Source organism: Leptonotus elevatus, chromosome 3, assembly GCF_054856555.1.
Source record: "Leptonotus elevatus isolate MCC_2025b chromosome 3, RoL_Lele_1.0, whole genome shotgun sequence".
Lineage (NCBI taxonomy): Eukaryota > Metazoa > Chordata > Actinopteri > Syngnathiformes > Syngnathidae > Leptonotus > Leptonotus elevatus.
Genome location: NC_141241.1, coordinates 11,600,414 through 11,744,592, shown reverse-complemented (window position 1 = coordinate 11,744,592; position 144,179 = coordinate 11,600,414). Strand labels below are relative to the sequence as shown.

The window sequence follows — 144,179 nt, the reverse complement described above, 5'->3', positions numbered from 1 at the left end:
CAGCGGCCTTCATTCTGATGGAACCTTTGTGGAGTTCCACTGCACTTATTCCCACAAACTTTACTTGCACACAAATCCAAACACCCTCAACATGCTGTATGCTCTAAAATGGGAATAGGGGTATTTTCTGAATGATTGTTTTCAAGCCTTTCCCTTTCATATCCTCCCTCATTCCTCCCCATCATTTCACCTGAGAATAAACGGGGTGTCCCAATGTCAAAAAAGTATTGCGCGCCTGTTGGCGATGCGGGCTAACAGCGGCAAGGTACGTAATGAGGGACTGTCACTTGAGCAGCGAGGGTAGACGGCGCTGACACGTCAGCATGTGAAATTCATCTAAATCCTATTACCAAACTGTGGCCTGAAGGCGCGCATGGCTGGCGTGTCTGCCACTGTTGGCTGGTAATAAACATTGTAATCAAGCCCACCGTGCTGAATGGCTTAACAAGAAAGCTGGCGGTAAAGAGAGTGATGGGGCGGAAGCATGAAAACAACTCATACAGAGCGAGTTGGGGAGTTAGACTGCACTAACAGGATTCAGGTAGGATCAGCACAATAATTATATTTTACACCATTAGTAAGTTGAATTTAAGTTAGTACCACACCACTTTACTCGGCAAAATCCAACAGCTGTTCTAGTATTTATATGCATTTATTTCTTCTCTGAATGGACCAGGCTGTTGTTTATTTAACTTTTTTAGTAGTTGTGTTGAAGGTTAAAGGTTAAAATTCCTGGCACTTAATTTTCCACGACTGGTTATTTCAACTTGGCTTTGGTTGCTGGTTCAAATATATTTGTTGAGCACTTTATTGCCAATGTCATTGTGAACATCAGTGGAAAATGTGAATGGGAAGTCAACCCCCCCAAAAATTCTTGACAATAATATGTTTTATGTAGCCCCACGAGTCTAAATACGGTATTCTGGTTTAATATTGCGTTAGTGGAATATGAGATAAGCAGCTAAATCCATCCGTTTTTATCAATATCAGAAGGCGGCCATTTTGCCACTTGTCAAGTGAAAATAAAATCATAGTTGTTCAGGTCTCACGTAACAACCAGTGAGCTGTGATTGGTCATTGCCTGAGCCCTGAACAACATTGATGTCATCTTCAGTTGACAGCAAGTGGCAAAATGGCCGCCTTCTGATATTGATAAAAAAAAACTGCTGGATTTTGCTGCTTAACTCATATTCCACAAAATTTAATATTACGGTAATCAGAATGTCATGTTAGTAGTGATGTCACATATAATATATTATTGTAAAAAAAAAATAATGTTTACGGTTAACTTCCCCTTTATGAAGATGTCACAATCTTCAGCAAATTCTTAATCTGTCTTTCAATTCTTACGGAATTGAATGTCCCCACCATCAACAATTTCTTAGTAGGTCAAACAAACAAAAAAGATAAGGGAGAAAAATTTGCATCAATGTCATGTTCTTTATATGTCCATTTTTGTATCTTAAGTTCTCTGAAATTGGTTCGATTCTAACTACCCTGAGGGCTAATAGCTTTAAGCTGTGTAATGTACTTGTCAGTGGTAGTCTGACACAGCGCACAGTGACTCAGAGGGGCAGTGACAGCAACAGCAAGCGTCTGGGTTGACATTTAGACCACATTAGCACATTCAGCTTTCTTTCAAACACACTCATGCGCACGCACAAAGTTGAAATCCAAGCTGGAGAGTCATTGACAAGCATTCCTGGAAATTCAAAGGCAGGATTTTTTTTTAAATAACTGAAAAGAATGATAAAGACAAGACTAGAAGGTTAAATAAATTAATATGAAAATTGCAACATTTTGTCTGTTCTATCTAACAATGAAAATACATATTCTCATTTGTTCCCGTTGGCATAGTAACGCAACAGAAAGTCACTTGCTAATCACAAGTTCATTTTTTTTTCTCCACAGAATATTTCCCATCTCATTGCTGGGCTAAAATGCATACGATCTGATTACCTTTTTTTTTTTCGGTTTTGTTTATACAGCCACCTGCTTCACATTCATTGAACCAGTTAAGTGCTTGCTCGCCTGGGAGCTAAACACTACAGCCACTCAATACACCGCTCTCTCTCTTTGACTCGACTTAAGCCACCAGAGAAACTAGGGGTTAAGCGTGTTGCCCCCGAAGCCCCTCGACAGGAACACGCAGGGTCACTGAGTTTGCAAGCCGGGACTCTCTAGAAACTTCTGGACATGTAAAATGAATGTAAAGCAGTGGGGGGGTTTCTTTCCATGATGAAAATGATCCATTGGTAGAGTCATTAATTGAAACGCGTCAAGGGTGTTTGCTTATCGCTGGTGCATTAAGATAAACGAAATTCATCTTTGATTGCCTGAGATGTTGACCTCTCCATCAACCTCTATTCCCTTAATTCCAAGTGAAAGCCACTAAAGCCACAAAGGCTGAATTAAAAGTGAGATCTATTCAATATTGGGGCTCACGCTTGGGGAGCTCGCAACCTCCTGACATTTAAGACGGGATTATGAAAGCCAAGACATATATGCCTAGCGACTGGTGTTAAATGGAATGAAGCCCACAGGATCTGGGCAGGTTCTGGCCCTTTGAAGCTGACAGCCCTGCTCCCTCCTGGCATGCCATGACTCCACTCTATGCTTTATAGGTAATTTATTCAGCTGAATAATTAAAGGCCATTTGGCAGCAGAAAGCACGAATAGCAATAAGGTTCGTTTGACTTTTGCAGGTACAGTAAAGCCAGACTGCCCACAAGCAAACTTGTATCCAAAATGTGATTTGAGAGGATCCTGGCTAGTGATTAAAAAGCTACAACAACAAAAAATGCTGATGGAAGTATAAACTATCAACTAGAGCTGAACCATAAGGTCAAACAAAATGTGACTGTTCTGTTTTGGAATTATTTTTTTTAAAAGATCGCCACCATAAAACATTACCTAATCATACATGAAACTAATATAAACATAAGCTACCCTAGTATAAACAATTTACCTATTTTACCTCGACAAGTGCAATGACTTACAAACAGAGGGCACGTCAATCAGCTGACACTGCGGTGTACACTTTGTTTGTTTATTATTGTTATCAGGGCTCGAGCACGTATTTTCAGGATCTCAGTCACGGCTCGAAAGCGCTACACCCAGAAAAGTTGTTTCTTAAAATTTGTTTCACCAATTGACAGCAAGTTAGGTAGATGCATGAAAAACCCAAGAACCCATGCCGAAAAACAAAAAGTATAAAAACAAACAGGAAGTTGGATATTTGAAGAGAATTTGTAACATTTCCACGGGTCTAACTTATCTAAACTACCATTTAGTCACAATGGGCTGAGCAGCTAGGTCAGACGCATGCATAGTTTTGTCACGAGACTATTGACAGACCATTGCAATAAGCTACATTTCTAGTTCTATGGTCGGCAGTCTCATATTTGCAATAATAGGTAACTTCAATTTCTACCAAAAAGCACTAAAAGCCAAATAAAAAAACAAAGACACCTTCTATTGTTCTAGATGCTGTGAGATTAACTCTATTGAGATATACTCATGTGACGTAAGGCCAAGTTCAAAAGACTATAGAGGTGTATTTTCCCCCAAAGATGGACTGAATTCTGAATTGTTGACATCTCAGGCATTCGACTTACAGTAAGTGGTTCCAGTGATATGTATGTAATGTTGAAATCCCCAAATATAATTCAGAAAAACAAAACTCAGATGGATCAGGGGACCTGACACACCTTGGCCCAAAATGTTACAGTGGAAAATTCCAACTGATGTTACAAATAAATTCGCTCATTTGCGTGGCGCAATCCAAGCAAATCTTCTCATGCGACGTGCTCAGCGGAGCAGTAATGGAGTCTATTATGACGTGAAGGCAATTAGGTGGGAGGCAAACACAGAAGACTGCCTCTGACCGCACTTGATTATGGTGCAAACACAATGATTTGACTGTCAAACACTACGACACTTGCTCAGTCTTCCATGCCCACACTTGCTCCCTGTTGCCTACACCCGATAAGTAAATGTGTTGAAAAGCTCATATGCTCCAAACTAGAGTAGCACTCAGTAGTGAACGAATCCTAATTTACATCAGCATCAAATTGAACACCTACAAAGATAAAGCCAACTCCTTGCCATTTAAAAAAAAAAAAAAAAAAATCAAGCGAGGATATGAGAAATGATGAGAGCCTCAGACCTCATGCAGTCTGTGACATTTAGATATTTACATGAATTCCACTGTTATTTACAAAGTCACAATAATAATAATAGTAATACAGTGTAATAGTATTCCTATTTCAGAATTTGCATTTGGTGACTGTCTCCTTTTCCCTCCCAGTAATAACATTTCAACGTGAAGCTCCTAATATCCTGTTGATATATTGATAAATGTTGTCTGCTTGTCTTTATTTTATTTTTTTTACTTGTTTGTCCAAGTGACAAATATTAAACATGTCTGTCTCGCAATTGTGTTTTTTGTTTCAGAGTCCAAACTATTTCACTGTACGGCGGATGGATGGAAGGATGGATGGATAGATGGATAGGGAGGGGAGGAGGGAGGGGAGGAAGGAAGGAAGGAAGGAAGGAGACTTATGCTGGAAAAATAATATTTAGAATTGTGTAACTTTTAGACAGCCATGTTTCGTTTCTTATACAGCAGCAAAGAGACCATGACCTTAAAATGACCTATAAAGTATTTTATTTGTGTACATAAAACTCTCCCCTTATACACTTTATAGCTGAGACCCAACAACTCTCCACTTCTTTTGGATACACAAGAAAATAACAAATCCTTCTATTTTCCTTTAGTGCATTTGGTGAGGTGCTGTGGATTCACTAACACTATTCATAGTTCAATAAAGGCCACCTAAATACTATTTGTGAACCAAATTGAGTGTCATGAGTAGCTTATAAAAGTGGCAATTATTTGGTTTTCCATTTGGTACAACTATGTTCCAACCAGAAACCTTTTCTAGATCATGTTTCCTTTCTTAGATCTATTTAATTAGGTTTGGCCGGTATTAATTTATACAATGTGAATAGAAAACATCTCAAAATATTGCTATAGGCTCTATCTATGAATAACGCACAAATTATAATTAGCACTCAAGGACACCGTACAGTAAGTTGAGAAAAAAAAAATATATATATATATTTATATATATTTCCAAATTAATAGTAATAAATCCAAGATTGCTCTTGCCAGTGAGGTCAGTGGGTCAGTTATAAAAAAATAAAATAAAAAAAGAGCACAAGGCAAAAACTGGAAACAGAATGGAGTGACATAATACATGCAAACGAGCGCCGACCCCCGGGGACGCGCGCATTTATCAGACCCAAAACCCACGCGGGTTCGGCGGGCGGCGGGCCGCGTTCCTCTGTACCCCCCTCCCACCCGACCGCCTCGCGGAAGGAGGAGGGGGGCGGCGGGGAGCCACCCCCGCTCGCCGCCCGGAAAAGAAAAAAAATAAAAAAAAGAATGGAGTGACATTCCTTGGCGATGTTAGGACATCAATGTTTGCAGTTCGCAGCAATTAAAGCCGAATGTATGAAGGAAATTTTTGCAAATGCCCATGTCTTATCGGTACATTTCTTTAGATGACATTTCAACTGTATTCTAATTCATTATCATTTATGATGATTAAATCAATGGTTGACATATTCTGATCTACCAAGTAACCATTCATAGGAATATCACCATTTTGAAAATGTGTAAAAAAAATATATATATATATTAGTCTGGTCCTTTGTGTTCCCATCTCCGCAGGCCTCAGTGAATGTATCTCGACATTAAAAAGGCTCTGATCCAAATCTAATCACATTCAAGGCAAATCTAATAGAGCTCTCAGTTGGTCTTACATTTTTCTTTATCTTGTGCAATTGTCTACATAACGTGCAGTATTGATTTGAGACACGATAGCAACGCATCCAACAGACTTAAGACTCTGTCAAAACAACGGTCCCGCTGCTGCAAACAATTAGATTTTCAAGTGATAAGCGCTTCTTGTTTCATAGTGTTTGTATTGCTTTGCCAGGCTGGGAATCACTCATGAAATGTATCCAATGCAGTTGGACCAACAGCATCTCTTGCTGGCTTTAAAAGTGTTATAGATGATAATCTATTACCATAAATAAATACTCCCTTCATTGGTGCAATGTACATGAATGGATTGGATGTTGCGGGATGATCTGATGGAAGTGCAGACAATATTCACCACACTTGGACACAAATGTTTACATTTAGTAGGACAGAAGGCCCGAGATCAATGGCTACTTGTTTGGCGATAATAATGTCAATCAGTCCGAAATGATGGCAAAAAGACAGAAGAATTAAAGCACAGAACAGGAAATGTTCAAGTCGAAAAAACATATCAGCATCTGGACGGGATTGTTGGGTTTCGCTGGTGTGTCTGGCTCTGACAAATGAAGAGTTCAATGAATTCACTGAGTAAAATTTGTTTTGTTTTTATTTCTGGTTCCTGGTTAAATAATTTTCATTTAGGACATTAAGTTAATATACAGGTAAAGAAGAGGCTAATTTGGTGGGCGGGACTTTTATTGAAAAGCCTTCTCAAAAAGGTCTTTGGTGATATTTCATAGCAAAACCAGAGACCTTCAATAAAACAGCCCAACGTTTTCACATAACTATAGAATTACACTGCAATGTCAAGTGATATGAGTATACTAGAACAGTGGTCCCCAACCACCGGGCCGCGGCCCGGTACCGGGCCGTGGGTCATTTGGTACCGAAAGAAAATATATTGCATTATTTTTAATTTTTTTTGAAAATTATGTTTTATTTTGAAAAGTCGGATTCTGTCTGTTACATCCGTCTCACTTGACGCACTTCAAGGCCGCTACACCACACGTCACATGATACGTCACGCTAAATTTAATTCCAAGCTAGCAAAATGAGCAAAAAACAAACTTCTTTAAAAAGTTTCTTTGCGAAGGGGAAACGGTCCAATGAAGGGACAGAAGAGGAACCTGGACCCTCTAAAAAAGGGAAAGCTGCCTTTAACAGGCAGTATCAAGAATTGTATTTAAAATATGGATTTATCGCCACGGGTGATTCCCACGCACCAAGCCCGCTGTGCGTAATATGCGGTGACCGGCTTTCTAATGAGGCGATGAAGCCTTCAAAACTGGTTCGCCACTTGGAGAGCAAGCACTCCACAGCAAAAGACAAGCCTTTGGAGTATTTTCAACGGAAACAACGTGAACATGAGGGGCAGAAGAAGTTGCTGATGACCACCACGTCCACACAGGCAAGTGTACTGAGAGCAGACCAGAGTGTGTTGTATTGTTTTGGGGCAGAAACGATGTTGCTCATGTGATGGTCTGTTGTTGGTGCGACGTTACGGACACCGTTAATAAAGTTGCACATGATTACACAGTAGATTTACGTTCATTATTATTATAGAGAAAATACCACAGTTTTTTTCTTGTCATTTTATTTTGTTTTTATCAGCTAAACCTTTAGATTGGGCCGTGAAAATATTGTCAGACATTAAACCGGTCCGTGGTACAGAAAAGGTTGGGGACCACTGTACTAGAACATCTCAAGTAGTAGCACTAACTAACTAAAATTAACTCAAAGTCTAGCGCTGGATGACATGACGATGACATCATGATCCACCACACATATCTGCGGACCACCGAATCTGTCTTTACACCTCAATGAAATCCACCAAAATCTTGTTACACCACCTGCGTCACAAGTTAGACCTCATTTTAGCAAGTCTAAAATCGAGTCTACTTTTTGTCTCCAAATTGCCTCTCTGGTCACCGGAATGCCCAACGAGGTGCAACTCAGTCCCAACGCAGTAGACTATGGCCGTTTGTCTATGAAAATAGGGCCCTTCATCCTAACCCTTCACAGATCTTTTATGCCCACATTCTCACCTACATTTAATCATTATCAATTAATCAAGCATGTTCTGAAATATGGAAGGAGGCTAGGGTACTAGTAGTGGTAAAACACGCAAACTCGAGACGGTCAGGCAGATATGCCAACCACATAATGGGTCAGATGAAATAAAAAAATCAGTAGACTGACAACTTTGTGTTTTTGCTTTGATTTAAAGGGTTTGAGTTAAGGGTATTTAGTTCAAATTAACCAGTTCAAGACAACTCATTTGACATTTGAGCTACCCTGCCTATTTTATCAGATATCCTTTAGGATTCTAGCTTCTTTTTTTTTTGCGGGAACAATTTAACATTCAGTACCATGAGACTAGCTAGCCGCATTGTGCGAACATGTTTCCTGTGTGCGACTATGCATGAATGTGTGCTGAGAGAGAGCGACACACACGCACACACACACACACACCAGCGAGTGATATAAATTTTTTAGCCACATCCAAGACTTCATTGATTTTTAAATATGTCCTTGCGGGCCTGCTTCACTTTGATGTGGTGCTGGTTGTGCCTACAATGCAACAGTAGTCAAGCCAGGATAGTGAGGAAATAATTGAAACAGACACATGGATTGACACACACACTCACTCACTAAAAAAATGTCTGTAATCCACAGACATTTGTTCCCAGAAATTTCACTTTCCAATAAAACTTTTGCTGCATTATCTCAAGTCAACATATCAGGAGCGTCAATAACTCCTCACCTACCCAAACATACTTGGATCCAATGTACGTGTTTCAACCCACACACTGGCTGTTATACTTGGACAGCCAACACATATATACACGTATATGCATGACACCACCGTTGCCACGGATTTTTTGTCCAAGTGAGAAATTTGCTTTGTTTATGACTATTTGGTTAAAGGTTCTTGTTTTGTGATCACGTTAATGGGATTTAACTTAAGAGTAGAATGCTAAAACAATTTCAAATGTATGACTATACTTGTTCATCTGCTCACTGTTCACTTGCCTCTTTCTTCCTTTCACATATCCTTTTTTCCTCTCATACTGAACACATTCCCTGTCAAAATTCCTCACTTGCTTGTTCATTAGACGTGTCTACTCTGGCCCAGTGAAACCTGGAACACAGCAGGTGTGTGTGATGTTCTATAGAAGCTACAGAACTTCCTGGCGTGGCCCGAAGCAGAGTCGCCACCTTGCACTTGTCATTGGCTGTGGCATGAACTCTCTCACACACACACAGTGGTACAAATTCAACACTAGTGCCCCCTATTGGTAGCATCTGTAACTGGATCTTACCAAGAACTAGTGACTAAGCTCCAAGTCTGGTGTAGAGAGGAAGAAAGTGGACGTGCAGGACAGGCAGGAATCTATACAGAGCTGCTTTAATTACAATGATCCAATTAGACAAGAGGAGACTGAAGCTCAATTAATGACCTGACATTTGCACATGCAGGATGTGGACGTGTGCCTCTGTGAGCGTGTGTGTGAATTTCACTTTGTGAATGTGTTAGCACTTGGCTGGAGTTTAAATATGTGTGGATAAACGAGGAATAATCAGCATCAGTGGTTCAGATGGAGGTAGTAAGAAAATCACTGTACGTACATCATCTTTAAACAAACAGGTACTTTAGTCTCATTGTGCAACAAGCCACTATATTCCTAAAATTTCCCTTCATGGAGAATATATTTTGATTTTATTATACTGTATATATTTATTAATTTGGTAAATTTGAACAAATCTTAGTAATGTAAATATAAACATCAATTATTAGTATATATAAATTAATAACAATAATAATAATAATAATAATTTGTTCGATTAGAAAAAAATCTTAGTACCGTAAATATAAACATCAATTATTACTATATATAAATTAATAATAATAATAATAATATACTCGCTCTGGCATTGGTTCTAAAAAATTGTGGTATCAAATGTACCTAAAAAATATGTAAAAATGTAAAGTAATCCTTCATTTGTTGCTAGACAGAATGTCAGAAATATAGCCTGAAATAGTCAGACACATACTTCATGAAATTACTTGTGATAACATCATTCTAAGGATGAAAAGTTTTTCCCCACAGCGCCATCTGTTGGATGTGGTGGGGCAGCGTCTGAGTTGTTCCTGAGGCATAATAACCAGTTTAAACATCGGTTCAATTTTGGCCCGTAAAGCAGCATGGCATTATTAGAGTAAAGCGCTATGTCTTACATTAAATTGGGAGTTTATCCATGTCATCCTCCCACAGACAGACCTACCATGAGCTCATCCCTGTGGCGGTAAAAAAAAAAAAAAAAATCTCTCCATCTGCCATATCTCAGGATGCCTTGCCCAATCCATATCCTCAGGCCTCCACATCCCATAGTAATCTTTCTTCCCTTCTTTTTAGTTCACCCCTACCCTGATGTTCCTCATCGCCTCAGCCGATTTCCCCAATTCTCATTTCTCTACCGAGCGCCAGTGAAGCATTGTCCTTGCCCGGCTTTTGATGTCGCCACTAAATCACGACGGATTCGCACCGTCACCTAGTCGCTTTCCCCGCTCATTGGGATATTGCGAGCTTTGGGCCCACTGGCGTCATTCCCGGTTTGTTTACGAGGGTCTTTTTTGCTACCGTGAGCACGCACATCTCGAGATTATCGTCAGCATGGCACAGAGGAGATAAATGGGTGTTCTGTTGCATGGCCACTGGCTGACAGAGCCTAAAGGTGGGAAAAGATCAGCAAGAGAATGTGGGATTGTCTGGGAGATGAACGACAGAATTAGAGGCAAACTATGTTTGTTTGTAATTACGAACAGGGTAAGAAATGTAATAGAATATGTCATCACGTAGCACAAGATAAAGATCTATCCACCAAAAAATAATCGATCCTGGAGTAAATGTTATGCACAGAGGAAGGAAAAGAAGACACTACTCCCTTCCTGGTGGCTTTAGAGGTCGTCAAACATCACAAATATTCAAATTTTGTAATTTTCTTTGGGAGAAATGTGTCTTAATATGGGAGCAAAACTATACTTAACAAATATATAAATGCACCACTTTTGGTTTTGCTCCAATTTTTTATGATATGAACTCAAAGATTAAAAACTTCATGATTAGTGGACGGGTGTGCCATAGACTGCACACAATAAAAGGCAACTCTGCAAGGTGCAGTTTTAGACTGGTTTGTGAACAATATTTGAGAGAAATTGTGATATTGTGTTTGTGGGAGAAGTTTTAGATCTTTGAGTTCATCTCACAAAAAAATGGGAGGCAAAACAAAAGTGGTGCGTTTATATTTGTGTTGAGTGTATATTAAAGTAAATAAATTGGCATTAGCCCTGTCAGGAATCAATCTAAATATGTTTCATTAGAATCCTGGATCATGAAAATTTGGTCCATAAAAAGTCAGCAGTATGATTGGAGCGGCATGCATCTCTCCTATGACCAATATACCGTATATCTACTGTTATCAACGAGCGTGGACGTATGTCTGAAGGTCACTTCCCCTTTCAATTAGTAGGCCCGACAGCAATCCCTCTGGCTTTTGGCAGAAAAAAATGGCAAGTGGTATAATGGTTTGTTCACCCATTTAAAGCTAAGTTTATTATGAGAATCATCAAGTCCTGTCCATTACACTAGTGGACCATGCACAGCTACTAACGTTAAAATCACTAAGGCAGGGACTAGGAGAAGCAAGCAATGCTATCAGTATTCTGTATTAGTGCTTTTGAGACCACGAGGAGGCCAAACTCTCTCTAACCCTCTCAACAATTGTCTGTTCTCTTAATTGGACTGTGTGTATGGGGGCACACACCCCAGGGAAGCCCGCCTAACTAGTAAATCAATAATTTGGTATGGTATGTTAAAGATTAGACGATAGAGTAAGCCTGTAGTTTCATAGTCTTAGTATGCTCATCTAGTTTAGCTATTGGTTGCTAAGGAAAAGGGATAGGCTTGTTTTTTTCTCACACTAATAAGAGTATGGACTTGTCAACATGGATGAAAAGAACAGCGTTACTCTCAAACTTTGCTGTAGGTGTTGGTTTATTTTTGGCGGCAGTGCTCTGGCAGCGGCGCTTTTAATGGCACCCAGGGAACACAAAACACAACCTATGACAGTGTATGGCTAAGTAATTTACACAGAGAGAGAGAGAGAGAGAGAACATGTCAGGTTGAAGAGAAGCAAAGAGAGGGTTAGAGATTCATTAGTGTTTTCCACTCGTTCCATTAGTATAGGCAGATGGGGCTGTTGCTTTTCCCATTATTGTTCTGGGCTTGCACAGATCCAAGCGGCAGGACTGTTTTTGTCTCTTTAGCTCACCACGTGTGAGAGCTTAATAAGGAAAAAGAGATAAAGCAAGGTGTCCAAATAACAAAAAGACTTGAATAAAAGGACGGCCAAGCGAGACTCTATGTTCTATTCTAATGGGCTTAATGGGTTTTACAGATGGTTACTGAGGATTTTCCTCCTTCACCTTGCTTATACACACATTGGGCAATAATAGTGAGCACACATAAGCCCTGGCTAAACAACATGTTGGAACATTTTTGCTAAGACATCCACTTTCAAGCAACATTGAGAGCAAGAATATGGGAACATATATATAAAACAGTTAATTTTACGCTAACAATTGACATAAACATCATACCTGTGTGCATAAACAACGAGTGAAGGTCAGGAATAATATAAATAAATGGGATGCCCGCTAATCACCGTTAGTAATATTAGCTCGATGGACAACGGCTCCAGAATGTCGGCTAGCAACTACAACACGAGCCCAAAATCACAACAGATTGAACAAAATAACAGAAACTGCTGTAGCATTGACTTCTATTACTTTCATCATGGTGACGATTGGTAGAGAGTGGCGTATGTGTCTTCGCTCTGCCACATCAAGAGGTAAAAGCCAGGGTTCATGAACGTCCAAATACGTAATACGTTTGAACGTATTTGCAAATACGTTTGAATGTACTTGTAGCTAAATGCTAAAATCTTAGCATTTTTTTCTATTACGCCATGGGGTACGCACATACCTGTGGCATTATGGGGAAAAAAACTGTAATCTTGTACTGCAAACATAATAAATCATAAATATTACACATAAACAACGGTCACTTCATTTTCGAACGTATTGGAATAATGCAGGCCAAAATGCTAAAATAGCATGTTTTTAAACTTGTGCCTGCACAAATCACTACCTTGTGGACTTATGGATAATAATTTAATTTGTTTAGCTTTTAGCCTTCAAGCACGTTCAAACATATTTGCAGATACATTTACATTTGTTTAAAAGTACATTCGAACATATAGTTGAAAGTACGTTTAAATGTATTTGCCAGTCAAAAATGTTTACTTCACATTGGCAGTTGCACGCTTCCGTGTTACAATTACAAGTTACCTGCTAAAAAATGTAGTTAGTAACGTAATCCAAGTACTATAATATTTAAGTAATGTAACTGGATTACTTTTGGATAACTCCAATATTGAGTATGCTCATGAAGACAAAATACAAATAAATATCACCACAATATATATTCTATACAATGTGCCCCTACTATTTGCGGGTGACAGGGACCCGGGCAGCATACAAATAGCAAAAATCCTAGTGTCATTAAAAAGCATGTAGGCGATTGATTGATTGATTGATTGATTGATTGATTGATTGAAGGCCATATGGTGTTTTTGAACTGTCACTGAAAGCAACCACACCTCCCTCCCTCCCTCCCTCCCTCCCTCATTCCCTCACTCCCTCCCTGATGCGTGACATCACACCACAAAATTAACTTTTATCCCAGTCACAAGTTTAGCCGTGTATATGTTGTGTACGGTGTTTCAATAGTGAATTGATGTGAGGAAGATTTGTTTGGAAGGTGTAACTCACATTATGGTTGTAGGCTAGCGCGCTAGCTAGCAAGAAGCTACAGCGCGTAGCATGCCGCTGGACTCTCAGCTCAAACTTTTGCTCAGAGTAAGTTCTAGTGAATACCGGTCGCTGTTTCCACCTCTTGTCCGTGAAGCTTTTTCAAACTGCCCGCGTGTGGAGGACAAGACTTGTCAGTTGTTCCTTAGTCCCCACCTCCCCGTCAAGTAGCAACTGTCCCGCTCAGGCGTGCACGCGCTCTCTCTCTCTCTCTCTCTCTCTCTCTCTCTCTCTCTCTCTCTCTCTCTCTCTCTCTCTCTCTCTCTCTCTCTCTCTCTCTCTCTCTCTCTCTCTCTCATTCTCCCGCGCTGTCCTTCTCTCTCTCTCTCTCTCTCGCTCTCCCGCACTGTCTCTCTCTCGCTTGCCCTCTTTCGCACTCTCTCTCATCGTATAAATTGTAATCCTTCAAATTAATCCCCATTTTTAATAAATGTACCTGTAATCTGATTACATGTTTTTATTCCTGTAACTGTAATACTGGAATACAGTTAAAAAAAAAATTGCAATCTGATTACGTTACTCCCCAAGCCTGGTCATGACTAAATGGATGGGGGAAAAAAAGTTGGCTATCAGCAGACTACACACTTCCAAAAAGAACTTTCCACCTCATCTGATAGAACCTCCGAATATTCTGCCAAAGGACACGCGAGCGAAGCGCCGTCCGTCCTCCCTCAGACCTCACACTGTGACATTTTCCCCCTGAGGTATGTAACCTTTATCAGGAAGCCGAGTCCAGTGTTGCTTCAGCTAACTACTGATCCTCTCCCGGGGAGCTCATTAGCCAGTCACACTCTCAACGGCCGCTTCCCAGACACTTGAGCAATTAGGCTCTTCACAAATAGAAGCGCTACCTGAGGACAGCTGGCAGTCGCGAAGCAGCCAAGAGGCCAAGTGATGAAAGTGAGTGTGACCCTTGGATGACTCAGTGTCTGGGTCTTTGTGTGTGAACATGTCTGCTGCTTCAGGAGATGTGTGAGGTTTTACTGGCTCTTAGAAACACTTTCTTGATGCTGTTTTTTCAAGAGGAGATCATTCTGGAAATGTCACTTATTTATTTTGGGATAGAAATAGTTACTGGAGTGCCTGCCCACCCATGAAGTGTTAAATCAAACAATCGGGACTGTCTCGATTAACCCTATCCACATGAAAAGTTTCTTGGCCCATGACATGACGAGCGAGAGCCATTTTTAGGTCAATCTTTCAAGTCACTGTCTAAAAACACTGTTATAACTGAACTGAACGCATATGCCACCATTTTGGATACGATCCAGCAAGACAAGCAGTAAGTGGATATTCTTTTTCCTTTTTTTTTTGTGGTTCTCTATAAAGTGGCAAGTATCAAATAAATCCAGGGAGGAAATATTTTAAATTTGTTAGACATTGTCATGTAAAGAACTACAGTATGCACTTGAGGCCTTTTTTGTTTTTTAGATTAATGTAGTCCATGAATTGAAGAGTGTTCTTTTTAAAGTTACTACAACCTACTGAGGTTTTTAACTGTACTTCATGGAAAGTTCATTTTGTTACATGAGAAAGTCCCAATTTTAAAAACAGCTCTCAGTCTGACACATTTCAACGTTTTATCCTCTGAAAGTGTCTCATCAATTCACCATTAAATACACTATAAACCAAATTCATGTCTTTCAGACAGCTAATTAAAAAAAAAAAAGAAATCAGCATTGAATCGAAACAAATTAAGATTTCAGAAGTGGGTCTTTTTTCCTGTTTGAGATGAAAAACATTCACTAGCTCCGGACCAATTCACTGGTCCCTTTAATGGAAGCTGCCTGAGTATATAAGCACAAAGCATGAGAGCGAATGACAGGTGACCAGGGACAAGTCAAGTGATGCTGTTGACTCTGTGAGTTGTGACACTGTACGTAATTGCGGCAACTTTGAACTTCTGTCAGCAAGTTTTGATTTTACTCTGGCAAACATGACGCGTCCAATTAGAAGAACACATTAAAATTCTGACAGTTTGCCACTTTGATTTCATTGTATTTTTTAAGATGAAAGCCCCTTAATAACAGCATCAGGAGGCAAATCAAGTGAACGTACTCCCACATCTGTCACAAGTCCGCACTATTAAAAAGTTGCCAAATTCTAAAGCCACCATTAAGCCTTTCGACCTGACAGGGACAACGGCTGAGGAAGGAAGCAGGATAATGAGAGACGGATGTGAGCGAGCGCCTCGTCGGGACAAGGTTGAGCCGAACGCCGCGATCCAACACGATGTGGCATTCTTCATTAGGCCAGCCATCTCATTAAGCACACAGTGATGCGCCTCCAGGCATTTGCCCTTATTAAGGATGTGAGGCCAATTAGTTGATTCTTGGTGAGGGAGTTCCTGCAGTCTCTCCAAGCCCTCGCAAATGATCCCCTTGTCACATTGTCATGTCTCTCTATGAGCAACATGTTTACCTCTTCTATAACAAGAGATCGGGTTGTTACGAGTAGAACTCAAAAAATGACTTCACTGGTTTTGCCCAAATTAAATACAAGGGTGTGGCCTGGATCAAGGAAGGAACAGATCCGGGATTTGGGGAAAGCTTCTAGTTTGGATTAGAAATATATCAGTTGTTACATCAGTTTTGCAACTTTTCTGACACATCTTGTATTCAAGTGTGCATCTCCTTCGCAATCAGTGGACCCACATCTCATGCTCAATCCCGACACAACATCAACAGCCCGCTCAGCCCACTCACAGGGAAAGGTCACAAAGACTAAATAATTGTTTGTATATAACAAACCGAGGTCTTTCTCTGGTGGCTGTATGTTAATGTCATGTTCATTTGCATCTCTTCAGAAGCTTCCTGAAAGTGTGTTCAATTGTTTCTTCTCCTACACTTCAACAATTAGCCCCAACGCCCACCCACAATTAGTGCCAATAATGAGGAATCATAATCCAGACTGACATCCTTTAATCTTGAAAACTGAGGATGCCTTAACTTTAGGGATTTGCATTTTTTATTTTATTTTTTTGAAGTGTTAAAAGGACAAAATGAAGCAAGTCATGTCTTTGTTGGCACTTCTTCAAGGGTCTCACCTGCACCCCTGTTGATTCATGAAATACTTGAGGTTTCATTTCATTAAAGAGCCAACTGGAACATTGCAAACTCTGCCACCTTCCAGAAACCCTCAAAGGGTTTAAGGTTTAAAGCACAGTGTGAGAAAGTAAGGTTTCAAGATCCTTCAGTGGAGCGAAAGGGACAAAGACAAAGCAAAACAGTGAGTGACAAAGCAAGTTAGACTATCTGTCCATCCATCGATTTATCTAGCTCGCCAGCTATCTGTCTGCCTGCTTCTAGCTCCGTCTTCTTGGCCACGGGCTACGACTGAATAATTCTGTTTGAGATTTGTAAAAGGAGTCTACAGAGAAAGGAGTTGACACGTAGACTGTGAAAACAGCTGTAGAGGAACATTTCGTCTGCTAGAGGTTGTGTCACTGCGAGCCGCATATCTGCTTGCATGGACAGCACGAGACGTTATTTTGGAAGCTCTTGTGCGATTTATGACGTTCAAGTCACAGCCGAGTCGGGCGTTGATGTGTCAACGCTGCTTGATGGGATGAATAATGAAAGCCATGAAAGCGCAAACTTGTCTATCTCGTTAGAGTCATAAGCATTATTGCAAGTAGTGAGCTCAAAGATTTGACAAAGATGAAACATTTTGAAATTGGAGTGTTGAAGAGAAAACTATTTTGCTTGAAGACGTGGAGCGAGCTGAGGCTGTTAAGGTGAAACATTGACTGGCATGTTCTTAACTTCAAAGTATATAACATGACAGGGTACGGAGATAAAGCGTCTTGTTGCTCATGTACTTCATAACAGGCTTTGTTTTGTTTTGTTTTTATTTGAAATGCTAGGTAACTCGTGATTAAGTGAAACACATACTTTATTACCCCGATCCAGCCTGTTTTCCATCTCCCTTAGCTAACACAGCTGAGGATTGTGATCGGCTTCATACAGAGCTTGCTAATTAGCTGATCGTTTGAAACGCCTGTGTCGGCTGTGGGAAACATGGAAAACAGGCTGGATAGGGGTACTCGAGGACCGCGGTTGAGAACCACTGCTTAAGTATACAATACAATGCATTCATTATTAGTCAGGTTTCCATCCAATTGTTTCGAAATTTTTAAGCCAATTTACTGAAAATTTGCAAAACGGACATGCGACTTATGCCCGTTTCCATCTGTTGTTCTTTTGCGAATATTGAGAGGGGATTTCTCCGCTGTAGGTGGCGGTATACATCATAGAGATGGGATCCACCAGTAATTTAAAAGAAGAAGAAGACCAGGAAGCGACTGCGCCATGCAATGACGTCGTATGAGTTTGCTTTTGTAATCCTTGATAAACCGTAGCGTTTCTCTGCTGTTTTCTATCTAAAATAGCATTAATATTCGCTTCTTTAATTAATTCCAAAAATATTTTTGTTTCGTCGTCCCTCCAAACAATAAACATACCTCACTTTATCATCCGACATTGCTTTGGGACTACAAACGTACGTGTGACGTGTATCCGGTCTTGCCAGCGGTTATTAGCAAAAAAATGTGCATTTTCCCTTTTTCGATACGCTTCAAAATCCACCCCCTCTCAGCGCAAAACCTTTTTTTTTTTGCAAATTTTGCGGCCTTTTTTGAATTTCTAGCGTTTCCATTCACTTTTATTTTCGCATTTCTTTAAAATTCTAATAAAAATTGGTGGATTGAAACCCATTATCATTGTAGTTTATATAGGTGTAGAGCTGTTTCTAATAAGTTGCCCTATATGTTGTTAAATCAGCTTAATAACAAATACAGCTTTTTTTATTGGATGTTATTAGATTGTGTAAGTGAACCAAATACTGTGAGGTACCGGTACCAGGTATCATATCGATTGTACGTGAAGCCTCAAAACCCGATCAGGATTGCCGTTTTCCTTTACATTGGTCGATGTGCCTGCCTGGCTCACTCCCTTGGTTTGTCACTTCATTGGCTTTGGCCTGTGTTGCTTGGTGTGTGGTGACACTAACCTTTTAATTCCCATGTACAAACAACAGTCTGGATGAACCATTCCAGTTACTACCCATTATGTGTTCTACGTTTCTCTGTTGTTGGAACAAGGCATTCAGTAAAAATTCAAAGACATGCCGAGGGAATCACTGAAAAGGTGATATATTTCAACCGTGATGGCGGAAAAAGAAGCTGCAGCAAAATTAGCTGCGCCGCCAGGTTGGAGGGTGAAGGGATGACGTCTGAGCGGATCCTCATTATCCCACCAGTCGCCTTGTGATCCCTGTTATCCGACGCTCATCCCTCTTCTACCGCCCAGGAGAGTGTAAGTAAGATTTCTCACATTTCCTTAATTCCCCCAACGTAGCTCCTAGTGGGCCTGAAGGCAACTGGATTTTATTGTTGTTTTGTTGCTGCTTTAAAAACATGATCCCGGGGTTCTCTATCAGGGGAGACGCTTGCCATAAATACTGTGAAGAGAGGCGTAAACAAGGGCTTGATTCCAAGATAGAAAACCAGGCAATAAGCAAAAAGCTTAAATGAGCTATTAGAATGGAGCTAACTAAATGTAGCTAGCTAAAGTAAGCTAACACATCGTGTATTTTTAAAGGATAAGTGGCAGCACAGTTGTTAGCTTGTCTCCCTGATGGTCAAGAGGTTCTGGGTTCAAATCTCTCAAGTATGGATTTTGTATGTTGTCCTTGCTACGAGAGCATAACTGAAAATGTGATTAGTTTGTTCAAGCATAGCAACATATTTGATCATAAATTCAATATGGCCGTCATAGGACTTTATAGAAACTGAAATGGCCCCACTCCTGTTTTAATAGGTGTATTCACACGTCCTTTCACACCATTTGATTATCATGCATCACATTACAATGAGTCAGTAACCCACATGACAAGCAAGCCCAATTAAAAGCAGATTGTAACGACCTCACTAAAAAACAAGAGAGGTCGCATGGGTGTTATTGTGTTTGATGCAACAGATTCCGCAAATGAGCGAACAATCGAGAGCGATGCCATCGGCTGCTGCTCTGCTCGCGCTAACTGGCAACCGACAACGGCGAGCAGATGTGGCGTCAAAACATTCCGGAGGCCACGACCCAACGATCATCAAGGTAGCGTTAAAACCTTCTCAACTGCGACAGTGGCCGAGATGTGAGGACGTCTTCTACTGTCAGCAGCTGCGTCATAATTATCACTGTTGCATATCAAAACAGGAGCACTAAACGCTGCAATTATGGTCAACATCTGTCGGCAAAAAAAAACTCGTGGAGATGCTTCTGAATGTGTAAAAAATAATAATAATAATAAAGGTTGTTGCTTGTTTTATTTGTTTGTATATGAATCTTTTGTAGCATACATTATCCTCTTGCTATAAAAGCATTGAAACTGGCAATGTGGAGTAAACATTTTTGACTGGCTGGAACGAATTTGCAAATACATTACATTCAAACATACTTGTTAATTGGTTTGAACGCACTTGCAAATAATCTAAATGTATAACGCAGGCTAAATACTTAAGACTTAGCATTTTTTCCTATAATGCCACAGAGTATTGACTAGCGCATGTGCAAGTTTACAAAAATGTATTCAGCATTTGGCCTACATTATACCAATACGTTCCAAAATTAAGTGAACATTGTTTATTCGTAATTTTTAGGCTTTATTGTTATGTCTGCAGTGCATGACTTCTGTTATTTCCAACATGCTACGGAGTATGCCCATGCGAAAGTCAATCACCCGTAGCATCATGGGGAAAATATGAGTCAATCTCCCATGGATTTATTGGACAAAATGCTAACTTTTTAGCATTTAGCCAACAAGTACGTTTGAACGTATTTGCATATACGGTCGAACATATTTAAAATATGTTTAAACGTATTTGCAAATATTTGCAAGTAAGTTCGAACGTATTTTAAATATGTTTACATAAATGTATTTGCAAATATGTTTTTTTTTTAATTGATAGTCAAAAATATTTACTCCCACTTTGGCAGTTCAACTCTTCCGTAGTTTCAGACCTAAAGCACCATGGATAATATCCATTTTTGTCTTAACCTTGACAGCAAGCTGAATTTTCGTGGTATTTGTTCACAAATACTACGAGAATTCGTGTTGTACTGCTCCTGCTGATACGTTCGCAACAGACCTTTTTTTAGGCCGGACCAATCAGGCATTGTTTAGGGCGGGGCAGGCAGCTGTGACGAAACCGCCGACGCCGGGGGAAAACAAACCAACCTAACATAGACGAATGGACTTAATGTAATTAATGCTGTTCTCGCAGAATTACTCATGTTGAACAACGAGAGGCGCTTTTTGTTTGTGCTTTTTTCCCCCCTTAGACGAGACCGAAGATGACATTTTCATCCGTTGCCGCGATTGGTCGTGCATAAAACGCCGCATTGCCCTATCAGCTCGAAGTATTGTACAGAATGTCTCGCCTTTCCCAAGCAACTCAACATGGAGCAGTCCCAGATTGATAATGTGAAGAACTCCCTTGAGTGAATCACAATTATCAATCTGGCTTTTGCCAGGTTCTTTTTGTTTGGGCTTGTTCACAATAAGTCACCAGTGAGCTGGAGTATATCGTAGCTTTGGTTGAAAAGTTGGGTACACCCTGGACTGGTTGCCAGCCATTCACACCTTCACTGCGATGGACAATTTAAAGTAAAAAAAAAAATGGTGGTGAAAATCATGATAGGTGGAATTATAGACGCTGACCTTATGTTGTCTAAAGTCATCGTATTAGCTTCTATTCAAAATTAATAATCATATCAGATCAGTTAATAATTTCCTGGTGGTGGTGAATCTCGTCCCATTACTGCACGTAATTAAACTTATGATACAGTGCGTAACAACCTTTTCATTCCTGGCAGTGAATCATTTAGAGTATACTTGAAAAATATTCGTGATATTTATTTATCAGTAAATCTTTCCCCTTCACTAAATCTTTTGAGCGTGTCGACCTTTTTGGATCCCACTGAGGTTCTGATGTTTCTGATTACGCTCGACGCGTCTTTGTGTCACAGTCACAGTCACAGTCAACGCACGCAGACATCTGCCTTCATCGTGAGGCTTCCACGTGGATTCTAAAGGTAGAAAAGAGCAAGATATGTGCTATTTACCAGACCGTGTGTGTTTGGCTTATCTGCAAGCGTCACCACTTGGTGCCAAAAAAAACAAAAGCAAAAAACAGCTGCTATATGTGTGGAAATGTGTTGAAATGTGTTTCCCCACAAAATCCTCTGCAGTATTCCTCCACCTCTCTAAACACCGTCCCTCTGTCTGCTATCTGTCCAAGCTTAAAACGCCAGTTGTTTTCAGATGGGGGCCTTTGGGAGAGAATGAAACAAGTGGGCGATTACACTTCTTTTATCCTCGCATGCTCCTCTCTTCCAGGAGGCCTTTGCTGTCAGGCTTTTTGCCTTCCTGCCTTTAAGGAGATTGCATTCATCCATGTGCTCTCTCTCTCTCTCTCTCTCTCTGTCTCTCTCTCTCTCTCTGTCTCTCTCTCTCTGTCTCTCTCTCTCTCTCTCACTTAATTGATGGTGACTTAAAATCTACTTTTCTTCCCACTTTTCTACATCTCTGTCTCTTTTCTATTTGGCTCTATAAGAAGATTACACCTTCATCAAGGCGGGTTTGTATTGTGTGTTTGTGTGTTCATTTTCCTATGTACTGTACAATAAATGCAATTAGGACAATTGACAGAACAAAAACACAAAGACAACTGCTACTATATCGGACTGACTTACTGACACAAAATAACTTGAGAAAATTGACCTTTTGTGAACATTGTGAAAATTGACATTTTAATTGCGTGTGCAGTATACAAATATTTGGGTCTGCCTCACGTCACCATCCACCAGGTGTGAAATGTGAATGAATGAATAAATTAATTAATTAATGACATTTATTGCTATTGCACATGTCACTAGCAGCCTAAAGAGCAGCAAAATAAAATTGTTCAGTTTGTGTGCGGCAGCCATTTTTCATGTCCAGTTCATGTTTAATATAGTGTTCATGTTACATGTATAGCTCCCTGGATATCTGTATCTACAGTGCAAATGTTCCTAACTTATTCAAAGTAGAAGTAAGTATTCAACCCTCCTGTTATGTTGCTGGTCAAATTGACTCGTTTGGAAGATCTAGAAAACAAAAGAGAGAGAAAACTTTGTCTTAAAAACATTGCATTGTGATTTTTTTTTATCTATGATTTAACAGTGATTCGAACGGGTCACATTGACCCATGAACCTTGCTAACAAACACAACAGGAGGGTTAAGGAACTCACGCACACACACTGTGCCTATATGGTAAAAAAATTGTCGCCATCACTACCCAATCCATCAGGTTACATTTTGAGAGCTGAGTGCTATCTCACACTCCTTCACCCACTCACGCCCCCGCTAGCGAAACAGCGAGCGTGCTGCTTATATAAAAGGATATGTGTGTGTCGATCTCGTGCCTTTTTGTCACTTGTTCATCACTCAAGTTGAAATTGCGGCTCTCTCGCTCTCACACACACACACGCACAGACACACACACATGCATACATACGCACCATCTTTTGTTAAGCATCCTTGTCTGTATACTTGATTTACTCTGCTCATTATTATTCTAGTCCAATTTTACGAGTGATGACCCGCTGCTTTAAATTCACATCAGTGTGATGTGTAGAAACACAGCCAATCAAATAGACACACACACACACACGCACGCACGCACGCACGCACGCATCAGGATAAGGACACATTCCATTGTAAGCAAAGCATGTTTGAAAGCTTTAAAGGAAGGATTCACAATCTATTATTTAGCTGATTATGATCTTCAGTTGACTTGTTTATTGCACTATTAGTGCTTGTGTGTATTGCGTCATTATATGCAACCTTATTGCCATGTGTCAGTGTAGCACACTCCATCGAAAGTTTGTGTTTGACTATCATCATAACCAACCTCACATAGCCTTTCAAAAACAAAATGTAGATTTAATGATTGTCTTTTATTTTATTCTATCATTGAGTTTCATCATCATGAGCTTTTTACATATTATGAATGCATTTTACATTTAGTTTTAGAAAATGCAACGCCACCAGCAAGTTTAATAAGTAATTTAATTTAAAGTAATTTAACAAGTCACCACTCGTATAGTGCTCCACAGGGCTCTGTTTTGGGGCCCGTGCTGTTTCCATTGTATTTTCTGCCCCTGGCCTCCATCTTAAGAAAGCATGGCATTTCCTTTCACTGTAATGCAGACGACGTTTTCGTTTTTAGCTATACAAATTTCCTACATTAACTACTGTAACTCCAAAACTGCTTCTAGTGTACAAGAGAAAACTTGTGTCAGTTCGTGCATGAACAAACCGAGGATGAAACCGAGTCCCTCGGCAGCGTTGGTGTGCTTGTGAATTCACACCATCAAATAACGCCACCCGCATGAAAAATTACTTACGATTAGTGACAGGTGTTTTCGCCCGCCGTTCAGGGAATTCGGTGACATGCTGCAAACTGTTGGAAACATACTCGACGCCGTTTCACACTTGCTGTGTTTGTGTGTCGAGGGAAATGAGCCGGCAGTCAACCTGGGAATGATCTTGTAAATAAAGAAAGTGATATGTGTAAAGATGCAAAGAGGACTAAGATGGCAAGTCTGTGATTGACATAACGTGATCCTCATTGGCGACATTGAGCGCATTTTATACACAACATGGACAAAAGTATTGGGACATGAGTCCATTGCACCTACATGAAGTGGACATGAAAGACTTTATGGAGTTTGGAGGTCCTTCTTGGCAACATTCTTTGCTCTACTATATCGACGAAAGATTATCCCAGCGGATTATCTTGTGGTGTGTTAAAATAAATTTTCGCATCTCAATAATTAGCCAATTTTGAGCCAGATTCTTATAGTTAGTCATCAAAAGATGGATTTTCAGATTACCTCTGAAAGATGATCCCACTGATTTTCTTTCGGTGTGCTTACAATTATTTTTCGAACCTAATCTTCTTGGATAATGTGAATTATCAATATTATACCTGTTTTATGTCCTAATGTGTGTGGTCAACATTGAGTTGAGGCGGAAATATCGTTACACGTGTAGTATACTGTGTTGATGAATTCCAGGCCAACACACACGATAAAAGCAGGAACCTTTTTCCCAATCGTCTGTGGGGTCTCTTGCAATTTGAAAATCGATTAGATATGAACAAATCAGTATGTGTGCTATGTAGCTATCTTTAGTTAATCACAGCAGGGGATGAACGCCGCAAAAATACTAGACTACAAAGTTGATGTCAGAATAACCCTGAAAGATTGTGGCAAAAGGTAAAAATAGGATACGAGCCTTGAACTGAGGTCCAGTCCTGTCTGAACGCCCTTCTACTTATTTATTGTCTTCCTTTTCATCCAGCACTGTAGGCCTTCCATCTTTTTACTCCCTCCGATATGATGTCTCCCTCCCTCCTCTTTCTCGCTGCATGTCTTCCTCCCCACTCTCTCTTTGTATAACTGCACTTCTCACCCTGTGTCAAGTGGAAGAGAGGGGACACCTGGGTGTAAATTGCTCGGCTTGCGGTGGATGAAGAAAAGCGGAAAGCAATTCCCGACACCATTTCATGGCGGGGTCCGCGTTTGCCAAGGCGCCCCGCGGAAGAGACAGAAAGAGGCGACGCTGCTTAATGGCCAGCCAGTCAGCATGGAGGAGATTAGGAGCGAAAGGAGCGAAAGGAGCCGAAAGAGAGCGACATTATCTCGGCTCGCACTTGACAAGCAGTCGGAGCAGCCAGATAACTGTTATTGCCGCCCATTTTAAACAGTTTCATTCACACTGCGGCTCACAATATGCAGCATAAACAGCGCTGTTTCGTACTCTGTGCTAATACTGACTGTGTGTTTAAAGGGAACATAGTGTATAACTGAAAATTTACTTTCTAATTGCTTGTATACAAATAGGTGGGAGTGCCTGCCCAGCTATCAAGTGTGAAATTAAAAAATGAAGTGCTATTTCTGAAAATATGTACGTGTGACTGGTTCTGCACTTCCGCCCCACCGTTCCATAACAGCTCATTTACAAAGAAATCACGAATCTGCATCAATTTTTTCTATCCTTGACATAATCATTTCGGTTTGGGAAAGATCCAGAGCCACTTTCTGAAGCATAATCATCCAGAGGCAACGTCATGATGTCACATCCCCCCACGGGTGCAACACCAAATCCAATTAAAGTAAGTAGAGATTTGTTTGATGTCCAGATTAGCATAAGCTAACAGCGTTAGCTTGTGATATGTGGTGCGTACTTGGTTGCTCGGTGAAGTTGTTGACGTGGTTAGGGTGACCAGATTTCCAAAATTAAAAACCAGGACACTACAATCTGAAAATTAACGTTCACCAAAGAACTATTTATAATCAATTTAATCGCTAGTCAATCTGGTGATTGGTGCTTGTGTAATTACTTAAGCTAGTGCTAAATGCTGGTTGACAGTTTAACAGCACTAAACAATGCAAAGTATTCACCATTATCCAACCTTTTTTGCTCATTCAGAAATGCTCAGCTCATGTTCCGTCTGACTACATTTTCCATGATTCATAGACACAGAAGCAGGAAGTAGTTCTAGTTCCGGTAACATGAATGTGAAAGTAAATAGGAAGGAACTTAGCAGTTATATTGCTTTTTAAATGGTTGATTGTATGAATCGCTATGACAACTGTGTGATCGACATATACATGGCCCAAACAATCAGCTTGCTGACTGGACTTAAAAAACAAACAAAAAACAGGACACCAGGGCTGGGACTGTCCCAGCTATATCCTAGACGTGGTCAATATTAATTTCATCAAGACAAAAAAAAAACAGGGTGTGTAAAGCCTTGAAATTATTTGTCAGCCCTTTATTGCCACGGTCTTTCCTCTCTTGCTTCGCAGTTGTCTTCAGCAAGTGACAAGTTGCTCAATTTGGTTGAGATTGAGAAGCTCTTTTTTAAGGACACTCCACCTACAACTTTGATCCATCCTAAATCTTAACCCAGCCAATACCGCCAGACAAAATCTCCCTGCAACAAGCGGGCAGTGGTCGTTCACAATCGATAGCGCTCTTCTCAAAGTAAATTGGGGTCCTACTTTAACCTTCTCTCTCGATCTAATCCTTGAGAAATACCCGGTTGGCAGCAACGAAGCCTTACAGTACATCACCGCGGGGCCTCTTAAATGAGGACAACAGGATTGTAAAGGCGACGCCGTTGTTTATTTACAGCGCCGTCTTCTGGCAGAGTTGTTACGTGGCTCATAACTTCCAGCAGCCACTCACTTAGTCCATTAGGCAAACTGCATCTGTTTTAAAGCTAGCCAAGCAGGCAGACTTTGCCCCATAACTCAGCTGGGGCAGAACTGATCTAATACGGTGCATGACACTCACCGGGGACCCGTCGTAGCGACGGCGAGGTCATAGGGGAGGGAGAGTCTCACCAGATGCTGCCTGACATCTAAACAAAGGTTTGAAAATCACTCATGGAGATTAAAAAGGCAGCGGTAGTCGTGTTCCTTCTGGAATCCAAACAATCTTGCTACCGGGTTAGCGTAATTACAAACATCAGACAGTATTATGCATTCTCTGTTTCTATTGCAACCGCTCTCCAGGGATATTTGGAATAATTTTAATAGCATTTTGAACATCTTGCTTGTCTGGATCACTTAAAGTCATCCATGTTGGCTGAAGATGGAGAGCATGAGGAGCGATGCTTTGTATCTCTGTCAGGCTCCTTTCGCGTATCTTTCTTATACAATGTGGTCCTTTTCGTAACATTCTGTTACAAATGAATATTCAGCCTATGTTAGACCAAGTCAGAACATCCCGATGAATACATGAACAGCCTGGCAGCATGTAATTGGCTATCCAAAAATGTTTCGGCTGACAAATACTACGCAATGCTGATCCACCCCAGTCCTACAGGTGCAAACTCCGCAACAAAACAAGCTTTTTCCCCCACAATATCTGCATTTGGGTGTGATACTGTGGCCCCAATGTAAGTGGACTGTAAAATGGACAGTAGAAACTAATTTACACCTTTATTTAAAAAGTAAACTATTTATTTATCCAAGTTATAGAATGTTAATATTAAGGAAAGCAGACTTCCTGCTAATACTCACCGGGCGGGTGCATAATCCACAAATCTTCCCTCTAATGTTGTACGTGTCTATGATGAAGTTCCCCTGCATTAGTCCTTGACATAAATTGTCATTTAGCAGTAACACTAACATGTATTTTATTGTCATATTAGTCCAAAAATATGTGTACAAATGTAGTAGTTGTAGTTTGCAAGTATCTAAATTCCACTAGACACTACTTGAGGAAATACTGCCTCATGCTTATCTCACAAGGTTACATTAACTCATTCACTCCCAGCCATTTTCACTGAAGCAACCCCCTTGTCTCCTGTTTTACTGGATTTTGACAGATTTTGCAAGGCCCACAGAATATTGTGTTCTATTGCTATACAAACATGGAGAATACCAAAAGAAAGATTAGAGTGTCTTCTTTCATCAGGAAAAAAAGGTATATTTTTATCTGTTTCCGTTTTGCGGAAATAGCATGAGAATATAGCTAAGCTTCATCATTATTCACAAATCTGTTTAAAACAGTGGGGAATGGGCTTTTTGCAACATAGCCCTGGTTGATCTCTCATACTCTGCTGCTACCTGCTGGCCGTTTTTGTAATAACTACAATTTCTTCAAGCTGCATCAAAGCCTTCTGTATGCTCTAGCATTAAAAGCGATAAACGTATAAGTACGTTTTTGGGGACAATATTTAAAATAGAACGTATGTATACGTTTTTGGGAGGAAATGAGTTAATGATGTGGTCTTGATCATCTCTTAAATGGCACAGGTTGAAGTAAAAATGAGCATTAGTTCACCGAAGTAAACCACTATCCAGCGTCCACTGCTGTTGACACGCCGGTCGATCTTATTTTGAAAGTTATTTTTAGCAGGACTCATATCACTCAGGCTTAAGGCTTGTGGCTCAACTCGTACTCTGCCGCCTTCCTGCAGGACTCAGACAAAGACAAACAACTTTCGTCTCTCAAGTAATGGAATCATCCAAGCCTCTCTCGCCAATCTCGACCTCTCACTCGCTCTCTCTTCCGCTTGTCTGATAATGTCCCTCGCTCTCCCTTCTTCCCGGAGTCATCGACTGCACTAAGTTTTCGTCCTCGCCGCTCTTGTCGCCCCACTTATCTACTTCTCCCCTCCTCCCTTGAACCTCTCCATCACTGTCAGCCCTGCGCTCTACTTCGCTGGACGGTAGCCATTGACACTATACACACACACACACACACATGCAAGAGCACGCACGCTTTTCCTCAAATTTCCACACACGCACAAAAATCATTCCTCTTTCTCTTGCAGTCTCTCATTCACAATATACACATTACTGTGTCTCTCTGTCAATGTTGTGGAACGACTCGACTCACTTCGGGGTGCCCAAACTCATCCATCACGGCGGCATTCTCCAGCGTGTTGCTACATTAGTAACTTTCTGGCCTTATCAAGTTTTTCTAGTTGGTACATGTGACGGTGGTGTTTACATATGCAAGCCCGTGAATTGCGGCGCTGTGGGAGTGAACATATCTGACTCTGTTTGCTGTCAATAAAAGTGGCTCCTCTCACTCCCTTTAAATGCGCTGCGCTGACTGCACTCACATCTCGCATGGAGACGTCATCGCCATTGCACTTGACGGTGAGTTGATGATAACCACTAGCTACTTAAATACACAGTAAATTCTGTAGAGTAAATTTGACTCTATTTAGAGTGGGACCAAATAGACTCAGTTTTACAGTAGGCTAATATTTATACTTGGAAGACAGTAACAAATAAAATAAAAGTCACTCAAGGGTTGAGGAACAAACTCATGACCTTCAGCTTGGGAGACTGCCACACTACCAACTGAGCTATGCTCCCCCTACTCCAAGAGGAGACTTTGGTCTCTTGGAGTTAGGAAGATTCCAGCTGACGAGCGATATACTAACACATAGCAGGAGCTGCGTGGCTCAGGAAGTAGATCGGCTCCCAAACTGAAAGTCGTGAGTCCGTTCCTGATTCCTTGAGTGACTTTTATTTATTTATTTTCAATTCTTTATTTTACTCTCTTCCAAGTGTAAATATGACTCTAAAACTGAGACTACATAGAGTCAAATTTACTTTACAGAATTTACTGTGTACGTCCCCGGACCTCATGTATCTATCCACACCCCCGATCGATTCCCACCATCCAAATTTTGGGCTTTTATTTTGAAATTTAGTTTAGTTGGAAAGATGTTGAAATTAGATTTTGATTCCTCAAGATTTTCATTTTGCGCTTTTATTTGGACATTTTGAAGAAAAAAAATCAATAAAAATGAGGTGAACAGCTTAAAGTTGGAAGAGTTATAATTGGTTCAAAATTTTGGAAATTAAAGGTAAAACCAACAAAATTTAAATTATGGGCTTTTATTTAAAAATTTTGAAAAAGGAAATTGTAATAGCAATGAGCTGAACAGTTTAAAGATGGAACGGTTTGAATAGGTGTCACAATGAAATTTTAATTTTCCCCAAAAAAATATTTTTGACACCAAGATAAAAATAATGAAATTCCCGAAGGCCGAGTACCACTTTTAGTAGTACTGCTTGCTCCACAGCAGGTGTTTTACAAACATATAATCAGGATGATGATAATTAAATAATGATAATGCATTCAAGGATTTCTGCAATGACAGTGTTTAATGCCTGCTGTTGTGCTATTCATGAATGAAATGCGCCAAGCTCAGAATCTGTCCAAATGTACCCTGATCAAATTCACCAACATCGTGTTACCTGCGCCAGTTTTTAGACGTGGTCTGAGCAAGCGTAACTTCAGAGCGACTGTCTGTCCATAAACACGAACATCCGTCTGCGCATTGATATACACAGCTTATGCAATATACTGTAAGCATCTGTCTGTTGATTAACATAAACACGCAACACATCATGTACATACATAAAGCAAAGTGTCAGGCCATTGATACACACACATAATGCAAGCATCTGTCAGTCTCCGCATACATACTTAATGGAAACATCTGTCCCTTCACATTAACCAATGCCACTCTCAGTATCTCATCTGGTGAAAGTGTCAAAACATCACTGCAGTACAAAAATGATCAACTCAACATGCCTCGGCCTCGGCGGGCTCTCATAAGTTGCGCAATTAACCATGCATTACACGTGTTAGCCTTTTATTTACGACTAACAAGCAGTTAACGAACGTTGATTTCCTCCATGGCCGAACGCATTGTCGACTCTCAAAGGAAATTCGTCTGAGTTACAGCAAGTTGATGGCGGTATTTCATAAAGAGTCGGGTGCGCCAGGCGCAATAACGCTGATTTAAGTCGCTGTCGGGAGCAGCCAGCGCTCCGCACTGCAACGGCGTATCGCTTTATCACACTCCGCATCCATCTCCCAACACCAAACAAGCTGCAGAATAAGCACAATAGAAGTTAAGTGGTGCTAACGTTAAAGAGATGTTGATTTGTTGCCCGTCTGGCAGTTTGTGTCGAGGGAAGTCATAATAAATGAACAGGAAAAGGAACGGTAGATGGAGACGGGAATAAATACAGTGCCGTGAAGGAAGATGGTGTGAAAAGTCTGCAACGGAATTGGAGACCACGTGGGCGTGCGTTTGAGAGTTCCATAGCAAATGAGAGGAAGAATACTCTGAGGTTAACAAAGTAAAAGATTATTTGTGTCCAGATGAAGGTGAAGGGATGTGAGAAGGGCAAGAACTTGTTTTCGTGGTGTTGGCATTGACCATAGGGAAAAAGCAGAGAGGTCTGCACAAACAAACATACTGTACATCCTTGTGTCTCTCCACACAGAATTTGACAGCAAAGACTTTGCAGTTTCTGTAAGAATGTCAATACCTTGCCTACGTCTCACCAATTGATATTGGCTCACCAATTGATATTGGAGCAGTGTTGCAAAATTGTCACCTGGCAAGAAGTTTTTCTGTCCCCGACTGCAGATCAGAGCCAGCTTGAGAAGCTTTATGGCCGTTACACTGCTCCGAAGGGCAGTATGATTTACGCGATCCACCTGCAAGTTTCTCAAAACAGGAGCTGTTTTTGTCTAACACGGGGATGGGCGATTTAAATGTTGGAGGGGGTCATCATTTTTCAGCAGTGGTACTCAGGGGGGGCCACATAGGACCGCACACTTCCCAACCAGATGTTGGGCATAAAATGCTATTTTAGATATGGACAAAATGCGTGCTCTTAATATATTTTATTTTTCATAATACATTATCCTAACCCAACAACAAAGGGTTTGAAGCAAACAATAAAATACTGGGATTTTATTTCCCGTTGCATAAAAATTACCATTGGAGGATGCCACAAAACATTAAGTGCAAGACTTATTATTATTATTATTATTATTATACTTATTATTGAGGTACTATGTTTGTTCTGCATATCATTCCAAATCCACACAATTTTTTTTTATATATATATATATAAAATATTAGGCCTTTTCACGTTGTTGTGTAGGGCAGTATAACATTACACCGCATGCGTGTGCGTTGCGGCTCCACTGCGTCTCGACTGCGTGCTCCAGACACGTCAATTTTATGGACAAAACTCACCGGCTCCGTCGCCGACAACTTCCCGCCGTGTCTCGCGTGATCGCTCGATCGATTGTGGCATTAAAAACAACGACAAACACACAGAAAATGTGCTCAACAGAGAAGCAGAAAGAGAGGTGGACTTTGCTATGATGTTACACGCAGCATCAATTTTTAGGTTGTCCAAATAAAAAGGATGTGCCGTATCATATATAATCCAACTCCGTTATAAATCTCTCCTCGTTCATGTTCACTGCAGTGAATTAAGCGTTAAGCATTATGACGTTTTGCTGACATGATTGTGAAATAGGATCTGGCGAGTATTTTTATTCTGAAAAGTAACCGGATTGTTTAATTTTGAAACTGCGTCGGTCTTCCTGTCCCGCTCGATGTGTTCTTTTTTTTTTCTTCTTTTTTTGGGGGGAGAGAGCTCAGTATTGTTCATTCAGTAATTTTACCGATTCGACATGTCATCATCATTGCTCTGTCTCTTTTTTTATTTTTTTTTTTTATTTTGTATGTGCGTGAGTATGTGCATGTGCGTGTGAATGTGTGTGTGCATGTGTGCGTGCGTGTGAGTGTGTACTTATTAGTTCACCTAAAACCTATTAAAAATCCCATACCGTTCACCTAAACCGAGTACTTCAGAATCCAGCTAGAGTCGTGAAGTTGTCAGGAGACCCGAGGAAGGATCAAAGAAAAGAAAGGAAAGCGAAATCCAGCACCGACCAGACATTACTGTCGGGTTACCAACCAGAGTCTTTCACCAACCCCAGAAACATCTAAATTCCAACAAATTAGGGAGACCTCAAGAGACCAAAGGAAAGACTGAGGACAGGAAGGAAGGATAGATGAAGCAGAGTGAGATCCACAGACATCAGCCTCCACCGATTCAACGACCAGAGGAAGAAGCAGATTGTGTTTGAATTTCGATAGATGCTGGTGTGGTGGATCTGGCATGCATGAAAACCTCCACCAAATAGGGAAGCCGTCGACCCAGGCCAGGACAGAGCAAGTACAACCCCCCAGGATCCCCCAGGCCACGGCAGCGCCAAGGGACAACCCCCGGGCCCCGCAGGGGCCACCGGCTGGAGAGCAAGCCCAGGAGCCAGGAGCGCCCACCACCCCAACACGGCCCGCGCCCCCAACCCAACGCAACCGCTCGATGTGTTCTGTGTTAGTTTGCCATTTGACGGATGCCGACGGATGCCTTGTCCGGCAAAAATAGAAAATAGGTCTATCCGTGCGCCGGCCTCCAGCACGACGCAGCGTGTTCGCAGTCAAGCCACAGCGCACACGCAGCCGGTGTAATTTGAACAAGCTGACTGCGGCACCGGAGCGGAGACGCACACGCATGCGGTGTAATCCCAGTGTAAGCGCAACTGAGGCATTTCTGCCATCTAGTAGTGAATAGTGATATTGCAACTTAAAGCTACAGTTGCTGCATAGTCACAGTTTGGAATCTAAAAATTCACATATTAGAGGACATTTGTTTTTTTGTTTTGTTTTTTGTCTTTTTATTTGATATATTTTGGTTGTTTTTTTTGTTTTTTTACAGGATGTTCCCCCCTCATTTAACCTGAGTTTGTCAATTTAAAAAAAAACAATGTATATTGGATGTATATTAGTGTTTTTTAAAGATTTTTTTGTAAGGCGCTGTTTGTAAAAAAATGATTGATTAAAATTTTAAAACAAATGTTTCTTCTTTTTTTTTATCAATGGGTTACTAAGAGTGAGGTTGCGGGGGCTGCAATGGAACTCAGTATCAACAAAAGCTTGATTCAGCAAAGTCTTCAGAGAACGCTTACGCGTTACCCGTACCGGCGTCATGTTGCTGAACATCATGAAATTCTGCTTGAAGTCTTTGAACAACCATAATCGTCACCCATAAACACACTCAAAAACGTTCTGTAGCAGTGGCGTAGCGAGAGTCAGGATGAGGCACGCAGAGAATGCAAATGAGAGGGAAGAACATCGCAGAAATGATAGTCGTTATTTCAATTATCATTAGCGTGTGTTGCTGGCAAGCAGTCGTCTCATTAAGGTGGATCCTATCACGCCGTTAATTGTGGAGGATGCCGGGCGGCAGCTTGCGGGGGGGGGCCGCACTGGCTGACTCACGCCTGCACTCAAGCTGGTAAATATTCTGCCTTGTGAAAGACGAGTCAACTCCTGCACCACTGGCCGTGAAATGACTCTTTGATTAGTTTATTTATTACTCTACTTAAGTCCCTATTCACTGAATAACGTGTTGTATAAACAATTTTTTGCTCCATATACAGCACTTTGTATGAGTTGAGTCTCTTGGTTGGGTTTTATTGTTTTGTATATCTTAGCAGCTAAAACAAAGTCGCATTTTATCCAAACTGGATTCAAGGAAGAATCTAATGTATATGAAAAAGTCATATGAAACATATTTTGTTGCTTGGTGGCGGGCACTTCTTCTTCATCTCCTTCCCTGTCAAGCCCGCACAGTAGCATCAATTTTCCTTCTGATGAAGGTCTAATGTACCATAATCAACATCTGGTCCCATTTTCAGGCAGCTATACCACATGGTCGCCGAGGCATTTGTATGAGGATGTTGTTTGGAATCATTCAAATTTCATCAATCCTTTTTCAGGCATGAAGTTCAGCAAGTAAAGATCCCAGTGCAACCTCCCCCAGGGACTACAACATAGCTTAAGTGTTGAACGTTTCTATCAGAAGAGGCAGCAAACGTTGAGGTGACTCGCTGAGGGAGCCGGAGATGTTGCTTTGCCTCTGGCGTGCACTGATTGATGCTCGTCTTCATTACTATTAATATGTACCAAAGAAAGTTATATTTTTTTTCACCCAACATTTTATTTTACTTTCATTTCCCTCGCATTGCTGTGCCATATTTGTGGAGATGTTCAGAAGATGCCAAGACCTTATTCAAAAAGTGAAATTACACTTCTTTTATTGTGAGAGATTTTTTAAGGATATTACAAACATTTTTTTTTTCATTTTTCCATACTGTATTTAAAAAGGGTATGCAAAGAATCTGATTAACAACATTGAGTAGTTTTTAAAACGTTATTTTTTAAGTCAAGGTATACAATTTGTGAAATGTTGCCCTTCCAAGAACTACTGTATTTATTTATGAGGGGAAAAAAGGATGAGCTAGTACAAATCTGAAAACCATGTTAAAAAAAAACTACAATATTATTTAAAAAAAGCAATAAGAGTAACATTGTACAGTAGTACTGTATACACAGAAATAGTGAACAAATCATAAATAGGCAAGTTTGATGAGAGTCAAATGTAAGGGCAGAGAGAGAGCTGATTGGCCAACACAGATGGAGGGGCGGGGCCAAAGCTGATAATGTATTATACTACCATCTACTATTCTGTGTATTAGGGTCATGTTGATTGGGGGAAATGCTTATTTGCAATTCAAATGCAACAAAGTCAAGAATAAAGTTATCATATTCTTAGAAGAAATGTTTAAACAAATTTATGATATATTTCATATTAAATTATATTTTATATTTTGCATCATTCTTAGCGAACTATAAATGATGTCATCTGCTATACTCTGTCATACTGATGATTACATTATGAAATAACCAAAAATAGTTCTGTAGTAAATAGGGATGGGTGAGTAACGATACCTGGCCTTGTTTCAAGGTACCTGTACTCGCGTGCGGCCATTTTATCAGGAAGTAGAAATTAGAAGACTAGTAATTGCTATTACTTTCATGCAATTTTAAGGGAAAGTGTTATATTTGGACGTATCAGACATTTTTGAAAATTATTTGTCATTGTTTTTTGGGGGGAAATTTTATGTAGCAAATGTACTAGTGGTATCGTTATTTGGTATTGGTATCAGTGACTACTCAAGAGTTGAGTACTTGTACTGTGTTATCGGTCTTAAAAAAGTGGTATTGAACATCCCTAGAAATAACGTATTTGTTTTAAGACTTGGTGAAGCAGCATGTGGCTCATTTCCAAAAGTTATTTGGGTACTGCCTATTTATTCCAAGTAACTGTAAACAAGTAAGTGTAAACTATTTTCCTCTTGCCGTTCCCCCATCTTTATTACCGTAATATCAAAAAATATTGCCACAACAGCTTGCTTGTAAGATAAAGCCAAAGCGCTGCAAACATCAAATGTAAAGTTTACGACTACAGCCCTGAGTATGTTTGGCTTCATATCACATTGTCGCTCGTGACCTCGAAGAGGCACGATGACGATGATTTCACTGATTAGGACACTTTGGTTCACTCTTGATAGCTTCCCTCAACGCGACCTACGAGGATGATGCAGTGCATCATCAGGGTGAGGATGTGATCACGCGAATCGGCGGCCGCCCTCGCCGCCGTTGAGAAGCGACTCAAACGGCAACGAGTCTCCATTACAAGAGTCCTCTCTTGCAGCTTCATCAACCGTCTGATTACAAGAAGCACGCCGGTGACCAAACAATAACACTGATTGGCCATTTTATCACGCACAAGTGATTAGATTGTCCACTAGTGATACATGAATGCAAATGCAAACAAACAAAGGCGTCATTATGATCTCATGAGAATTTAGTATCAACTCTATCGAGTTGGAACGGAATCATGCATACAGTTTCACACCTCCACCTTTCTATATTAGTCCCCAAGTATTGTGATTCCCTTTCATGTTGTCATTTTCTGGAAAGTTTTTGAGGAATGACTGCCTGCTGCATTGTGTGTTAAAAGCATTCATCAAGGGCAACGCGACTGAGACGTGACCTCATGACAGTGCTGGCGGAATAGAAAACAAGCAGTCGAGGCGAAACTGCACGCCTCCTCCATTACTCCAATCCGAGCGCAATCAAGTGAATCTCAGGTGGCGGTGGACGAGTGGGCGACACTAAATACGACAACACGTCTAATTAAGTCCTCAGGTTCTATGTTTTTATTGTGCCGAGGCTGCTGGACTAATTAAAGCTTTCAGTATGAGTTTGTTTGATGGCTTTTATTAGTCAGAGAGTAGTTTGTATTAGTTTCCTGCTTCACGGATATTGCATTACTCTTTTAATGCACCGTGTAATAATGATGAATTGTTTTGTATTTCAAAAAGTTACACACAAATGTGGCTCTTATTCCCCTTTAGGAGGGAGAAATCACAACTAAAACGTCAACAATACCTGCAGAGGGGAAAGATATGGCGGAAGCCAGGAGCAGGAGACGTCAGGGAGGGCCAGCGGGAGCGTGGATTTGTTTGAGGGGGCTCGCAGCTCTCACTGTGTTCTTTGGAGGTGTCCTGCTGTAGCAAAACAGGAGCAAAGGCCAAGCTGAGCAACAACAAAACAGCAAAAGCGTGCGATACACCAGCAGAAAAAGACATCGTCTGCTGAGACCCCGACGCTTCACTTGTCAGTCAAAGCTTGGAAAGCGAGTCTTCGCTGAGAGCAGCGTGTCAAAGCGTGTTAATGATTTGCTGCATCACTGCTTGCTTGCAGCCGAATGACAGCAGGCCGGAGCAGGGGGAAACATAAACAGTGGAATAAAGCAGCCTGTCGTCCGTGGATATTAAACACTCGACGACGCAACTCTAATCCAATTTCGGTGGAAGCTCCAAAGTCAGACACAATTTTGCGATGCTGGTTGACTGGCAGAACGTTCTAATTATCAATTACTGTAAAATCAGTATTTATTTATTTTTATACTAAATGTGGGGTGTATTTTCACATTGTTGAGATCACTCTGATTATAGCATATAGCAGCAAATCGGGGACTGTTTTAGACATAAGACATAGAATAAACTGCTTTTTAAGGGTGGTTTAGGGAGGGTGTATTATAAACGGGTGCGTGTTATTCACTGGATTTTACGGCATTCCCAATTAATAGAAAATGTATTCTAAATTTAAAAATTGTATGCGACAAGATTAAATAAATTCATAGATAAGTATAAAATTTTAAGTAACGGCCAATATGGCTTTCGCTCCAATCACTCAACCACCATGGCATCAATGGAGTTAACTGAAGAAATTTACACAGCCATGGATAAAAAACATGTTTTAGTAAGTGCTTTGTGGATTTACAAAAAGCATTTGACACTTTAGATCAGGAAGTATTATTGCATAAATTGTTTAAATATGGTATAAGAGGTCAATGGGTTACCAGTTATTTAAAAAAATAGAAAACAATATGTTCAATTCAATAGTAGACAATCAAAACACAGTTATGCAAATTGTGGGGTGCCCCAGGGATCAATTCTGGGGCCAGGACATTTTCTTCTTTATGTGAATGATATTACAACCATTTCGAAATTGTTAGAATATATTTTGTTTGCAGATGACACCACTTTATTTTATGCTGGGGGAAAATGTATTACAAGTAATAGAAAAATTATCAATTATCTGTATAGGCAAAGTTTAAGTCACATTTTCACATTGTTAATTGTCATTAGGGTGGTAAAGGGGAGCAAACTTTTTGGTAACTTTCCATAACAAAATTATACCCAAAAAAATTCATTGGAACCTTCCAAGGGTGTCAAATGGAAATCTATGGTACGTAATGGAAATGTATTATACTTACCCGTGAAAATAAAAAGCTCTCTTTGCAATATATGAGGGCATAACCCGTTAACCCCTAAACCTCACACAAAGACACACGATCGGGGTTTGAAGGCAGTCTTCAAGTGCACATCCGCAAATGGAGATCTTACAGTTACTTTTACTGTAAATGCTGTTCCAGTGTACCGTGACTTGTGCTCATTTGAATTTCTCTAACCGAAACAGCAACACCTACTGTATCGGTAATACTATTTGAAAATGTTGTACAAATAAAGGCATCCCGCCTATAGACACCTTCGCCTATTTGCATTTGAGTAAATAAACTAAAACAGTATTTAAACTCCCCGATGATTTTCGCTAATTGCACAAATATTTGCAGCCATTTGCAACGGGTTGACTTTGATACGCTCTAATCGTTACTTAGCAAGAATTTGGCAGAGCCCGTTAGCCCAAGTGCCCCCTTTACACTGAGAAGCTAATTAGTAAAAGAGGAGCAGCTGCACAGGCAAGTGGCTGATAATGAGGGGAGACGACGGCACATCAACAAGGGTGATCAACGTGGGGCGGGGTCTCCGATCTTGGCTTGATTTGAATGCGCTCGACAAACATATCTATCAGAGGCAAAGCGAGCTGTGAAATAGTGTGAGTGATGTAGTACGGGTTGGGGGCTAGGGTGTGGATACCTTTCACCGTGAAAAATGAGTGTCAAAACACGCGACCCTACTGGTTGCACCGTAATATCTTCAAGTTGTCAACCGCTCGAAAAGAAGCCAACATAGATAACAGCAGGAAAGTGCAGGTGTCGAACCCTTTCACCAGGAAAAGTGTGGGTGTCAAACACAACATTTTCAATTTTCCGACTGCTCGAAAAATGTTGTCGACAAGTTGGGGTGATATACAAACCTATCATCAAAAATTCTGTGAATCTGGAGGAATCTCTGCACATAAGCGGTAAGGCCGGAAACTGGGGCAACACTACATTCAAAACAAGTCATGTCATCTTTATTTATAAAGACCGGCATCATTGTGTAAAGAATATTACCACATCGACACAGGAACACTAAATAAAACTTATGTCAGTTTGTCGTTACATCTATAAATGCAAGTTGAAACGCGACCATGCAATGTGAAAGCCAAATATTAACAACACCAAGAAACGCCGTCAGCTTCTCTGAGCCTGAGCTCATGACTATGTGAGAAGAGTGCTGTGGTCTGACGAGTCCACGTTTCACTAATGGACGTCATAACTTACAGGCCAAAGGGGACAATGTTATCAGCGCCAAGTTCAAAAGCAAGTACAGGCAGTCCTCGAGTTACGTTGTACGCGAGCTACGTTGTTTCGACTTTACGGCGCCCGTGCCTTGTCCATGGCATCTTCTTTTTCGTTAATTTCCTACAGTAATCACGCCATTTTCAAATTATTTAAAGTTGTGCTGCTGTTACCTCCAGTAACGGACATCCATCGAGCAGGTCGGCTCGCCATCAGGCGCATCACATTTCCATGTTTAAGTTTGAATTAGCTCCGCTCCGCCGTCCGTCAGCAATGAATGTTCGTGCGGAAACACGAAATATTGTTTCCGGCCGGTTCTTCCAGGTTGCGCAAATATGCTTTTTCAAAATGACTGTATAAAGTATTTTTATGTAAATATCGACTTTAACGATGAAATCCGACTTAAGTCGAAATCGGGTTACATCGTCAGCTTAGGAACAGAACTCGGCCGTAACTCGAGGACTCCCTGTATTTGTGATGGTATTACGATGTATTAGGGCCCATGGCATGGGTAACTTGCACATCTGTGAAGGCCCCATCAATGTTGAAAGATGCATCCAGGTTTTGGAGCAACAAGTGTAAGCAATGTATTTTACAGGGATAATGGTAGTAAAATAGTTTGAGTACTAAACCTGCCAGCAGTCCAGACCTGTCTCCCATTGAAAATGTGTGGCACATTACCCCTCCTTCTTTTCCATTGTTTTTGCTAGCGCCTCAAAATGAAAGTGATGTGTTTAATGAGGCATCACTTTTGAACATTTGGCGAGCCAAATCCTAAAATGAAAACAGTAAACCCGAGTGTATCACTTAGTGGAATGTTGTTTTATGTATGACCAACAAGTGTACAAATCACAAATCCGTAGTGGGTAGAAATGCAACTTGACAGCTCGGTGGAGGGTAGCATTGTATTTTATCAAGCCAGTGACCTGCAGGGACCAAGTATGTTAGTAGGACCCTAGAGAAGTAAGACAGACTGTGACTGAAACCCGTCATGTAAGACATTTGAGCAAACATGTAAAACGCCCACGCTTGAATAATGCATCACGTCTCGTCTCTACTGGCGGCGCATATTCATGTGCATGAACAAGTCCACATGTGGAAGTCTTGTAATGTCTGAAAGCACAGTTTCCGCAGACATTCCTGTGTTAAATTTCCCACAATGCATCCCAACTTAGATTGCGCTAATGGCTTATTCATGCAAAGGGGGACCCCGGCACGATTCCTGACACTTTCCGAATGTGCGTTTAGCTTTTTGCCCCATTACAGGCAATATTAATCTGATGCTGTAGGGCTCATTTCCAAAGAGCCACTCGGTAATGAGAGATCAGAGGCAAGGTTTTATCATAGGCAATAAAACATGAGGACCGTGTGTGTCTGTTAATAAGACCTCCAGAGGATTAGAAAGGGGGAAAGGCATGGGATGTGAGCGCCAAATAAAATGTCTGCCTGGGCATAAGTAGAGAGGTGAGACAAGGAGTGAATGAACAAAACGATATATTGCATTAAGGGTAAAACTTTTGATCTATTTATTTATTTATAAACCAAGTGTTACATGAACACCGAATTCCCAACACGACGCCATTGCAGTCATCACTGGAGCCCTATTTTTCATCTCTTCCGGTAGATCAAAAATGAGGGGTGGGGAATAGGGGACATGTGGAGCAGCTGCACTTGATGGGAGCTGAGCCATCCCAATTTATTTAGATTGGCCTTGCCTTATGCACGCCTTGGATCACGTTCCCATGCGCAAGCCACACATTCCCGGTAACACTGGGAAATTCAAAAATGCGAGAGGCCTGCAATTGAAAATTGGAAAAGCATCGTGGACGTTTGTGTTCTCTTGAAGGTTAATGCCGATCATCATTAAATTCACATCCTAAATGAGCTTCACACACTCCCGCGCGGCTTTTACGTAGCAAGGAGGAATCTCCATAGAAACCAGATGAAAGGCTCCAACAAGAGCGACAATTCTCCACTCAATTAGTGTATGTTGAATTGCTTGTTTTAAAACAGACAATTTGAGGGGATATTTAATTAAACATTCTTAAAATTCCTTAAGCGTTGCTACATCTGGCACTATGTTAATATATCGACTCAGTGTCTACGGTCTAGCTGAAGCTCATTAAGTTCCTGATCAAATGCCAGGTTGTAGAAATTGAATCATATAACACAGAATGTTGTCGAAAAAGATTTGTTCAAAGTCAAAACTTTTTCTTTCTTTTTTTCCAGTAATTGAAACAATCCAAATGCATATTATCATCCTGGTCACGTTGTGTGGTCTTCCGTTGCTATGCAGACTTCAATGGACTCAATCATATGCGCCCCAGTGATAGTGAAAATTGGTATTATTGTGATGGGAGGAATAAAAACCATCTATTACATTTATGCAAACATTGTGAACTAAGAAAAAAGCACATCTCTTTATTAAGTATAATAATAATAATAAGTAAAATTGATATTGGAGAAAAATCAGCACAAATCTGTATTTATATATTTTTTTAAATATGGTGACATCAAAATAAATCATTATTAAGTCTTGATAGATAGATAGATAGATAGATAGATAGATAGATAGATAGATAGATAGATAGATAGATAGATAGATAGATAGATAGATAGATAGATAGATAGATAGATAGATAGATAGATAGACTATAATATTATATAAATACAGTACTAAATCGTATGAGACATACAAAAAAAAAAACACTTAACTGTACAGGCTTTAAAATAGATTTATGATCATGATTTATGATTATGCCATTTCCCCAAACAGACTTGTTTCCAAAAATATCGAGCTCAACTTTTCCTTGCGCTATTACAAAATTCACGAGTTTGTGTCATGAATAAATGAGCGCATCTGCGGTGGTGTGAAGATGAGTGTGTTATATCACCTCCAGAAAAGTTGCGGGTTTGATCTAGGTTGGAACTTAGAGGCCCACTGGGAGCTGACTGCGAGTAGCTCGAGTGATCTCCCCGTGCCTGCTTTGGTTTTGGGCAGCAGCGTGGAGGGATCAAACACAGACTTTGCATTCCCAAAACGTTGCCAAATGGTCCAAAAAAAAAAAAGAAAAGTCGAGACTGATCATATGTTGGTTCACATATTGTTTGTTTACAAGTCAACTTGTGTCCCTGGTTGACATTTTGTTTTTGTTGTTTTTAATGTTGGGAAATAGTTGAGCAAAAGTAAAACTCTAGACCATAGCATCTGTAGAGGTTTTTATATTTCTGGAAGGCATGTACAGCTAGTGGTGATTTCTTGAAGAAGAAGATGATGATGATGATGATGATGATGATGATGATGATGATGATAATCAAGCTATAAATCAATCAAATTAGTCATGATTTCTTCCCTGAGTGTACGAGTGTACTCCTCTGAAGAGACCTGACTCATAAATGGTCTGACGTTCAATGGTCTGCGTCCTTAATGAGACAAGATTTATGATGCGTCTCCTCACAAGCAGCCAGGGGACGGATGCCCTCCCCCAAAAAATAGAGTGGTAAACACAATTAAGGGCCCACGTATCAGGGTGCTAGTATTTCATTCCTCCAATTAAAAATAAGCACCAGCCTCCTCGGATGTATTGTTTTACGCATAATCTGATGTCATCAGCTTGTTAGAATAAAGTTACATTTTACCATTTGTGTATGTTACCTGGATTTGTGTGTATTTCTTATTTTTTACAATCCAGCGACTGGCTGGCAACCAGTCCGAGGTGTACCCATTTTCTCGCCCAAAGTCAACTTGGATGGGCTCCAGCTCACTCGTGACCCTAAGGTCAGGTGATAGGCTACAGAAAATGGATGGATTTACACAGTTTGTATGTAAAGTGCTGCAACCAATTAACATCCAGCATTCCCCACAGACACCTGGCAGGCTGAGTGTGATAGCCCGGGGGCTGGTGTATGCTTCAAAGGTGGTCTCTTGCTTCTATCTAGTGAGTTTTTGAGGCTACTGCAGCACGAAATGCAAAATGCATTGTTCACAACTACATCAGCGACCTTGATGAAATTTCAGTGTCTAAACAATATTAAAGGCCACATTAGGCAATTATAAATCCACAATATGATGTTTATTTGTCGTTCTGATATGTATTTTATATTTAGTATAGAGCAGCAATTCCATGTTAAATTTTAAAAAAAATTAATAAATGTTTATATAAATGGTATTAAAATGAAGATTCATCCACCTGAAGAGCTGGAGCCTATCGCAGCTGATTGACAATAATTGACACCCCTAAAATTAAAATAAATTGATAAAAAACCGAATTGGATATATTTTCAGCAAATAAGAGGATAGTTTCTAAAAACAATTTGTAAATAAGCCGACGACACTATATAGTATGTAAAAATTCATTAGAAATACTGTACTGTCTGCAATACGTACAATAAAATTAGAATTACAATAAATTATTATTTTAGTGTAAAAGCAGAATGCAGCTTTAAAAAAAAATGCAACAATGGAGATTTTAAAGACAAAAGTCTGCCCTATTTTTTAAATCAACCATTTTCTAATTGGGTGTCGCCGCTGTGCATCTCCTATATTTTCCCCTAGATGTCGCTGTTTCTGTTTTTCTTTCTCTCACTCTCTCGCCCGTCAGCCGTGTGGTCACGTGACGCTCGGAGTGTCAGGGGGGAACAGCATGGCGGACATGCATGTGGAGGCTGGCGACGAATTACATCGACTTTCCAGCTAACCCCTCCCGAGAGACAAGAACCAAATCGGGTCGCGTCGAGCCGGGTACGGCGAACGTGGCCGAACGCCTCTGCGGAATGGACGACGAGACGAAGCTCCAATTCCCGTCTCTGCCCGTCACCAAGGAGGAGCTCTTGGTGGGTTCTGGACGGCTGGCTAACCTCAGCTAGCCGCCGCTAAATACACCCTAAATGCACGGTTTGTGCATATGTGTCGTTTTTATGGCAATCAAGATCCTTTTTAATCGTGTTACGAAAGACGAATATTGCATAAAGTCAACGCGAATTCTTATCAAATTAATCTTATTTTCACTCTGAGTTAACATCTCGCATAGCCTGTTAGCATTAGCCACGTCACGTAGTAGTTTGCATTGACTTCAACGTTTTCACTTTCAATTTCATGTTCTTGCAGGACTGGGCTTATCCAATGAGACGTGAAATGCAGGTATGTTCGTCAATAACTGACAAATAGTGTCGACAATTACTGATTTACTGGGTTTCTAAGGAAGAGCCATTCACCATTGCATGGTATTTGGCAGCAGCCAACTAGCAGTTTCTGAAAATATATGTGCTAAGTTAACTATATCCTAACTATATGACTCAGTGATTCAGAAAGTAGGTTTTAGACCAGTCAAATCGCATCGTTGGCGATTAGCAAACTGTATTTGATCAAATACAATTAATCGTTCAGCCCTATAAATTAACCAGGACGACATCTACCAATTGAAAGATTTTCAACATAAAGTTGCCACTTGGTGTCATCAACAGGTTACAACAGATATACTAAAAGAGTCACAAAAAGGGTCACAAAAAGGCGTAAAAAGTTCTGAGAAGGTCAAATAAAGGTCACCTGTAAAGTTTAGAATTTGCATTTTAGGTTCATCTGGACAAATTTCACCAGAAAGCCCAATATCCTTAACTTTTTGTTATTAGTGTACAGTATATGGATGGATGCATCATTAGGTACACCTGCACAATCAAGTGATAGCCAATCCAGTATTCACAAAATGGTTCCCATGTCTCTCTTGTTTATTTTGATAGGAAATATTACCCGGACTGTTTTTAGGTCCTTATTCTGCTGCCATGAAAAGCAAGGTAATTATATATAAAACAGTGCCATATATAGTGTATTAATAAAATGCGTTTTTAATATTATTTGTGTTTGCCGGTGGTAGCTGCAGGTTCTGGAGAGACAGGGCATCACGCACGTCGTGTGTGTGCGGCAAGACATCGAAGCCAATTTTATCAAACCTAATTTCCCTCATACATTTCGGTAAGAACTGTGAATTCGTACTTTTTTGAGTCCCTGTCTGACTGTAGTGTTTGTTTGCTTGTTTTTTGTAGATACCTTGTGTTAGATATTGCAGACAATCCAGTGGAAAATATCATTAAATTTTTTCCCACGGTGAGTTTGAACACTATTCACATCCTTATGTCAACGTTTTCACACCATGACATATTTGTTTAATGTTCGGTGCTGGCTTTCTGTCTACAGACTAAAGAATTTATTGATGGCTGTTTAGCAACTGGAGGTGAGATCACAAAGTTACCACACGATTTTAAAAGATTGAGTTTGTTCTTTCCCTTCTGTTTTAGGAAAGGTACTGGTTCATGGTAATGCAGGGATCTCAAGAAGGTACTGCATTTATTTATTTTTCTCCGGTATTGCATTCATTTGTAACCTCATTTGACAGCATGGAGTTATATAGTTTTGTCTGTATGACATGAATTATAATACAGCAGAACGTCAATGTCATATGCCCCTAAATGAGAACATTTGCTTTGAAATGTGAGTAACTTCAAACCAATCACTTAGAACCTAAATGAACAAGGTCACAAAACAGCCATGTGGGCATAGATCAAGTTGGAGCTATAAAAATGTCTGCTTGTTTTTCCACTTTCAGTGCTGCCTTAGTGATTGCCTACCTAATGGAAACGTTTGGAATGAAATACAGGTGAGTCTTTGTCCTTCATTTTATCTTTGACTCGAACCGCTTTTTCATTGCACACTCTTTAGCATTTGGAAATTCTTCTTAAGATGCTAATGGACATATTGTAAGATCATGCAGTGTTACTGGAAGTTGTGGACACATGTTTGATTAGTGAGAACAGTTTAGATAAAACTTAGAATTTATTGAGTCATGATCTAAAATAAGTCAAATTGGGAAAAGAAAGGGTTAACATGGAGCCTCGTATTCCGATTAGAAACTGGTTTGAAGCCGAAACTAATAAAGATGCGTTTTGCGTTATATAAACACCTTAGTTGTAATAAACATTCCAAAACTGAATGGAATGTCTTTCAGTTTCACGGGGTGGATTAGAAGTCATTTTTCATCATGTCTTGACATCACCTAAAAAAAAGTGGCTTCCAAACAGCACGCCCAACTGGTCTGCGACAGAAAACTTGTATTGCTATAATTAAGGTGTAAAAACGTTCACAACGACTGTGCTAAATGGACAACTAACCGCCTTGGTTACCTGGTGCCCACCTTGCTGGTGACTTGTTCTAACCCGTGTATTCACTGTAGGGATGCGTTCAGCCACATCCAGGAGAGGAGGTTCTGCATTAACCCCAACATGGGATTTGTGCATCAGCTTCAGGTGAGCTTCACCCTTTAACAAGTGACCAGTTGAGTCAATATACAGGTATATCTCACTTACAATATTGAGATCAGAGGATTCAAACAAATTGTGGTGCAAATGCAAAGAAAAATTACATGTTTGTCCTACATGGGAGGTGACTCCCTATTTGAGGTGAGGCCATATTTTACTGAGTGAGTAGCCAGGACAGATGCATGTACTACTTCTCTACAGCATGCTGCATTGCAAAAAAAAAAAAAAAAACCTATGGCTATTATAATTGTCCATCTTTAGATCAAAAAAATTTCCAATTTTAATAAGCATTTTGCTTTGCAGGAATATGAAGCAATCTACCTCGCCAAACTGACCATTAAGATGATGTCACCAATGCAGCTGGGCCGCTCCTTCTTACAAGCGGGCATGCAAGGTCCGTAAACAATCCGCCTCCCCAGTCATGATTATCAAAATGGTGTTCGACGTTGGTCTAACTGAGTTGTCATGACCTTTCTTGGAACAGGAAGCCGTAAGCGCACCCTGGAGGAAGATGACGACTTTGGAGCAATGCAGGTCACAGCAGCACAAAATGGATGAGCCTTGCTTACATTTAGCCACATGGCATGTTGCACTCTTTTTTTCTTTTTTTTTGGTTTTGTTTTTTTACATTTTTAATGGGATTAAAAATGTAGACATTTGAACCTTTTTCTAAGTGGGGAGGGACGGGGGACCACTCATGTCTGAGACATGGAGGTCTGATGGGGATAAGTAAATTTGATAACCTTTTTTTGTTGTTTCTTGAGCTGTATGCACTGATGGGAAACTTTTTGCAGTTTTATAGTATTTAAAGCATTTTTGCATTTGCAGCGGGACAGTATTGCAATAATGCACTTTCGATACTTGAATTTGTGTAGATGAACGGAAAGGGGGGGCAAGCATGGAAAGTCGCCAGGGCATCGCCCATTAGAGGGATGGTTAATGCCTTTATTTTGGTGTCATAGGATTAACTACTAACAGGCTTAATGTTGAATAGGTTGAAATTGTTGAATAAAAGTTCTGACTGAATCATTTGGAATTGTTTGTTCTGTCTTTTTAATTTATCAAAAAAGTTATGAGGACTATTGGTTTGTATTCTGAGGCGCACTGCAGTTTGAAATAGTATCTGAAACATTAAAACACTAAAGATGTACGGTAGTAGTCTGTCATCCATTTTCTACAGCACTTCCATCTTGTGCTCATTTGGGTCCCAGCCGGGTGACTTGGAGCCTATCCGAGCTCATTTAGGATGAGAGATGGGGATATACCAAAAACAACATGCGAAGCACAGATTTGAACCATCAACTTGAGATCTATGAATCAGATGTGCTACCCTCTGAATTCAGCAAGTCCCAAAGCCAAAAAGCAAAAGAAATCAGATTTGGTTATTTTATATTTTACTGCAGATTTATTTACTTTTGTACATATTTGGCAATAAATTATATTAAATACATTCCCACTGCCCAACTAGGAAAAAGTCACTTAAATATGAATTTGCAAATCTCATTTGTGTATCCATACCAGTGTCACCCATCACAAAATGTGATCAATGCAGCAAATATAAAACATTACATTTCTTACACTCATAATGCAAACCTATGTTGGCTTACATACTGATTATCCTGTAGGATTTACCATCAACAGATTGCAAGCCATTTTTCGGCACTGATTAGTTTTCTATGAATTGTTCTTTGGTTACTTGCCTTTGACAACAATTTATTGATGAATTATTGGATGCTTTAAGAGCATAAGCTTTCAGTAAATGGTTGGCTGATTTCATTCCAATTTTCTGTCACCACTGTAACCAAAAAATTACATTTGCATGCAACTTATGATCCCTTCTTCAGAGCTCCACTGCTGTGAGGTAGCCATGGTTACCAAAATTAAAAAAGGCGGGGGCGGATGGGAGTCTTCGACATGTGTTTTTGTTTACTTCTGCTCAGAGGTTAGGATGACGCCATTAAGGATGGCCCAAAGTTTCAGAATGACGCACTCCAAAACACAATGTTCTCTTTGGCTGACGTCAAGAGGGTGGCGTGAAAAGTTACGTTCAAGGTCCAGAGTTCCTCAGTGGGAAAAGCGACACTGCATGTAAGTCTCTTCGGAAGCGCCGTAACCAAACTTTTGATAGAAAGCCACGTTTTTGGGTGCACATTCCAGTGTGATTTTATAGCAGTTGAGTTTTTTGCTGAGAAGCGTTAGTGTGGACATTAACCTATGGGAGACAAAAGATGGACAAGCTGGAATTAGAGGAAGCCAAACAAAGTCCTCTTCCCATAAACAAGCACTTTTAAGGGTCCAAACTGAAAAACACTTAAAAGGCATGTGTCACTTGAGATATTTGACAATGAGTGCGCCAGATGAGATGAGAGATGTTGCACTGATTCAAAGAGACAACCCAAAAAGGATAGCTCTGAGGGAAGGACAATAGAGTTGCACTCATTTGTTCAAGGGGACGATACAAAATGAAGGAAAGCCTTCTTTCCTAAACGTATTTGGATCGTGGTGCATATTTAATCATAAAGACAACGCAAAGATTAAAAAGATGCATTTACTTGAGGTGTGGTGTTTATCTGCGGTAAAGACATCCACAGCAACATAGTATCAATCATCGTACATGTTATTTGTTTTTGTTCTGAGGAGGCAAAAGGATGCATTGTAGGTGCTGCGCTTATTTTTTGACAAGACACAAACAAGGGAACCAGGATTCACTTATTTGAGGTATTGCGCACATCACGACACGTGATTAAAGGACTGCATCTATTAGAGTCGAGGCAACTGTTTCAAGAAATATAATATGCAGTCGGTCAACAAAAGTGGAATAATTTACACTCTAGATAAACACAATTTTGTTTAAAAAAGTAACCCACTTTTGGGTGGAGATAACAAAAGGGTCTGAGTTGTACTCACAGTTTTCCCAGCTGTTTACCTCTGCACACGTCACTAACGACCACCTCTTCCACTCGGCCTCTCTGCAGACAAACCCGCGCAGATAGTTCTCATTCTAGCTCGAAAGTTCACTAGTATGCAGCATTAGCTTGCAGGACCCTCGGTCACCTCCTCATAGGCATTCGTATGAAGGAATACATAAACTGACCTTTGCACAAGAATGAATAAATTTGTGCTCTGTGATTAAGGTGGCCGTGGCAACAATTTGTCCAAGATTGGTGTCCTCCACCACCACCACATAGTAGTCCCCTGTTTTTTTCATGTGCTCAAATTTTTCTGAAAGAGAAAAGAAAAACGGATTTATTTTTTTTAATTGAGCTTACAATGAGGTACAATGAATTTAAATAGATTTTAGTAACACTGCTCACCTGCCATTTTAATGATGTCAAGTAACTTTGACTTACTTATAAACTGGTCTGGGGTGACATCACCTGTCTCGGTTAATTGAGATAGAACCTTGAAGAACCCTGAAAGACAAAAAAACGGAAACGGGTTGGTTACTTTACACTCTTATTCCTTCTATGCTGTTTTTTTTTTTTAAGCTGCCATCTTGTGCAAGGAAAAAAATTGTACTGGTATATATATATACATGTATGTATGTATGTATGCATGCATGTATATATGTGTGTATGTATGTATGTATGGTCGATTGACGGCACTCCCAAAAATAGTTTATAAATGCCTATAGATACCACAAGATGGCAGTAATCTACTAGTTTTTTATGAGACAGTGCTATGGTCTGATTAAATAAAACTATCTCCTCCTCCCTTCTATGTAGTTCCTTGGCACCTAGATGCTACAAGATGGTGCAAAAATGTACTTTTATTTTAGAAGGGGCTTTAGCCTAAACACAAAAACAGAATAGGTGAATTCACGATTCACATATATGAAAGGAAACACTTGTTAAGTAATGTCCAGTTAAAAAGAGACACTATTTTGATTTGAACTTGTGGTAAACCAAATGTGCCACTCACCCCTGTTGAAGTCAGCAGCGCAGAGGGGCCTGAGCACCAAGCCTTCGCCCGGGTTCGAGGGGGAGATGAGGGGTGAGAAGGAGACACTGTTGTCACTCCATTCTAACTCCCGTAGCAGTGAAGGATCGAACAGGGGAGTCTCGTCCAGCAGCATTCCACAACCTCGGCCTGGGAAACGCATAAGAATATAAATGAGCTCACGCGGGGAATACACACTCAAACAACACAGTGGCTTTCAACAAAGCAACAGTATGTTTGTTTTACTTCATGTAGAACCTTGACCTGTCAAACACAAATTCTCCGCCTGTTTAGGGTTCATATACCTTTACCGGAGTCAAATTCAAGCACTTTTACAAGACTTTTTTTTTGTCACTTTACAAACATATTTACACCAAGAATAATCTGAGTAGGTAGCAAGATATAAACGAGACACAATGGTACCGATTACCAAAACAGAAGCTTTAGTATGTTACCAAAATTACTTGGAAAGATGGGAACTTTTAAATCATGGGGCAAAACAAGTCATATTTACATTAACTTTGATTAATAAGTAATAATGCATCTTCCCTTCTTAAATTCTCTCAACAGCTCATGCAGTACCCGGGACACTTGCCAAGTAAGCAGAGTGGGACTGCTGTCTCCCTACCAAGCAAGTCACGTAGGAGGCAACTGAGGAGCCTCGGTTAGGGGTAAGCGGCTCCACACCGTAAAACAAATATTTGCTACAGAACTGTTCCACTCGTGGCCTGTTGGTCTTAACGTGAAGTTGTGGCCAGATCCCCAAAAGAGGGAGAAAGAAAAAGGGCTGAATGCCCAATTCACATTGGCATAAAGGAGGTCCAGATTTGTATTCCCTCTTGTTTCACAGTCTGCATGCCGTATGTGAAGTAGTTAGTAGATGAACCAAATGAACATGATTTAAATCTCCACTGATGAAGACGCTGCCGATTTGTTGAAATTGTAGTCATGCGATCACACCTTGTATGCCATCACTCGGAATGGCTCTCACAATATAATAAAGGAGAAAGAAACCAATATATTAGGGGTAATGATACTTTTGTACTCGTACTCGGACTTGTAAAAATGTGGGTTAGGGTTGGATGAGGGAGTAGTACGTCCCTGGAACAATTAATCCTACTTCAAGCTAGTGTGCTTGACAATAAACTATCATGAGTCATAAAATCCTATTTGTCTTTACGGGATCCGGGCCGGGTCTCAGTCCAGAACAGGATACTGTACTAACTGCGATATGAGCCCATCCCACAAAGGGCCCATTCAACACTAGGAAGCATTCACCGATTGACGGAAGTTGTCATAACAAAATAAACTCCATACTGCAGTCGTTCATGAGTTACACAGACTGCAACTATACATTAGTCAAACGCCAGCAAGATAAAATACAAACACCCCAATATAAATCATCCTCAAAAGCTGATATTAGGTGTTACTGGACGTAATCTTCACCTGTCAAACACATTCCGATAAACTCTGGACAATAAAATCCTCAGGTGGGATGGGTTTCATTTTTATTAGAGTTGCTTAAACGTCAAATGTGTTCAAAGTCCATTCTGTTTCCCTTACCTGGTGTGCCCGTGTTTATTCAATCAAAAAATAAATCAATCCAAATCTGACGCGTTGATGTTAATAGTAAAACTCTCGTTGCAATGTTTAACAAGAAACCATGAAAGCAGTCCTAGTTTGACGCTAAATAGTAGTTACAAAAAGCAAAACTGCCACTCCAGTTGACTACACTTATTTAATTTTAGACAATTATATATGCTAAGCGGTTAGCTGGCTAGCTAAAGTACTTACCGGTAAACAGCAAGCAAGAACAGACGACAGAATGGAAATTAGGAGGTGAATTAAGGTAGCTTCGTAGTTAAAGTCTTCGACAAGTTATCCAGCAAGTCAAGCAACACAATTCGCTTTCGAAATGAAGCATATTTTTGAATGGCCTCAGCCACACCACCGCGGTGGGTGTTTGCGTCTGACACGCTATGACGTGGCAAAGTTCCTGGTTGTAATGGGCGCGCCCCGATGATGTCATTCAACATCGGGTTCTTGGACGTGTCCTTAATTAAAAATGGGGGAAAAGAAAGTTCCTTGTGCGCTTGTGCTTTCGATAGCAACACTTTAATGATTTATGAAACGCACACCAGTCATTACAACGGACACTTTCAGTACTTTAGTAAGTTGAATGACTCCGACGTCACAGTGTAGCCGCGAAGCCCGAGTACCTAAAAGTAGAGTGGAGTAAATATTTGTATGATATATTAAAAACAAGTCTTTCATGGATATAAATAAATAAAACACTGTTCCCATATTGGAGTCTTTGTAAACGGTAACGTCCAATTCAAAAGTAGAATTATATGCATACATATACGTGATGTGACTAGACAAAATATCGATAATTGACCTAATCGTAAATTATATTCATTTAACAATGTGCTTTTTTTCTGCTGTTGAGTGTGATTTAAAGTGTACAGTAGTAGCCAAATAAGGAAAACTCTCAGTAAGAAAGTGGTTATATAGCAATAACGTTCAAACAACAAATACACAGCGTACATACTTGGTTAGCTTTTCATGTTGAGCTTATTATAGATATTGTATTGTACACTCTTCAGAATAACAAACAGTTACATTATTTTTGCTAAAAAGCTGCAGCCACTCTTCTTTTTATTGAGTACGTATTCTGTATACTGTATTTTACATTACAAAAAAAAAAATAGATTATCAGTTACACAAATGACCCATGAGGGAACCATCTTGATTTGTAGGCACATTACACTGGTAACGTTCAGTCCAAAATCTGTCTCTTTGCTATAAATTTAGAAACTAAATTTTAATTAAATAAGTGAAAATAAAAAAACAAATACTTCCTGTTTTCATCAATCCAAATCACACCCCAAACATCCCATACTTCCTGTTTTCAACAATCCAAATCACACCCCAAACACCCCCTCAAATAGTGAGGAAATAGCATCCCATGTCAGCATTTAGAACAGGCGTGGTAAAACTCTTGTTGCACTCTAATATCCCCCACATTAACAAATGTTAGCGATTGATGATTATGTTGCTTGCTGGTAGGATTACCCCCCCCCCCCCCCCCCCATATGAATAGACAAAGGTAAAACGCTTACATATAACCTTTTCATATTGAAAAATAACACCATAACAGACATGGGATGACAATACTCGTTGGAAAATAAATTAGCAACAGAGAGTAGTTTAAGGAAGGAAACCCAATGCACCTATACAAAACATAATACTTCCCGTTTGTAGCTTACAAGAGAAGAATATTAGGAACCAAAATAATGTACACTATACTCCCCTTGCTGGTTAAATAACGACTGGAAATGATACACTGCTGTCACGTCAAGACTTCTGTTTGCAGCATTAAAAACATTCATGTCCTGACTGAAAAACACTAAAGTGACATTCTCTTACACAAAGGTAAGAAGCAAACAAAAAATATGTTTTGCCTACACTTACCGCAGTTCACAGTTGAAAGCCATAAAATTACACAGCAACACATCACGTTTTCTGTTTGTGTTTTTTCCAAAAGAAAACATAAGAATCCTAAAAGGAAAAACCAAAAAACCAACCCGCTCTTCAAAGACTTGGTTTCTCTGAATGCAACGCATGCTCTTAGGCTTTCTCAGCCAGCAGCCCAACTACATTGTAGCTTCCTGCCTGCTCAAGCTGCTGCTTACAACGTGTGGCACGTACGCAAAGAGCATTGGCATACACAACGCTCCCAGTAGTCTAGCTGCAATTGGTGATGCCGAGGCCCGTCTCGATAGTCCGGCCTTTTGAATAAGTAACGGTGCCCGACGATTGTACTGTACATCATGAGGGGGAGGAGGTAAAAACACTGTCATCAGGTCATGCCTTTGCGGTGGATGCTGAAGTTTGAAGCTGGATTTTTAGGGCTCGGCCTCCTGTTGCATGCGTCTGTCCGTGGCTGACGCCGTGGATCGACGCCTCAGTGTTGTTGATTCTACAACTGAGAAAGATTCCTCCACATCCTCCAGGCCGGAAACATCATCAGCCCGCTCCTCCGGACTCCTGGTCAGGTATCTCCTGCAAGTAATGCAACCATAATCATTCATCAGCAAAACAAGTATCCGTCAGTTACTGAAGCTTGCCCGCCCCTGGCTTAGAGGTGCTACTGTACCTGCGCGCCTGCTGGATGAGCTCCTCTTTCCGCTGCCTTAACATTGTCTGCCTCTCCTCAGCTGACTTAGAGAAGCGACCACCTCGGGCTTCCGTGTTCCCGGGCTCGCTGGGGCCCTCGTCAGCGGCGGCGGTGGCTCCGCTGGGCCCCGCCTGCTCGTCGAGTGCAGGATTCACCTGCAACGCTCCGCGCTCAATGGCCTGCAAACACATCGACACTTTTCATTTTTCGACTCAAGCAATTGCATAACAAACCAGGAGTGGTCAAAGTATGGCCTGCAAGCTACCTGCCTCAATGTCTCGTGATACGCAATAACGACTCTATTTTACATATGGTCAGTTCTAATGGCATACAGGAGATGCCGATGTCATTTTTTTACTTAGCGCAACAACAACAAATACCAATGTGCTTGCTAAAATGTGTTTTTTCATTATGTCTGTGTCGATTCTCGGTTATCCGGTGGTAGTAATTCACAAAGGTTGAATTGAGGCAAATAGATTGTGCTTATTTGTTTTCCTAAAAAAGTTCAAAAATGACTTGGGCAATTAGGCCAACAATAATTGTTAGGCTGCTAATATAAATTGAACAATTTTTAATTTATTTTTAGTAAAAAAATAATAATTAAAAAAAAGGTTGATAAAGAAAAAAATGAACATTTCACATACAGCACATTTACTGATATGGTTCATATATCATCTGTCTGTTCCAAATCAAATGTGGCCCTTCAGTCCAAAACTTTGCCCACTCATGGTATAAATGTTATAGCTTGATTGTTTTATCGACCATATAAGCAAGTAGCAGAAGATATTGTAGTGTAAAAAAAAAAAAACAACAACAAAAAAGTTGAAAGAAGAGAAAGTAGTCAGTAGTGATTGTTAAGCACAATTTACATGTTCAAAAGGGAGTAGGAAGAAGGAAAAAAACAAACACTTATTGAGTCCTACTCCTTAGTCTATGCATATCTGGGAAAGCAGAAGTAACAGCGATAGCATGCAAGTGCCAAGTGAGAATACTTCAAATTTGACAGCCGACAGACCTGTGCGGGTGGAGGGAAAGGCACCTGGATGCGTCCCTCCAGGATGTTGTCAGTAGTGACTTCCACAGAGCGGGTTAGCTGAAGGTCTTGCATAACCAGGTAGGATGGTACCTGAGGGAACATCTCCTGGATCTGATGGGCCTGATGACACGCAGGTACAACAGGAATCACAATGCGATAGGCATTTAAAAAAAAAAAAAAAAAGACCACAGAAGGAATAGAAAATGACTACTTGTGACGTATACGCAAATGTAAAGAAACTACACTTGCCAACACTAAACCTAACCACTGGCATTTATTCACCTGTACCTTTTATGCAGAACCCAGCATTCCGAAATTAGATAATTAGATAATTGGTGCAACATGCTCAGGCTGCAATTTTTGCTTTCAACATGACTGGCTGGAGAGGCAAATTAAATTTCACAGCCCCATACTGGCAAATTTGAATAGCCTGAGACACAGGCAGCGCTGAGCCTCTGACAATACATTACAGTATTGATATTGTTTATATGGAACAACAACAGGGTTTTTACAGGCTGTATGAAAGGGGGTTGTGACCCAAAAATATTGTATACCTTGGTGATTTTGAAAGCTATACAAGATATGATGATGATGACATGGTGCCTGACATACAAGTTTAATACCTTCCGTGACCACACTTGTAACTCAAAATGTGAAACACAAATCATGTTACCATTGAAATGAATGGAAATGTCATTAATCCATGTCAGCGCCTCAAAAAACACCAACCAAATTTTTTGCAATTTACAATTTTTACTGTGTACAATATTATACTTTATTAAAAAAAAACACTGCAAACAAGCTGCTAAAATGTCATTTTTGACAGAATATAAAGAACAGTGTTGTATGCTGTCTCAAATTAGTTGTCCGCTTCATCAATGTTAGTTTCATTAGCCCATTAAAAGCATTTTTCATTGTGTGTTAGCATGAAGCTAGCAGACAAAGTTAATGTGATTTTGTTAAATACACAATGTGTGATTTCATTTGTTAAAATGCATTGATTTATTTGGTGACAATAAGCAGCTGGTAGCCAGCAAAGACTTGATCACTGTCTGACAAACTGCTGCTTAGTATGAAGTTCTCTGCCATCATAGCTAGCACTTGTGATCAAGCGACAGTTTGTAAGTCGGGTCACTTGTAAGTCAAGGTTGTATCCCGAGGTGGGATACAACAACTATCCGCACATCTCCCACAATGACAATGGTGTTATTCGTTTTAAAAAAAAAAAAAGAAGAAGAAGAAGAAAAGAAAGAAAAACTTACCATGGCTGTCAGTTGAGAGTTGTTAGCCTGTGCAATCCCTAAGATGTTGGTGGTGTGCATCACCTCTACAGAGAAACTGGGCAACCAGCTGGCAATACGTGAGCCTGTAAGAGAATGCCCAATTAAAGTGGCCACCTAGCACACAGTGTGGAAACCGCAAGGTTGTGCGTGGAGGCAGACCATCGAAGTGGAAGAAGTGATTGTGCTGATTGATGTGCGGTCTCGGCTCTGCAGCGGCTCCGGCGGGACCGACGTTGTCCTCCGTACGGGCACCCTGCTGCTGGCCTCCCGCCTGCTCGCCTTCCCCGTTGATGTTGAGGGATGTGCGGCAAGTGGGGCACGAGGTGTCCTGCTCCAGCCAAGAGCGCAAGCAAGAGCTGGAATAAATAAATACATAAATAATAAAGAACACACACAGACACAAACTCAGATAGGCCGTTTGTCCATCTGAAGAATGCATTTTAGAAAACACACTTTTGGAGGGATGTCAGGTCAGGATCAACTGTAGGAACATTTAGAAATCAATCTCACTTGTGGAAGAGATGACCACAGGGAAGCTTGCGTGCTGTCACCATAGCATCCCAGCAAATGGCACAATCGTCGTCATTCGCTGCCAGCTCCTCGGCAGTGGCAACTGCAAATCTGTATCAGAGTGTGTAAAAAATTATAAGCATGTTAAAAGAAAAAAAAAAAAAGATACTTTTATCAATATTGATTTATTTTCACCTGGCCTCCATGTTGTTGATGACGCGAAGGTAGTTCTTATGTCTGCGGATGCGTCGCTGGACCTCGTGGAAGAGATATCGCAGCTGCATAAAGATGACCAAGCTTGCCATGGACAGCCAGATGTTACCAAAAAGCTGAAACAAATGTTAAAGGAAAGTTAAACATTACAGGAGGATGAGGTCGAAGCAGGTGTGCCTATTCATTTCCACTCACCAGCATATGAATGTGATGCATGAGATCTAGAAAGAGCATTGCCAACTCCATGATGAAGTCTGTGTAATAGACATAGGTTCCTTTACTCTCCCATGTTCCTGGGTGGTTCAGGTCCCACAGGTGGATGGTGTAACTACAAAAGAACAAAGAGACAAACATGACAAGTCATGATACAGGGCCATTCAAACTACTTTGTAAATCTAGTCATGACGTCCACTCTTAACTAGTCATATCTAAATTAAGTGGTTAAAAAAAAAAAAATACAGTAGTTTAATATGTTGCATGACCAAGCTCATAACTCAATTTATGCATACATTAAATATTTCCCAATGATGTGCTGTTTTTGTTTAAAAAACATTTATTTGTGAAAGAAAAAGGAATAAAACAAAGAATGCAAAGAAATAAAAGGACATCAACTAAGTGTCGGTTCAATACTTGGAAAAAGCGCCTCTGTGTGACTGATTTTGACTATAGGGCTTTTCTACTTACAGTCATTTCTGGACTATAAGTCACTACTTTTTTCACTTGCATTCGACCCTGCGGCTAATACAAATGTGCGGCTTATCCATCAGATCACAAGGGGGCGCACTATAAAGAAAGCACAAGCGCGTCAGGCAGAGCAAAGCAAACCAAGTGAGCCCAAATACAGTAGGAGCGTCATAACGAGAGCGAGACAATTTGCGCCCTCATTATGGAAAAGAAAGTAGCGGGAACATTAAAACACCTGCAGCTTACAGTCGGGTGCGGCTTATATGTGTAACAAACGTGAGTATTCTCCAAATTTAGCAAGTGCGGCTTATAGTCAGGTGCGCCTTATAGTCCAGCCTCTGTCGGACAAAAATGCTGTTATGAGACTTGGAGGAAAACAATTCGTCTTGCTTTGATTAACCTCCGCTAACCCCAATCTAAATCTGCAGAGGCATCCCCATCGCATGCTGAACTGGTGCACGCACGTGCATTATTGCCTTAAGGAGGCTTTAAAAGGACTTACCGCATGATGACGTGCCCTGTGCGAACAGTCACCATCAGACACTGAAGGCAAAAGTAGACAGATAAACATATCAAGCATATCAGTCTGCTTCAAACAAGCAAAAATAATACATATCAAAACATTTACCTCTGCGGCCATGAAAGAAAGGGTGTGCATTCCGTAGGATGCCCCCAGCAGACCACAGACCACTGCCAGACCACAGCAGTCCAGCAGGAGGGAGACCAGTAGACACATGACTCGCACATGGCTGTTCATGGGAGTGGAGGGCGAGAAGGACAGCTGCAACAACAAATAATGACAAGGAGAGTTAAAGGTGGATTGGCCCTTGCCACACACATTTGCCAAACAAAAATGGTGTCTGTTAGCTTACATACTTTTTTTTTTAGGTATATTATACAGTGCGATTTATTGTGCTCAATTTACAAGTTGTCCGAGAACATGATGACGATAATTCACGCGTTGCTTTTTTGTACCACATTTGTGATTTCCCTCTGCTTTGCTGTCAATTTAAAGCTGGTCTCCGTCTGCAGTGTTCAGTTCACATCGTAGCAGACTGACTACTTGGAGCATAAGTGAACCAAACTGTACCAGAGTTAAAAAACAAGTGGACCAAGACTGCTTGGCGCTCAGGTGAACTGAACCTCAGTTGAGTTTACAAACAATGCAGACAGTGACCACTTGGAGCTCATTTGAAACAACCTGCACCTGAGCTCCTATTCAAGCGAACAGAGCCTGCTTAAAGAAGGGATTTTGTTTGCCCTCGAAGTTTGAACATTTTTACAGACGTCCACAGAGCTTTCTGGGTATTGAGAACGACAAGCACCAACAGTGGCTTGAAGAAGCCAGAACAAAATATTGCAGTCAAAGATCTACATCTAAAAGACATACAGAGGTCCCTGTAAGGCCTGAGATGGACCCCCCTTTCAGTACTATAAATAGCATCAGAATGTCACAGCCTGTTAGGTCCCTGATACATTTCCCCTTGCTACAGTGTAACACACTCCTGTATCATGTGGCGGAAAACAAAGTATCATATGCTGCTTGTGGAGTCGTACTCATCTTGAGATGTCCTAGAAACCTCCACATATACTTAAGAGCTCGTAAAATTCAGACATTTGGGGGAAAGAAATGCCTAAAAATGGACAGATGTGGATGACGCAACAACACATATATCAAACATGCAGCCAGTGCACCTCAATAGAATACATTTCAGCCAGCAGAAATAGATTACCTCTGTTTGTGTTGTCAAACTAGCTGGCTATGACATGTTAAACTGTAACACTAAACATTGTCTTTACAGTTAATAAAGGTTTTACTGCATATTTATCAGTTTGTCAATACACTTGTCTCACATATTTGTTCATTTGTCATTTGCTGGTATTAGTACATACAGTACATTGACCTTTGGTTTATTTGTCAGGAGATGTTGGTTTTGTCTTTGGGTTTCTGTAGTACAAACAAGTATGCAAAAAAAAAAAAAAAGTGTGTGCTCAATAAAAACTTACATATTCAAATCGGTCCTTGCAGAGCTGCACCATGAGGTGAAGAAAGACCAGTGCAGAGAACCATAGACACCACATGACCACCTCCTCCACTGTCTGTACGTTCAGCACGCCAAAGATGAATATAAACTTGTAGAAGATGAAGTTCCAGAACTTGTCTTTTAGGTGCTGGGGGAGTTCAAGTTAAGAGATCATTAGAAACAACACTCATGTTTTCTCATGGTTTTCAAATGTTTTTTTTTGTTTTGTTTTTTATGGTTTTCAAATGCTAAACTCACCTGTTTCTCACTGACTCTGAGAGGGCCAAACACCACGTACTGGATCATTTTTGCTATTAACATTAATGAGCAACAGAATGTGTTCACAAGCACCTATAAAGAGAAGAGGAAAAGCAGGCACATTAACTTTTAAATTATTAACGGCCTGTGAGATATATCCGGCACTTCCACAACGTTGTATAAAGTTTGACAAATATTTCCTTAATTTAAAAATGGCCATAATAACAATAACCAAATTCAGGAGCCATTGTATAATATGATGGGGCAATGATAAAGGTTCCCAAACAGTACATATTAGGTAAGGGAGAAAAAGTGGAACTTGCTCTAACCACAAGCCTAGTCTGTAAACAAACACTTCTAGCCAACAAACGTCAAGGCTAGCTACATGTTTAAAAAACAAACAAAACAAAAAACTGTAAAGCACAATATAAATGCAATTCAAGCAACAGCCAGTGTTTTCTTATAGCTTAATTCACATTGTTCAAACAGTGTCTTTTGTATTTTGTTCACTAAACATACGGAAACCGTAAACTTAAAACTAAGATACATAACGAACCGTGATATTTGGCAGAGCATTTACAAGCTATTACGTATTAATGCAGTTTCAAAGTTAGAGCAACTAGTGTTGCATTATGTACCGGTACCGAAAAGTACCACAGTACCTTGTCGGCAAAAACGGCACTACGTGATGTTTAAGAACCTACATTTTTGGGTTTAAAAATTTGTTATTTTGTATTCAAATGTAATTTATGTTTTACTTTATCAAAAGACTCCTAATTAGTGTCCTAATAGATCAAATTAGAGGCGCAATGATTTAGTGTATAACTAATAGATTTTCAAAATAAGTATTTTTGGTAATCTTTTAGGTACCCCTTTAATAACCAAATCCCCCAAATTTCAGCTTATCAATAGCAAATATTCTCCCATTTCAGCTGTTCTCCATGACAGCAGAGTGCAGACTGATTATCTTTGTGTTGAATCAAATAATTGTGTTTACTCTGGAAACCAATGAGCAACGTTTTAGCCCGTGTTATGGACCAAATCAGTAACGAAGCATAATTTATGTCATCTGCACTGTTAATTTGAAATAATGTCCTGTTTTAAAAAAAAAGGGGTGGAAATTAAAACATTTATCTGATTTACCACTTAACATAATCAACAGATTAATCAATTAATAAAATATTAATTACTGGCAGCCCTATATAATTATTAAAAGTACCAAAGAAATGAAGTTGCTTTGACAGCTATTATTCCGCTGCTTTTACTGTGGTATCATTTCAGTACCAGGAATAATAGTCATAACTACATCGTGACCCGCAATGAAAACCATTTAATGTCTCTGGATCATAGTCATACCATTGTTCTTAGAATTTAAAAAAAGAAGGGGGGGAAAAAAGAAGCTCACCCATACAAATAGGCTGTCTGTCACCAGATACCACAAGACAGTGGTAACCAGTTCTGTGTTACTAATATCATTATTCAAGTGTTCAAGATCCACATCAGTGGGCGTTGGGGATTCATCCGTTTCCAAAGACCCAAAGCCGGGATCGGTTACAGTGGTGTAGGCGCTGAAGATGCTGCCCGCCAGCAGAACCACTGTCAACGCCGTGTAGGTCTGCAGACTGGGCCAAGGGAACCTCTCCAGAAACAGCAGAGGCATTTCTGCTCCAAGCGTTCTCTCCACTCGTTAAAACTGTGGTCTGTCCCCGTTCGAGACCTTTAAAGAGTACATGAAGTTCGTTATAAAAGGGTAGTCACACTCAGGAGTTATGCTAAATTCACTGAAATTAGTAACTACATTGACGAAAGGCTCATTCTGATGATCTACGTATTGTGCAAGGAATGTTGAGAATGACGTTAAACAGGTGAGACGTTTACCTGTTAGCACGACGACCTAGACTTACATGCTTATTTCTGCATCAAGCCCTCCGCCTTAAAACATGTATAGCTCATTTAGTTACATTTCCTTAAAAGAAAACAATTGAGTTTCCAAGCTCCAAGCTAAACGATATTGAATTCGAGCTATTCGCATGGCTAACGCTATGCTAACACTAGCTTCCAAGTTTGCTAACATTAGCTACTTTGCTAATCATTCTACGCTTCAAGATGAGGCATATGGAACACGTATTAAACTTTCACTTACAGCTCCCCGGAATCTCATATACAATATCCAACCTGCGCGTTGTATCGTACGCTGCTTAGGAGTGCTCCATTAAACACAACGTAATTGTCAACATCGTCATGTTTGTTTCGCCGAGCTGCAGCCAAGCTGAGGGGGAGGCTCCTGTCTTGTGCGTGCGCCTTGTCACTACGTCATCATAAGAGATCGACGTCCCCTCTCAATGCTGTCGGCCGCTAAACATATGGAATAAGTATCTTCTGTACATTTTCGTGTCTGTGTAATTTTAATAACATTTACGAAGGCTTATAATTCGAATCTGAATCATTTGACTTGTTTTGGTTCGCTTATACTAGTTTTACTTTTGTTTTTTTCCATTTCATTGTATGCACATGTACAGCGATTAATAAAGCTGATTGAGGGGATAAATCTAAATAACTTACGAGTGAATCACCTAATATTAAAAAAAAAAAAAAAAAAAGACTAAAAGACCAAATTCCTGATATCGCTTGAATGATCATGCGCCTTAAAGGAACAGTGTGGAGAAAATAATGCCATCTTGTGATGAACTAATCACTGTTAAAATGCATGCGCAATACGGTGCCTCAGAGAGTCCACACTATGCAAGCCAACCACCAATTACTATGTTTGCCAAGTTATTCTCCTTTTGCGTATCCATAGCAGAAAAATGACAGTGAAACATGTTAGTAAGGCGCGGTGCGACTTATGTAACATAATTAGCGATTACGAGACCTACAATTATATTTTTAAAATGTACGTTGATATGATAAAACATGTTTTTTTTTTGCATATTGATGAAATTAATAGTGGACTTTTAAAGTGAACATTAAAAAAATAAAAAATTCTACACAACGGATTATATGTTGTGCAATCCATACAATCTGTCGCATGCATTTTTCGATCATTAAAGATATGTTGAGTTGACAAGCATGAATGCATATTCCAAACCAATTGTTGATCTTATGGTGAAAGCATGAGTCACTCGTCACAGGAAATTGCCTACTTTTTCATGCAAAAAAAGAGGAAGTGAGGCCTTGCTGGTGCTGCACTTTGTTTTTGTTTTTCACACAGACACCACTGTCAGCACCTCACATTCAAGCGAGCTCTCTCCTCCGGATGAGATGGCCACCGAGGAATTTGGTGTCGGATTGGTGACGGTCTGTGTGATCTTAGGCCTGTCCTTTCTGGTCGGGACCCCTGGCAACCTGCTGGTTATCTGGACCATCCTGCGCCACGTCAAGCACCGCTCGCACACGGTGGTGCTAATCCTGCACCTGGCGGCCGCCGACCTTCTGGTGCTCATCACCCTGCCCTTGTGGATCTACTCATTGGTCCACTCATGGGTGTTCGGAGAGGTCTCCTGTAAAGTCATGGGCTTCTTGATCAACGCCTGTATGTATGGAAGCGTTTTCCTCATCACCCTCATGAGCGTGGAGCGTTTTTTGGCCGTGCGCTATCCCTTCGTCTCGGCTGAATGGAAGAGGCAAAAGGCCCTAAGTAAAGCGTTGCTGTTCCTGTGGACTGCGGCCTTCTTGTTCAGTGTCCCCGCCCTCCTTACGCGGGTTGTTGATGAGGAATCGGGAGAGGAGCACTGTTTGTACAACCAGTACACTTCAGACACTCAGGAGCTGGTGTGTGTGCTGCTGGAGACTCTGATTGGCTACGTATTACCATTCTCCATCCTGGTGGTGTGCTATGGCTGCTTGTGCAGCCGTATTACTCAAATGACCTTCAAGTCCAAGCGCAAGTCTACGGTGCTCATCGCCAGTGTGGTGGTGGTGTTCGCCATTTGTTGGACGCCTTACCACATAGGTAACGTACTCTCGCTGGTTATCCTGGCCACGCAGGCATCTTTCCCCCACATCGGAGGTCATTTGGAGGATGTGCGCAACAACATGGCCTACATCAGCGGCGCTATGGTCTTCATCAGTAGCTCCATCAACCCCGTTCTCTACATGTGTGCCGCCCGTTCCTTTCGCAGCTCTTTGCGAGACACGGGCATCCGGAAACTCTTCCGGCACATATCCAGCACCTCTCCAGGTGAGGGCAACAGGGAGTTCTCCTTTGTGTCCAAGAGACAAAACAATCAGACCAGCAGCTCTCAGTGTAACTCTGAGCCAAATGACATTTGTGGAAACAACCATTCCTAGCAATGTGAGCCAAAGAAAAGGTGTATGTAGCTGCATGTATATACAGTGTCTATCTCCCTTTTTTTTTTTTATCGTATCTGAAATTTAACTATTTACATGTACATTTATTTAGCATGAAAGTACAATAAAATAAATCAATCTTCAAATATTGTGTTTCTCACCACAATTACAATAAAAATATTTACAATTGAAATGAATCCCTCTTTGAGTCAATAAAAAAAGTACAACGTTTTGTATTATAAATGGTTTAAAAGTCAACACAAGTGGCTATCAGCTTCACAGCTCTCTGATTGGGGTTAAAATTTGGACTCTGGCCACCTCATTGAGGTTTGCATGTTCTCACAGCTTCTAACATAAATGGCAGGTTGATCAAATACACTAACCTGTCCTTAAGCGTGAAGGAGAGTGTGCATGGTTGTTTGGCTATAATGCCCTGCGAGTGGCTGGTGAGTGGTGGCCATTCGAGGGTGCACCTCAGAAATGTAAAATGTTTTTCAAAGCTATGACTTCTTGAATCTCACAGCAGACAACTGTCAGACTTAGGCCCCTTTACTTCCTCTGTATGACAAGATTGCAAAATGAAAAGCTGCATGTTCCCTTTGTTGTTTCACAAAATGCGGAATTAATGTGCGTGTGAGTGTGTACCTGTTTTTTAAATATTTAGAAGTTTTACAGCACTCAAACCATTGCGTTTTCTATCAAACAAGCCACTTAATAAAACTGGGATTTAAAAAAAAATGCATTATCACCAGTCACCTGACCAGTAGATGGCAGTGTTACTACTACTTTTCTATTATTGATTACGTTGTATACCAGACATGATAAAATAGCTCAATCAAAAATTCTGGTTTTACCAACGTTTAAAAAAACAAACAAATATTTGTCCTATTTTTTTGTTTGTTAGTAGCATTAAAAGCATAAACAGAAACAATAAATACCCAAATAAAAAAGTGAATAAAATGTCCAATTTGGGGCGATTTAGCTACAAATTTTTCTCAGTTCAAACATCCAAATATTGGATATACTGTATTCTGCTAAGGAGATCACAATCAAATGACAGAAAAGCAACCACGTGACAATAATGTAGTGAGGCGCCGTTGCTCAGTGTTAGTGGTCTTCTTGCAACCCAGAGGTTGTCGGTTTGATCTCATGCCATTGTGCCCACGTCAAAGTATCTTTGAACAAGTACGGAACCCCCAGTTGCTCATAATGCTGTGTCATCAGTGGGTGAACGATACCAAGTGGAAAAGTGCTACACAATAAATTAGGTAGCATTTAGCATGTCATGGATGGCATTGTCAAAAGATCCTAACACTAAATCCAATCAATTTCTTCTGATGTCATCCTTGTTTGGCTGACATACAACCTGTGTGGAGTGTGCAGACTGTATTTGCATTGAAGTTGGCTGCTCTGATATGATATTGTGTATGTAGATCTCATGCTGCAGTGCAGTTAGCACAATACTGCACTACACACGTTGAGGCTGTCTATTCTTATGTATTCATCTAGGGTTGCGACAAATAGCCTACCTGTATAGTTCATAAGTTCACGCCGTTGGCACGACGGCCTCACCGTCAAGGGATCTGTGTGGAGTTTGCATGTTCTCTGGGTCCTCTGGTTTCCTCCCAGCCATTCACACTCACATTCACAACTATGACAATTTAGAGTCATCAGTTAACCTAACTTGCATGTTTTGGAATTCAGGAGGAAGGTTGATTTTCGAACCCATAACCTCTTGTGTCTGAGGCAAGGAATTGGAAAGCGTTTAACTAGTGATAGTTTCAAAATTCCCATGTCTACACCCCTTGGCAAGCCGTATTCAGACAAAGACAGAAGTGCCCGATGTGCACCCAAAAAAAAATAATAATAAAAAAAATAACATTGAGCATTATTTGTGCACATAAGCAGCAGATGAATGAGAGTGTATTCTGCTAACATTGAAATGAATGTATGCAGAAGCGACTGCTGAAATTAGGGTTTCCAAGCATGCATAAACATGCCATTCAATAAATATTCTCCGCTGTCATGATGGAACACGCATTCAACTTCTTGGATTTCAGATCAATCTCCCAAGTGTCGCTTTACTGCTCGGACTGGTTAAGCTGATCTTGGACAAAAAAAAAGGTGGAATTTGATCAATTAAAAAACAAGGAAACGCTCAAAGAGATGGGTGTGTCAAAGTTAACAAAACATGGAATTTGAGGTTCTTGACATGGCCAATGAGGACTTTCATGAAAAAAGAACATTGTAAAATGTTACATGAAACAAATAAAACCACTGAGGAAATGCTATAAAATCCTCCACACATTTAATCTTCAAATGTTTGTAATGTAGAACAATAAACAATGTCATCAGCAATTTGTGACTGGGAGTGACACAGAAAGGCGCAAGAGGACATCCTTGGAAATGTATTGGTTGATTCATGGATCAAACACCTGTTGTGAATGTTGCTGTTCAGCTAGAGCAAGTTTGGCAAAATATACAAAATACTCAACAGTTGGACTTTTTCATTTAAAGGTTGATATTTCACTTGTAAAGGTTATACAGTAATGTAGTGCTTCCTGAATTTTTACTACTATACCGAATACTGTATCCTTACGTTTTAATTACTAGTGTATGTTCAATATGATATGTCCCTCAAAAACTGTTTAAAACTAATATGGAAAGAAAAAAAACAACACACCATAACATGGCAAATGTCTTTGTTTTGAAAGTGTGCTTAATATAAATTTACACAGCGAGTACTTTTGTAAACTTCATAGACGTTCAATTTAACCATCTAAAAGATGACTTTTCAGTGACAGCAGGTGTGTTTTTTTTTGTGCGTGTTTCTCAGTCACTAATCTTCAACATTCCACAGGAATACCTCATGGAGGTTTTTACCACATACTCATTTTGTCATGCTCTTTCCTGGTTCAACGCCACTGACCAATCAGATAACGTAATACGCTTCATTGTTCCGCCCTCACCTTTGTGAAATAGCCAATAAGAAGACTCATGCGGGACTCGTCTGGCGCAAGGGCTGAGACACACACAGGTGACTAGAAAAAAACTGAAGAAGAAAAAAAAAACAAAAAACTCCAAGGCTTGTTATGGAGTTCGTGTGAACCAAACACGGATTTCCACCCTTTTTTACCAGTCAAACCAGTATCGCTGGATAGAACGCTCTCAAGTACAGCAACAGGTAGAGTGACTGGCCGCAAACTCCTTCGTGGCTCCCTCTGAAAATAATCTCCCTTCATTTTTCGCTCTCTCCCCTTACCTCAATTGAGTTTCCAGACCTTTTTGGTCGCTCCTCTTATCACTTGGAAAAAGGTGAACTCTCGTGTTGTTTTTAGTTTAATCTTTGCTTTAATTGTAGTTTTTACCCTTGTGGTCCCTGATGGCTTCGCACAGTGATACTCTGGTGGTGTTCTTTGGGGCAACAGCTGGTGCAAATGGGGGTAAACTGGGTTCGGATGAGAGGGAAATAATTCTCTTGGTGTGGCAAATTGTGGACCTACGTGAAAAAAAGGTACGGCCCCGTTCGTTCGTTCGGTTTCTTGTACTAGAGTGTGCGTGTGTGTGTATTTTAATTTGGTATCGTGTCTGTTAACTGTTGTTGTTTGACATAAAATCAACACGGTGTGTGCTAATGCTAGCTCTTTAGCCCACTTTCTGTGCAGGTGTGCAGCTGAAATGTAGCGGGCACATGGGGGGGGGGGGGGGGTATTTACGTTCTTTCTTTCTGTCTTTTTCTGCTTTTTACCTAATTGGAGCAAAAACACACCCTTTTGATTTGCAATGTCAACCCACCCCTTGTCTATTAAGTTCTCCTTTGCAACCACGTTGTCATTTTATTTCTTAAATGTCCATTTCCTGTATGGGAGGGCAGCCTGCTGTAAGTAGCTTGTCTCTTGTTACCGAGGCATGAAATGCTAAAAGTTTGTTCCATTCAGGTGGGCAAGATTCACAGATGTCTTGTCAAGCCAGACACTTTGGAGCTTGCAGATCAGTGCAAAGAGGAGACGGGTCTCAGTTTGGACGACGTCGTCAATGCCGAGCCCCTGGATAAAGTTTTGCAACAGGTGAGTGTCTGGAAGACCCTTTGAGCATCTTCAGACTGCTGACTGGCAGCACATCTTCAATGGAACTCATTTTTACCCCACGGACTTATTTGTAAAACAGTTTCCCGCAGGTAATGAGGTACTCCGGGGTTGTCATTTTTACAACATTTAGTAACTCTAGAGGCATTTTTATAAGTTACATTTTAATGTTCTTATAACTTAGTGTAAAAATAAGTCAAACATGGTTGACATCAAGATGTGAAATCAATCAAACACTGAGTTGAATTTATAGATGAGAAATACATTTAATGTTAAGAAGTGTACAAACAATCTTGGCGCTATCCATCTGGTGTTGAGTTTGTATGACTTTTGGGACGTTTACATTTTCAGGATCCACTTTACAGTATTAGAATTCAAGGAGATTGTTAGTCATGTGTACAAGAACTGCAAATCTCCTTGATGACCTTTTATGGGGGTGGGTTGGTGTTCTGACAGTGTGTGTAGAAGTTCAGGAGCTCGCGTCGCCCGAGGTTGTTGGAGATTAAGAATAGTCACAGGTCCGGTCTTGTCTTTGCTTGATGCCTGCTGCAGACATCTGGAAGGTAGGTTGTTTACCTGCGACCGCACCTCTCTCTTCGCTGGAGGACAGACAGAGGGGAAGGGAGGGGACGGTGGTGTGGGGGTTCTTAAACAGGGCGTTTTAGATGCAATTTGCTTGTGTTCCTCCTTGTCAGTATGTGTGTTTAGCCAATAGTGCTTATGTTGTCAAACATGTTTTTTGACCAACCTTGCAATAGTGTTTGTTTGCACTGGGTCCTCCTTTCTCCACCCCTGCCAGTGTTTATAATGCTGTCATGGGCTTAATGCTAGCGCTGCTTTGTATTCTTGCTCAGAGTGAAATGCAAAAGGATGGTTAACGTTGGTTACCTTAGGACAGTTTGTGTGCTGAACTTTCAAATATTAACCCAAGCATTGACTTGGGTCTTTTCATTCCTTTGTGTCACCCATTAATCTCTTGCTATTGGTCCTTTCAAAGATCGTTTTTAACCCTCTTTCACTAAGGGCAGACCAAATTGAAAGTAATTGATCATTTTGCAACCGATCGAGTTTGTTAAAGGGAAGTCGACCCCAAAAATGTATTTACAAGAATATTGTTATATGCACCTCCACTAGTCTAAGCATGACATTTTGATATTGTGTTTGTGGAATATGACTTAAGCAGCAAAATCCAGCCATTTGTAACCATCTCGATAGGCGGCCATTTTGCCACTTGCTGTTGACTGAAAATGACCTCAGATTGCTCCGGCTCAGGAAACAACCAATCACGGCTCGGCTTGCCAACCTGACCAAATTCAAGAAACAGGTGAACCGCGATTGGTCGTTACTCGTTACCTGAGCAACTGTGATGTCATTTTCAGTCGACAAGAAGCAACATGTCTGCCCCCTGTGATGGATAAAAATGGTTGAACTACATCCTCACTAGGACGCACTGGGCAGCATTGTTCTACTCAACAAATCTGTTTTGCTAAATAATTAATCAACATTACATGAGAGGACACTAACACATTTTGTCCGAATTATCATGAAGTGCACTCATAAGATTGTTATTGACAGCAAGCTGTGAAACTTGAAAACCTGTTCTGCTGATGCAAGTGGTGGTAATGTTGAAATATGCAATTTACGTGTATATTCAGACGTCACAGCTTTAATTATCTATTGTCGTTTTAGGAACACGCCTGCAGTGACGTGGCCTAAAGTTGCTTTCTTGTTTGGCACATTCACAGCGTGTCACAGCCCGTTTAGTGATGCATGCGTTTTATTCTTCGGGTGAAACTGAATCACTTCACCGCCTTTCAATAAATACTACCGCCTTTGTTTTGCAAGATTCTAAAGCTCACCTTGACTTCACGGGGATTTTGAGGCTAAAGTCAAACAGTGCATCATCTCTGCTGGGTGTGTCATAAAATATACATAAAATAATTGAAGTGTTGCAACATAACACGTTTGGATGTTGAATTTGCACTTTTACTTTTGCTTGTGTAAAGTTCAAAGGCTTGTGCTTTAGTGTTAACTGTAAACGCTCATATTTCAAGTAACTAATATTTACCCTTGATAATATTCCAAATAAATGCTATATACAAGAATATTGTCACAGTATACATATGACACTGTAGCTTGAAATGCACTTCTAAGCAAAAAGTTATGTTACAAAAGTCGGGGTAGGATTGTCTTATTGGCTGACAATAATCATACCCTTGTGGCGGTTTCTTGAATACCTTTAACACTTATGGACTTCCATGACACACCCTGACACTCTTATCGGAGTTTGTTGCGGCCACCAGCAACACCCTTCCTCTCACCTCTGCATGAAAACACTCGACTGGCGAGAGAGACTTGTGATAGGACCACGTTCAAAGGCCGTTTCCTCCCCCTCAATTGTGAAAATACCTTGTAGTTGGTTGAAGTATGTTGGAGTCAAATCTGCGTCTGTATTGTTTGAGTCGGCTTACTGCTTCTCCTCTTACAGTCTTCTTCTCTTAACCGTCCTTGTTGAGAAAATGTGTGTAGAAGAAATCTTAAAACCTATCCAATAGAGCTCTTCTTCACTTAGTTCATGTGTGATGTACTGTAATGCAACATGGAGGACCTTCTTTTGGAGTGTTGCAAAAAAAGTAAGGCATACCATAGAAAATGTTAAATTCAAATTAGTACAATCTCATTGGACTTGGTTGTTCCACTGTTTAGATGTTTATGCATAGGCCTATTGTAGAGGTGGACTCATGGGCTTGTATCTTTGTGCGTCTCTCTAATGCTGCGGTTAGTTTAAGATTTGAACACATTCGTTCAGTTTGAAAGGGAAGAGGTCAGTCAGGGTGTGACGCTGCTGTTGAGTGTTTGTTTGCCAGCCTACTTAATAATTTGGCAATCCTTGTTGTGCTATAAGGAAGTCTTTTTCTGGGCGTCATTCGTGTGAAACACTTGTCTCTTATGCTAATTAAGCAACATTTATTTATTTATTTTTTGTTAAGATCTGTCCCTTGGCCAGTGTTAAATCTGTAGTTGGTGAGGATGATCACCAAGCTAATATAATTCTTCTGAGAACTTGATGATGCTGTATCATTAGTGAAACTCTTTCAGGTTAAATTGTTTTTTTAATTTTATTTTTTATAAATATGATTCCCCTCGTTTGTTAGCAGATGTTTGACATTGCATTTTCTACGCTGAGAAAACGGGCCCAAACATGCACCTGTAACACTTGCTGTCTGATTATCAGTCATATGTAGCCTGTGGCCATGTGAGACTCCTGCCAGTCAGCTAGTTTCACTGGGCCTTGATTTATGTTGTCACCTATGGCAGCTGTTGGGGCTCCTAAACTTTCTCAACTTAAGACCCAAATTGGAAATCTTCAGCAAGGTGAAGATTCAATGTGTTAAAAAGGTAAAGATCCAATAAAAGTTTAAAAAGAAAAAAAAATCTGTTTTAATAAACACTGTCAAGTTACAAATGTCACAATATTTTTGTAATGTCATTTAGCTTTATATGGCCTCAAAAAAAGGTACTGTATCCAAAATATTACAAACAGCTATTGTATGATGCAGGGTGTTTAATGGTGGTACTAAATAGCATTAGGTTGACACAACACAATCATTGTGTGTATCTGAGTTTAAATAAAACAAACACGAATGTGCGGGGGATGCTGGTCTTAAGGATTGGGTGTTGGCATCAGTTAAACGATACAGGTTAGACCTGTATGGCCTCTTGATGAGCCGACCTCGCTCCCCTCCCACGTTCGACAAACGCTCAAACCCGTCAGACGAGCCTGGTTTGCGACGACAAACTCCCGCAGTACAAACCTCAAACATAACACCACCTTCACTTGTCTGCCCTTCATTTTCAAGTCCCTTATTTAATTCACACTTTCGTCTTTGTCACTGCTGTTTGTACAACAGTTGAATTGTGCTCAAACCCTAAAATAATTGTTACAAAAGTCAATCAGTTACCACTAGATCAATGCTGCACGATCTGATGAGCTCTCTTAGAGCTGTCTGTAAACGTTCCTTTGAAAAAATAATTACTGCTACTGATAGTGACTACAAGCTATGCCTGAGCATTATCTGAGAAATTACAGTTTACAATTTTTGACTGTTTGGTTTTGCAGTTTCAGCAGTCGCTGACATCGGAATTGGAGTGTCTCGAAAGGAACTCTTACACTCTTTGTGTCAACAGTCCCCTGGTCATCCGACAGGCTCTTCACCCTGAGGCTTCTAAAAAGGTAAAAGAGTTTCCACGATGTAAAAAAAAAAAAAACATCCCGTCAGCTGTTTTACTTTGTGCCCCTACTGGTTAATGAGATAGAAGCAGGAGACAAGTACCGGAAAGAAATGCGAGCTGATGATTTTCCAGATAAAATACTCTGGATGAATGTAAATAAAATAAGAGTGGGTTTTCTTCTTTCTTTGTGCCCTGGTAGTGAGTATTCCACAGCCTTTAAGAGTTCCCATGAGAAAATGTTAAACATACACATTTTATTTAGTGTATTGCAAATAAATGCTGCTAAAATATTAATATTAAAATGGCATGTAAGGAAATGCAAACCAAATGTCAAACAAAATATTTTGTATCTGGACAGCCTTGCTTCACCGCTTTTATAGCAGTAAAACCATTATGCAAAACCACAACAGTTATTCTTGTAATTTTTGACTCCTGCATGTTTTTGACATGACACACTGTCTTGTGCCTGAGCATCCCTTCTGGTATCTTGCTACACAGAATCTCGTCCTTCCCGAGTGTTTCTTCTCATTTGTGGACTTGAGAAAAGAGTTTGAGAAATGCTGCCCCAACGCCGGCCCTGCAAACGAGCTGGAGCTCTCTTCCATGTTAGAACGTATCTTTTTTTCTTTCTTTTTTTTTATGGTCAGCTGAAATGGATAACAATTAAAAAAAAAAGATAGTTTTGGATTCTCTAACAAATGTTTGTTCCTGTGCTGGGTTTGTTTGGTCATTTTTGAGATTGATAAGCAAAGTAAAATAGTAGCATAACTTTAACTGGACGTGCAGATGTGGGTCTAGCTGCAGTGTCAGAACAGCTGATGGGAGTGAGGGAAGTGATGAGCATGGTGCAGCTGATCCTCTGCATCCTGGCTGAGCCTTACAGTAAGAATCTACCACTCTTGGCATCATCATTACATCATCGACGTAAGCTACGAGCACCCATACATTTGCCAACAGGCAACCTGCTATGAGAACACAATTAAAGTGCTTAGCTTTCACGGCCTGATTGTTCATGAAATTGTCACTTTTGGCACACAACCGGTCTTGCTTGTTTTAGGAAAACGAGCCCAACCTGAACGTCAACAGGAAGAATGTTTGTTGAGCAGTAAACTTTAGCTTGGTGCTGTCTTTTTGATAGATTCTCCTAATTTCTTCTCCATTTAGATCACAATTTTTCCTGTGTTGAGACCGTGAAGTACAAATTTGATTCTGGCACGTGGTAAGTGTAAGCCAATGGACACACATCTTGTTCCTGTCGCACCTTAAACCAGGCTCGGGGGCAATCGGGCATACCATTATAGTTTTTTCCCTTCTTTTCTTTGAGCAGTGGCATAAGGACAAGCAATATTTTCTTTCTCAATCTCTTATCAGCACACCACAACTAACAATAGATTTTATGGTTTTATAGAACATTTGAACAATAGCAGGAGTCTGGCCCTTAATGATTGAGTGTAGACATTGAGCTTTCATTTTCTTATAAAAGTGTTTGGACAATTGGCAAATATCACATTTAGCCACACTTTTGAATACTTGGATGGAAATCCTTTTTCAATAATTGCATTACAATAAATGTCAAGGATCATGTTGTGGGTTGCTGCTGGGTCCTACACTTGCTAGCAGTGATGTTCCAGTGCTGTGTTTTCCTGCAGCAGTAAGACGGAGCCAGTGGACAACGAGACTATAATACGGGCGCGAGGACTTCCATGGCAGTCTTCAGACCAAGATATTGCTCGCTTCTTCAAAGGCCTCGATATAGCCAAGTAAGTGTGACTCTATGGATTTTTAATTGAACCAGTTTTACTTTTGTAGCGAGTTCAACAGATATTTTAAAGGTAATGATTTGTTTCAGAGGGGGCGTGGCCTTATGCCTCAATGCCCAGGGCAGGAGGAATGGCGAGGCCTTGGTTCGCTTCATCAACTCAGAACACAGAGACCTGGCACTGGAGCGCCACAAGCACCACATGGGCAGCCGCTACATCGAGGTCAGCTTGCACATGGATTTCTACTGGTCTTGTCATAGTAATATGAAGCATACCTTAGTGTTTGTGTCATTCCTTTTTAATAAGCAGTTTGAGGCTGCAAAATATGTTCTGTCGAAAACTAGCTTGCTGCATCACTGTCTAAAGTGAAATCTCAGCACCAACTTTGTGGAGGCTCGTAATGGGTTGCTCCAGGCTTGTTGGGAGTTAAAGCCCCCCCCCCCCCCCCCCCCCCCCGAAGATGAAGATGAAGGTGCTAAGTCAGCCTGTAGGCGTCCAACAAATTAATAAGACGCGTTAATGCTTGTTTTGAGAGTATCTAAACTCATACATCTGACAAAAAAAATTACCTTGCAGAAGCTGCCCTTTACATAAAGTGTAATGATGTTCGAATAGAATAGAAAGAGTATAGAATGTTCAGTCTTCTGAGTTTAAGTCAAAATACACATTTCCTTCTTTTTTTTTTGTTTCAGGTCTACAAGGCCACTGGAGAGGAATTCCTCAAGATTGCTGGAGGTTAGATAGAATTTTTTTCTCCCTTCTGTACTATGTGCATGAGGAATCGTTGTGAAACGCTTTACGTTTTGGTGCAGCGGCCTACTATTATTATTATTATTTTTTTTATTTTTTTTTACTATTTAAGGACCTCCCACACACACAACTCTAAAAGAGCAACTCTTTTAATGGCTTTAAAGGAAGGTTTCTTTTGCGGTCTCCTGTTACCTGTGTGCCTGCCTCATCCCAGTGATCTCCGGCAGCTTATCTTGGACTCATAAAAGATGCTTTGTGAGGAGCAAACCCCCCCACCCCCCACACACACTATCCACCCTTCCTCATCTCTTCCTCCCTCCAGCCCAACCCTCGCAGATTAGTAGAACAGAAATTGTACCCTCACCTGCTCTGCTCAGCCTCAAAGTCCACATTCCCCCTGGGGGCTGGGGGGCTATGACCGCTGCAAAGTGCCGACCAATGCTGACACAAAGGGGGTGTGAGGAGACAAAGCTGGGGCCGAGGGCCACAGGTGCACTGAGTAGCAATAACACAACGGAGATAGCACGCAAAGAAATTCACAGTGGACTTTAATCGGAATGAGCTCAGATCGATGCAGATTGACACATCAGTGGCCGTTAAGTAAATAGTTGATGAGATCATTTATGAAAGGGGAAATAAAAGTGATGTACTTGGAAATCTATCAGTAACAACCAGTCAGGGATATATGCCATTATTTGCGTGTGTTTGTGTAATTTGCCAGTTTTGACTTATGACTTGAAACCATATATAAATTATATTAGTAACGTGGTTCATACAATGTACATGCTTTCTGCGGACCGGCAACCATCCACCAGAAAATGTATACTGTGTATGATCATTATCATGACTTCACATTATAAATTGCCAGTTTTAAAGCATATGTACTAAATTTAAAAAACTGAATTTGAAAGACGAATAGAGAAAAACAGTACAACAAATGTATAATATATAATGCAGTGATCTACTAAAAATGGACCCCTCAGGAATACAGTAATGTACAGTATATGTCTTAAAAATTTTATGATTTTTACATACAATATACTTACGTCATTCTGACACCAGGCACATCTAACGAGGTGACACAGTTCCTGTCCAAAGAAAACCAAGTGATCGTCCGCATGCGGGGTCTGCCGTTCACTGCCACGGCGCAGGAAGTCCTGGACTTCCTCGGCCCCGAGAGCCCGGTCACAGACGGTACAGAGGGTCTGCTGTTTGTGAAATACCCGGACGGAAGACCCACCGGGGATGCTTTTGTGCTTTTCTCCTGTGACGAGTACGCCCAGAACGCCATGAAAAAGCACAGGCAGATACTGGGCAAGCGCTACATTGAGCTCTTTCGCAGCACTGCGGCGGAGGTGCAACAGGTCAGTTTAGACCATAATATATATATTTTTTTATTATTATTTTGTATTTGATTTTTTAAAATTATTTTTAAATTGAATTTTATAATTATAATAAATTCTAAAATAAATTTGATAACCATTATACAATTGTTTTTTTGGGGGGGATAGCAGCTGCATTCCAGTTGTGCTTTTTTATTTCGCTTTTGCTTTCTTCCTCACGCTGATTTTGTCTCTCCACCTTTTGTGCTTGGTAGGTGCTGACTCGCTACCTGTCCACCCCTCTGATATCATCGCTGCCCGCCTCGCCCATCGTCCCCGTCTTCGCCGCGCAGCCCTTTCTGCCGACAGGCAGCAACACCCGCGATTGCATCCGCCTCCGTGGCCTGCCTTACACGGCCGGCATCGAAGACATCCTGGAGTTCATGGGCGAGCACACCGCTGACATCAAACCCCACGGAGTCCACATGGTCCTCAACCAGCAGGTGAGACCCGTGGCCGGACCTTGTGATTTTTACATCCGAAATGTCAGCACAAATCTGATTGCTTGGTTTGTACTTTAGGGCCGACCCTCGGGCGACGCCTTCATCCAGATGAAATACCCGGAAAAAGCTTTTATGGTGTCCCAGAAATGCCACAAGAAGACCATGAAGGACCGCTACGTGGAGGTGTTCCAGTGCTCTACGGAGGAGATGAGCATCGTACTGATGGGAGGAACCTTGAACCGCAGCGGCCTTTCGCCACCGCCTTGCAAACTCCCCTGTAAGTCTCGTCTGCCAAACACTAAATTTCACATTCTCACAGTCTCCTTCACAACAGAAATTATTTGGGTATACAGTGTTCCCTCATTTATCGCGGGTGTTATGTTCCCAAAACTTCCTGCGATAATGGAAATCTGCGGTATTTTTTTCCCGTTATATATTGTCGTTTATTATGGTTTATTTTTTCTTTTTTTGGGTATGATTTTTAGTTTGTTATGGATGCTTTTTCATTCATCATGTACCGGTATGTTTTTTTTAATTTATTTTATTATTTACTTATTATAGTAAAGTTATACAACACAGTATATATATTTTTTGTTTATTCTATATGGTTTTTTTCGTTCATACTATATATTTTTTAATTTATTATAAATGCGTTAAGGCTAACGCCTCACCACACACGTTATACATGCAATTTTCTCCGATAGGCGTTAACATTTTCCCACATAATGTATCTCTTATTTAAATACAGTAGGCCTATACACTCTGTGGTCAAACCTTTGTAGATTTTATAATAATAAAAACACACACAAAACGGCTATTAGAAATGACACTCTTAATTTTAATGATGAAGATACGAGCCATGACACGTAAACCCATTTTGACCGCGGGACCGCATCGCCGCGGTCACGCCACTCAAGCGCACGTGCAACCGGCGCGGACTCGCATGTACCGTGGGGCGAGTGGCTGTAAAAAAATATGTGAGAAATGAGGGAACACTGTACTTAAATTACTTTATTATTAATATATGATTTTGTGTGTGTTCATTTATGCAATTGTCAGAATGAATGAGTTGGAAGCAAGGATGCCGACTTTGACTGTATGCAGGGAAACTGCACTTTGCCCTTTGCTCTCTTTTCTATCTGTAGAGATTAGATTGGTAGCCAGATTTTTTTTTTCTCCCCACCAACGATCTCTTACCTAAAGTGTTCTTTGGCGTCTTCTCATTATGTTCCCCATTGAGGTGCCCACAGCCTCAGACTGGACAGAGGCTGTTTGTATGTAAATACTGCCATGCTGCCATTTAGCTTTGTTTATTTTGTGACAATGATGGAGTGAAGTCAGCTTTGTAAATAAAATACCAAATCGTTAAAGGTTGATTTGGAAAGTGAAACTAAATCATCATTTAAGTTTCTCACTAAAAGTAGACTTTACAGTTGCCGGCTGTGTAATGTGCTCTCTAATGTATGTTTCTTTCTCTTTTTTTTAGGTTTATCTCCCCCTACAGCCTACGCCTTCCCAACCCCACCTGCCATCTTGTCCGAGGCAGCCCTCTACCAGCCCCCCCTGCTGGCCGCTCCCAGACCTCATCAGGCCACACACAGCCCAGCCTTGGCCTACTACCCACCTCACCCTCACCTCTACATGAACATGAACTACACGGCTTACTACCCCAGGTACGCACGTCACCTCTTTGCTCGATAATGACACCATTTCCTTGTTTTTAGGAATTGTATTTCACTAAAGCAATTGTTTTTTTTACAAAGACATTATTGTCACTTTTTTCCCCCAAAGCAAATTGTGAGCTAGGCTTTCTGTTCATGCGCAGTCATAACCTCTTTGGCCAGCAAATGGGACGCAATCAACAGTACCCTCTGCTGGTTGCTGTCAAGCAGCGCACATGTTGCTGACAACACCAGTTTCCCAAGCAGATCATTATTTTTGGCTAAATAATTTCAAAATTCCACACCTTGATCCATTATGCCCATCACAACCATTTCAGTAAAAAAAGAAAAAGCAAACTCCTCAGCTGTCTGGTTCCCTCCGCAGCCCGCCAGTGTCCCCCTCCCCAGTGAGCTACTTCGCAGCCCCCCCATCTGTGGCTGCAGCGGTGGCGGCCCAGCCCCACCATGCGGCCGCAGCCGCTGCTGCGGCGGCCGCTTCGTCCCCGGTGCTGCCTCAACCTGGAGCTCTGTTGCGGATGCAGGGCCTTCCCTACAACACCGGCGTCAAGGACATCCTCGGCTTTTTCCAAGGATACCAGGTCAGTACCTGCATTGAAGAGAGGTTAAGGTTTGATTCCCAAATGTTTGATTGGAGACGGTGGCCACACGTCCATTTGGTGTGTCACTGCACTCTTCATTTCAAGCCCCTTTTTGCCTCCCATAATCCTTTGCTGCCAGACTGAATGAGGTGGCGCTGTGAGGTTTGACTTGACACGACCAGCTAGAGAGGGGCTGGGTTTTAGGTGGAGGGATTTTTTTTGTGTTTTATCTTTTTTACTTTTACTCTTGTTGAATTGTGTGAACTGATTTTGCATTTCTCAGCTACTAGGGATGGGCGTGAGTTATTGATTGATTATTTGCTGCTTAATTCATATTCCACAAACAATACTAATCAGAATGCTTTGTTAAGACTAGTGTGGCTGTAGAACATATTATTGTAAATAACATTTTTGGATTAACCTCCCCTTTAAATTGGATTCTAATTAAATTAATAGTAAAATTAAAATAATATTCAGATTATTCTTATTATTTTACTTTTTATATATTTTACATGAGTTTTTTTTTCTTTTAAGCTTGTCTACAAATGACTTAACCCATCTGGCCATTTAAAAAAAAATTGGGGGGGGAAGGAAGCCCTTGAATGCAAAAGTGTGACTAACTGAAAGCCACAGAAGTGGGAAGCGAATTGATGGTTTTTGTTCACATGCCCATCACTATTGGCTACAGCATCCAATACACCTTGACTTGCAAATTTCATCCATTCCGTGACGTGACCAAACTCAAATCATATTTCCCTATTGAAGTGAAAGGAAATGCCACCCCCAAAAAACAGTTTTGTATTTTTAATTTATTTTTACATATAAAATACCACTCTACAGAATTGTTCTCTTCAAAAGAAAGGGTAATAACAACAAGAATATTAAATAGATTGTAAAGAATTAAAAAGTGTCACAATGCCCATTGACATGTGCTCTTTTTGTGTGCCTGCATTGGCCACCAGGTGGCAGTATAATACAGCCAAAGGAAGAGTTTCACAGCGAGTAAATATGTTTGTAATTAAAGTATCGTTAAAATTTCTCTTCCCATAGCTGTTGGTTAAAGGCTTCTAACTATTTACACTTAAACTAACACTTTCGAAAGTTGTTTTGATCAAATAAACATATTTGTTGTTGTTTTAAATTCACGGGGAGCGGCAATTAACACTTTGCCTCTTTTCACTAAGTTGGGTGACTTGAAAGTCAAGGTAGCACTACATTTGCATTGCCTGAATTTGGTTGTTCTCTTGCAGTGTGAGAAAGAACCTTGAGATAATTGTGTGTGTGTGTGTGTGATAGTAAATGTACCGGCGTCAGCCTGACTGTGTTGGTTATGATGCTATGTGTAGTACGCCCCCGAGGAGTACGGCAGCATGGTTCAGATGAGCGAACAGGCCAGGAGTCTGATTCAGCCCAAAGAATGGCTCTGCCTGTAGGGGCTGACCCCAAGGTAAGCGGCCCCGGACCCCCGCGTGACGGGACGCGGCTGTCCCGTTGCTTGGCTTGATGGCGCTCGCGTGCTCTCTGACTCGCTTTGTCGACCTGCATGTTTCCCCCAAATTAATCCTTGCTTCCCTTTTGGATGAGTTCTTCCGAATGCTGATTGCTGAACGGGGAATTCTGCTGTAATGGCCTCAATTTAATGCTCTGCTCACAGGTGGCGCCCCTTGCTGGCCTGTTCAAAGAATGCAGCTTGGAAGTGCTGTACATTACATTGTACTTGTGCATAAATACGGCAGGGAGTATAACTTTCCCAGGAGGACAATCAGAAACTAAAATACATTTGATTAAAATTTCAGTCATATTTATTCAGGTTCAGGTTGTTTTTTTCTAAAATTACCAAATTTCTTGGAATGGGAGCTGCATCACAATGAATGACTTAAGTGAATGTCACACCAACAACTTTTAATATGTCTCTGTTAGCACCAACATAGTTAGAAAACAAATTCTACATACTTACTATCCTTGTCTCAATTCATGTGAAAATCTCTACATACACCATGAAAGTGAAACCTTTTCAAAATATAGTACGATAATACAATATAGACGGAATAAAATGCATTTTATCCATATTTTTTTGGTTAAAAAAAGCTGAATTTACACGTTTTCTTATATAATAAATGTATAACTGATTATAGACGACTGATACTCTTTTAAAAAGCATTTATTTGCAGTATATTAGAATTGGTTAAAATCTAAGTATTAATTGGATAAAAGCCTCCTTTGTAAGCGGAATAATTCATACTTGATTAAATTTTAAAAATGTATGTATTGGTTGCATGAATTAGGGCTGCCTGCTACTCATGCAGTTGACACCAAAACCCTGTAAATTATAATGCATGACTTTATTTTATTATAAATAAATAAATGCCTTACCCGCAGTATTCACCTTAGTGTGAGTTGATGTACTGTACAGTAGCATTTTTCTATGAAGGCCTCACCTCTAATATGTGGAGTAAAGAACACTACTAATGAGCATGACTCTGCACTCTATGCTACCTTTTTAACAACCTTGCAACAGTTTGTGTCCTGAACGCAGCCTATCGCCTCCGGTTTCTTCGTTTCTCCGTTTCGCATGCTAGCTAAGCTAACTAACCAACGTGAGCTGTGGTCTGCTGGCATCCAAATGACCTTTTGTAACCTTGCCACCTCCTTCCTCCCCGTCTGTGTGATCGCAGACTCGCGGGCTCCCCCTGGCGTTAAGTAAATTGAAGGCCAGCCACAAGGCGCACATGCACACTTTTTCTTGAGCGTGTCCTTTATTTTTTGGGTTGCCGCGCAGCTCCCGCCGGACGCCGTCCTCATCCTGTACAACTTCAGCGGCCAGTGCAGCGGCGAGGCCTTGGTCACCTTCCCCAGCGAGGAGGCGGCGTGCCGGGCCGTGGCCGAGCGCTCCAGTCACGCTTTCTACGGCCAGCAGGTCCACTTGAGCTTCTGCAACTGACTGGCCGACTCCAAACACTTTTTTTTTTTTTTTTTTGTGGGCCACTTCCTCCCTACAAAAGCATTTGAGCGCACTTGAACCTTTCATTTCTTATTTTTGTCCAACTCGATCATTCTTTTGTGCCAGTGTGAGCCGAGTGGTAGCCGAAAGCCATACAATTACTCGAGTGGGAGGAGGAGGGAATTTTGAATGCACGCTTCTGTGTGATTGGATACATTTGGCCCCGCCTTCAGATGTTGGATTGTAACGAACTTGATGAACCAACTTTTTTCTTTCCATTTGGACGTTACGTATGACACACCTTCGCTTTGGAGAAATGTTTGTTCTCCCAGGAAGCAAGCAAGCTACTTTTTTAACTTCCTGTGACAAAACTACTGACAGGTATTTTTTTTTTCTCCTTCCCCTCCTTTCTACCAGAATGTGCCTAGATTACCCAGAGTGCAACACTGGAGCGCCTGTTAAACCTCCAATAGCTGAGGATATATATATATATATTTTTTTTTGTTTTGTTTAATTTCTTTGTATGTCAACGATGATGCTATATATATTATATATATTAGAATTGTGAATAAGAATGTAAACAATAAAGTGTTATTGATGATTGGTTGTTTTTTAAATATATTTTTTAACTAGAGTACCTTCCAGCAGGCTTAACAGAAATAAAAAAAAGAAATGGCGACAGAGGAAATCAGTGGAAAAATAAAACAAGGCAAACTTTTTCCATTTTATTGATCGTCACTACTTTGAAAACCTACAGCATGATGCAAGTTATTCCCTTTGAATAATTTCCAAAAGCACTGCAGTCTTAAAAATTACAAAAAAACAAAACCTTTAACATACAAAATATACAACAGTTGACAATACAAGGCTTGGTAAACATCAGCTAAACCTGCATTTTCCCTTTATTTTTTTATTTATTTATTTTTTTTCTGTACAAAAAAAGTTTGTATACAGATGGGGGTAACACAAAAGGAAAAAAAAAAAGCTGCAAACGCTGTCAACGTCATGTCATACGTGTCGTCCTTATTTGTCATATATGTATACCTATATATCACGTTCAACACTCATACAATAAATGTAAATGTCCCCAAACTTTATTTTTTTAAAGGAATGACATCCATTTGAAAAAAGTATCAAAAATAGATTTGAGTACAGTAATTTGTTTTTGTCAAGTGGGAATACAACACGCTGTATTGTTCGCTCTTTGGTTGCAGCCGAAGACGACACGGTTTAATGATTTGTTTTGAAGCTTTAAAAAAAACCTAAATGCTTTGTCCCCGGCCCCTGAAAAAGAAAAACTCCCAACAGCACACACACTGACAAACGAGTTAAGGCATCCTCAAAAAAATTCTAATTTCTGCAGCTGTGAAGTAAAAAAACAAAAACAAACTCCTTTTGTCATATTTATTGTACTTTGCATAGCCTTAGACACACGTGTGCTTGAAAATAGGACTTTCTCGTCTCCATTTGGTAGAAACACTCTCACACACACTGGGCGCATTGGCTGTCTTCAGGTTTCGATCAGGGGTGGGTTTCCTCACTTCGTTTGGAAATGTCTCAAAAAAAAAAAATGAGGCGGGCTTGGATCATTTGCTTCGGTGGGTCTTATATTGCCCGCCTGTTCTACAGGTTTCATTTTCGGACTTGAGAAAGGCTTATTAGGCTGAAGGTGAATGCATAGATTAGACTACATTTTATGGACTATATTTTTACTAGAAAATACTTGGACAAAATTAGTCTTGCTGCAAACAAGGCACACTGGGGAGATTATTTTTATTTTTTTATTGCACAGAGAAGACGAGCATCCATCTTATCCCGTGAATAAAATGGCGTATATTTGGTTGGAAAGGGAACTTTGCTGCCATTCAATGCTGCTACACAAGTAATAATAATTAGAACAAATAATACAGTGAACCCCGCTTATTCATGGTTTGGCATTTGCCTTTTTTTTTTTTTTTTTCCTATTTAGCAAGCTGATGTTTTTGTGCTTAGGCCAAAGCCATGTCTAATTAAAAAAAATATTGCTTTGGTGCCATCTAGTGGCAGCTTGGTGCCAAGCTACAATGTTGAAGTGAATGGTGGAGCTTCCTTTAGCTCGGCCATAGATTTATCTCATAGAAAAATGTGATTTGCTGCCATCTTATGGCATCTACATCTATAACAAAAATACAAATAAGGCAGTTACACATATTGCCAGCAGGGGGCGTGAGTGATGTCCTGGTGATTGACAGTTGCGGAATGTTGAGCTTCTCCTCCTCCTCACTGGGATCATAAATGCTTTGATCGTTTCAAAAAGGGTGATTTTGTGTAAAAAAAAAAAAAAAAGAAAAAAAAGAAGAAGAAATACAAGTAATCACCCCGATTGATGCTCTTGATGTGTGTATAAAGTATATTGAGCTTTCCTGACGGGTGTTGCATCATGGGAGTTAAGTACCCTGGCGTCCGGTGGGTTCGCTATGACTGCGCGCCGTGGGCCGCTCGGGCGGGACCGCGGCCGCTGGGTGACTGCGACATGTCTCGGCCGATGATCTCGTTCACTGCGGAAAAGAAAGAAAAAAACAAAATTTTACTTTTATTTTTGGATTTTTTTTTTTTAATGAGGAAAAATGTACTATATACTTTCTAAGCCTCAATGTAACAGGCAAGTTGGCCAATCAGCTAAGTGAACTTTTGTGACCTCTGTTGCTCTTGCCCACTACAAATCCCTCGTGTCATATTTTGCACGCAGTCGTTCCCGCGCCGGCGTTTTTGTTTCCTGGCGGCGACCAGGCAGGACGGACTGGTTTGGGGCGGCAAGACGACTCCGGCTTGTCTGCCCGCCGGTGAGGTAACCCCGCATGCATTCTTTTCGCCTTCCTTCGCGTGCACGTCACGTTGTAAGAAACGCGGCAAAACAAGATCCCGCATGCCTCGACTCAGTCGAAGAAAAGTCATTTCGCAATGACGGACGGGGGCGTGAATTGCGAATAGAAGAAAATTTGTGATATGGTATTCTTACTCTTAAAATTGCTTTTTCTGGTTGAATCATTATGTAATTTTGTATGTATCGTATTATATATTAGTTATATTGATATATACCAGGACATGATAATTATGTAATAGACACATAGTCTAAATAAATTCAAATACATCAGTAGTATACTTAAATACAAATATAACCACATTACATAATTACATTCTATGTGATAATAATTTTTTAAATCCCAATATAGCATTTTTTTCCCCTTAAAATTACACAAAATTATTGGCAATTTTCTAGTTCCTGATTGTAAAATGGCCGTCGAAGTACAGATAATTGTGTCTTATACCTAATTCTATGTAAAAGTATGGTCGTGATAAATCCTCTTCAGTGAGTTACCAAAAATCCAATATATGAATATTGTTTTTTTTTGTCCCATTAATTTTCTAGTGTTGCAAATTTTTTATTTCAGTTGAGTTGTAAAAAAAAATAAAAAAAGTATGGTCATGTGATAATTCCTCTTCAGTGAGTTAACAAAGTAGAAAACAAATCCAATATCTGATGTATATATATGATTTATTTTCCCCCCTTAATCGAAATATTTTTTTGATATTTTAATTTGTCCCAATAATTTTCTAGTGTTGCAAATTTTAATTTCAGTTGAGTAAAAAAAAAAAAAGTATGGTCATGTGATAATTCCTCTTCAGTGAGTTAACAGAGTAGAAAAATCCAATATATTAATATAGATTTTTTTCTTCCTTAATCTAAATACTTTTTGATAATTTTATTTGTCCCCATAATTTTCTAGTGTTGCAAATTTTAATTACAGTTGAGCTGTAAAAAAAAAAAAAAAAAGTATGGTCATGTGCTAATTCCTCTTCAATGACTTAACAGAGTAGAAAAATCCAATATCTGAATATTGATTTTTTTTTTCCCCCCCTTAATCTAAATATTTTTGGATATTTTGATTTGTCCCAATAATTTTCTAGTGTTGCAAATTTTAATTTCAGTTGAGTTGTTAAGAAAAAAGCTTATCTGATTCTATCATGTGATTAAAGTGAGCAATTAACATATCGATCACTACTGTATGCTGAAGCAAAAACGTGAACATAAACCTCATTAAAGGCCACCAAATAAACGTGCATGTGACAAAGTGCGGCGTTGAAACAAAGAGCGTTATCGTTGCGCCGCATGTGCACGTGTGTGCTTTTTGACGGGTCCCGTCATCCTGTTGGCGTGGGAGGCTCTTCCTTCCCCATGTCAACACAACCACACGCACGCACTTTACCTAGTTAACTTGTTTGCCACCATGCGCGTTTTCTTAAACATGTTCAAATTAAGAAAGTGAGGACCAACATGTAAAAAAAAAACAAAGTCAAAATCACTCAAAATTGTGTAAAACACAGCCACAAAATGCCACTTATCTTGTCGCTGATCTTTTTGTAGCAAGGTTAAATTGCTATTAAGAGTCCGTTTGTTTTGTTGACCCAAATGTGAACGCGTGAGGGTCAAAAGTGTCCATTGGAAGACATGCGGCGTCCCGTGGGCATCTACGTAAACGAACGCTCGCTTTTCCACTGCACCCACTCAAAGGTCACACAGTGACGAGCCATTTGAATAAAATATGATTCACCTCACTTCGACAATGCGACGTTGACGACCTTTCACCTCACACCCTCCCGTGATATTTACACCTTTGAGCAAGGACGACTTGATTTTGGTCAAATCCACTTGACGCGTTCCTATTTCAAAAGAAAAAAATTCCCATGTGAAATGACGCAAATGTTTTGCTTCACATTGTTTTCAGGAACATTCTTAACTGTCGAGCAGAAAAATAAGTCCGTTGCTGGGACGTATGAGGCCTTTTGACGATGGGGATAAATACTGAAAAGGTCGAAGTCGCCTTCGTAAACTACAAAAATTTTAATCTGGCCAAGATTCACCCAATAACGCCAAACGTATTATAATAAATACAAGACATTCTGAGCCCTCCATTTCATATAATATATAGAGTATAATATTTTTTCCCCCATTAAAACCCTGACATATGTGATTTGACACATGCATTGCACGGATAGTCCAATAGAGGGCAGTATCAGCCAGCTGATAACTTTTCGCCACAATTGAGAAAGGAGAGACACCTTAATATTGGGTAATGTTTGTCGGAATTTTAGAAATACTAATATGTTTGATATGTCTGTTTATTATTATACTTTTTGACAGTTATAAATGTACGAATGTAAAGCATTGTGACCGGATGTATCAAATATGACACAAATCAAAAGTCATAAGTGGAAGTTGATTTTCATTTTTTTCAAAAGGACCAATAAATACAGTAAATGTTTTGGATATTAGTTTAATTCTATTTTATTGTTATTATAAAAAAAATTTAATCTACAAAGGTTTGAACACAGAGTGTATAGGCCTACTTTATTTAAATAAGAGATACAGTATGTGGGAAAATGTTAACGCCTATCAGAGAAAAGTATATATAAAAATGTACTATGCTGTATAAATAAGTAAATAAAAAAATCATACTTTTTAAATGAAAATGAAAATGAAAAAAGAACATGATGAATGTAAAAGCATTCATAATAAACTAAAAATAATACAAAAATGAAAAAACATATAATAAATGGGAGGGGGGAATTTATATATAAATATATATATATATATAAATGACTGTAAATTAAAAAATAACATATATGATGAATGAAAAAGCATTCATAAACTAAAAATCATACCAAAACGAAAAAACGTATATAATAAAGGAATAATTGACTTAAAAAAAAAAATTATAACGTGGATTTCCATTATCACGGGTAGTTTTTGTAACATAACGCCCGCGATAAACGAGGGAACACTCTAATCTATTTACAAAGAATCCGAATTTTCTCTCATGTATTACTTTGTTTGACATATTTGTTCTTACCAGGCATTTTTTGTCCAAGAACATTTCACCTGCTAAAAGTATATATATATATATATTTTTTTAATGTAAAAATATATAACTTGTTATCGAGAGTTTATTCCTAACTTGAATTTGGGCGTCGAAAGCGTTCATCAAGTGTTGTGGCGACGCCTCCGCCGGACTTCCACTGCCTGCGCTCGCGTCCTTTAATGCCATGAGTCGTCTGCTCTGACCTATGACTCTCCGATGAGTGTGCAACAAAGGTACGTTAGTGACATTTGACATCCCAGCAGGCTTTGTCTTAAATTAGAGACCGAAAAGCCGCAATCGAAAGAGAGATTTGAGTGGAGTCTGAAGTTTCGTTTACTGCTGCTCCACTCTCTCAAATGTACTGGTACAACGTACGCAGAGATACTTCCCCCTCAACCAGAGGGAGACCCTCTACAGATGACTAGCAGAGGGGGGCTCCCTACTTCAAAAATACTATACACACACCTACAGTTAAATGAGGGTTGCTGTACCCTTTCACACTGAGCTGATATACTGTAGTCACAATAAGCACCGGTTATTTTAAATCTAGTCGTGATCTTATTTGTGGTTTGAAATGCACTAGCACGTTACTGGTAGCACTCTTCCAATAGATCATATCTAGCGGACACAATTACGCCTGGGTAGTTCTAAATCCCTCTGTTCCACTCTCTTATGGAGTTCCACAGGGTTCAATCTTAAGGCCTCTACATTTCTTCTATATTTACTTTTTTTTTTTTTTTTTTAATAAACGTTACCACACTCAACCATAACAGAAGTAGGAACCAGCCTAAGGTATCTGTGGAGAAGGTATTTTCTAAACCATAAAATGTGAAGTGACCGACTGCCGATCACAAGCCACTAAGCCACATTCTCAAAAAGTTCTGCCATGAAAAACTTGAAAGGGCCACCGTGGTTTTAGGAAAGCCACAGTGGAAAAGGGCTTGATTTGCCGGCGAAAAAAAGAGAGAAAAACACGAGGAGCAGAGTTTCCACTTTGCGAGGCTTTGTAATGACGTCTTTCGCAAATGCTGGATGTCGAGTCAAAAGCCAGCAACGTCGCGCTCTTAGGAAAATAGTCACGCAAAAAGAACTTTTCTGGATCATTTCTTTGTGCTCTGTACATGATGCTTAGCTAGTCACTATCACTCATTCAGGACATTCCTTTTCTGCCACATGAATAACAGCCAGACTATTTACTAATACAACTCTGTTCATTTTAATTTTATATTTATGACAGTTTTTTATATGTTTATTGTTAGATGTTTTTGTAATTTGCAAGTTTTAACCCTTTTTTTCTTTAAAAAAAAGTATGCATTTTTCATTATATCGCCTGGATTTTGTCATATTTTTGTCAGTTTTTGTTCAGGTGTTCCACAGGATTGTATTTTGGGGCCCCTGCTGGTTTCACTGTATTTGCTGCCCCGAAGTTCCATCTTATGAGGGGAACATGTTATTTCCTTCCACTGCTGTGCGGATGACAGTCAGATCTGGTCTTATGTCTGCTGTATTTGTGCACTTTAACTTGCTTTTTTGTTGTCTATTCATTTTAGTTTTGTCTTGGTCATGTTTGTTATTATACTTCAATTTTTGCCATATTTTTTTCATCTTTTTTGCACGATTTTGTCAGGTTTATCAGTTTTCTGGCATATTTTTTTACCAAATTTTTGCCATTTAAAAAAAAGAAAAGAAAAGAAAAAACTACTGTTTTTTTCCCTTTATGTTTTGGTCAGACTTGATTGCATTTCCTCTTACTTTTTTTTTTACCCATTTTTTTCTTCCCCCCCCCCCCCCCCCTCTAATTTGTGTCTAAGTTTTATCATTTGCTTTTAAGTCATAGTGTCATCTCTCTTAAAAAATAAAATAAAATCTCCCTTCAATTTGTTTTTGTTGTCACGAAAACCTCCGCCCCCAGTTCTTCTATTTCTTCGGCGGGTAATGTCCTATATATTCGATTTAAAACACAAACTATTTTTGTTATTTTATTTTGTTTCTTTCTTTCTTTAATCTGTCAAATAATGTTTTTCGTTTAGGCTTTTATACTTAGCAGTGAAACAGTACTCAACGACTGCAATAATGATCAACAATGTTCTTAAGTCTTTAAGTATCTATTGTGTACGAGACACTCAAGTAGCAATGTGTGACAATTGCCTCCTGACAGTTTACCTCCATGTCACCTTCACAACAACAAAAATCATCAGTGCACATCTTCCCACGTTCGTAGCATTGCATGCATGTGACTCTTACACACATAGCGTACATTGCATGCATTTCTCTCGCTTCCACAAGAAGAGTCAAATCCACTTGTAACATTTGGGCCTCGAGGAAAGCTTGACATCTGCTGACGAACCACGACGGTCGCAACAATGTGTTTTTTTAGCTTTTGAAAAACAACACAAGCATGGTTTGAATTTAGTATGTGCGTGCTCGTCGAGGCCTTTCCATCCTCCTGTCTGGAAGGGGAAGCAAAGCATTGGCGCAATTTTCCTAACTTCTGCCAAACATTTGCTTCTGTCAGACCTTCATGGTATGGAGAGATGACACATGACGTCCATTTCCACTTCATTCGATGGGGGATCAGAGCAGCAAATGTTTGCCATTGACTTTAATTTGAGGGAAACGTATTTTTCCGCCGATTCCAAGGTTCTTTTTAATGCCAGCCAATCAGGAGGTATGCCGGACAACTCTATTAGTGAATTAAAGAGTTACATGTACACACTAAAACACAGGCGCAGATATTCAGTGCTAAAGTCTATTTATAGAATTGTTATATATTTTTAAAAATATTTTTTAATGAAGAATATATATTGTGTACAGTACACATAGAGACCTGCAAAAAATGTGCTGTAATAGGCATGATTGACCAATAGTTGGCGATGTCCCTTTGTAAACCTTGTGGTCGACAACTGTTTGTCCTCTCCAAAAGTCGATAGTACAGTAGAATGTCAAACATTCGGTTTTGTTAGGATTTGTTCAATTTCTCTGAGAGAGCATTGCAAATTTAGTCTATGACAGGGTCAAAATGCCAACGCTATCAAACACTGTCACGCGAGCATAAAAAGAAGTTAACCACTGTAAGATGTAAAAACAAAAAGTTGAACTTTGATACTTAACAGTATGTTGGCGCTTGCATTTGACTGGTTTGAATGCAAATATGCTGACATAATGTAATTTTATAGTGGCGACTTGAAAAGGTTTTTTTTTTTTTTTAGATACAAGCCAGCATACGCCCGATTATTTGCTTTGAGAATTACATGTTGTATAATTACACTATCGAGTGAAAGTCAGGACAATCACTGACTGTCCTTAAAAAAAAAGGTGTCAAAATTAGTGTGTTAATTTTGAATTAATTTAAAGTTCCTTGAATGGCACTATTTATTTTTTTACGAGCGATTATTGACCACCCCTTACTTGGAAAGCTCGTACTGGGGGAATTCCAGTTACAACGCAGCAGACACGTTCACATCAAAAATTAACAGCAATAAAATTAATAATAATGCATATCTTTGTGAAGTTGAATTTTACTTTTTTTTTTAATGTGCAGAATTTCACAAGTTACTTCATGTTAAAGATTAGATAGCTCGTATATGAAAAGAAAAATGCACCAAGCTGTCATCAATGTCTTACAAATGCAATTATGCCATCTAGTGGCAGAAAAATGACCTCAACACATATTAATATCACACTAATTTTTTACAGTACAGTATATATTTTTTAGTTTTAACTACATTTTCTGAATTATTATGAAATGACTGTTTCAATGACTAAAAGATGCCCCCATATTTCTATTAGTTTGAATTTTTTTCCTACTTTTATGTTAAGAGTATGAAAAATTAAAAAAAAAAACATATTTTGTTGTACATTTAGAACAGGTATAAAATTTGTGATTAATCGTGAGTTTAACTGTTGAAGAAGATTAATAACAATTAACATTTTTGATCGCCTGACAATATATATTTGGTGCAATTATTCGATTTTAAAAGCATCCCACAGTGAAAGTCGATTCCTCAGTTATCAAAATATTTTGCCGAAAAAGTTCCTTTAAAATAACTACGCAATGTCGAATTGTCATTGTTTACCTCTCGATTGCAGATTTTCCCTGTGATAAAGAAGGGGTTCACTGCATATTAATGTTGACATGAGAGGCACAGATTGTCTATGCGATACGGTTCACTTCACTTCCTACGTGTACATCTGTGCCAATACTTAAGGCTCACGTGCAGTTGGAGGCAACTGTGCAACTCCACACGCACTCACGCACATACCTGTGCAAATTATGAAATTATAAGTCTCATTTTGAGGACTGCATAACTCGTGTCGACGGGAGGCCCAATCTACTCGTGAGCTCGTCAGTTGTACTCTTGGAATCGTTCCAGCGTCACTGCACTTGAATGCGCGTGCCTGATGAAGAAGCGGCATGTTTTGGAAAAGAGCAAAGCACGCTCCGCTTTGGACGTCTGATGCCCACAACGTTCCAGATTGAGTGTCTCGGCTGCGCGACCCTGCTGTGTGATTGGATGCTAAAGTTGTCCGCCCATCTGTCTGTCAGTCTGTCCTCTTACCACCTGTGTGCAGCAACTAGCGAATTAACGCAACTCATTTTGGTAGCATTGTTGTGCTGAATGCGACAACAGCATGGAAGCAGGACTTCCAAACATTCACGTGTTAAAAATATCTCACTTAACAACATAGAACAGGTAGCCACAAAGACACTGAATCATCTTTCGCTGTGTCTGTCTCACCCACACCCCCACACACACACACACCCACACACACCCACACCCACACCCACACACACACCCACACACACACACACACACACACACACACAAACACACCCCAACACACACACGCACGCACGAGCCTGTGCGTCACAGGGGCCATCTGCTAACTAACGAGGGCAGTTTTTCTACACACTCTCCATGTTTGTACACGTTCCACTTTGGCGCTTCTGTGATATTACTGCTGCTTTTACAGTGGAGCAGTTTATTCATTATTGTTCACATCAATGTGGATAAATAATGTTGAAAAAGCCATGAAGAGGTGTCCTACGGGCGACGGAGCTGATTAGCTACCCTTATTTATGCTTCACGGTTGAGCCTGACATGATTCATATGCTGGACACTTTTTTCACATACTTATTATGGGTGTCAAAATGAGTGCGTTAATTAAATTTTGAGTTAATTTAAAGTACTTTTACCGCCACCATTTTTTTTTTAGCATGCTATTAATGACCGGCCCTTACTTGGAAAGCTTGTACTGGGGGAATTCCATTCGCAACATAGCAGACACGTCCACATCTAAATTTGGTTGCAATATATTTAACAATAATGCATATATTGGCTTATATTGGTCAAGTTGTATTTTACCATTTTTAAAATGTGCAGAATTTCACAAGTTACTTCATGTTAAAGATTAGATAGCCCTTAATATGAAATGTCACCAATGTCTTACAAATGCAATTATGCCATCTGGTAGCAGAAAAATTACCTCAACACAAATCAATATCACACTCATCACACTTTTTACAGTACAGTACATCTTTGAACTCAATTTTATGAATTATTACGTGTGCATTACGATTGGCTGGCAATCAGTTCACGGTGTACCCCGCCTCCTTCCCGAAGCCAGCTGGGATAGGCTCCAGTGCCTTCGCGACCCTTGTGAGGAATAAGCGGTTTGGAAAATGGATGGATTATGAAATTACCGCATCAATAACTAAAAAAATGCAGCCATATTTCTATTAGTTTGAGTTTTCACTTTTATGTTAACAAGAGTATTAAACTTAGAATTTTTTTTTATTGTACATTTGGGACAGATATAAAATGTGTGATTAATCGTGAGTTAACTATTGAAGTCATGTGATTAATTACAATTAAAAATATGTAATCGCCTGACACCCCTAATAATTAAAAAAAAAATTCATTTGAACAAAAACTTCCCAAAAAGATTTATACAATTTCTTAATAAAAACACATCCGATGTAATAAAGATATAGTGGATTTGAATGAGCAACAATGTCAATGTATAAATAAATCAGTTGTATTTCATTTTTAAGTATCATTTTAAACTTCCCAAATTCACATTTATTCAGATAAAATTAATTGAAATGCTACTGCATTTAATGTGGTCATGATGGTGGTACTTATAGAGCTTCTGTAAGTTTTTTTTTTTAGGTAGAACTTGATGCGAAAAATTTGCGAGTCACTGGTTTAGGGTGAAGTGTCGCTATTTGAAGCACTACGCATAATATAGTATTTTCTAATGAAACACCTGTTTGCTGCCATGTAAACGTACCTTTAGTCATAACTCATCAGCAGAAAGCCTAGCAAAGCATACATCAAGCTAATGGACGTTGGGTTTGTCAACGGCACAGAATGAATCCGGTCTACTTAGTGAGTAGGCAGTGACCTCTTAAAAACACAGAGCGGGGCCAGGCTCCATGTTGCTACTTCAAAACATGGCCTACAGAGCCGGGCTGGCACACAATGCTATTTTTAGCCACGGGCTCAAAGGGGGAGCTCACATTCCCGGCTGAACTGTGTCACTCGCAAACTTTTTCGGAAAAGAGCACAGCACCCCGAAAGTACATGAGTATGTGAGAAACAAAACAAAAAAACGCTTTAATGTGCACGTTCAATTTAAAATCTTAAAAAAAACAAAATCTTGACAGTGGCGTGTGCTTTTGCATATATACAGCTCCCAGATGAACCTCACTGGATTTTCACACATGACTTATTGACAAGTGGCCTGTGTTAATTAGGCTGACCCGTGCTAGCACACAATGTAACACCTCCCAACATGGCCTCGTCAGGCTATTTATTAACCCCCCGCCTGCCCGCAGGACCCTGATTTGAATATGGCGAACTAGCCAAGTTCCTGAGTGGCAGATAAGAGGCTGTTTGGAGACATGTACTTCAGATAAAAGAAATCCAGGGGGAGAAAAAGTCTGCGGCGTCATGCTTTGCCGTTTGCACCGACTTCACTGCTAATTGTTAAGTCAACATGTTCTCTCGAGCATCCCAATTGTACTTGTGAAAACACACACAGGATATAATAACCACAGCAACACACAATCTGTGCATTTGCAATGATCTTACAATGATGCAGAGGAACTAGAATAGTATAAAAGGTTTCACCGGATAAAGATTTATTTTGTCCATTAGTTAGTTAGTGAGCTTTTTTTTTTTCATTCATATTGACAAATGCGGAAAAGGATTAGGGCCAGCGAAGAGAGAGAACAAAAGTTTGGCAGGATTCTCACTTTATTCTCAGAATTTTGACTTCAAAGTCAGAATTCTGAATTAAATAAAAAATGTCTGACTTTAAAGTGAGAATTGTGACAAATTCTGACTTTAATCTTACAATTCTGACTTCAAAGTGAGAATTTGTCACATTTCTCACTTTAAAGTCAGAATTCTGACTTTATTCTCAAAATTCTGACTTTAGAGTGAGAATAATATTAGCACTAATAAAGTCAGAATTCATTTAAAGTGAGAATTCTGAGACTAAAGTGAGAATTCTGACTTTAAATTCAGAATTCTGAGAATAAAGTCAGAATCCTGCCAACCTTTTTTTTTCTCTTCACTGGCCCTAATCCTCTTCCCTAGACATAAAACGTTACAATATGCTATCTTGATTTTAGTATGGACCGTACCATGACAGTTAGTCAAATGGAAAACTGCGCCTACATTCCTAGTTCTCCACCTTTATTCAGATTAAAGCCTGAATTTAATATGTTTAATGTATTTGATTTTTAGAGAAGCTAACAAATGATAACCCTTGACTGGTGGAGGTAATTAGTCTCCTAATGGCCGCCATAGATTGGAGCCTTAATCTGATGCTTTGGTTATCAGTCCTGTGTGTCTTTCGTACCCATTTCAAAGTTCTGCCTCTATAGCGACACTGACAGATGAAACACTATCACTATCACTGTAATCAAACACCAAGGATTTAGCTCACAGAAAATAAACTGATGCTGATGAGTATTGTTTTACATCATGAGGTATGGATTTGCCTAGCATGTCACATGATGTAATTGAAACCCAAAGCGGTGTCTTGTTTTAGATGTGAATGCTTGCTGTAATCTATGCAAGCACTTGCTATGAATGTCCTTCACTGTCTCTCAGAGATTCACCTGAGCTCCACGTGCGCGCTTTTCAAATCTTAACAGCAGGAGGTACGGCATTAAAGACAACTGATGGACTTTGATGGTCCAACACCGTCCATCTATTCGTTTTCTATTGTGCCTGTCCTCATTAGTGTTGCTGGCGCCAATCCAAGATGAGTTTGTTTGGAGCGAGAGGCGTGGTACACCCTGGACTGGTGATCGGCCAATCACAGGGCACACAGACAAACAATCATTCACACATTTGAGTCTGGTGCCGTATGTCATTGATTGAAATTGATTTCTTGGCTCAGTTGGGGTTCAAATAAGCCAGAGATATTAGAGTTCAATTTCTTTCGCACCTCGACCCCATTTTACGTCACCATTTTCAAAATGGCTGGTTCTAAAAAGTTGAATAAGCCACATAATGAGTTACACACATTCACAAACTTTGTGTCTATGTTTTTGATTATGTGAATTGGTCTGGTATATGTTGTAATTATAATGCTGTGTCAGCCATCTTGAAATCCAATATGAACACTACAAAATGTTACATTTGATAGTTTCTCTATACATATTTGCCTAAAATATGTTTTTCAACTGGAGTCAATAACTGTCTGAAGTGTCTCTCGTGATTTTTATTTATGTATTCATGACTATTTTAAAATTCCAAAATGTATTTGTTTTGATTTTGATCAATTGTTTCACAATGTGGATTTTATCTTGACAGCTTTTGACCATTATTGCTAAATACAAAATACTATTTACATGTATGTGTGTAAAAAATAAAATAAAAATAAAATGTATACTGATTCTTAGGGCATGATAAATGCAGTGACAAAGCGGAGGGAGGATTCAAGTTGCATGGTACAACAAGACTAAACATGAATTCGCTATATTGGATTGTGCAACCAGGACAGTGATGCTAGTCCACTTTAGCCACTAAGCAACTCCTTATAAGTTAGGCGATTGCTCATCATACTTCTCCCTTTTGCCATTACTGGCACAAAAATGTGTTTCAACTCCAATCTGCACATTGAAATGCAGAGGTCCCACTTTAGTAAGGTCTGATCAAGCTTACCATCATCCAGCGTGATGTCTTGTAGGCCTATCGAGCGGAAGGTGGGCTCCCTATCCTCCGGCTCTTCTTTGATGTTCAGCCTGTCGTCCTCCGATGTGAAGGGCCCCTGGGGGCTTAGCGGGTGCACCAAAGGCCCCGCAGCAGTCGGGGACAAGCCGGCCATGACCGGGCTGGCCGCCTGGGGAGAAGGCTGTCCTGAATGCGGATGCTGCAAGGGACCCAAGGGACTGTTACCTGGCGAAGAGGATGTGGGAGAGTGGTAGGGCAGCGAGTGGAGCTGAGGGGAAGAAGGCCCGGAGTGAGCTGACGGGATCATATGCGGAGGAGGGGCGGTGGACGGCGAGGGGCAGGAGGCTGAGCGTTGACTCACTGGGTGGTAGCCCATTGCCCGCTGTAGCTGGGAAGTGTGAGGCCCCACGAGTGGGTGGCCAGTAGGTGAGGGCACCTGAGAGGGATTCGGGGAGCAGTGGTAGCCCCCGAGCGTGTGAAGGTGTGGGGACGAGGGGGCCAGAAGAGGTTGGTGGCCCTGCGGAGAACCCGCGATGGGGCCTGACGACACGGGTGTTGACGGGGACGAGCAGGGGGAGGAGGAATACACCATCCCCATGCCCAGCGGGTGTGACGCGGCACTGGGACTCTGCTGGAAAGGCATCCTGTCATAACTCTGAGGTGAAAGGCTGCACTGGCCGTTGAAGGACAGGCTGTGAGCATGACTCTGATTGCGTTGCATGGGCTGGTACGAGGGCCGCGAGGGCGAGGAGGTGGCGGGGAGGGGGACAGGAGAGGAGCTCGGATGGTACGTCATGTGGCAGTCGGCGGGGGCGTGGTGCAAACTGTGACCCTGGAGGTGAGGCAGATGCTGGAAGGACGGGGAGCCCATAGAGGGGCAGGGAGCCTGCAGGGGCAGCAGGACGGGTCTCGAGCCGGAGGCCAGGCCGTGCGGGGAAGTGGACAGAAGGTTATCCGACGGGTGGCCCCGATCGGGGGAAGGCAGCTGAGGGCGCACCAGACTGGCAGCATGTGTCAGGGGCATGGACATAGCAGGGACAGCGGGATGGTCCAGCTCATCCCGGTGCTCCTGTTTCACCATCACTAAGAGAGGAAAATATATCATCAATTTAGCGATTTAATACTGCACAATTCATTTCACAGAAATGCACCGTGGCAGCATTTAAAACTTGTATGTCTTGCTCAAAGTGTCCCTTCTAAGTTGGATCAATAGAAGTCAAAAGATGAATAATTAGGATTTAGGGATGTGGCGGGGACTAAGGACTCTTGCCCTGATTGAGCAAAAGAAACTATTTCACATTTACATAATAGACAAGAGAATTACTTCAGCTCTGAGATGTGCCAAACTGTACCCAATGGTGGTTTTCTTTATTTCATTTTTATCCAGCTCGGAATTAGAGGGCGAGCATATGCTGCCAGTGAGTCTGATGGCATCACGTGAAACGCTGTGTGACAAGCTGACTGCCCGAATGCCCCCAAGCACGGATCAGAGCAACAGAACAAACGGGTTCATTGATCTCACGCCCTCGACTCACCCCATCACGCCTCTGGGATGGAGGGACGAGTGGCTAAAAAAAAAAAAGAAGCCCAATGAGCACACAGAAATATGAGATGATGGTGTGCAAAAATAAATTATTTTCATCAGACCCTTGGATCTTGAACAGATTGCCAGTCAAACAACTTGAAACTGAACCTAGAATCTCGTTGACAATGCGACATGGTTCTCGGCTCTGACGTTGGGGGTTCAAATCCAAAGCTATGGATTTGTTCTTCCTGTGTGGAGTTTGCATGAGCTCCCCGTGCTTGTATGGGTTTATCCAGGTACTGTGGCTTCCTCCCAAATTCCAAAAACATGCATGGTTGGCTCATTGAAGACTAAATTGTCCTAAGGTGTAAATGAGAGTGTGAATAATTCTTTGTCTATATGTGTCCTTGTGATTGGCTGGTGACCAGTCCAGGGTGTACGGTGCCAAACTATTTAATAGTTGTTGTTTTTTTAATTTTACAATCATGAAGTTGTAATCAAAACAAGTCTTAATTCTGGAAGAATTAAGTCTTAATTTACTTTGAAAAAACTGCATTTCTTTAAAAAACTAAAACAAAAAACATTATTTTTACAAGGAGTCACGATGAAAATGATAATAATACTAAAAATAACTCCGTTTTCAAGAAGATAGATTTTAATCTAATATGTAATTATTTTTCGGAAAAAGTTGTCATTTTTATGAAAATAAGGTGACAAGCCAACCCCCCCCCCCCAGAATAATTCATAATCAAAAACAAAACAAAACAAAGGCTTCTGTTAACTGCCCCTCGAATCCTGCCTTTGACACAATTGCTCCAAAGTCCTGATACTCAAACCAATCTAATGTTGATATGAAAAGACTTGTATTACAACTTGACAAGATATGAATTGTTTTTCTAAACAAAAGAAAAAAAACATCTTGTTTCTATCAGTAAAATTCTTCATTTCCAGTGTGACTTTGTAAAACAGACTACATCAGTAATAACAGGACAGCATAAAGGGCGTTGATTCCCATTTCCAGTATGACAGTGGGATAGTGCATGTCTAACTCTTTAGCATGTGGTGTCTGCTACAGGGATCGTTACCACCCAGCCCACAACAAAACAGGAAACATGACTTATTAGAAGACCACCATCTCCTACACACACACACGCACGCACACACAATAAAGCAGCTAGTGTCAGCGGTGCCTCTGATGGTGGCGGCAAACCTGCTTTTGCGAACAAACAGAGCAGGGTTTACTCTGCTCTGCTGTCATTGGCTGCCCCGACCTGTCAAAAGAGAACAGGACCAGGAACCGCCTGAGTGGGCGTGCTCGGAAATACAGTGAACACGGGGTGGAGGGGCGACGGCGCGTGTAGTCTCACACACACACATACACACAAATTACGGCATTAGACACTCACCCACTATATTGAGCAGAAAAAGACTTAAGACATAAAGAGGCTTGCGAGTTGGTGAAAGTTCTACAAAATAAACAGCGAGCAGGTGTTTGTGTCATTGTGCTACTCCCTTGCGTCACAGTCAGGTTCTTGAGAATGACGAAATGGGTTACTGACACAATAGTGTTCTGTCATCTTAAATGTTCTCTATAACTATTAGCGTGGGAGGAAACAGGAAGCAGCAAACTAAAAGGAATGCATCATATCTGTGTATAAATAAATTTAATTGGTTAAACAGCATATCATCTCCTGTTTGAAATCTTTTTTGCCTAAATCCTCTCCTCACAATGCAAATGGTAATTTTTTTTGCATTTCCTGAAAAATCAAAACAAAAATTACTTAAGCGATTATTTTAAGAAGGTGGTGATATACAGTACAAGCCAAAAGTTTGGACACACCTTCTCATGCAATGCTTTTTTTTTCATGACTATTTTTGTAGATTCTCCCTGTAGGCCTATACTGTAGAAATAGCAACACTTAAAAATAATGGATGATAAAAATGATCACAGTTTTTTTTAACCTCACCTGAAAGGTAAGTGAAGCGTTGGGATTGGCTCCGTTTCCGTTTTCCATTGCAGACATAAAACTGCACTTGCACAGCTGAGCTCACAGTCTTACTGTGGTAAGGAGGGATTTCCACGACGATACATGACTGTGTGTAAAGCAAAACAGTCCACGTTATTATTTAAATGCACTTCATATACTTCCCAAAAATAAGCTGTACAGTCGAACCTCAACTCTCAAATGTCTCATGGCTCGTAACATTTAGGGTTTCACCAACCAATGTCAAATTTTGCTGCAACTCACTTTACCTCATTTCAGCCAGCATCAAAATACAAATTATGTGTGTACTTTAAATGCTATCATCCATTTTCCACAAATGACTTTGGAATTGGCTTTGATTAGACTGGTGTCATGCATGTAGTCCATCTATTGTTGTTGCAAGAAGTAGCACTGAGTGAAGATGTAGACTGCTAGCTAGCTGCTGTTAGCTTCTCGCATTAGCCGCGAGCTGGAGACCAATAAGCCGGCAATGCTTGACACTGGTGATGAAAAGGTAGAGTTTTATGTCTGTTTTACAATTAACAATACATTACCTGTTGATGTAATTGTATTCAGTGTGATAGTGAGTGTAAACAAATTAGATGTGTGACATTTGAGTCTGCTTTTGCGTGAGATATGATGGTTTTATGATGACATTTTTGACAAATTATTCCCAAATTTTGTGTGGAAATCAGATGTCGACCAGATTGTGTTCCACTCTGGAGGTTCCACTCTATTTACACTTTAGGTAACTAAAAGACTACTCACGCCTTGAGTTTTTTCCCGGATGATTTTGGCTTCTGCTTCCCACTGTGGCCGGCCATCTAGAAGACAGTTGAGAGAAGAGGGGAAAAATAACTTTTACCATCTGCACAATCGAATGGGGCTTGGGAACTGCAGGGTTTGTTATTGACGAGCAACGTGTCCTTTTAGAGGCCCAGAAGCCACGTGGAGAAAATCTTAGTAGCTGTGACTTAATCACAATCAAATGTCTAAATAATCCTTCTATTTGTCTTGTCTGGCTGACATTATAAAGAGCGCAGTGGAATGACTGTATTTATTTTAACTACAGAAAAACATCCTTTGCCGTTTTCCTATGATGGATCTAATTATTTGGCCAGACTTCGGAATAGGGAACATTGACAGGCCCCTGCGGTTGGAAGACACTGCAGCCATTGACTAAAAGTTTATTTGACTTGCTACCTTAGCACAGAATGTAGCATTATTTGAAGTTTGTGTTTTAATGATGTTACCACAGTCTGCACCTGCATAGCGTCTTCCCCCAAAGACCAAAGACGTACCTCCTAATTCCCACCATAGACATCTGCGTCTGCAGAAAGGGTGAGTCTTTGTGCACTCTCTAATCTCAGGAAAATTTTCGGCTTTTCGCTTTTCTGTAGCTTTAAATCTAACCTTCAGTAGCTGTAATCTAACCTAACAACCAAAGCCTTAGTTGTGGTAATGCAGTAGGCAGTTGCATATCCATTGAGAGAGACATTTCCTTTCCCGATGATGAAACGACCTTCAATGTCTTTGCAGCTGACAGCAGTGCATTATATTGTGTTGACATTCAACAGGCTGGAGCAAGGGCCCCACATGCTCCGTCAGACAACAAGCACCAACAAGAAGCTCATACCATGCTAAGACAATGACTTCGATCGAGCAGATGCCAGAGTCAGACGGAGAAAGAAGCTGTTAGGCTTTTATTAGGGAAAAAACGTTGCGAAACAAGATAGCGTGCGTGTTTCTGTCACTGCTCAGGTGGAGGGCAGTCACAGCAGAGCCTCATTTGTATACACTTTCATCCTTGTAAAGTTGATATACTTTATTTAATTTGAGCTTGAATGGATGATGAAGTGTGGTTATTGTGCTATTCTATTCTAAATAAATACTTAAAATGTATATACATACGGTAAATACTAGAGAATTGTATGTACTGTTTATCATTGCTGTCCAATAACAAACAAAAACATTGTATTGCTAGTCTGCAACAGTTGAGTTAAGGCAACTGGACTTTTTTTGTTTGTTAAAAACATTCAAGCTTTTATCCAAAAGGCTTCTTTAGTTCTACATTAGTGACAAAATCCTATTCTGACCGCCCTCACGGGACACCCCTCACTTACATATACAAATAGCTAAGGATGCTGGATCAATATTGAATGAACGTTGAATCAATGTTAAATCAACCTTCTGAACATTCAACATTGATTTAACATCCTCTGCGAGACCCCACACCTAAACTTTAGAACTGAAGAGGTGAAACGTTTTCAACAAACAGAAAAGGTTTCATCAATTCAATCTGTGAGGATTAGCATGACCTGGATGACTGAGAATCTACAGTACACAGATATATTGAATTGCTACTTTATTATGGAATTTTTAACAAAGTGAGATTCTCTGCGTTTTACTGCACGGAGAATTAAAAGTGTCAAATAAAACAATGAAAGAAACTATGTTTTATAATTCCTGATATTAACAATTACCTCCTTTGGCTGCTAAAACTGTACTGTCCAACTGTGTTTGCAAAAAAGCCCCCAAAGTGCTTAGCTTTAAGATACACCTTGAATGGTGTACGCTTTATGGCAGTGCACTTAAGATTAGTTTAGGTCTCAAGAAAAAATGTAAGACTACTTTTTGGTTGGTTCTAGGTCAAGTATCGGAATTGATTGTATTAATCTGCAAAACCAAATGACCAAGACTGTAGGGATAACAGTGGTTTAAATCATCACAAATGATACATTATAATTTTGTAACCCCCTCCCCCACAGAAATTATTTTGAAAGCGTCTACAATGAGTTTTAGATCCTCAAATTACATTTATTCATAAAGTGGTCCTCACATTTTAGAGATTTTAAAACGTTAACCCTTAATCTGGTTTTGGTCTCAACGACCGCCTGCCATGGTCAAAGTATTTACTTGGTCGCGACTCCTCAAAGTCTCGGCCTGGATTTTGTCTTGACCTCTGAAAATCTTGGTCTTGACGTGGTTTCAACTTCTGAGTCTTGGCCTAGACTTGGTCTGAGCTCGACAAAGTCTTGGTCTGGACTCTTCTAAACTACTCACTGTCTTGTTCTGGATTTACTCTTGACTTGTCCAAAGTCTTAGTCTTGGTCTCATATCATCAGTCTTGACTACAAATGTACACATGAAAAAGCTGATGAGTGATTTCTGTTTGTTTTCCTAGTTGGATCACATGTGCTTGGAGTCAAGGGATCACTGTCAGACTGAAGCCATTTATTGTACCATCCTATAATCATACAACTACTTGTTTTTCACGTAGGCCAAATGGAAAAATATCAATCACTGCCTTCCATTCTTTCTTAGTTCTTCCATTGCAGCAATTACTTCAATCAAGACCTTTCTGCACTAAAGCGGGAAGATTAGTTGAGATGAGGACGTTCATTTAAACAAACCTCAATCATCATCATCACCACCACCACTATCATAATCTTCTTCCAATCCCTGTTGGTTCACTTTTTCTGCCTTCTTCTACAGTCCACTTCTTTCATGCACCGTGCGGCCCAGCTTTCCTCTCCAAGGTTTCCCTTTGCTCCTGTTTTTGGACTTGATCGTTCAACCATGCTGCAATATCTATGCTATGCGTCACTGCATACCCCTGAAAGAGCTACCTGAAGACATTCCTGTTCCTTATTTCCCTCAAAGATCTATGCAAGGGTCTCCCATTCACACGACTTTCTGCCATGTGTGAACTAGATTTTAACAGAGCAGAACAACGATGGTTGGGGCAGGCAGCGACTGGCTCAGTGAATGTTCTCCATTTTAAATTTCAATGTGAGGCAACGGCTTGTGTGGTTTTATTGCAAAGAGAAAGTTATATAAATAGAATTCTGTTAGACATACTTCATTAGCTACAACAAATTAAATGAGCTCTCTAGAAAGTAGAAGATAAGTCAGTGATGAATCACGGAATCCGTTTTCTTCCAACTCCAGTCATTTTCTACAGAAAACACAACCAAAAATACACCAACAAAGCTCTTACCAGGGCCTTTCTCCAAGAAGATGACCTTGGACTCTGGAAAGAAGTTACTCCCAGTGATGGCCATTTCCTCTCCCCCACTGACCAGACAGCTGGTCAGACTGGATTTGTCAACCTGGGGCAGCTCTTGAGCCGAACGCTGGGCTGAGGGAGACGCAGTAGAACTTACAGTTAAAAAAAGAGTAATAATTTGTTAAGTTGTCTTTTTTCACACGTAAAGGAAAATAAGGCATTTATGTCATGAGTTTTAACAAAGCGGTACAGTTAGAATTTTCAAGGTTTCTGCTAATGCCCATCCCGCACACTGTCAACCTCAGCAGCAAAGTGTTCCACCATTGCACCGCGGTAGCACATGCATAATGAATAGGGCGGTTGACAGCATATTGTACTTTGTTAATTTCACATCATTCCAAACTTAACAAAAAGGCACTGCTTGGTGAAAAGAAGTCTTTGATTAATTTAATTGAGAGAAACGTGAACTGTTGTGAGTGTTTGCAACTCACAGCATTCTACAGGAATGGAGGCAGCCTGTAGCGACAGCACTTTCCCGTTCGGCTGAGGGATGTGAACTCGGAACACCACCCGTACCCGTGTGTTTTTCCTTCCTATGTCCGTCTCCCCCTTCCGCAGTTCAATGTCTGAGTTCCGTAGCTTGAGGATGCCCGCGCAGTCAATACTGTGGGAAAAGGAAGGGAAAGTAGTTTGTGAAATCCAGAGAAAACCAAATATAATCACAGCAGGAGTTGGAAGAATCATATTAAATTTAAAATGTAAAATAAATGGGAAAGTCCAGACCACATCCTTTCCAGTTAATTCCAATGTAAACAAATGAAACAGGGCCTTATGCAAATATTGTCATGACGCAGAATCTTAAATAGCCACATAAAGTTTATTTCTCTACTCCTTTGGTGCTCACCACTTTCTGTTGGTTTAAATTAAAAATACATAAAAGTTCACATTGGAAGAGGCCATAAACCCCATAAACAGGGTTGGACTTCCCTCACAGCAGGAAGCTCGTAAATGAAAAATGCTACCTGGAAGTACTCGTGACATGTACCTGGCGGACATGTTGTTCTCAGGCAGGAGAGGAATTTCGAGAACTTTGGTGCTGGTGATTACAATCTCCTGGCTGGCTGTGGCCACGGTTTTTCCAGTGATGCGGTGCACTTGGTAAAAAGCATGCGGCCTCAAGTAACGGTCATCTGCTGTTCCAATGAACATCTGCAAGTTGACAGGCTTCTCGCTGTAGCCAACCAGCTGAAACATGACAGAAAACGGAATCAAACATATGTGAGTCCAGCTGTAAGGTGTGAACAAAAAAACATTCAGCCGTCTGACTTTTGTTTGGGAGGGATTTCAAATGTCGGGTCAAGGTTGTTGGAGTTCTGGCAAAGGCATTGGAGATTCATCTGGCATTTTGACATTAACTGATGATTCACTTAATAGGCCTCAATTGTTTTTTCCTATTCCATACCCGGCACAGGAGACGGTAATGCCCAAAACCAGAAGTTCGCCTCGGGCTACTATGGTAAAGCGAGAATATGACATTAAGAAAAACGAGGACATTTCTGTCTTTCAAGGTGCGAGCTACAACCGTAACACTAATATTGGACCCAGGGCTAAACATTTGTACCTTGTTCAGAGTAGAATTTTAGCGTCGTACCTTACAGGGTACCAGCTAGGGAAAAGCCATTGTTAAAAAAAAGTAGAATGATGCACTTTTCCCCTAGAGTAGAGCCCATTCAAGAGAGTATGACAAGGAGAGAAAATTGCCAGTAATAATGTTGTCGTCCTTTTCAAATACAGTTTTCTAACGCCTGCCAACTATGTTGGCCTCGCACAAAACGGCAAGCAGCTGCTTTCTCCATTTGTTCTGAGAGTTGGCACCCCGGTTTGCACTCAAGAAGACAGGTGAGATATTTGATGGCGGAAAGTGTTGCGTGTCTGGTAGAGTCGAGGGCAACATGGAAATGAGAGGACCTTATTCTGAAACCCAGAAGCCGCACAATCCCACTACTGTTGTAATGTTGTGCTTGGCAGACACGTTGACGGCAGGATGGCACCCCCGCTCACATTTGCACGCCCTGTACTGCCCTCATAGTTCACCCCCCGATCTATCCCCAGCTTAGATGGAGGGCAGCTCTGCGAGGCTCGCAGAGAACAAGGTCTTTCAGTGCTGCTTTCACCCTGGGAACTGCCAAGCCTCAACCGAGCTGCAGCTGGTTACTGACCCCGTCTTCATCTAAGCTTTGCGTCACACGCCACCACGTCAACCCTCTGTCCAATACTGTGGTAACTGAAGGGAGAGCAAGTGGGATTTGTCACAAGCTGTTCCAAAATCAACCTGAGTGAAAAGGCTTGTGTGAATAGTCACGACCATGCCTTGAACTACATTAACCTATGTGAATACAACATGCTTAATCAAAAGGCAATTCATTACTTAGAATTCAAAAGTATGCTCAGCTCAGAAAAGCAATCCCAGTATAGTAGTAGTGCCCCTTACGCATCTTTACTACTGCTTGTTAACTACTCAGCCAGTTCAGTCTCTACTGGCTAGATAAAGAACGTTTATATTGGCAAATGTAGGTACTAGAGCCTAAACCAAATGGGTGGCATAAACCACTTCTGGTCACTCACTGCTAAAACCAGAAATGACAAAATAAACACAGATGCTAACGTTAGCTTACCTTGCTGCTGTGCCTTTAGCTTTGGGCACTGCAGTGCTATACTCTATAGTCAATATTATACTGCAATGTTCCGTTTTCTTGCTGCCCCCAGTCTGTCCTGGGATACAATTTGTCAACTAATGGTGAAAAGGAGATGAGCAGACGTGAGCCAGTTTAGTACTGTGCAATGGAAATTTAGTAATTATTCCTATACTGCCTATATAAAGCATGCAGTATTTGCAATGAATTTTGGGATTGATAAAGTGTCCCCTCTTAAGTGTCATACATAGTTCATGTAGCTGTTTCTTGAGCTGCCCTTTCTCAGAATTCAAATGCTAATTATGAGGGAATCTCTCTAATTATCATTGCTTATTATAAAAGATACAAGCAACCACAACCAGAAAATGTAATGCAAATTATAGTGATGTTATCTTTACCCCAAAGCGTTGACGAAATAAGAGTTCAAACAGATTTGCATTTAAGTCCAAATATTACTGCTCAGCAGGAAATACGGCACAAAACCTCTGTTGATCTTTTTTTTTTGGTACCATTTAAATACATTTATTTGCTAAGTGTTTCATTTTGAACTACAAATTTCCATGCCCTCGGCTTCGTTGTGAAGCAAAGACCTAAGAGATGTTTATACAGATTCTGTGTATTTCAGACAATCTTTTCATTGTGTTACGCAATGGAAGCATGACAGTATAAGCATGACGGGATAAACATGACATGACTATTTATTAACAGTAAGTGTGCGCTGAGTTTAAGGTAGGGCTTACAGTCAATTTGAGTATTACCGAAAAAAAAAGTCTAACAGAAGATAACTTCTGGTGCAGTATAAAGTGAAGAGAATCTCATTCTGTTGTAAAATACAGTATCTGGCACTTGAAATGTATTCGGAAGGAAGTTACACTAAGGAGCAGCATGTGGCCTCCATAATAACCAGTCATGGGCTCATCTTTGGCAACCACATTAGATCTTAAGAGCCACATAAAAGAATAAATCATGCTAGTAACAAGCTAACAGGTCATTATGCATCCAAGTCTGAATGGGCCATGAGTGTAAATGACACGATTTTTATATTCAGAAAACCACACGGTCGCACTTGTTTTGCCCAGATGGTCAGCGCTTGCTCATGAATGCAGTGCAAACCATTCATCTGCAGCAGCAGCACATGTGCCGCAGACAGTATAAAATGAGTTAAGAGTTGCATGTGGAAAGACAAGAAGCTCCACCAAAACTGATTAAGTCCAACATCATGTGATGTTTTGCCACAGGCCGGAAGTAAACAAAAAACAAAAGCAATAAGAAAGTGCAGTTTACACTTCTTTGCCGCAACCCATCATATTTAAGCCCTCTTGAAATGTCCTGTTAGTTACTCTTCAACCACATAAATCACCAATTTGGATGATTTTGCAATATTCATGGCCTTCCAATATTTATGAGTATTTGTTTGGCAGTTTTTGCGGGTGGGGGGGAAAAATGTCTACAAAGTCAACTGCAACTATTCTTGAGTCCTTTTGGTCTTTCAAAGACAAACCAGCCCTTGAGTCGGAGGATGGCATCGGAATTTGACAACTACAAGCCCAGTGCTGGCTAAAATAAAAAGACATTCTGCTCCTGAAGCTTGGTAATTCGTGAAACTCGAAATACACACATCATCCGTCCACCATTACAAGTGTAATGGCTGTATGGGGGTTCAAGCCCGTTCATCACTTCTTGGAGCTTTAATTTATTTCTTCATGATTTGGTATGGCGTGATGACTACTAAACACTTGGCAAGCCAGGGTATCTTTCCAAGCAAGCAGGAAACCCTGATAACACCCTTTCATGTTGCAACAACACAGACGGACTATTCTATTCGCCCACTCCAATGTTTCTAAAAAGCTGATTATTTGCAATTCACTCTCTGTTTGATTCAATAATTACAATTAGTTCTAAAAAATTAGGGAGCTTCAAGTATCAGCCGCCAAGTGCTACAAAACCGTCTCTGTTAACATAAAATAAACATATGAGCCGGGATAGTTTGAAGAATAACATTTACTTTAACAACAAGAACTGAACCGCGCTTGCGTCGCTCATAAGGGTAAAGCTACATGAAGAATGATAGCCAAACAGGGAAAAAGTTCAGGCAAGGAGAAAGTAGTGACGTTTTTCCAGAGATGATGGTCGTTCAAGGTCATATACTTGATTTTTCTTTAAACCTTACAGATTTGTAGCAAATCGTGTGGAGCCCCAGCAACTTTGAGCATGGAGACAGTGTAAAGCTGGATTGGGTCCTAAAGTATAGACAGTGCCAAAAAACTTGCTCTAGACAGTTGCACCATGTTGAGACACATGCTGGTGTGTTGATGTGTGTATCAAATTGAGACAGCCTGTAAATGACATCAAACGTGGTAAAGACACTCAGCAACGTCTTTTATGACATGGACTATTTTAGTACAAACATTTGCCTTCAGCCTTCAGATATTTATGCCCCAAATGGAAAATCTACCCTAGTTTGGACTTGGCCGTGTTAATTTTAGACCTTGTGCAAGTCATCTGCCACTACCGCTCCGGCTTGAATACAATGTGTTTATGAAACAACAAAAGACGAATGGCAGTCCAAGCACTCTTCGAAGGGGGGAGTTGGGTTAAAAACATAGGCCCTATGAGGGTAAAAGAGGGGTCCTGGTTTGAGGATGCGTCTTGACAACAACAAAAAACAGACCACATGCACTCTTGACTTCTCACATTCTGGAGTCACCCCCTAAATCTGTGCTGAGTGTGAAATACCGCAGGAGGGTGGTCTCTGCACTTTTAACTCATCTTCTGCGGCAGTCCACAGCAAACTTTATGGACTTTGCTGGCGGGTCAGCAAGAAGCTGGATCTTAAAAAAAGATCACTTCTATATTAAAAGCCGTTAACCAACAGTAACCGCTGCTGCTGCCTCTGACTAGACTGGATTTGGGCTGGGGATGAACTCTCTCCCCGAAAATAAAACAGCTGGATACAGTTACATATCCAGCTCCCACTAAATAAAGTCCCCATTTATTTTTGGCCTTCATCTGTTCCACTGGTCCAGTAATAAGGGCAACAAGCTCAGGGGCAAAAACATCTTCCAGGGCTGCGTGTAAACATGAAATTGTACACGCAGCAAAGATGTGTTCAAGGTAATACCTGAAATAAACACAAATTGGGTTTCCATTTACGTGCACATGTGCTAGTCGAAGTCGAACGCTCTTGAAGGTCATATCATTTGGAATTTGGAATTAACCAGCATCATAGGACTTCATTTCATGGTACTTTAAAGAAAGCACAGTTCAATGAGTGTCAGAGGATGACTGGCACTGTGCATGTTTTATTTTAACGTTATTTTTTTGCTTCTCATATTGACTTAATCTAAAAGAGTAACCCGCCTCAATGAAAGAACAAGTAGTAAGACGACAGTCATATACTCTGCCTATTTGTATTTTTATTTCGCATTTGAGTCCAAACTATTTTTAACTACTTTTTTTTCAACATTTAAAAGTAGTTAACATATTTTCACGTTAGTAAGATTGACTCGTCTAAATTGAAAAATGTTCATCTCAGGAGAGATGGTGGCATCCCATTGTACCGAGTTCTGGGGTGCATGACAAATGATAATTGATCAAATCGGCGCAGCGATGAATGGAAAGGAGATCTCCACCATATTGAATATGCCAGGTTGGCTAAAAGGGTAGAAACATTTGATTTCAGAATTTTAACAATAAAATATTTTAGCTTAAAATATAAATATAGCATAGCTACATAAACACATGCTTCACTTTCATCACGTCTGCTCCTCCTCATAATAAGGAAAGCCAGGGCTTTCTGTTTAAATATTTTACATCCAAATATTTTAAACCAGCGGGAAAAGGCACCAGGCTACTATTTGTTTGGTAGCTTAGCAACCAGTGCCAAATATGAACAACCTCACACCTGGCCACCATTGTTTCTACGCCATTCTGCACCCTACCCCGTGGTGAACGACATAAAAACCAAGTGCAGTGTTAAAAGGCCTTTAACATTCTACTTGAAAAATTGCCTGTACTTTTAATGACTGTATATGTTTTATGGCAACAGTTCGATCCTGGAACAGACCATTTCTAATTCCATTATTTCCTATGGGAAAAAATGGAAACAGATTTGGTTCAAACTTGGAGATATTAGGTGTCAGTTCACGGGTATGAGCACTAGGGGGAGCTGATTTCCCAGTGAGGCATTATTCCACAGTAGAAGAAGAGGAAGGGGGGTGAGGGCATAGCATAAAGTGCTTTCGCATTGCCCCAAAAACAACTGGTACACATTGGAATGAGAACATTTAGAGCTTGCCTATTTGCCCTACGCAAGTAAAGTAAGTCAGTTGAGATATTGTTTTGCAGCTCTTGATGAAATTGTGCTATTTTAGTCTTGTTTCTATAGTCATGGTAACATGAAGGCTGCTTAATTTACAGCTTTTCCAAGTCTCAAGCATAAAACATCCATAGATCCATCCATCTTCTATACTGCTTATCCTGTTAGCATGAATTCATGTTTTGCATGTTCTTACATGTAAAATGCAAATACTGATTAAAAAGAGGTGGGTGGTTTGCTAGTAATTTGTTGTTTACATGTCCTCAACTCTCTGCTATCACACTTTTGCTTCCTGACTCTTGTCACAAGTTTCTGTCACCGTCCACCTCAGCCCAGGCCGTAACTCGACACTTTCTTACATCCAGCGCCTGACTCTGCTAAGTTGTTTCCCTGTGTTGCTGCACCGTTGCCATGGTGAGACTTTTTGTGTATGCAATTGAGTATGTGTGTGCGTATGTATGCGAGTGAGCGAGGGCCTTTATACGCACATAAGCTGCCGCTCTTCAACTTATGCTTGAGAGAGGAAGGGGGGTGGGGATAGAGCACGTTAACTTTAGTGTAAATGATGGTCCTTCAGGGGTTAATAGTCGGGTTTAAGTATGTGTGTGTGTGTGTATGCATGTGACAGATGTGGAAACAAGCACAATGGCGGCAAAGGTCATTTTTATCAGACAGTAGTTTGGTCAGGCAAGTATCATGAGAGTTCATCTGAATAATTTTGGGTTGGGGGGTGGGGGGGATCACTTTTGCACATATGGAATAGCTATGTCACAAGTCAAGATGGCGGACAATTTGGTGAACAAAATCTATCCGCTCATTGAAAAGCATTGAACTTTGGATCGTTGTAATTTGATTTGTGAGGATTATTTTGATTTCAAAATGTGATGAGGTGTCATTTGACTACTATAGCAATCGGTGTGGCTTGTATGATAGTCAAAGGCAAAAGCATTACAATCTGACGTTGGTTTTCACCGTATAAAGGAAGCATTTGCATTGCGTTGCATTGGGGAAGTATCAGAAATGTCGATAGAGGTTTTTCCAAAAACTAAATAAACAATACTCATACATATAGCCTGATAATAATAATAATTAATATTACCCCACAGCTAATTTTAATAACAGCCTATTAGTGCAACATGACTGCAAGACTTGTAGCAAATACATAACTTAGTTATGGTTTGTACAAAATAATAGCTAATAATTGAGCTAAAATAGCTTCATGCCTGCTGATTTAGTACAAACCACTTGAAAATAACATGTCAACAGCTTTTAAGATTTTTAAATAAAATTAACCTTAAAGACCAAATCAATATTAAAATAGGAGCTTTAAAAGGTGCTAAACACTAGTTAACGTGACTCTCTCTCAGGCATTATGCTACAATTAGTAAATAAATAGACTAATAGTTACCAAACAGACCAAGGGCATGAGAATGAATAAAACTGACTGTTGTCAATACAAGAAGGCAAAAGGGTACTTTTCACAGGCAATTGTCAATTTCAAACATCCGGGCATCTGATATTTCCACAATGCAACTCAATGCAAATGCTTCGACCACCGACGACATATTGGATTGCTTTTGCCTGTGAGTACTAGCATAATACAAACCAGACACAAACGACAGTTCATCACATTTTGAAGTCAAAATAATCCCCACAAATCAAATTACAATGATTTTAAATCCATTGCTTTACATTGCACGGACCACAGAGAGCTTGCTTTCACCGTCATTAGTTGTACCCTGTGCTGGTCATCACGTTATCATTATTGATTTAGCGTATAGTGTTAAACTAGCTAATTAGATGGCCATTCGGCTAATTTATGCTCAGTTGTTTGTGCTGTATAAGACAGCTACTTCACAACAAAATTATTGGAATAGAGGGCAAACAAACAATAAAATTTCACTGGATTCATAACAGTTACCTTGCTGGGGTGGAGCAGGAGACGAGATGCGAGTGTGTCACGGAGATTTCGGCTAATAGCGTCCACGTGACAAAGACAGAGGGAGGTCCTATGGCTTCGTCCCACATTCCATAAAACTACTTTTTTTAAATAGGTGTTAGTGTTACACTACAGTATAGTTGTTTGTCCATACAGTATGTGCCCTGTGATTAGCTGACAATCAGTCCAAGATGTACAGTACTGTATCCCACTTCTCTCCCAGAGTCCGCTGTGATGGGCCACATCTCACCCGTTACCCTAAAGTTATATAATTAGGAATTTTATAATTCTACTTAAAATATTGGCTGTAGTGTACAGTAAATAAATATTTTATAATGCCAAACGTTTGCGCCTCAAATAGATTATTCACTTCCTATGGAAGAAAATGTTTAGAAAGCTGCTTTTCTATTTTCCAGTTTTTTTTTGTTTTTTGTCATGTATATATACTGTGTTGATTTCAGATGTTCGCTGTTTGCCCAGCACGCAAGGGAGGGCAGAGGGAGCCAGGGGGCCAGTTGACTGTTTGTTTAAACAAGGTCAATACATGTGCACACACACACACGCACAAGCATTTACTGTATACTGGATCAGAGCTGTATATGGCCTTGGAGGACGGGCCTGCGCTCACTCCTTCCTGTTTCCCATTCTATCCTCCCCCGAACTCTCCATGAAACTCATACTCCTTATGACTTGTCTCCTCGCTGTGCACTAAGCCTGATTACGACGAACGGCTTCCACCATGTTTATATCAAATGAAGCCCGGCGGCAAAGTAACAGTAGCTTCAAGTGAGAAGCCTTGGAATTGTTGTCTACACGCCAATTATGGCAGCCAGTCTATTTAGGGAGCCGGCACGTAGAAATAAACGGGCTGCAAAACAAAAAGGGGGTGAGAGAGCTAAGCAATCAAAACAATAAATCAAAATCTCCCAGAATAGTTGGAGGCGCTTATATACATGGTCAAACTCAACAGATGCATCAGCTACTTATTTTATTGCCAACTGCCCCTAAAGTCGCAGAATTTGGAGTTCAACCAAAATTCTGTGGAGAAACGTACTCAAATCTGTCACAAAAAATGCACGATTGAATCATCTAACTTGTTTGCAATATCCGATGATGACAACCACATGTCTCTGTCCTGGCTGCTCAGTACAATAAGTCCTTTATAATTTGACATCAGTAAAATGACAAATCTAATGAATACCGCAAGGTTAGTTCTGTTTAGTGTTATGGTGAAGAAACTCATCTCACAGGCACGCGTCATTACTGTTAATGGTGAGTACATGATATACTTGTTCCAAATATTCATAATCAGCCTTTCAATTAGTTTTCTATTTGTATGAAGTGTCTTTGGCAAGCCTCCCTTTCCCTGCTTCCGTCATGCGTCATTAATGGGTGAGTCATTTAATTTTAGTTCAGCTTTATTTAACCTCATTATTCAGTGGTTAGCTCAAAACAATGTCCAAACAAATTAGAGTTATTTTAATCGTTATGGGGGGAAATTTTGTTTTTTTGCATCTTTGTAACGTGACCGTATGCAATTATTGTCCAGCATGGATAAATGTGCTGTGTAATAATGTTCTGCAAAAATGTGCATGCTCTTTCGTCATATCCGCCAGCCTTTGTCTTGTGTGTGCTTGGCTCCATCCGCGGCCCAGCAGGTATTACCAAAGTGCTCTTTGTATTTGTGTGGGCACAGCAGCACTCAATTAAGCTGGTTAAATACGCACAAGGATACCTCAGCCAGCCAGAGAGGCTTTGGACTTATATGTCTCCTAGCAACAGGTGTACCGATTGTGATCTGTGGCTAGCCCCTGAGGAATGGCTAACACAGCCGCAGTTAGTCGGGCGCAGATATGGCCATTCTATAATATATCATTACATGAAAAAAGATCTCGTGTTCAACAATCATCCATTCATCCATCCAGCCTATACCACCTGACTTTAACCAAAAGCAGGGGACGTACACTGGACTGGTTGCCACTCAATTGCATGGCAGTCTGATATGAAGAACACACTGCAATAGCTGCCACTTGTTGCTTTGGCCTGTGCTTGACAGTCTGGGGTGCGCTTCATTGTGGTCTAATGCTAATCAGACTTCAAAAATCCACAATTCAGTTAAGTTGTGGCAGCCGTGGCTCAGGGTGTAGAGACGGTCGTTCAGTAACCAGAAGGTCGGTCATGTGTCGTTGTGTCAATGGGCAAGGCACTTCACACACATTGCCTCCAGTGCTACTCACACTGGTGTACGGAAGGTGCGAATGTTTGGTGGTGGTCGGAGGGGTGTGAGTGTGTGAGTGCATGAATAATGTATCCATTCCATTGTAAAGCATCTTTGAGAGTCTAGAAAATATATATAAATCCGATGCATTATTATTAGTATGCAGTTATACGCAGACATTTATTTTGTTTTTATTTAACCCTCTTAGTCCAAAATGTCAACAACAACAAAACAAACCAGTGCTCAAAGGAGTCCCGTAAAAACAAACACAATATGTATACACTGTACACGGCCCTGCAGTCCCTGTTCTCAGTCCTTGTTTTCTGTTGATACAGCAGCTCAGCGGTGCACAGCACAGTCACAAAAGGAAGTCATGGCCATGCCCATATGGCAGCCGTGGCGTCATCGGGTGACATCACACCACTAGAGTCAAGCCCCACAGAGAATATAGGAATATAAGAGTGGAATCTGCCACAGAGGGCTGCTGCTGGTGCTGCTTCTGGAGTAGTACTACAGTTTGCTTGGTGTGTGGAATAGGATGACAAGACAAGATGCAAAGCAGGGGAAAAAACTGCATTGTGTCAACCTCTTTGCAACTCATAAAATATTATTTGTAACATCAATTATGCCTGATTATTATTCAAATTGCACGGCTGGGTGACTGTGATCAGATTTTGCTGGCACAAGTGTTATTATGCCTCCAGGGAATAGCACTATCCACACCTTCGGTGCACCTGGGAAACACGATATGTACAAGCTTGTTTACACTCATGTGCTCTGACCCCCTTGCAACCAGTGGAGTGGGTCAAGTAACTCAAAAGTTAACCCTTTATTACCTTTTGCACATTACTAACTAATCTGTCCTAATACTGCATGTAGCGTGTGCAAAAGGTGCAGGTGTATTGTTTTGTATGTAGTATATGTTTTTGGAATAACAAGAACGATGTCACAATGGCAATAACGTTGATTTAAGATGAAGACAAACTATGGCGCATGACATGTTTAGTAAACAATATGAGACCTGAAGGGCAAGTTCTGATAATAAACACTCTTGCATCGCATCAGGCAGATGTTTATTTTGAATTTTTGGTGACACTTAGAGGGACACATTTCAAGACAGCAAACTAACCAGCAGCCTAAAAACTGCAGTAAATCAAAATTCACATTTTAAACAACTTTTTACTCAGTCTTTAAAAAATGTCCTATTAGAAGTGCCCACGGAGATTCTAAGATCACCTGTGATTTCATTAACTTACTCAGCAAAGACAACTCCTCTTGCTGTGACTTGGGCTTCTGTTTAGGTCCCACCTTTTTTTACAGTCATACTACGCCACCATTGGCTTATTTTTCGGTGACTTTTGGTGAATTTTAGATTTACAGTCACTATAACGTCTTCACTGTTTGGTGATTTACAATATGAGTACCGGCACATGTTAAGGTAACCATAGCATCTGGGAGATACTAGATTTGGCTGCTTTCTGATTTTTCTTTAAGTTTATTTAGTGCCAGACATTTAATAAAATAAAGATTATTAGGCCCAAAATACCTGTACATCTTCTGGACTAAAACTGACATCTACTAAAAACTAGGGATGTTCAATACCGCTTTTTTTCAGACTGATATCACTCTTTGGGTGCTCACCAATACTGATTCCTGACACTTCCAGTACTTTTAATATTTAATTAAAATTTTTAATTTAATTTAAAATGTTAACATTTTATTTAACATAATGCAAAAACAATGTGAACAAAACCTTTTTTCTGACAGATCATGAGTCTGATGTGTCAAACTGCCACATCATAGCGCCACCTACTGCAGAGGAGGACTTAATTAGTGTCAGATTTTCTTTGCCTTTAGTAATGTCTTTTATTGGAAGACTCCACCAGTACCCAATACCTAAAAATAGGGGCGGTATCAGCCCGATACAAAACCTGGTTAGTACTTGCCCATCCCTAATAAAAACAAAATAGTTAATGGTTTATTATGTGGAGAAAAAAAGTAGCCTACAAATGGTCAGTGTAAAGTAGGCCTTATGCTGTCTTATTAAAGGCCACTAATGGGTTACCGAATTCCACAGTTGTTTTGGTCATTTAGCTAGAAAACTTCAAATGACAGTAACTACAAATACGTAATTTATTGCATACTGGTATACACTATAGGATGTGAAGCAACAGCGTTACCCAAACAAACGATGAGAAATCAGGACAAGTGAACAGCAAAGCTTGGTTGACAAACTTTGACCGCTAAATTATGCATCGTCACATATGGGAGGATAGAATCTTGGTCACGCTGAGGTTGAAATGGTTAATTATCAGCCTGGAGGGGGAGCCTGCCTGACTGAATGTGTGAGAACAGACAGAGGCTGTTTCTTAAGCGGCTACAATACATTAAGACTTTGGTCTTCCGGGTTCTTTTCAAGGGATTTCATGCCAACAGCTGTTCGACCTTTCCACCTGAAATTTTGTTTTAACCTTTCTAAACCTGGTTAGAACTGTCTAATCTTGCACTTGATCTGCACAGTTAACGCATTGCTGAGCCTGTTAGCCAACAATAGATGACATAAAAGAAACGTCAAAGGCAGAGAGACCAGAAACATGTGATCCAGCCTCAGATGTGTTCTGATTTTTAAATAAATTTTCCTCTTAAACCCTTTATCAACCAAAGAGGCTAAAATGTTAATACAGTAAAATGTCTTTGTCTTATCTTGACAAATTTAAAGCTGGAAAGGTGAGATGTGCCCGAAGTGTTCCACGTTTTAAATAAATGAATAACAAAAAGTCACAGTAAAAAATAAAAATAAAAATAAAACAAACTTCTTTAGGTAATGTTTAATTGATGTAGGTCACAGTTTTTGTTCTGCTTTTGAAGCATGATAGACTGTTAATTAAGCAATACGAAGTAAAGTTACAGTTATCTTTATTTTGGAAAATACGACTAAAATAATTACGATTACATTAACGATACAGTTGTGAGTTGGGGGAATGGAATGTATGTAGTGTTCTTGATGGGCTGATAGCACCACTATTAAAGCTCAAAGCAGGAACGCAGCCCTTGTGAGGGTTCACAACAGGTTCTACTTTAATCACATTGGAGGATGCTTGTTTCCCACAGCCGTAAATTGTTAATGGAACGAGGTATTTTACTATTGGTTCCTCAAAATAATTTTGTTTGAAAATTTGTGTAATATATATGTAAAATAAAATCACACAGTAGATGCTTATTATCAACATAGAGCAGCTGTACAATATTGAACAGTTAACTGATCTGGTAAAAACTACTGAGGGAACACCAGGATGCTGGAGGCAGTAAAAAATAGTTCCATAACATTATCAGTTACTGGCATCTGCACCTCAAGTATGAAAAGTATTCCAAGTGCAAACGGGGGTTTCTATGTTCGTGGTAAAAGCACACTGTGTCTCAAATGCGGAAGGAAATCCCTGTAAAGTTGTGAAACAGTCTGTACAACGTGCATTTAAGGGTGCAAGAGTTGAACTTTTGGCAATGTGGTTTTCAAATAGCATGCTTCACATTGGTTTAATGGCACAATAGCATATGGCACTAAAAGAGTTGGCAACAATGTGCTGGTGTCAAAGTGTTAAATTGTGATACCTTGACAATGGGATGGCCACTCGAGGACGCTTTGACAGCTCCTCTGCTGCCCTCGGTCTCATAGTGCGCTCGATGGTGTGCTTTGGGTTGCAACTCGATCTTCAGTTCGTACTGCCCGAACTGACTTGGCAGCGGCCAGTCTAGGGGAGGAAGTGAGGAGGTTCTGAGGAGAGAAGACCACACACACACACAAACGATTCATTCAAACTAAAAGAGTATTCAGTAAGAAGATGTGTGCCAACTGCCAAGGGGAGCAAAACATCATGAAGTAAAAAAAAAAGAAGTGTTTGTTTGTCCCTGGCTTTGTTAGCTAGCTGGCTAACTCCTGCATGGTGGATGACGAAATACGCTACAATAAATGAATGGTACCATATAATTGAGGGTGGAGTGTTGCATCAAGAAGGTAAAATGGTTTTGAATAAATTCCTTTATTTGAATCTGCACCAAAATTGGAAATTTTTGAAAAGTTCGTTGGAAACTATTTACAGTATGAAATTTTGCACAATCCTGCTTACTAACCATCCAACAAAATGTGAAACGTTTTGTCTTGCCAGTCGTAACAATGTTCACACATATTGCATAAAAAAAGGTCTGCTGAAAAATCTAAGTAGTAACTTAGTCATTTGCATACACGTACTACTTTATGACTTAAGAGTAAATTTGTCTGAAAGTATGAAACACAAACAACAGAGACGAATGCAGCCTGGTGCAAAAAGTAAGGTAAAGAAGGGAATGTGGTGATAACTAAATATAGCGAGAAAGCCCATGTGGTGTTCCGGGTGGTGGATGGGTCAGATAAACACCAGACTTTGCCCAGGAGAACCATTACTTGGTCCCCATGTTGATTGCAAAAGTTTCTTCTCTTTGTTCACTTTTTTGCAAGTTGTACTATTTCCAAGTCACTAAGTATGCCACAGTTGTAATAGTAGTTTGTTCATCTGTACGTTATCCTGGCAGGCGCCATTACATAACCACCTGATCAAGTGTGACTTGCCACGGTAATAGAAGTAGAGAAGGGAAGATGAAACGTGAGCAGAGACAGAGGGGGAGGCCTATACATTGTCTCCGCATAACCTTTCTCTAATGTCCAAGTCCCACTGTAGAGAGGCTCTGCCTACTAGCAGATGTACACTATAATACAATGTATAAATTGAAGTACTTGAAGTACTAGAAAATAATAGGTAATAAAAATTACAACGCACTTCATTTAATCAGTTTATCTTTGTTGTGTTTTGTCCAATTTCTAGTTCAAGGTTGTTTGCTGGGTTCTCGGGTTGAATGGACTCAATTTGTCCCAATTCAGAGGCTGCGTCCTTTGAGGGTTGACAATGAAATAACAGTACACAAAGGCTGCTCCAATTCCAAGGCACCCTCAGATGCAGTCTTATTTTTATTTTATTTTTATGTCACGGTGGTGATTGTAGCATGTAGCTCCCCATCATTGGCATAAGAGTCTGGCCTAACAATCTACTAATTGATTAACGAATTGTTAAGAATTATGCTGACTGTATGGAAATAATTGTTGATTAATTGTTTCTTGAAGCAAATGAAGCAAAGTGGAGTGCACTAGAAGACAAAAAAAAACACACTAGCTATGAGTAGCTAAGCTACTCCTCTGGAAAGTATTCCAGAGGTAGAAAAATGATGGCAACAGTTTGGCTACTACTATGGACACAATTACACAAATTACTGTATTACTGCATCAGTCAATTGACGCTGTTATTGTCTAGAAAGTGGCTGACATGAACCAGCGCACGTGTTATGTCTATGCACATGTTTACATCAGTCTGTGTACACAAGTGTGTGGGTGGGTGTTGTTGACCTTGTTACCATATGCACCCTCTGCTGATTTACAGCACTATAAGGGCCAGTGCATGCCTGGAAGGCCTTCATATGGTGAATTGCCAGCAGACTTTTAGCCTAAAATAATATTTGATGAACTTTTAAACTTGATTTATCAACCTTTAATGTGGATATTACTTACACCTCTCCTCATAGACATTATAGTGTAACAATTTAAGATTTATACTGGCTATACACAGCTCAAAGTTCCTTTATTGAACATTGCAGCACAGTGTTCCAGTCAAAGATGAGTCAGTCAATGTTCTTTTGATCTTACAACACTGTTATTTGTCTTTAAGATCAAAACGTTCCATCTTTATGGCGGCTCACAACAGTGCACAAACTTTGTTTATGGGTCCTTTTATGGGCTTGACCAATTAATTGCCTTTCAACTCTCGTCAAGTAGTGTTAGCATTCATAATCATAAAAGAGATAGCTGTTGTCTGGTCAGTGTCTGGAATTGCAATCTTGTAGGAAAATTCCCAATAGTTGTTCAAATAAAAAAAAATCCTTACCTGCTTACTAGGGGTGGGCATATACATGTTAGTGTGTATATATATATATATAAAGGGTTAATCAGCATCAGAATCAGCATAAAAAAATCCTTATCGGTCAGGCCCTACAAAATATAAACACTGTTACCTTTTTGTCAAGTGAAACGAGAGTTTAAAACAAAAATTAATTATGGCTAAATGTAGCAAAATGGCCCGAACAGTGGCAACATTTGAGGATGTGGTAAATTGCTGTAAACATTGACACTCAGAACATTGTAGTGCAATCCTATGTCTGCAGGAAAACGAATCCCCATGAGGGACACTCTTCAAAAAATGATCATGTGCAATCAGTACTGTGTAGGGGACTCAGTAGTGTGTAGGGAACTCATTCACACCATGCGGTAAGACTCTACACACCGGAGAGACTGTATGCATCGGTAGGTTGTTGTCAAATGGGGTCAGCAGTTGACTGTTAGCGTCTATGAATGAATGGAGTTAGAGTTGCAATCTGTTTTCTTTCCCTGTTTGAGGGAGCTGTTTATTTTTCTACCCTGGATGATGTACCACGTCCACTATTTGAGAGAATACGTGTGGGTGCTATGCTAGATGGTGTTACCAGTAAACGATCTCTGGACTGATGAATGTTTGCTAAGCTAATGCTAACAACATGTTTAGCTAAAGCACAATGTATGAACTGAATGCTAAAGGGACAGTCAGAGGCATTATACAGACTTGATACTCTATATTGCTACGCCGCATCACAATATCAACATACTTGACTTTCTTGGAGTTTTGAAATGCAACATTTTGATTAACATGAAATGAATTACCTGAAAATAGGTGTGTGTCCAGGCTTGGGTTTATTCCATGAAAAATGGGAGGGCACGGAAAGGAACTGCTCCCCAGGCCCATCCTTCTTGAGGCTGTGGAGAGCCTCTTCTGAGGGAGAGTCTAGATTAGGAGACATATTTCCTTTGTCATCTATTCCCAACTCTCCTTTTGCTGAGGGCTGCATAGCTGTTGTGTCTTGTGAGGTTTTCCTTGTCTTGGATGGGATGTCTGCCTCAGATTGGCAGCACTGGAAGGGCGACATTCCTATTGAGGGACTGCCAGCCCAGGTGTCCTCTGTCACACTGCCCCTAGGTGAAGGTCCCGGCGTGGGTGAGGGCGAGTGATGTGGTGACACGGAGCCAGGATAGCAGATGTCGGCACTGGAGTGGCGCCTCTTCCCGCAGGGTGATGTGGGACGCGAGGAGGGCCGAGAAGGTGGCCGTGGACTGAGCCAGTTCTCATCAGTGACACTGTTGCGCGGTGAGTGGCAGGGGGACTGTCGAGGTGACAGCGTGACGGAGTGGGGGTGCTGGACGAAGGAGGGGTGAGGGTGCTGCCACTGTGGCTGCTCCTCCAGATTGCCGACGCCCGTTTGAGGGGAGGCGCAGCCCGGGGACGTAAGCGGCGAACCCAGGGTGAAGCGTGCGGCGGCTTCATTGAGCTCAGCATCAACGTCGTCGTAGACATGGGAAAATGATTCGCAGGAAGATGCATCCGAAAACCAGCTCCTAGATGAGAGGCTGCTGCCTGGGCTGGGGCTGAGGGAGGAGTCCCGGTACGAGTGGTCAAGAGGCAAATACAGATGGTCTCTGGACAGAGGCCTCTCATTGTGGTAGTCCCTGTCAGGGCCATTTACCCTCAGATCTTGTTCATTGGCATCCATCTCTTGCTGGCAGCTCGGAGAGATGGAGGTAATCTGAATACTGGGGCACTCGAAGGCTTTTGGTGCCTCCACCGGGGCAGAATGGAGCAAGGGGGAGGTGCCATACTTGTCTTGTGCCTCATAAGTCAGGTGCACGGTTCCTTGTTTGTGTGCATGAAGGCGAGGCGAAGTGCTGATGATCGGGGAGTGTGACTGCATGCCATGACGGGGGACGCTGATTGACTGGTGATTCGTGACCACTGATGGGGGCTGCCCGACGTTTAGAATGTAGAATGAGGTGTTGTCGTCTGGCTCCAGATCTGAGAGGAGAAATTGAATATTAACACATGGTCTTTTAGTCATCGTGGATTTGTGCTAATGTTGTTCCGAGGCCCCAATACTGCATTAAAACTGTGGTATCGGGGAGTACTAACAAGTAACATGCCGATACCATTAATTCTGACACTAATATAGGACTTTGGATGCAGCATCTTGTGTCTTGCTCATGCACGACAGTCACTGATGTGTGACATGTTCACTGCATGCCGAGCTAAGATATCCTATTGTCCCTTGAATGCTCTGAAACAATTGCAGGACAGCTTTTTCATGTTGAGAAAAAAAACAACTTACATATCGATCGGTATGGTATCGGAATCGGTACCGGCATCGGCCGATACTGCAAAGCTAGGTATCGGAATCGGTATTGGGGGCCAAAAAACGGTATCGGAACAACACTAATTTGTGCATCTAATTATTAATAGTGATTTTCCTAATTTGTTGTGGATGAGCGGGAGCCCATCCTAGGTGACTTTGTGATCGTAGATCAATGTTTGGACCCTTATATTAGTATTCTTGAATATGAAATCCTCAACAGCTGTGATGCGTGCAGAGGTTAAGGCGTTGGACTCGAAAGCCAATGGGATTTTCCCGCGCAGGTTTGAATCCTGCTCGCAGCGTGTACTTTTATGGCAGCAATAGGACCAGTGAGTGCTCTTGAGATCTCAAAACTGTTATGTGTAAGTCATCGACCAACAAAGTGTTAGATTCATGACAATGAATATAATTATTTCCAATGTTTTTTATGTGTTCGTATTAATGGTGGCTAACTTTTTTGAATCTCTATATGATTGGTGACGCTTAACTGCTGTTATTAAAGGTTTTATATTGGTAATCGACAACAATTTGACCCTGAAATGGATTATTTGTATTTAATAATTTCCCAGAGGGAAAATTACCTCCAGATCCAAACTGGCGGAACGTATGAAGACCTTACCGGTTCCACTGCACTCAAACAATTATTTGATATTCTCCTGTTTTTCTAACAGTAACTCGCTCCTTTTCCACTTATTTTAACCAAACAAGCCAGAGAATCTCTCCACTAGTGCCACCATATAAATGGAAGAGTACTACCACATACTGTCTGCCATACAGGCATTGTTTCAAGAGAGATAACTGATGAACAACACTACTCAGGAAACAAATTCACACAGTGGTGCGTGCTGTCAGCTGTCATCACACTGCACTGGCAGGTTATTTATACCCAAAGTCATTCAGCACAGGCAGCATGTACACAAACATTCACAAATACACACACGCACACACACTAAAACAAACAAATAGTCAAGAGCACATTGTCCGCATTGGCTCCACTGGGTTAGTGGTTATTGATAAACTTCCACTGGATGCACTCTGCAGCACCTATTGGGAGTGTTTCCCCACTGCCCGGCCACAAAATATCTCGCATGTCAAATGGTGAGCCACCTAGTCCAAATAATAACTCTAGATAATGGTATTTTCTTCCCTAGTAGTCTGTACATAAGAGAAATAGAACATGAATAAGCAGATTAGGCACAAGACCACTAAGACATTTTAAAGTTGAAGCACTAAATTGCAGATGATAATTACATATCCACACATTGTATTGTGTTTGACAAGTGCCAAAAAACTGAAGGAAAAGGAGTCCTGTCGGTCATTGAGTATGATAAAACAGAATGCCACTCAGTCAAACACAGACCTCGACCAGGTCGCTGAAACGTTTAGTTTGTGCTTGATTTTCTGTCTGTATGCTAGCAGGCGACTTCTGGGTTCATGAAGGATGACATGGGACAACCAGGCCAGACCATATTTGATTCTGGGTGACGCCAATGGTTCTATCGTGACTCAAAGGACACAAGAAATTAGAAGTAGTAGACGAAAATTGAATTGATTGATAAACTGCACTGTCCACATTTTTCCTTAGATTCACTTCAACAGCGTCTTCTTTGGCACATGTATGTATATGTGCATACATAAAAAAGTTCTGTGGATATTGACTGTGGTGTTTTCTACCTTCAATAAACAATACCTCAAGCCTTTGTGCTTTTACTCTTGAAAGAGGACATACAAACATTGTAATGGTTTCTTTCTTTGCTCTTGGAACACACTTCAACAAAATTATTGTGGATATCTGTAACGCAGTTTTTCCAGTTACACTGCTAACAAACCACACATAGGAAGCATAGGTGAAAACGCATCTTTGAGACTGTCAGGTAGTGACGGGTGTACTATACAAGTATTTGTTTGACCTACAAAATGTATGCAGACAGAGCATATTAAAAAAATGTGTAACAGTCACATAATATTGTGAAATTATTTCACAATACTTCTCTTAATTCCCGAGATCATGTTCTGCATAAAATGGCAAAAATGAAACTTTGTGGTGCAACTTTCTCTCAACTTGTAACCACCAAAGTCTGTCAAATCAGATATTGGGGCTAAGGGACAGAGAGGGCGGCTGACCTCCCCTACACTCTCTTCCTAACAACAGCAACAGCGGGAGCCGCGGCAAGCTTTATATTTAGAGCTGCTCAGCTTCCAGGCTGCCTGTCACAAGACTGAGCATGGGTTCCTCTGACAACAGTATCTGACTGACAGACGACATACAGGCATCATGTATGCATAAACATAAACAAAGCTGCAAATTTCATAGTGGAAGCATGAGACAGGAGATATTACGTGAGGGAAACAGTGAGTGAAACAAAGTGCAGACAACATAAAGAGTAACAGTGCATAAATAGTAATACACAAGTCTGTTAAATAAAGGTCATTAAGCTGAAGCCGGTCGCGGACACAAAAATGGCATGAAACTAGATTTTTCTTATTGAGTTTTCTAAGTCATACATTATTTGTGATTGTCATTAGAAGTCTAGTGATGCACCACCACGATGAGTACATTTTGAGAAACTCTGATCACCAGTCGTCACAAGATGGTACCATAGGCACTTTATAATGACTATAGTTTTGTCGGTATGCAGCCAGACCAGATAATGAGATAATTTGCCAAAACCAAGCAATAGGAGTATCTGAGAGCCGTCTGTGTTGGCTTGGTGGTAGAAACGAGAGCAGTCACCTTTTAAGGTCTGTCTTTTTAGCACTGTAGTTAGATGCAAGATTACGAAACCCTCTCATCCAACGGTTCAGTGCCATAATCTATAAATTATCAATTCAAATTCAACATATTATAAATTGTCATGAAACTGTCGCTCTCTTTTCATGATAGCGTTGCACTTGAGAACGAGCGGCCAAAGTCAAATGTCACCAAGTCCATCTGCTTTTTACTTACACATTTTCAGGGACAGTGTTAGAAAGTTGAGGGTCATACAGGGGACGGCCATGCTACCTGGTCCCAGATATTATTAGCCCGTGACCTTAAACCTCCAGAGTGGGGAAAGGAGCGGGTGATGGGGAAACCCCCTGTCAAATCCTATTCACCTTGCGGAAGTAGGTCACAGAGAACAAATGAGAAACGTACCCGTTTTTTCATCAATGCCTTTAGATGTAAATCCCCTATGCAGTTTTTGAAAAACCCAGTGCGTCACACACTCCTCAAGTGTCCATACATCACAGCCAATCCGTTTAAATAAAGATCTCTAAGAGGCTTTGCTGCACCTCAGTTATTAATAGCTTAACCACACCATTTCATTGAAGCACAATGTTTGTGACATACCACGAAGTGACCATAACTACGGGGAAACCTTGTTGGTGACGCTGACATCCACTTGGGTTTACTGTTACAAAGTTCACTAATCCTTGGAGTAATTGTAACACACCGCCTGAAGATTCTTGCTTGGGGATAAGGCTTAGGGACTCTGCTCTTCGCTCCTCCTCCTCCTCCTCCTCCTCCCCATCCTCACACAAAGTGTGTCAGGGTCCTGTGACCGGCAGTGACATACAAGCCTACATTCTGAGAAAGTCCAGTTAACAACAGAGAAGTAGGGTTAGTCACTCCCTGAGCAGATTCAGGTTAATGCCGTTGGTCTCACTTTCAACCAATACTAATGCATTCAGTTTAACCTCTATTAAGATCCAAATTCTGAGATTAAGTGAAAATATTTCTTGAATTTGTATCTTCTAGTTGCAAATGACACAAGTAAGAGGCAATTGACTTTTAGATATGTTAAATGATCAGACAATACTGTTTTAATTGAGATTATGAGTAAAAAGAGTTACTCCGTAATAAGCCATTTGTGCACACATGTTCATGCACCAAAACATATCACAGTCTTGGATTACGCATTTGCCACAAAACCATGTGGCACAGGAGCTAGCAGTAACCTAACCCCAAGTTCCCTTTATGGTGGGCATGCAACTTGATTAGAACCAGATCTGCTTACACCCCATGTGTACAAAAGGCTTTGTATTCTGACCACTGGCTCTGTTCTCTTCTTTCAACCTACGTCAGTTGCTGCTGGGCAACAGCTCACAGCAGAATTATGCCACTAACCCTGACTCTCAAGGAGAAACAATCACACCGTAATTGTCACTTCAATTATATTTTTCCTCTTAGTGTGTGGTATGATTCTGCTAAGTTAGTGGCCTGAGGTGACTTCAGCCACTTTCCCAAAAGGTGTGAAAACAGCATACTTTTTCTTAACACAACACTGACAGGAGTTCAGCACATTGAGAGATTCTTTCACTTCTTGAACTTTTGACCTTTCAGGTCAGAGAAGACCCTTCTAAGTAAGTAAGTAAGTGTTTTATATTCCAATGCAATAGTAGGGTTAATTCAGTACCTGGGACACACTTTAAACAATGGATTTTTTTATTTTTTTTTAAGTGCCTGATACCATTCCAAATTCAGATGTATAGCTCATTGGAACACAAAAAGTTATCATGAAAATGAATTTTACATGATACTATTACTTTTATTAGGTCATACATTCACAATCATTAAGTAACAAGTCGCATACCCTATATTCTTTTAAAGCTTTTTATTTTTATTTTTAGATCTTGTGGGCTGGCTGGCGGCCTACTTTTCTAAAATGGGAGCTTGTGACGCACATACATACGTGTTACAAAGGTTTGCCATCACCTGTGGCTTAAAACCTTCCTGACTGGGTTTGTGCCAAGCCTACCGGGGTTCCGTGCATGTACAAAGTCTGTATAATAATGAAAATCTCAGATAGTGTTTGAGAGGTCGGTCTGGGTGAATAAGATATATAAATCTTAATTTGTTGGCCTCTGTTAAATTATTACTTGTCGTGTGTTTGCATGTTATGCAATGTTTATGTGAGGGTTACTTCATAAAGCCTTCCTGTGCTGTCACAGAAAATTCACTAGCCAACAGAGGCTCACCCTAAGCCAACGTTAACATACGCTGGCAGCTAAATTAGTCTCCTAATTAACAATCTCATGCCGAGATAACATGATGGGATAAGGAAAATAGTGCCAAACAACAACCTGAACTAAATACCCACAAAGATCCCATTGACACACAATTGTCTTAAAGATACATGAATGTGTTTTTTTTCTGAAAAAAGGCTAAGAAAGCTTCTTGTCAGACTTGTAGTTAATCTTGCAAAATATTGTAATGTGCCACAACTAAAATACGCAGCGACCTCCAAACAAAGCAAGCATGTCAGATTCACCTGTAAGGTTGGTATATACAATAAACAGCATGCTTTGCTCCAAATAGGAAGAGCACTGTCGCTTAACGGGAATCTTCAAAGGGCGGATGTTGGGAAGCTGGATGTTGTTTATGACCGTCAGAGGGGTAAAAGGTGATGCGTATGGTTGGAACTCTATTCACAGTTGGCGCGAAATGCCCTTTTTGCCCAGCTGTCAGGGTCCACATGGTCCGCATTCCGGTTATGACCCATGTAGTAGGGTCCATACAACCTTATGGGCCGCAGTTGGAATGTGGAACTTCATCCTGTGATTTTCTTACTGGTGCAGCACACATATGAATTTACTCTTATTACGGATACTTAACAATTGTCTCATCAAAGGAAACAATCCCCGCATTGGCCAGTCATTGGAGACTGGCGGTAAAGATGACAATACCAACTGGTATTGGTATTCTTGTAATTTAAAGGTGTTTCTTAAAATAATTCTGATTCAAACAACTGTAATCCCTGTGCCCCACAGTACAAAGGGAGTAGTAGGGAGAGAAAAACAAATGAAAGGAGATCCAGGAGTTAAACAGCTTTCTCTCTGGTGTAATGCAGCCTCTGATATGTTGATACAGCACAGCCAGCAGTAGCTTCAGTTACACTAAATTTAAACTAGACAGATGCCTCACATAGTTAGTCATGCCTCGCCCCCGGGGAAACAAACGTCTCATTCATCACACAGGGTGCTGGGACCCCCGAAGTTCAGTCGGGTTAGGGGCACCCACGTGGTGGTCTGCTTCCACATGTTGACCTCGTACATGACTGTCTGACCTCTGACTTCTTTGCCGCTTACATTTTCATGGAGATTACAAGGTGGTGGTGACTTAAAGTCGCTTTTAAAATGCATGCAGTCTCACTTGTCTTTAAACTACAGTCAGTGTAAATGCAATGATTTCATCTGGCCAGATTCTCAGTCATTTGGGTCATGGTCATTCGCAAAAAGTGCACTTCTTGGCTGTTAAAAACGTCTTCGTCTCTCAACTTCAAGTAGGGTGAGAGTGGAGAAATTCTACATTGTTGGCGGTAAGAGTGGAGGGGAAATTAAAAATGTATAGTGGAGTTGTGGATACAGTCTAAAATCTCATAGAAAGAGTGATGGATGCATTCAGAATGTCTGGTTCAGAACTTCTAGACTTCTGGTATAGAGAGTATCTGGGGATAGTGAAATTTTTTTTACAAAGACAGTTGTGGAGGAATTCTAAATGTGTGATCTAAAACGCGGTGGATAAAGTTACAAACGAATAAGTCTTAACAACTATCAACAACTGTAAAATATTTCAACAGTATGCCCTCCAGGAGCATAATAAAATTCCAAATTGCTGGTAGATTAACAAAATTGGATTTTAGTTCCGCGCATTGCTCATCCATTGCAGGGATGCTAAACTAACTTTCTAGACCTGTCGCTAAAGGGCTCAGGTACCATTTTGTGTCTTCTGGCCTTTTAGGAAAGGATAACATTATCTCTGACAGACCTCATGAGCTCGTACTTGCACGGGCCGAGTCATTGCTACCACCCCTCAACCTTTACGTCTACATATACACACACACACGCACGGCTGTAGTCTCGGAGTGCCGACACTCACCTGGAGATGTGGCGCACAGCATTCTTCTACACCTCTCCTCGTTAAGTTCATGAAGTGTCCAAGCAGTAAGAAAACAAAAACAAAGACGTGCTAGGACGAGACAGATCCACACGCACTGACTATGATCGAGTCACCAGAAACTGCTGTCTGCCCTGTGCCGCTCTCTTTTGGGAGCTCAAAATAGTTCACCATGAGAGCGATGTAATTTCAGTCAGTCATTCAGTCTTTCCCCCGAATGAGGAGGACTGCGATGGAATCGGTTCAGAAGTCAATAACAGAAAGCGCCAAAATCTAGAGGAATCGCTCAATTCAATCAATATTTTGGGGGAAATTTCTTGGGCCGGCATGCCAACTGTTAACCTGTTACAAATTGTTGTTTGAAATAGCATTGACCACTAGGCACCAAGTAACATCCTTATCAAGCAAATGTGTTGCTTTCTGTACTTAGGTTTCTATCTTACTATGTTTACATACCCCAACTGTCCCCATATTAGCATTCAACCTATCTCAGTAGGCTTTAGTCCATCACACGATTACAGCACATTAACGTCACTTTTTGTAATCCACTGAAGGGTACCAGGCAAAGATGAGCAATACTTGATGAATTTGAAATTAAATTTATTATGACATTGTAAACAAGTGGTCACTATTTTGGTGGACAGTATATGCTGCGGCAGAGGCATCTTTTGTTGAATTACAGTTATAAATCTTTAATTTAAAAAATATACAAGTTTCCTCCTGTAAACATGATTAAGCATATAATTTATACATGTATTAAAGGCACGTTTTAAAATGTCTGAAGTCCTCTTGTTTATGTTTAGCAAATTTAAAAGATCATAAATCATGCTGTTTCTACTAAGTACTGTCTCAAATGTTCTCCAATTTCGATACTGTAATTGTATAAGATCGTATGCTGAGAAACGTTTCGTGGGAGGCTTTGAAAGTCTTGGCCTATCAGCTATCCAGTAATATATACATATCAGTGGGCTTAACACATTGCGGAGTTGCTCCTAAATCAGTAATCACCGCCTCCATGGCGACAAGATACACTTCTGACAGGTATTGTTCAAAGGAATGACAAAGAAAGATGGACAAGCGAGGCTAATTGCTAAGTTAAGATTTAAGATACAAAACGATGTGGAAAGTGCAGTTTTATTGATTATAGATCACTGTTAAGTTATCAAACAATAAATGAAGTCATCATAAAATCAAGTAGTACTCAATTTTGTTATTGCAGCTCTGCTGTACCAATAAATAACAAATATATTATGTTGCAACTGGTGGAAGGTGAAACAACAGCGCAATATCTTATAGTCTTCACTCTTCAGTGCGTGCCTTGACGCATTAGCATTACATTGCAACTTCTACAGAGTCTTCACTAAGAATACTCGCTTGTGGATCATGTCTGTCTTCAAGCAGGAACTGTCAAAATTCTTGTTCAGCCTTGCTTGATGTACTAAAAACACTGTTGTCTCGTGTTGCTTCATGTGATGGAACATAACGTGCTTGTTTAAGCTATGCATGCCCTGCACAACACCTCAAGCTGGTTTAGTTTGTTTTTGTTTTTTTTACGATACTAACATCTTGAATGTTCATATCTAGATATCGATATGATAACGATAGTTCAGCCCTAGGTGTAACTATATGGAATGACAACCAGAAAAAGAGCAGTAGACAAGGTGAGTGAGAGCAAAAATGTTGTTCATTGACAATATCCCCCAGTTTTTAATTGCAACCTACAATAGCTGTTCAAACCACCACTTTTCTACCATGAATCCATCCTCATTCCAATGTTTCTCTACACATAGCCAACTTAATTCCAATTTACAGATAGTTACAACATATCTACCACTCACAGTTTCCCAATAGATACATTTCACTGCTTCAGCAATCATCCTCTATATACGTAATTATTTTGGGCAACAAAATAAATCCTATTTGGCCTTTCCCTTCAATTGTTTTTTTCCATAAAAATGTTCCTACTTGCAGCGACAGCAACGCTCTAATTAGTCTGGTTCAAGGGCGGCTCTATTCAGCCTATTCCCATGCAATTTCTGGGAAAATCCCAACCAGTAGAATTTGCTTGAGCGTCTAAATAATAGCTCTGACATATTTCACTTTGGCCTCGTACGTCGTTTCCTGAGCGACAGAGAACACACAAAGAGCATGATAAAGAAAAGGTAGAAAGACATATAATTAGACAAGGAGGAGCAGGATGGAAAAAGCAAAGAAGAGGCTTCTGGCATTGTACAGAAATGCACACTATTACTCAGATTTTAATTAATATTAATGTCTCGTGTTTACTTATGCAAGTAGAAAGGCAGCATAACATCTGAGAGTTGAGATTATGGTGTAAGTAATTTCCTTAGCAAATACAAGAAAATCTCATTGAACCTAATGTCGGCCTGAGTCAAAGGATTAACTCTGCGGGTGTTTTGACGCCATATAGATGTGACACATATTTTGAAACAAGGAGCTAGGAGGAGAAGAAGAATGTACATTAAATTACAGATTTAGCATAAAGTTTCCAAATACAGTACATTTGTTGAGTATGTCAGTGTTTTATGTCACAATAGATGGAGATGATCGCCAGTAGCCATGTTGGATGACTAAGCAGAAGTGTGCCTTCTCTTATAAAAGCCATGTACTGTATATCAGTGGTACTGGTTTTATTTTGATAGGTTTCTACTTCCTTTTTTTTTCCTATTCCCATTGGCTTCATAAGACTCTCAGCCTGCATTGAGCTTTTTTTCCTGAACAAAGGATTTCAATTTGGAAATTCAGTGACTGCTGCTTTTGAGACCATCTGATTGTGCGATTTGACAAGAAATGGGGAGTAGAGAAGATGTGGAAGATGGAAGATGTTAACTTCTCACACTATCCACCGACTGGATTGGTTGATTTTTATTTTTTGAGTGCTTAGAATTTTGCATGGCTTTTATCAGTTAATAATAGATGGTAAACTACTACTCCCACTTGTTTGACCATTAATAAGGTGACTGTTAGTTAAAGATTGCCTGTGCAGCTAATACATGATTTCATGACAATTCGGACTCTGGAACTAAGTATAACAAATATACCGTAGTTGACCTCTGTAGGGAATGTTGTTTTGAACAACCAGCATCATAGAACAGGCAATGCTCAATTTTGCAGGTTCAGGTATAATGTATACAGGATACTTTACTTTTGAACAAAACTAGTGTAACAAAGCGTTTGTTATTTTTTGCTTCTGAGAGTGCAACCTCTATATTTTTACAAGACTCAAATTCAAAATTGTGAAAAGACATCAGCCCAAACCCGGTCCGCAACAGGCGACGGAACAAAGCAGCGCTTTGTAGAAACCTGTTCGAAACAAAGTAGAAGTTCACCAGCTTGCTACCAAAAAAATACAAAACAAGCCGTGACACGAGTGTTGCCTTCAGAGAAAGGAAAAAAGACTGTGACACTCCCTCTTACTGTGATCCTGCTTCTACGCTCCGCTTATTCATTTAGACAGGACCCCAACCCCCACCCCCACCCATTTTTGGGCCAAGTCAGGCCATCCAAGCACTAAACTCACTTTTCTTACTACAGCACTACTTATTCAAAGTGGTGAATTTATTTTCCCCCTCGAGCCATCGGCAGTTCAAACAATTCTAACCAGGGAAAAACGGATTTAGGCTTGCAACAGTTCTATGAATATATTCCAATGTTTAAGAAATACACAGTGGGAGCATTCATTGGTTCTGCTGGTTTTGAGTCAATGACATAACTAATAAGCATCTAAACACAGCGTGGATGAACCGATTAAAGCAAAAGCTCTCAAACCGTTTATACTGTAGTTCGCTCAGTCTATGAAAAGACAAGACTTGACTCAATTGTGACTCAAATACATATTCCAACAACTAAAGTATGGCTCAAATGTGTTGTTTTTAAATAGCTGCAATATTGCATCATTTGGGAGTATTCTACATGTATTGTGCAAAATGCTCTACACCTACTCACATCCTCTTTGAAGCAACTTGAGGCTTTGTTATGAAAACGTTTGGTTTTTTGGGGGGGGCCATGTACCTTGATTTATTAAGTTATAACAAAAACATAACAACTGAGGTAAGCTACTTAAAATGGTCAGGTTAAGGACTATTGTCCAATTTTAGTAGTGTGATTCAAAAAGGTTGTAAAAATACATGATGTCTCATCAACGCGTGAGACGTGAGAATATCATACAATGTATCTAAAAGGATTTACTTTTTTGGGCATTATCCATCACAGCATGGTACCAAAAATGCAGTATGGTAACATATCACAAAACAAGATGGATCTTACTGTAAGGAGCTTGTCTCTCAGCACAATATGTTTAGTGGTAATGTGTAGAGAGTACACTCACCTCCCACACATAATAATCTCTATGCGTACCAGCCTGCGTCAGAGTTTTTAAACAGAGACAATGTATTGCTTTCAAGATTTAATATAGAGCGATTGACTTCTTTTATCACTCGTATGGCGCTAATCAATGATAAAAAGCATGATGCATGAAGTTAACTGTTGGCCGTGTGCCTCCAAAGCCACTTTCTTTGAATGCTACACTGAGTAATTTTCCTGTAATGTATTTTTTGTAAAACTTTTATTATACAGCAGTTCTTTGTACACAGTTAAGAATGTTTTAGAAAATGCATTTTTAGGTTAATTAATGTTTTACACTATGATAGTGACAGTTTTGACACTTAGTCCAAATTTATAGGTGTCAGAAAAGTTTCAGGACTGGTGTCAGAAAAGATGTTTCAAATCCAAACTACAAGTTTTCTCCTTTGAAGTAATCGCCCTGGAATCTTAACGCACATTCCTAGCTTTCTCTGCCATGCCTTCATACACTCCTGGAAGGATTCTTCTGGAATCCTCCACACCACCATCATCTTGATGTCATCCCCAACTCAATAATGAGTCCCATTGATGACCCCTTTGCGCTTGTAAAAGAGGGGGAGAAAAATCACACAGAGCTAGGTTGTGTACGTTTTGAGGTTGCTCCTGCATGGCAAAGTTCTTCTCTGCCAAGAACTTTTGGATGCAGGAAGTGAGCAGCTCAAGTTGTCCTGCCACAGCGCTCACCTCACACACTGAACAAAGCAAACACAGTAGGATCATTTTGTAGACATGCTTGTTGATTACCTGGCCTGCAATGAAGATGAAAACTGAGAGTATAGAGTTGGGTTTGAACTACTGTATATCTTTTGTAGTTTTGTGACACCAGTCGCGGAAGTGTTTTGACACCTTGTACTGCAATTAAACTCACAGGTATCAGTTTTGACTATGTGACAAAACATAGGAAAATAGTTCAGTAACATGTATAAATTGGATTGATTGAGACACAACCCAACTTGACGTTATTGTGTATAAACAGTAAATAACACAATTTAGTATTTAAACATGCACTCAAACCCTGTACAGTATATGTAGATATTGATAATGCCAAACAACCATTAAGTAAATATTAATGTGAGAATTAGATTGTTATTATTTATTTAACTTCAGTAAACCTGATTTTGTTAACAGCCAAGCAAATATTACTAGCAAAACAAAGCAAAAGATGTCATCGGCAAAGCAAAAATCGCTTTTGACTTTTTGAAGCAATAACCCTTCCTGTACATTACCAGTTAGCATGTTAGGCTAATGACAGCTGCTGCTATTCTTTGGCAGGCGGCCATAGAAAAGTGATATGTAAACATTTGACTTTCTCAAGCACAACTAAACCCCAACGAGGTTAAATTCACAGGGTTAAACGGCGAAGTAGCAAAAAGAAGTTTTTAAAACTTGAAATAATAATAATAATAATTAAAAAAATAATAATAAATGAGTTGAGCATATGTATGGGGGAAACATGGCTGGCACCGGGCAAGCACACTGACCTGCGGGGCCCAACTGCTGCTGCTGCCCGTCCTCCCCGAAGATGAGTCGGAAGTCCAGCTCCTCATTACCGGGGCAGTTTGCCGTCGTCATCGGGTTTGACAGCTCGGCTCACTAGTCTTCGAAACCCCCCCACGCCGCCGCTCGACCGTCGAAGCAGGTTTACGCTCTCCGTAAACGTCGCAACATTTACCGAGTGGCACGACGCCGAAGCCGAACTTCAACTTTGCTTCATTTGGCGCTTCAACCGCGGAGCCAAAGTGTCCTTCTTCGTTTCTTCTACAAATCCAAAATAGTCTTCTTATTTGGCAAAAAGCGATTCAACTTCGGGGAAAGCCGCCCTCGCCGAGTACGCCACTCTTTCTCTATACAAACAAAAAGAAGAGTTGTCTCCCGCTGGCGTTTGAATGGTCTTCGTAATGTCAGCGAACGGTCGGGTAACGTCTAACCCGGTTTCGCTGCTTCTGCGCCGGCCTGACTTGTGCGTCTCTCTCGCCCCGTGGAGCTCCGATCCCAACTTTTACTAACCCCGCGTGACAAGGCACTTCCAGCTGTGATGTCAGCAGACACAACACACACACGCACACACGCTCCACACGCACGCACAACACGCACGCACGCACAACACGCACGCTTGTTGCTGGGGACGACTGCGAGCGCCAGTTAGGGGCACCACTTGTTACAAATGGATTTTAGGCATATAATAATCGCTCGTTTCATTATAATTTAATTAGATTAAAATTAGATAAAACTAAAATTAAAACAAATAAGTGTAAGTGTAAGTGTAAGTGTAAGTGTAAAATCGTTCAGTTTTAATTATAAAACAGTTGTCTCGTTATATTTTCACTGTTTGTATTGTTGATGACATAATTATGTTTGACTCATTGTTTAATACAATTGATTAAAACATTTCAATGTTCATATGTAATACTAAGGAAAAATATTAAAATACTTTTCAGCCAATTTTATTATTACATTTATTATGTGACCCCAGGGAACATTTGGGGGGGCATACAAGAATAAAGCGTAACAACACATCCAGTACAGTAGGTGGCAGTGTGCTGTCACTGTCAAGAGTGTGCCCAGGGAAAATAAGCAATGTTAATGTTATGCAGCAGATTTATAATTCTTCTTTTTGTTTTCTTAGGTGGTAGACAGTGATCCGTTTTTGTTTTTTAAATTTTGGTCTCTCTTTTTTTTTTTTAGCACACTCACTCACACAAACACGCACGCACACATACAAACATGGTCTCCCCGGCCCGGGTGAGGAAGTGAACCCAAGCCACCTGCATCGAAGGCAAGCTACGGTACCACTCAGCCAGCCAGATCCCCATTTTGGCAAATTGATGCAATTAAAATATTTTCTGTGGCAGACTAAAAACGTTATTAAAAAATTTATTAATTAGTATTAATTGAAGTTATGTATATAAAGTTAAGCTTTAAGCTGATCTATATTTCTTTTTTGTTTCTCTAATGTTAATAAGGACAGAATGTTAGGCAGTGAGCTGTACTTATCACGAGTGTATGTGGGCACCCTCTAGTGGTATGCAAAATAATTAGTGAATTACTGAATTTATATAAACCGTACATAATTTTGTAATGTTACAGGGACTTTTTTTTTTAATCCAGTACGGTACATTTGTTGTTCCAATGGCTCACAATAATATTGAACATTGCATACTTTTCAGAACTAAAATCTCAGCCTTATTTTTGCTGAGCGCAATCTATTACGAGCCTCGTACACTTCCGTATTTTAATGTTGGTTAATGTGGCGTTACTTTGGGTGCCAAGTAGCCTACTTTTTGAGTTGGTACTTGGTGTAAACATCTTGTGGACAATTGCATGCAATTCAATAATTAAGACCATGATGTCACTAAATAAAAATGCGAAATGCAGAAAAAGTGATACAGTAACCTTTTTGATGAGTAATAAATGTATAAATAAAATGTTATTTTAGTACTGCCTTTCATCGACATTCAATTCCTGGAATTTCCTGTGACGAAAATCTGCAGCTAAGATAAAGTAGGCCTAATATAAATCCGTTTGTACAGGCTTTCCCCACTCCTTTTAACCCTTCTGTTTGCATCCAACCCATCATCTCTTCAGGTTCAGGTTAATCTTCACTTGCGATCCGGCGGCCATACACAACTACACACACAGTCACACAGGCTATTGCACTCTAAAGCTATAATGAGTTGTTTTGATGCCTTAAACATCGATGTGCTCTTCTATTATGCATCAGTGTGGAAATGAGAGCCATGTTTTCATTTGATCAAAAGGTGTGCCGCCATCAGATAAGCTCTGCAACAAAGCTTTAAAGCTATTTCAGTCAGTCATAAACATATAATTATTGAAGTGTAATGTCATAACTTTCATAATAATTTTTTTATAGAGTTAATTTGGGTGAGTGCAGTGTTGCGTTTTATTATAATTTGCAGCACAAGTACATACAATGCTCTTCTTTGTTTTGTTAACTTTTTGTTACAGTGATTTTGGCATTTGCATCCAGAATGCCATTCGAGTCATATAAAGCTGTTATGGCATTGCTAAAAAAAAAAATTACAAATTAAAATAAAAAAAGAGAGAGAGAGACCTAGACAAATTTTACTGTACATATTTCACTTGTTCAGTTGAAAAAGAGCATTTGTAATATTGAAACACTTCCAAACTCTCTCTTGAGACAAGACACATTCGTCGTAGACAGCACCCGCTTATTTGTGACACCGAGGCCAGATGCATGTGGGCGTTCAGTGCACAGAAGACATCTGAAAGCATCAATATCACATTTCCTGTGGTCTTTTATTTCCATGCAAAAACATCATGTTCACCGACAGCATATGCAAACCTCTTAAACTGCTGCAAAATACATTGAATTATAGTCACTTAAATTTAGAATATTTTAGCCGAACATGACAGTAGTACATATTATCAATACGTACAGTATATCAATGTCCAAAATGATTTGATGAGAGTTCCAAATCTCATAGTTACAATGTCATTCAGAACAATCGGTTGAATTTCCTCACAATTTTCCAAGATTGTGAACATGAATAATTAAAATAATTTAAGCGATGACAATGGCAAACATTTCAATATTGCTAACAAATTGCACACTGTTTTTTTTGTCACTTTCTTGTGCCATTCACATCTAAAAGAAAAACACTCCACTCATACAAAAGGATGTTTACTCTAAAATTAGCCAGGTTAGGGAAACATTAAATAAATGTTTGGATTAAAAAAGTGTATGTTTCACATCTGTCTTTTATTTTTCTTGCCAAACTCAAACACAAACATTTATTGTGTAAACTGATAAACACAGTATTATGTATATTTTAATTTCTCGTCAGCCACTGAACGAATGGTTATTTGCATTATAAGTTATTGTGTTCATTTTTATAAACTCAAACATTTACTGTATGAACGAAGAAAAAAAAGTTTAAATAATTTTGTTGCTAACTGATATTTAGCTACAAGTTGTGTTTCTGGGAACCGCTTCATATCTAAATGGCATTTTTCTGTAAAACACAAACTTTTACTACAAAGTATATGCAATTTAGCGGTTAAACTGAAAAATACTGCTTTCCTGTGAGTCAATGGACTAATATCGAGGTAGCTCCAAGAACCGTTTCACATCTGTGTTGCATTTTTCTTTATCAACTCAAACATTTATATTACAGTATAAATGAAAGTACTTTGCATTGCTTTCCTGTCAGTTGTTACTCTGATATTTAGCCATAGGCTCCAAGCAATGTTTCTGAGAACTGTTTCATGGCTATGTTACAGATGTGAAGCTGGTGCAGTCCTAACCGAGCCTTGTTGCATGAACTGATGAAGTTTGCTCAGATGAGAGATGAAACATCTACAACAACCAAGAACTGTCCGGATGCAATCGATTCACTGCCTTGAGAAAAGAATGACTTGGATGAATGAGAATAGTCACAGGCATCTGTGTTGCATTTTTCTTTGCAAGCTCAAACATTTAACTGAAAAATACTTTTGAATATTTTGCTTACTAGTGAGTCACTGAAAAGATATTTAGCTGTATTACAACTCTTTCTAGCCTAACTTTTGTCACCTGTGGAGAGTTACATAGGAATGGTTAAATTTGATGCATTTTTTTCTTCATGTTTAGATAGAAATGCAACTTGAATGTTTACTCATTTGTTTAAACACTGTTTTTATTCTGAAGCTAGTTTCACACACAAACTTTTTTAATAATCGATATCCTTCTTTGTGGCTTCTTTGTGGCACTCACCTGACAGGGCTTGAACTTTCTCCTCTGCGTACACACCCATGTCACATTTGAATTTTACCTGCACCTCTTATCATCGCAGATGACATTTAAAGGCAGAATTTGTGTGGGAGGCTGCCGTTGTGGTTTGTTCGAGAGAAAAGTTAGAAGAAAAACACAAGCAAGCAGCATCGTTCCCCCCATTTCACACTATTTTTGTGTGCTTTCAAGGCGTCGCTCTCCTTTCAAGGATTTGCACACACACTTGCTGCAAAAAAAGCAAACGTAAGCACCTACGCAACAGGTGTTTGCTAAATGTCAACAAATATCAAGTTACGTGCAGTCCTGTATTAGAATGTGGACAGATAAGGACTCACTGAGGCAATAAATGCCAGCAAAATGATTTGTGGAAGATGTCTAATAGAGTACACAGCAGGGTTTCCCCAATCTTAGAAATGTGGTCCCTCTCAAAACTTAAACACACTCAAATACATGGCGTAGCCTATTCCCATGACTTCAACATTATGACCAACACAGTAGATTCATTTACTACAAGAACCATGAATTTCCAAGAAACAAATAATTGAGAACCCCCTCTATCCATTCATTTCCTAAAATCACTTATCGGGGGTCAAGGGTGAGCTGGGGACTATCCCAATGATTTTAGGTGAGAGGGGGGAGTACACCCTTGATTTGTCACCACTCGATTACAGGACTCATGCAGGCAAACAAGAATGTACACTCTCATTCACACCTAAGGACAACTTAGAATCCGTAATGAACCAAACATAGTTTTGAAATATACATTGTGTGTGATATGAGAAGAGTAAGTTGACATTATGTTGCTATTTCAATTCTCCAATTTTATACAGGGACATACGCTTAGTGCACTGGCGAGTTGTTGGTTTGTGCTTCCCCTTAGTGGTCAATTGGTGAAACTGCTTTGATGAGCAGGTTGAAGGCCCAAATAACGTGATAAAACTCAGAAACACAGTGTATTTCCTAACTAGAATGAAATACAATTCCTGGGTGGAGTTCAGATTCCAACAGTCGCAACATTAATTTGTGACAGACTTGATGATACTGATAATCAATGACTGGGGCTGAGTTCATTCAGCACACCAGCATGTGTGCAATCAATTCGACAACAGCCAGCAGCACATACAGTAAATGTGACGACTGAAACATGTTGATGAACACATTCAAAAAAGTAACCCACTTTTCGGACCCCTTTCTCTTGGTACTAAAAGGAGATTAGTGACCTGTTATTATTTTAAATGTCCAGTGGCGTAACAGCAACACTGGATTATCCCCCTAAGAATCCCAGGGGCAGGCACACAAAGACTAACCAACCTTAAAACTTTAATTAGTCATGAAAAAAATTAATAAAA

The 144,179-nt window shown here is 40.2% G+C and overlaps 6 protein-coding genes across 10 annotated transcripts; 3 read left to right on the top strand and 3 right to left on the bottom strand.

Annotated features, from left to right (window-relative positions):
- The first annotated feature begins 44,765 nt into the window (after positions 1-44,765).
- On the top strand, positions 44,766-48,510 carry styx (serine/threonine/tyrosine interacting protein). Its single transcript, XM_086070902.1, has 11 exons — positions 44,766-44,999; positions 45,274-45,306; positions 45,903-45,956; positions 46,037-46,134; positions 46,206-46,266; positions 46,357-46,393; positions 46,458-46,497; positions 46,766-46,816; positions 47,390-47,462; positions 47,778-47,868; positions 47,959-48,510. The coding sequence occupies exons 1-11, from the start codon at positions 44,823-44,825 to the stop codon at positions 48,030-48,032; spliced, it is 789 nt and encodes a 262-aa protein (XP_085927028.1). The 5' UTR covers positions 44,766-44,822; the 3' UTR covers positions 48,033-48,510.
- Positions 48,511-48,851: 341 nt separating this feature from the next.
- gnpnat1 (glucosamine-phosphate N-acetyltransferase 1) lies at positions 48,852-53,419 on the bottom strand. Of its 3 annotated transcripts, none has more exons than XM_086070904.1 (6): positions 53,208-53,417; positions 51,396-51,563; positions 50,789-50,887; positions 50,569-50,696; positions 50,382-50,443; positions 48,852-49,686 (listed from the first exon to the last, which is right to left on the bottom strand). In XM_086070904.1, exons 2-6 carry the CDS (start codon positions 51,547-51,549, stop codon positions 49,539-49,541), a joined length of 591 nt encoding a protein of 196 aa, XP_085927030.1. In that variant the 5' UTR covers positions 51,550-51,563; positions 53,208-53,417; the 3' UTR covers positions 48,852-49,538. The 3 variants fall into 3 exon arrangements, with proteins under 3 accessions (XP_085927030.1, XP_085927031.1, XP_085927032.1); XM_086070905.1 differs by having other exon boundaries at positions 50,825-50,887; positions 53,208-53,415; XM_086070906.1 differs by having other exon boundaries at positions 49,537-49,686; positions 50,382-50,475; positions 53,208-53,419.
- An 87-nt stretch (positions 53,420-53,506) lies between these two features.
- On the bottom strand, positions 53,507-63,897 carry LOC147176946 (E3 ubiquitin-protein ligase AMFR-like). Its single transcript, XM_086070901.1, has 14 exons — positions 63,745-63,897; positions 63,007-63,318; positions 61,602-61,694; positions 61,327-61,491; positions 59,948-60,100; positions 59,822-59,862; positions 58,831-58,963; positions 58,618-58,751; positions 58,423-58,533; positions 58,072-58,268; positions 57,892-57,995; positions 56,609-56,749; positions 55,573-55,772; positions 53,507-55,478 (listed from the first exon to the last, which is right to left on the bottom strand). Exons 2-14 carry the CDS (start codon positions 63,259-63,261, stop codon positions 55,322-55,324), a joined length of 1,884 nt encoding a protein of 627 aa, XP_085927027.1. The 5' UTR covers positions 63,262-63,318; positions 63,745-63,897; the 3' UTR covers positions 53,507-55,321.
- Positions 63,898-64,803: 906 nt separating this feature from the next.
- Positions 64,804-65,968, top strand: LOC147176945 (leukotriene B4 receptor 1). The gene has a single exon (XM_086071833.1). It carries the CDS (start codon positions 64,863-64,865, stop codon positions 65,889-65,891), a length of 1,029 nt encoding a protein of 342 aa, XP_085927959.1. The 5' UTR covers positions 64,804-64,862; the 3' UTR covers positions 65,892-65,968.
- A 2,933-nt stretch (positions 65,969-68,901) lies between these two features.
- Positions 68,902-84,346, top strand: esrp2 (epithelial splicing regulatory protein 2). 3 transcript variants are annotated; one of them, XM_086070940.1, is made up of 17 exons: positions 68,902-69,075; positions 69,253-69,405; positions 69,830-69,958; positions 74,097-74,210; positions 74,708-74,822; positions 74,996-75,091; positions 75,374-75,428; positions 75,859-75,969; positions 76,059-76,191; positions 76,662-76,704; positions 77,782-78,083; positions 78,317-78,544; positions 78,623-78,821; positions 80,031-80,217; positions 80,591-80,804; positions 82,151-82,251; positions 83,584-83,731. In XM_086070940.1, exons 2-16 carry the CDS (start codon positions 69,274-69,276, stop codon positions 82,235-82,237), a joined length of 2,145 nt encoding a protein of 714 aa, XP_085927066.1. In that variant the 5' UTR covers positions 68,902-69,075; positions 69,253-69,273; the 3' UTR covers positions 82,238-82,251; positions 83,584-83,731. The 3 variants fall into 3 exon arrangements, with proteins under 3 accessions (XP_085927066.1, XP_085927065.1, XP_085927067.1); XM_086070939.1 differs by lacking the exon at positions 68,902-69,075 and having other exon boundaries at positions 69,085-69,405; XM_086070941.1 differs by lacking the exons at positions 68,902-69,075; positions 82,151-82,251 and having other exon boundaries at positions 69,085-69,405; positions 83,584-84,346.
- Positions 84,347-84,457: 111 nt separating this feature from the next.
- On the bottom strand, positions 84,458-139,151 carry nfatc3a (nuclear factor of activated T cells 3a). The gene is made up of 10 exons (XM_086070938.1): positions 138,560-139,151; positions 124,302-125,484; positions 121,136-121,298; positions 107,404-107,603; positions 106,850-107,022; positions 106,350-106,490; positions 103,118-103,173; positions 102,332-102,458; positions 98,831-99,922; positions 84,458-86,282 (listed from the first exon to the last, which is right to left on the bottom strand). The coding sequence occupies exons 1-10, from the start codon at positions 138,648-138,650 to the stop codon at positions 86,200-86,202; spliced, it is 3,309 nt and encodes a 1,102-aa protein (XP_085927064.1). The 5' UTR covers positions 138,651-139,151; the 3' UTR covers positions 84,458-86,199.
- Positions 139,152-144,179: the final 5,028 nt, after the last annotated feature.

What these genes read in the sequence shown, in the direction of transcription:
- gnpnat1 (XM_086070904.1), bottom strand. Translation starts at nt 51,549, where the DNA reads ATGCTGCTGGACGAGACTCCCCTGTTCGATCCTTCACTGCTACGGGAG. An exon ending in CGCTGCTGACTTCAACAGGG is followed by an intron (nt 50,888 to 51,395) that starts GTGAGTGGCACA and finishes TTTGTCTTTCAG; the next exon opens with GGTTCTTCAAGGTTCTATCT. An exon ending in GGTAAACAGCTGGGAAAACT is followed by an intron (nt 49,687 to 50,381) that starts GTGAGTACAACT and finishes TGTCTCCCATAG; the next exon opens with GTTAATGTCCACACTAACGC.
- esrp2 (XM_086070941.1), top strand. Translation starts at nt 69,274, where the DNA reads ATGGCTTCGCACAGTGATACTCTGGTGGTGTTCTTTGGGGCAACAGCT. An exon ending in TGGATAAAGTTTTGCAACAG is followed by an intron (nt 69,959 to 74,096) that starts GTGAGTGTCTGG and finishes TTGGTTTTGCAG; the next exon opens with TTTCAGCAGTCGCTGACATC. An exon ending in ATTCCTCAAGATTGCTGGAG is followed by an intron (nt 76,705 to 77,781) that starts GTTAGATAGAAT and finishes TTCTGACACCAG; the next exon opens with GCACATCTAACGAGGTGACA.
- LOC147176945 (XM_086071833.1), top strand. Translation starts at nt 64,863, where the DNA reads ATGGCCACCGAGGAATTTGGTGTCGGATTGGTGACGGTCTGTGTGATC.
- nfatc3a (XM_086070938.1), bottom strand. Translation starts at nt 138,650, where the DNA reads ATGACGACGGCAAACTGCCCCGGTAATGAGGAGCTGGACTTCCGACTC. An exon ending in CTTCTTGGAGAAAGGCCCTG is followed by an intron (nt 103,174 to 106,349) that starts GTAAGAGCTTTG and finishes ACTGTCTTCTAG; the next exon opens with ATGGCCGGCCACAGTGGGAA. An exon ending in ACGCTTCACTTACCTTTCAG is followed by an intron (nt 99,923 to 102,331) that starts GTGAGGTTAAAA and finishes TTCCTCTCTTAG; the next exon opens with TGATGGTGAAACAGGAGCAC.
- styx (XM_086070902.1), top strand. Translation starts at nt 44,823, where the DNA reads ATGTGGAGGCTGGCGACGAATTACATCGACTTTCCAGCTAACCCCTCC. An exon ending in TCACCAAGGAGGAGCTCTTG is followed by an intron (nt 45,000 to 45,273) that starts GTGGGTTCTGGA and finishes ATGTTCTTGCAG; the next exon opens with GACTGGGCTTATCCAATGAG. An exon ending in AATTTCCCTCATACATTTCG is followed by an intron (nt 46,135 to 46,205) that starts GTAAGAACTGTG and finishes TGTTTTTTGTAG; the next exon opens with ATACCTTGTGTTAGATATTG.
- LOC147176946 (XM_086070901.1), bottom strand. Translation starts at nt 63,261, where the DNA reads ATGCCTCTGCTGTTTCTGGAGAGGTTCCCTTGGCCCAGTCTGCAGACC. An exon ending in GCAAGGACCGATTTGAATAT is followed by an intron (nt 60,101 to 61,326) that starts GTAAGTTTTTAT and finishes TTGTTGTTGCAG; the next exon opens with CTGTCCTTCTCGCCCTCCAC. An exon ending in ATCAACAACATGGAGGCCAG is followed by an intron (nt 58,534 to 58,617) that starts GTGAAAATAAAT and finishes ACTCTGATACAG; the next exon opens with ATTTGCAGTTGCCACTGCCG.